The sequence below is a fragment of the Pan troglodytes genome, chromosome 2 (genome assembly GCF_028858775.2).
Source record: "Pan troglodytes isolate AG18354 chromosome 2, NHGRI_mPanTro3-v2.0_pri, whole genome shotgun sequence".
NCBI lineage: Eukaryota > Metazoa > Chordata > Mammalia > Primates > Hominidae > Pan > Pan troglodytes.
The window spans coordinates 181463311-181607489 of NC_086015.1; the positions used below are offsets into that span (position 1 = coordinate 181463311).

General features: G+C 36.5%; 2 long non-coding RNA genes across 2 annotated transcripts; both read right to left on the bottom strand.

The window, feature by feature from the left end:
- Nucleotides 1–59225: 59225 nt before the first annotated feature.
- Nucleotides 59226–116633, bottom strand: LOC107970845 (uncharacterized). The gene is made up of 3 exons (XR_001713804.3): nt 116384–116633; nt 103644–103712; nt 59226–64652 (listed from the first exon to the last, which is right to left on the bottom strand). It is a non-coding gene; the product is annotated as an uncharacterized LOC107970845 (long non-coding RNA).
- A 7625-nt stretch (nt 116634–124258) lies between these two features.
- LOC107970846 (uncharacterized) lies at nt 124259–141081 on the bottom strand. The gene is made up of 4 exons (XR_002943239.2): nt 140959–141081; nt 139913–140000; nt 124654–124783; nt 124259–124423 (listed from the first exon to the last, which is right to left on the bottom strand). It is a non-coding gene; the product is annotated as an uncharacterized LOC107970846 (long non-coding RNA).
- Nucleotides 141082–144179: the final 3098 nt, after the last annotated feature.

Genomic DNA, 144179 nt, shown 5'->3' on the forward strand with positions numbered 1-144179 from the left:
AAGGTGAGGAAAGAAACCGAGACAGTGTCTGGGGTAAGAGGATGCCAAGCAGAAGAAGATCAAAAGCCCTAGGATAGAGACATGCCCAGCATGTTGGAAGATAGCTTGAAGACTAGTCTGGCTAGGGCAAGTAACATATGAACAAGGAGAGTAGTAGGAGAGGAGGGCAAAACTGGCTCAGGGTTGGGAAGGCGGAAGGCAGATAACATAGGTCTGTGCCAATCTTTATAATGGTCTTGCTTTTACTCTAAGAGAAATGAACACTCTTGCAAAATTTTGAGCAGATGTGTAAGATGATCTGACTTAAGTTTTATAAGATGACTAAGAAGGTGAGAGATGATGACTTCGTAGGCCAGGGCGACAACACGATAATGCATGCTTGAATTCTGGGTATATTTAAAGGTAGAGCCAATATGATTTCCTGATGGATCATATGCGGAAGATGAGAATAAAAAAGGATGACTTTAAGGCCTGAGTGACTGGAGGGAGGTGTTGCCATTGGTTGAGATGATGAAGGCTACAAGTTTGGGGTGAAGAGAGTCAGTTTTGGACTTAGGTCTGAGTTGTACATGCTACATCTAAGTGGGGATGTCAAGCAGATGGGTGAATAATCAAGTCTGGAATTCAGGAAACAGGCTTGGGTTGGAAGTATATGTTTGAACCTATTTCACAAATAAATGGTATGTACACACACTTAGGAGTGAGGGCAGATATGGAAGAGAAGAGAGCTGAGTTCTGAGCACTCCAACATGAAATTGTTGGAAGAAAAGGAGTCATCAGTACAGAAGACTGAGGGGTGACCAGTGAGGTAAGAGGAGAAACAGGAGCGTGTGCTGTCCACAAAGCCAAGTGAAGAAAGTATATTAAGGAGAATGGACAAATAAACTATGTTAAATGCTGATTTCAAATTTAAGTAACGTGAGAATTAAGAAATGATCTTGGTCTTTAGCAACATGTAGGTAATCAATGTCATTATTGAGAACACTTTTGATAGGGCAAGAAAGAAAGCCTCATTGGAGGGTTTTAAGAGAAGTCCCTCTACATTTATGTCTGGTGAAGTATGCATTAAATACATGTTACTGAAATTAAAGCAGGAGGAAAATCGACAAGAGTGTTTATCTTGATGTAGAACTCTGATTACATGTTGTATGAGAAATATTGCGTCATAGTGGTTAAAGCCATGAGATCCAGAAAGACCCACTCCCAGGCTCCACCTGGTAAAGGCTCCTCCACTTGCTGACCATGAAATAATAGTCAGATGTCCTTAAACTCTGTCCCCTGCATAGTGATGTTGCTACACTACTCCCACAAACATTAGCTATAAACAGCAATCTATGTACTGTTTAAGTTTTTTCTTTTGTGTGCATTCATTACTATTTAAGTGACAACTATTTGTATACATGATGAAACTAATGCAGTAGTATGTATGCCTGTGTATATATAATATGAAGCCAAAGGTGATCCAGAATGGAACTCTTAAGAAAGCAGAAGTCACGAAAGATTGACAGAAGGAGCTGGTGCCTACAACAGTTCAAGAGTGCATATGCATATTAAATAGTGATTACATTCAGAAACCACCATATGTACATTTTTGCACAATCTTAAAAATCTGTTTCTTAGCAGTCTGCATGTTAGTTATCTGTAAGCTTAGGTTAAGCATTCAAAGGGAAGGGAGTCCTCATATCTATTCCCAACTCTAAGTCCAATATCATGGTGAAAATTGTGCTACTTAGATGTGATATCCTCAAAAGAAGAGAAAAAGTAATTTAGTAGGTTATGTACCCAAACAACGTATTAATATTTATCTCAGTCATTTTAAGTTTCAATCTCAAATATACTTCAAAATGTATTATTACAAATATCTCCTATGCATATGTCTGCAGAAGCCTCTGACTTGATCAACATCAAGATCTCTCTGCATGAAAATGGTCCTTGAAAAGTTGCATTTTTTTGTTAATAAAAATATCTCCTCCTTCCTCTGAGCAAGGCTTTGGAATGAGGGCCAAATGATCAATCCACACCACAAGCAATTTTTATTTATCCTTGCCAGTAACCCTAAGTTCAAGGCTATCCAAAGACTGCCAGACTGAGCTGGTGAATCTCTGTCAAGGGAGAGATTATATGATTTTTACAGTTCAGCTGGAAAAGGAGCAAAGTTTATTATCTATCTATCCTGCTAGGCAGCAACTGTCTATAATATTCTGCTTTCTCTCTTTTTAAATCCCTCTGTGCTGTTTTGAGTGAAACAGGGAACCAGCGTCCACCATCTGACAGTTCCTCCAGGTCTTTCAAGGTAATTAAACCTCTCTTTAAGCAAAATCTCTCATCATATTACAGGGCTGGAAATTTACAGAACTGTGGCATAGACATAGTTTAAAGTCGTGTCTTTTGAACTTCAGCATTGCTTTTGCAGTAATAAGAGGGTGAAATTAACCATAATTACAGTCAAAATTAGTTGCATAATGCTGTGTGCATCTCATCAGTACATTATGTTCTGAGCAGGCAAAGAGAATAGAGTTACCTGGAAATTAGGGTAGTTTTCAAGTAAGGTGTGCTAATCCTGATTCATGTGATTGTTTTGCAATTGGTCTGGTGCTCAACTGCAGGCTCTGTGCACAATTGGAACAGAATGCTGTCTCCAGTAAATTAAGAGAGTATATAAGAGATATCTGAATTGCATATATGTTAAGGCAGGGTGGGGAAAAACATTAGGACCTTTTAAATCAAAACTTCTCATTTTACAGAGTACTGAGGCCCAGATACTGTATTCATTTGTCTATTGATTCCTGGAAAGATTCTATTTTTAGTGTCACTCAAATAATAAGGGTCCTGACAAATCTACTGCTTCTTAGAGAAGGAATCAAGAAAGCTTTCCCCTATTGTTCTAATCCACAAATCTTTGGGATTATTTTGAATCCTTGGACCTCAAGGAAGCTTTTGCATCAATCTCCAGCATAGACACCCACTATTGCAAACATGCACCTGCAAGATCTTAATATTCTCCTCTCAATGCCACATTGCCAGAGAGACAATGTGACACACGGGAGGTGAGGGACCATAGGTGTGAATCTTGCTCACCCAGACCTAGCCAACTCACCTAAAATAAATCACTGGACCTATGTAACAGTGATTTCTTAAGCAGCAAAACTTGGATAATAATACATTCCTATAAAGTTGTTGTAAGGATTAAGCAAGGTTATATAGATGAAAATACCTGGCACATAAAAAGTATTAAATACAAGATTCAGAGACAGAACCTTGTGCACATGGACATATGTGTCTTGGGACTAATGTACTTGTGTTCAATTTCCAGTTCTGGACTTGGATTAGTTACTTTAACATTCTGAGTCCCCAATTTCCAATTTGCAAAATGGTACCGATGAGCTCTCCTTGGTAAAGCTGGATTGAGTACGGATATTTAATGTGTGTTAGTCATCTAGCAGTGTGCAGCACAAAGAAGGCACTCAGCATGTGAGCTTTTATCCACGTCTAAACCGAAGTTTACTTTATAATGATGGCTTAGTCCTGAGCCTTCTATATCCCAATGAATTCAAAATTGCTATATCCAGCCCAGACATTACCTTTGAATTCCCATGCCACCTACTCACTTGGCATTGCTACCAGAACCCCACACTTAACATGTCCCAAACTGAACTCCCTGAACTGAATACCAACTATCATCCATCATCCCCTACATTGTGACTGAAATTCACATCTTGTCACCATTCTTCACCAGCTGCTCATTCTCTGCCCAACATTCCCTACCCCGATTTTATGTACCTACTGCATCTCTTCCTTCAAGTCTGAGCTTAAGTATAGTCACGGAGAGGCTTTCTTTGTTCATGCAATCTAAGTAGATCCACGAAGCTTTTCTACTTCTTAACATCCTACACTTTACCTTTATATATGTATCATTATGTATATAATGCATGTTTATTTATTTATTTACTTGTTTTTTGTCCATCTTTCTCAATACTGGAAACTCTAGTGCTTTTTTTTTTAACAGAGTGAGTGAATAAACAACTATGATTTGTGGCAAGTTGCATTTATTTGTTTATATTCTCCTACGTGCATGTGATGTTATCAAAATGAGTTCAGCATAATATTCATTCATTTGTTCATTCATTCAAGAAATGTTCTGACATGTCCTGGGCCCTGAGGTAGGGCAAAAGATAAACTAAAGTAAATGTGATACATTTCCTACCATTGATGTGCTTCCTTTCTTGATGGAAAGATAGATAAACAAACGAAACCCAACATAGAGTAATTAATGCTTTAATAGTGCTGTAGGAAAAGTCATTGGAGGGACAACATAATTCAGCTGAAGAGTTTCAGAAACAAGGCATCATAACATGGGTGATATATTAGCTGGGACTTGGAGATAGTTGACCTATTGGAGAACAGCCTTCTTCCAGAGGATGAGTCGGCAGAACATGATCATACTTGATTAATGGCTACTAGAAAATAATGAATCACATGTCTAATTTCTACATTAGGAAAATAAATTAATGGCAAGTAGAATTATTTTTATGTAAGGAATATTATACAATAAGAGATAGTCATCATATTTTACATTTTCCTTTTACATATAAACACTTCCCCTTAGACAATCTAAAATCTTCATATCTTCTCTTCCTTTCTTATATATTTATTGTTACCTCTTTTCCAGTGAAGGGCCCTTTGCTTCTGAACATTCTTTCCTTACAGAGCTTATTTACTTGGATGAATGTTGAAAGAATATTTATTACTCTCTCAGGTAACATTCCATGAGTCATTTGCAGTGAATATTCTGTTTGGTTGTTAGGCACTTTGTAGGCCTGAGTGACAATACTTTTATGTAGTATATGGTTGGCATATTGTACATCCCCTAATTCATTTAATGGAAATACCAGTCAAAATATAAGGATAAAATTAAAACCTGATAAAAGGCTTCAAAGCCACAAAAAATTCTTACAGCAACTGGAGGACCCAAAGCATTAAAAACTTTTGGGCAGTAAATCAGAGACTAGATTTTCTTTCTTTTTGTTTTTGCCTTGGCAATTTATTTGGCTCTATGCACCAAAAGACAAGCCTTAAAGATAACAAGGCTTTTATGCACTATCACTGAAAAATTTTGGCTTATCCTTTAAGTGATTTTTCTTTTATGCAACCATACCCATATTTACCCAAGAATTTTAAGAAGCCATTTAACAAGCAGAGATTGAGAAAGTGATTATCAAGTCTGGGCTCAGGAGAAAAAGTACTTCAGCCTGGGTAAACATTTTTGTGGTGGAGAAAAACAAGGCATTAAAGCGTGGAGGCGATTAATGTTTCTGTTTTGAACTTCATGTTGTAAGACTCTCCAAACTCCATGTGGGTGGAAAAAGCTGAGGTTCAGGCTGAAACAAGAACTGCAATTCTCTGAAATTCCGCACAAGAACATTTTGTTTTTCATTTGAGAATTTGGTAAACAAGTTTGCCCCTGCAATAAACAGAGACTGTGACAGTACCCTGCAGGAATCATACTGCAGATGTTTGAAAACACGAACCTTCAAAAGCATATGTAAATTACATTCTCTCAAGAACCAATATTTCTATGCTACTTAGAATCATATCTTGCTTCGTATTTTAATCTTCTACCCTATTGCAAGGGACAGGTGACTTTCTATATTTACCTCAGAAAGAAATAGAAACAGGTAAAGACAGTAAGCTAAGTTTTAGATTTGAAATCGCCACCTAGAAATTGTTCCCTAGAAGCCAACTAAATATCCTAAAGTTGTTTTCCTAGTCAACATATCATTTCTTATGTGTATTTATTCTGCCATATAACATGTTTGCTCAAAAATAAGATGCAAAAAAATAGCTACTGTACACTGAAAGACATAGTTTGCCAAGCAATGTCTTTGGCATCTTGTACACATTAACTGAATCCTCACAATAACTTTATGATATAGATGACAATGAAGGTTCACAAGTTGAAGCAGTAGGAATATAATGCTATTTCATGAAAATTCGCTGAACTTTTATGAAGGCCTTTTAAATTTATACTTGAAATAAATATTATATGAAATACAGAAGCTCCTATGAAACAAAATATAAAAAGAACATTGTGACTAAAAACATCACAACATTTGGGATGTGTAAATTATACTTGAACACCTTGCTTTAATATATAAAATAATACTAATAAATTTAATAATAGATAATTATCAATTATCTATTGGTAATTACCCTCTCAAAATGCCTGAGCTGTGAATTCTTACTTTGGTATGTAAAAATCCCCTGTGATGTTCTTCTTCTTCTTCTTTTTTTTTTTTTGAGATGTAGTCTCGCTCTGTCACCTAGGCTGGAGTGCAGTGGCATCATCTTGGCTCACTGCAACCTCTGCCTCCCAGGTTCAAGCAGTTCTCCCACCTCAGCCTCCCCAGCAGCTGGGATTACAGGCATGTGCCACCACACCCAGCTAATTTTTGTACTTTTAGTAGAGATGGAGTTTCACCACGTTGGCCAGACTGGTCTGAAACTCCTGACCTCAGGTAATCTGCCCGCCTCAGCCTCCCAAAGTGCTGGTATTACAGGTGTGAGCCACAGCACCTGGATGATCTTCATTTTATCTAAACACCTTGTAATGGCAACATGAAATAGCATAGGATGTGTTTTTAGTGGCTGCTTATATGTAATACAGAGTTTTCATGAACTATTTACTATTTGTCAACAATCTGGCAGACAGTAACACATCAGACAGTATATGAACTAGAAATTGAGTATTATTTCATCACTTTTATGGGATTGCAGAATTTTATCTACATTGTTGAAAAAAAGAGAAATATGTAAGACTAGAATAGGGGCCAGCAACCTTTTTCTGTAAAACGCCAGATAGCTATTACAGGCTTCACAGGCCACACAATCTTCCTCACTCCCACTCAACTCCACTGTTGCAGTATTAAAAAAGCAGCAGGGACAAGATGTGAACTAATAAGTGTGACTGTATTTTAACAAAATTTTACTTATGTATTTACTACAGGCAATGTTTGGCAGGTAGGTCATAGTTTGCCAACTTCTGTGATACAATATGACTCCTTATCTCCATACTGTTAAATCTGAGGTTAATGAATGACTCAGTAAAGTAATACTCAGGAGAATTACAAATGATTTATTATTAGACTGTGCTTCTCTGGAGGCCTAGTCTCAACAACCTGGAAGGAAATATAATGTTCCCTTACCTTCTGCTCATTCGTACTTTCCTCTGGATCCCACCTAGACAGCTCCTGTCGCTACCCTCTCCAGAACCATGGCTAAAACAGCATTCAGAGGCACTCCAGCGTGGGAGACAGAGTGAGACTCCATCTAAACAAAATAACAAACAAGCAAGCAAAAAAGGACATTCCTAGCCTATACCCGCAAAAACAGTGATACAACTCTATACTTTACCCACACTTGCTCACATACCCCATTTATAGATCTCTAGTTCTTTTAGTGCATTTAGTTTTAGAATCCTACCAATTTGCTAACTGTTTTACTCTACTTGCCTCCACATGTGTATTTTCCTCTGGTGTATTTTGTTTTATTTTTTAAATGTCAATCTTCTCAAATATTACCATCCCATTTGTCTTGGCTCTCCCTAACATAGTATGTTGCCAACACGAACTTTTGTAGAATTTAACTGAATGTAAAAGAAAAAAAGATTAATAAATTTCAAGTCTTTCCATCTAATATCGTGCATGAGGAGTAAGGTTTTTTATTAGCTCTTTCTACAGACATCACTACAGAAGCACTATATGTGAGATCTATTGCCATTTATATGGGATATAAAAATATAAAACTCAGGGCTATCTACAAAAAGTTTATAGATTAAATAAGTGACATCATAAGATGGAATAATAAGAACTTTCAGTACTTTATCCCTCACAGAAACATCAATTTGAACAACCAGCTATGCTCAAAAGCGTCTTTACAAGAGCTAAGGTACCCAAATGAGAAATTATGACACCTAGGTGGAGCACAGAACTACGAAAAGACACATTGAAGGGGGTAGAAAGAATAGTTTTATATCATCTGTATTATTCCTTCCCCAAGCCCACACACTGCAGTATAATGAGAGACACCCTTGCATGGGGAAAGGAGAAATGAGCACTTAACTTTGCTGCAGACCCCAGCCCGAGAACTGTTCCAGTAAATCCAGCACGAGGCTGAACTCTGGCTCCAGTATCTGTGCGTGCTTCTGTGGACACAGACTTCAAGCCCACTCAGACACCAGGACAGCCCTCACAGCACCTGGTTCCAGATCCAGCCCTGTGGACTCAGGCCCATGGCCCACCTCAATGACATGATATCTTTCATGGACCCTGGTGCTAGGTTAACTCATGTCAATTAGATGCCAGGTCTACCCTAGTGGGCCCAGGCTCCAGACATACCCTCTGGATCCCAGGAATTATGCCAGCCCCTGTGGACACAGGTACCAGGCCCAGTTGTCTGCTGATCCAGGTACCAGGCCAGTCTTCCCAAGGAATGTAGCAAAAAAACAACTCACAGACTCTGCAAGTTAGTCTGCCCAGAATCTCTGAATGAGCTTACTGGAGTGGGGCTTTCCCTGCCCAAGCCAGTCTGTAAAGACTGGAAGAGGTACCTATTTTTTCAAATACATAGTCACCAATGCAAGACCATAAATACTAGGAATAATCAGGGAAACATAATAGCACCAAAGAAACAAAATAAAACACCAGTAATCAACCACAAGAAAGTGGAGTTCTACAAACTTCCTGACAAGGAATTAACAATATTATCTTAAAGAAGCTCAGTGAGCTAAAAATGAACAAAGATACACAACTAAATGAAAACAGGAAAACAATACATGCACAAAATTAGAAGTTCAACAAAGAGATAGAAACCACATGAAAGACCCTAACAAAAATTATGGAGCTGAAGAACACAATGACTGAGCTAAAAAATTATAAACAGAGTTTCAACAGCAGACTTGAGAAAGCAGAAGAAAGAATCAGTGAGCTCTAAGACAGGTCGTTTGGGATTACCCAATCAGAGGAACAAGAAGAAACACAAATGAAAAAAAATGGAGAAAACCTGTAATGGGACACCATCAAGCAAACCAATATTCACATCATGGAAATCTCAGAAGAAGCTGATATTTCAGCCGATATTTCAGATTCTTCTGAGAGGGGGCTAAGGAGGGGGCTAAAAGCTTACTTAAAGAAATAATGACAGAAACCATTACAGATCAGGAGACGAAAATGAACATCTGGAGAGAAACCTGATGAACCCAGGATAGACTAAAAATAAAGAGATTTTAACTGAGACACGTAATCAAATTCTAACAAGACAGAGAGAATATTAGAAGCAGCAAGAAAAGAGTGCCTTATCACTTAAAAGGGAACCTTAACAATACTATCAGTGGATTTCTAAGCAGAAACCTTGCAAGCCAGTAAAAACTAGGATACTACATTTAAAGTACTAAAGAAAACAGTGTCAACCAAGAATACTATACTTAATGAAGCTGTTCTTCAGAAATGAAGGAAAGAGAAAGACCTTCACAGGCAAACAAAGGTTGAGGGAGTTCAACATCACTAGGCCTGACTTACAAGAAATGTTAAAGGAAATTAAAGTTAAAATAAAATGATGCTTACTAACCACAGGAAAACATATGAAAGTAAAAAATTACCTGTAAAAATAAGAATATAGTCAAATTTGAAATATAGTCAAATATTCCAAATTCTAAAATTAGAATATTCCAAATTCTAATATTATAGTGGTGGTATATAAATCAATTTAATATAAAAGTTAAAATATAAAAGTATTAAAAAATCATATCTATGATACTTTTTAACAGATATGCAATATAAAGAGATGTAAATTGTGACGTCAATGACCTGAAATCGAGGAGAGAAGTTAAGATGTAGAGTTCTTGTATTTGGTCGAAGTTAAGTTGTTATTAGCTTAAAATTGACTGCTATAACTGTAAGATATTTCTGTAAGCCTCATAGTAACCACAAAGAAAAAAACCTGTAGTCAATATGTAAAAGATAAAGAATCAAAACATACCACTACAAACAAAATCCTCAAATCACACACACACACACACACACACACACACACACACAGAGCAAAGGAAGACACAAAGTCTTTATAAAACAAAAGCAAAATGATGAAATGGCAATAGTAAATCCTAATCTATTAATAATTACTTTAAACACAAATGGATCAAATTATCCAATCAAAAGGCAGAGTAACTGAATGGATTAAAAAATAGCAACAGCAACTAATGTCCAGCTATATACTCCCTATAGGAGATACACTTTAGTTTTGAGGACACAAGTGAAAAGATGAAAAGACATTCTATATAAATGATAACCAAAAGAGAATAGAAGTGCTTATATTTATAACAGACAAAATAGAAATTAAGTAAAAAACTGTCACAAGAGAAAATAAATCATTATATAATAAAAGAGGTCAACACTTCAAGAGGATATAAATTTATACATATGTATGCATTCATCATCAATGCATCTAAATAAATAAAGCAAACATTAACAGAAATTAAAGGAGAAATAGACAGCAATACCCTGACAGTAGAGGATTTCAATAACCCACTTCAAACAATGAATAGATCATTTAGAAAGAAAATTATTAGAAAACAGAAGACTTGAACAATATGATAGATTAACTGGACCTAACAGATGTGTAAAGAACATTCCATCCAACTGCAGCAGAACACACATTATTTTTACGTGCACGTGGAATATTCTCTGGGATAGATAATATGTTAGGACACAAAATGCATCTTAATAAATGTAAGAAGATTGAAATCATACCAAGTATGTTTTCTGACTACAAAAGTGTAAAAGAAGAAATCAATAATGGACGAAAATTGGAAAACTCATAAATATGTACAAATTAAACAATACATCCCTGCACATATGTGTTGTATTTGCACATATTTATGAGTTTCCCAATTCTAGCAAATATTTAAAGAAGAATTAATATCAATGTTTTTCAAACTGTTCTAAGAAACTGAAGAGGAGAGGGCACTTCTAAACATATGTTGCATTGCCAGCATTATCCTGACACCAAGGCCAGAAGAGGATGCTATAAGAAAAGAAAATTAAAGGCCAGTATTACTGATGTATACATAGGCAAAAATCCTCAACAAAATAGTGGCAAAACAAACTCAACAGCACACCAAAATTCTCTTACATCATGATCCAGTGAGATTTATGCTTGAATTACAAATATGTCTAGACATACACAAATGGATAAATGTGGCATACATTAACAGAATGTTAATTATTTTAATGCATTACATTAACCAAATGTAGCATAAAATTATATGATTATTTCAATAGATGCAGAGAAAGCATTTAACAAAATTTAAAATTCTTTTATAATAAAAAACTATCCATAAGTTAGGTATAGAAGGAAGAACCTCAACATAATAAAAAATTTGACTTTGAGAAAACCTTTAAAATTTTGGGCATGAAAGGGAAGTATCAGAGTAGAAAGGTAAACTAGAAAATGGGGAAAAATTGTAAATCATATATTTAATATGGGATTAATATCCAGAATACCTAAATAACTTTTAAACTCACCACAGAAAAATGAACATCCTGATTAAAAAATGAAGAAAGGACTTGTTCAGATATTTCAGAGCAGACATTTCTCCAAAGAAGATATACAAATGGGCAAGAAGCACGTGAGAAGATGCTCATCATTCCTAATCACTAGGGAAATGGAAATCAAAACTACAATGAGATATCACCCCACAAACCCATTGGAATGACTACTATCAAAAGAGCAGAAAGTAACAAGTGTTGGTGACAGTGCAAATAAATTGAAACTCTTGTGCACTGTTGGTAGAAATACAAAATGGTAACACTGCTGTGGAAAACAATATGGTTATTCCTCAAACAATTAAAAATAGAATTACCATGTGATGCAGCAATTCCACTTCTGGGTATATGCCCAAAATAATTGAATTCAGTCTCCAAGAGATATACGTACATCTATGTTCCTAGCAGCATTATTCACAATAACTAAAATGTGGAAGCAACCCAAGTGTCCATAAACATGTGAATGGATAAACCAAATGTGGTATATACCCACGATGGAATATTACTAAGCTTTAAAAAGGAAGAAAATATTGACACGTTACAACATGGATGAACCTTGACAACAATGTGCTAAGTGAAATAAGTCAGATACAAAGAGGCAAATACTGTATGATTCTACTTATATGAAGTACTTAGAGTAATCAAAATCGTACAGACAGAAGTAGAAGGATTGTTGTCAAGGGCTAGGGAGAGGGAAGAATGGAGAGTTATTGTTTACTGGGTATAGAGTTTCAGTTTTACCAGATGAAAAGTGTTGTGGGCTGGGCGCGGTGGCTCACGCCTATAATCCCAGCACTTTGAGAGGCTGAGGGGGTGGATCACAGGGTCAGGAACTCAAGACCAGCCCGGCCAACATAGTGAAACCCCGTCTCTACTAAAAAATACAAAAAATAAGCCAGGTGTGGTGGCGGGCGCCTGTAATCCCAGCTACTCAGGAGGCTGAGGCAGGAGAATCGCCTGAAACTGGGAGGCGGAGGTTTCAGTGAGCTAAGATTATGCCATTGCACTCTAGCCCAGGCAATAGTGTGAGACTCTGTCTCAAAAAAAAAAAAAAAAAGTGCTGTGGAGATAGATGATGGTGATGGTGATGGCTGCACAACAATATGAGTGTATTTAATGCCACCAAACTGACATTAAAAAATGGTTAAATTGATAAATTTATGTTATGTATTTTGCCACAATAAAAAATTGTGAAAATTGTGTACAACATTCTTAATCAAGGTCATAATATCAGTATAATGATTACAAATTTCAAACAAAAAGTTTTTGGACACTATTGAAATTATACATTAGAAATAAACAACAGAAACCTAGCTCTATATGAATTGGAAGAGCATATGAGAATGGCTCTTTCTTGTTAGTCTGCTGCTTTATATATTAAAAAAGGATGCAGCAGTTGCCATGGCAAACTTCTGGCTCTGCTGAATGCTAGAACCTGGTATATAAGCCTAGGATTTGATGAAGCTATGCAATTTTGAAATGAACAGGCATATTTCAGTCATTCACCTAATGTAGGTTTGAGTTCTCAAAAGAGGATATATTTGAGTTCAAGAAACACTAAATATCCTTGAAATTACAGACAACTTTTAATATCAGGAATCTAGAATTCTAACATTTTTAGGGCATATAAATTATTGAGCAAGAAGTTAAAGAAATTATCTATGTCTTTTTTCCAGAGGCTGATTTTGTAACAAAATCTATCATTCCATTAATAAAAATATAATGTTTTCTCTGCATTTTCATCATAGATTATAAAATGTAGTTTCAAATCTCATTCAGCAACATGAGGTACATTGCACATATCTACAGCTATCCAACCGGGGTAACTTTCTAAGTTTTTTGGTCATTGGAATTCATTTGTATTCATCTCAATATTCTGTAGTATAATAAATGCATGGTATTCATGCTAATGACATATACTCCATGAAAGTTTTAATTGTCATTCTGCATTAATTAAGCCTGAATTAATGAATGCTTTCAAAGTTTTGCAACAGTTGAATCACCAGTTCCCATCAAGCGTGACTGAAGCAGAATTAGCTCATTCTGAATGCTGAAGCCATCTACACATACACACACACACACACACACACAATCAAGAAGAGAGATACACAGAATTTCAGTCAATTATAATATTGAATAAGCAGAGTTTATTGGCAGAAATGCCAAATTCCAGGTGAAATTTAAATCTAAGATCAATTTCTGGATTAATTTTGCTCCAAAATTTGTTTCAAGTAGACTGAATTTTTTCCTTTCATAATTTTTATCATTCTTTTAAAAGTTTTGAACATTGTAATGTGAAACTTACCTATGTTACACCATGTTGGAAGTGGTGTCTGCATTCAGAGCTAAATTTCTGAGTGGTTTAGAGGTGGTGGGTGGATGGGATCTAGGGTGAACCTACAATGTAATGCTAATTCTCTTCCCCCATGTAATTCCAGAGCTAATCCTTAAAGGGGAAACATAATCCATCCCCCAACCTCGTTAGGAAAGTATCAAAATAGAAATTTAAGGAGGTTCAGTGAATCATCCAAGTTGCCAAAGGTAGAAGGAGGAAGCAGATGTAAAATTTCTGATTCTAAGTTTAATCTCTTTCTCCTCACTGGATAACTAATGAGGTCTTTGAATAACATAGAAGAAACAATAGAATTGAAAGCATCTACACATCCTACTATCTATACTGACATGACTTTGGTATTCCACTGTCCTCACCAACAAAACCTTAATATTTCAGGAAGCCCTTTCCAGGAAAATAAATGTTATAAATTACTTTATTGCTTTTTGCAGGAACTTAAAATCTTCAATCGAAAGTATCAAACAACAGTTTACACTCTGAGATTCTGTGAATCCTTATATCAAAATCTTCCTCTTTCTGTGTTTACCAGTTCTACACTACTAATCATGATCTTTATGCAATCATGCCTTCCCCATACCCCAATTCCACATTGAAAGACCAGTCTTGCAGGAAACTTCAAAATCTCAATAAATATCCCAAAGTCATTCTTCCACTTTCTAAGATGTCACTAAGATTGTTGGAGTAATGCTCTCTCTTACCACAGCAAGCAGTTAACAGCTTTGTCTTATTAGAATGGTTCCTTTATTGATACTTTGGGGAGACAGCTTTTGAGAGATAGGAGAAGTTTGATTGGATTGAAGCAGAATGAAATATGAGTTTGAGTTCCAGGTGGATAGAATTGGCTTTTGCCTTTTACTAGTATCTCAGAAATCATCCTCTCTTGGAGCTTCCTCTAATTCTCTGTTAAAAATCTGAATTTAATATCGGTGGGATCAGAGAACCCTGTGAAAACCTCATCATATCACATTGCAAAGAATCTATATACTACATGTAGCATTTATGAAGCATACAAATAAAACGTTATTACTCCTACCCAAGTACTGAACTGGAAGATCACCATTAGCATTGAAGTTAACCTGCAGCCTCCAGCCCCAATTCATCCTACTACCTCTCCCCACCCCTAGAGATGACACTGTCCTGTTTTGCAACTCAAAGGTATTTTTTTCAAAATAAAAATTAAAATAATTTGAGCACATCTGTATGTCTGACTATAAAATATGCTTTTAAATTAATTTTTAGTTTTCAGAAAAAGAAATCATCTTTTTCTCTAACTTTCCTTTAATACTGAATATAATGTTTCTGAGATTTACTTCTGCCATGGGTAGCTATTGAACTTTCATTTTTACTGTTGTTTTCAAAATGTTTTTCACACATTTTGTGGGGTTGGAAAAAAATTATATTAAGTTTGAGGTGATTGCCTTAAAAAGAAATTCTTATTAGGGAAAAATGTCCTCTCTTTTTTTTTTTAATGCAGACACCTTGATAGAACTTTATTGATTGTGAAAGAGATGCCCCTGTGATATTATAATGTAAATATTGGTTTTTGTCCACAATTCCTGGCTCATAACTCCCATGGCCCTTGTCACACTCTTCTGTTATAATATTGGGTCCCTTTAGCCTCAGACGTAGGCCTCAGAAAAGACAATCTCTCTGTCTGACCTTCTTATGCCTTCCTTTCACCTGCTACTTTTCTCCCAAAGGCAGAACATTAATCTTCTCTGCCTTTCCATCTTGGAGCTGGCTGTGACCTACCTTGTCTGACTGTGGCGTCGTAAGAGCCTCATTTGAGGAGGCGTCCCATTCCGTACCCTGAAGGAAGGAATGCTGCATGGAAAGGCCAAGAAGAACCTGAATAGACAGGCCTTGCTTGGTTTCCCCACTCAGACTGTTACGTTAGATCATATGCCCTTTGTCCAATCACAATTCTCAATCATGCCTGTCCAGAGAAATCCCCATAAAAGGCCCAAGAGGACAGAGTTTAGAGAGGTTCCATACAGCTGAACATGTGGAGGTTCCTGGAGGGTGGTGCACCCCTGGAGGGCATTGAACCTCCACGTCCCTTCCCATACCTCACCATATGCATCTCTTTAACTGTATTCTTTGTGACATCTTTTACAACGAACTGGCAAATGTAAGTAAGTGTTTCTTTGAGTTTTGTGAGCTGCTCTGTCAAATTAATGAAACGTATGAAGAGGGTTGTGAGATCCCATATTTATGGCCCATTGGTAAGAAGCACAGGTAAAACAACCTGGAGCTTGTGATGGGCAGTCTGGTGGGACTGAGCCCTCAACCTGCGGGATCCAATGTTGTCTCAAAGTAGATAGTGTCAGAATTGAATTGGAGGACACCCAACTGGTATCTACTGCAGAATTAATTGCTTGCTTGTTAGCGGGGGAAAATCCTCATACATTCAGTCACAGAAGTCTTTTATGTTGATTGTTGATGTGTGATAGCAGAGAAAAAAGTTTGCAGTTTTAGTCATTCAGATCCCTGGTGCAAGGTCAGGAAAGGGAAAACAGGAAAAGGAGCTCCATTTCTCTTCTTGTACTATGATGAGAGAAGTGGTGGTTGTGGGCTGACTGCTAGAGAGGGAAAGAAAGTACCAAGGGCCAGAGGAGGTCCCTGACTGTGGGCTAGCAGACTGTGACCTATGGAGAAAGACACCAATGAGAAATGTCTGCAAAGCACCAGTGTCTCACTGTGTCCACTTCTGGCTCTCTAGTTACCCTCCATTATCCCTAACTCTTGTGTAAAAATGTCTATTACTAGCAAGATCTTGTGTTTGTAGGGCTTCAGGATATGAAATAAAAGGGGCAGTAACCATCCCTAGGACAAAGATGTGTGGAGACAACACAGCAGCTGCAGGAGGGAAGATGATGTTATAGGATAGAGAATTTAACACTAAGAAAGAATTTGGAGTAAGTGCTATTCAGGCATAAGAAACAGCCATGGAATTGCTCAAAAATGGGAGGCAGGAACATCACTGAACATCCTACAGTGTGTGGAATAAGGGACAAAGCCATTTTATCTAGAGACTGAAAGAAAGTGGGAGACTTCAAAAGGCTAGAAAACTAAGGACTGGCAATTATACACTGATTTATAATCACTGGGTTTTCCATTTCCCCAAAGAAACTCTAAGAATTGATTTATATTTTCTCTCTCCTTAAGTCTATGTATTTATATTTCATGAATAAATAAGAGAAATAAATAAATAACTTTTGGAACAGAAACAAAGACTTCAGAAAGACCAAAGTGGAAGATACAGATATGGGAGTCATCTATTATATGTAGAATTTTAAATGGAGATGCAGATAAAAGAGAAAAGTTCATATAAAAAGAAGAGAATGGATGTTTTCAAGTTGGAGAACAATCCTATTAGGATTAGGAAGTGAAAAAGCCCTTGTTCTGTGTATTAGTCCATTTTCACGCTGCTAATAAAGACACACCCAAGACTGGGCAATTTACAAAAGAAAGTTTTCTTGGACTTACAGTTCCACGTGGCTGGGAGGCCTCACAATCACAGTAGAAGGCAAGGAGGAGCCAGTCACATCTTACATGGATGGCAGCAGCCAACGAGAGAGAGAATGACAGCCAAGTGAAATGGGTTTCCCCTTATCAAACCAACAGATCTCGTGAAACTTATTCACTACCATGAAAACAGGATGGCGGAAACCATCCCCATGATTTAATTATCTCCCACTTGGTCCTTCCCACAACACATGGGAATTATAAGAGTACAATTCAAGATGAGATTTGGGTAGGAACACAGAGCCAAACCATATCACTCTGTAACACATATACAAAATCTACCAGCTCTACTGATTTCACTACTCTGGTGACACTTGCCCTACCCCTGGCTTGTGGAGTCTATTTGCAAGAGTTACTCTCTACTAAACAGATTTTCTTGGTTTCTATGGTAACACAGGGAAGAAATATCTGCAACTAGGTGGAGTCACTAACTATCTATTCATGGTGCCTTGATGTGACTGAGACTGTAGGTGACCAGTTCCAAATACAGTTTGAGTTGTCTTGAAGAATTTTGGTTTCATTTTTGTTCTTATGCCTGTCATCTCCAAGTCTACTAACTTTGATTCCTGAAAGAATATTTAAGATCCAATCTCCTTGATCATTCTACCTGGCCAATGTACAATTCCAAGTGGAATATTCAAAATTGAAAACACTGTAGAGGAATAAGTATACATTACGAAGAATAAAATATCTTTCTTAATCTCTGAAGAAACAAATAATGATCTCCTAAAGGATGAAACAATTGCAATGTTCTCTAGAATGTAGTAAGTTTAAAACTTACCTCCAAACTTGGTAAAGAGAAAATCTGGGGCCTTGCTCTTTAGGTGTGGTCTGTGGGCCCACAGCACAGGCATCAGCTGGGAGCTTGCTAGAACCCAGACTTACTGAATCAGAATCTTTATGCAATTCTTGGGTTATTAATATGCACACAAATTTTAAGGAGCATTGTGCCCGAGTGCTGAAGAAAACCCCCAGAGCCTACCTTGCTTGGCAACAGTGAAGATCTATGGAAAGTCAAAGGCAAACGTGGATCCTCTCACCCTCTCCCACCCCTTCACCACCAGAGCAGTTTGGCTTTAGTCTGTATCTTTTATATATTGAGGTCCCATATCAAACTTTAAAAATGTAACCTATTGCTTACAGAATGTTTAAAAATCATCCTTCAATGTAGTGAGCAGAATTATCTTTAGTCCAAAAGTAACCTAAAATATTTCCCAACCTGTAGGCTAGGGCTGCTGGTGGATAGACTCACCCACACCACCCACACCTGCGTTGTCTGGAGCCTCAATTCTTAACATCTTACAGTATTTTAAAAATACTTGTAGATGCCATTAAAATAATGAAACATACTCACTTAAAAGTGGAAATTAAACAAAGAAGGACAGGGCTATCTAATAAAAGCTTGGTAGTGCTCAGCAAATGGAGAAAAAGAGAAGGAAGAATAGCAACTGAAATTTAAATCATAGAAACTGGAAGAAGAGTGGTTTTCAACCAGCAGATGGTCAGCAGTGGCAAATATTCGGAGAAGAGAAGCAGGAAAAAATGTGTTTAGGAGATACTAAAATGTAACTTCCATGCACAGTTTTCAGTTGTCGATTTATTTGTCTGTCACAGGAAGCAGAATACAGTGGGTTATGTCATTTTATAACAATAATAATGTTCTGAGCCAAACCAGCTGCCTCGGCCTGTTGCTGTGACCTCAAACGCAACAGATGAGGACTGAGAAAGGAACATTGGATTTGGCAATTAGGTGGTTATTAGAAACCACAGAGAGAGCAGCTTAAATGAATAATAAAAATGAACTCCAAACTGCCTGGGGGTGAGAAAGGGAAGCTAGCACAAGGGCAAATTTAGATACTTTTTCACTCCAACAAAAATTTTGCTAAGAGGAAACAAAAAGTAGTTTGAATAGATACCAGATTTAGGGATAATTTTTTTTAGATGCTGGAAAGATAAACAAGTTTGTATATTGAGGGAAACAAAAACAATAGAGAAAAGGATTGAAGAGGGAAAAAATAAAAAGGATGGAACTAGTTCTTATGAGAGACTCACTGGCATAGGTGGAAAATGGAATTATTTCTGCTCTACTCTTTTTATGACAACTATTTTATTATGAAAATGCTTAAACATATAGTGAAGTTGAAAAAATGTTTCAGTGAACACCTATATATGCACCACTATATTCTACCATGAAGATTTAACTCTATTTGATCTATCATATGTCTATTTACTACTCAACCCTTCCATTAATCCACTTATTTTTGATGCATTCTGATGTAAATTGCTTTCCACTAAAAACTTTGTTATGAATTTCATTAATAGAAGTTTAATATTTATTTGGCTGTGTAGCAATATCTGTGGGGTGTGTAGTAATATCTCATTGTGCTAATAGTGTTGGGTTTTGTTTTACATTTTAGTATTAGAAGGTAATCTTCCATGTCACCGTATTACAGCCCTTTTGACAGATTACAATTATTAGTTTACATTTGTCACCACACCTAGAATGAACTCCTTACAGACAAGGCCGTGTTGTATCATTCAAAAGAATTTTTTAGGTCAAATTTATATACAATGAAATGCAAATTTCACATGTACATTAACTGAGTTTCAACAAATGTGCATGTTTACATAACCCAAATTCCTATCAAGATTAGAACCTTCCCACCACTCCAGGTAATTTCTTCATGTCTATTCCCAGCCAATCCCACCTCCACACACCCAGAGTCACCCAGCATTCTGATGTTTTTCCATGTAGATTATATTTGCCTGTTCTAGAACTTTATATAAATGGATTAGTGCAGTATGGATTCATTTGTACAAGGCTTTCTTCACTCGTCAAAATGTTTTCAGGGGACATTCATACTGCTGGGTGTAGCAATAGCACATTGCTCTTTTTTGCTGAGTAGTAATTCATTGTTTAGCCATTCTCGAATGAGAGACTTCTAGTGTACCCAAAGCGGCTTTGAACGCTCTTGTACAAGTCTTTTTAGGAATATGTTTTTTCACGTATCTTGAGTAAATACTTTGAAGCAGAATTACCGGGAGTGATAGTAGTTGTATATGAAAAGAAACAGACATACCTTTTTCCAAAATACATGTACCATTTTACCTTTCCATCAATAATGTATGAGAGGTCTTCTCCCTCCAAATCCTTCCGACATGTATTACTTTTGGCCTTGCCATGCTGCTGGGGGTGTAGTAATATTCTCACTGTGCCAATAATGTTGGGGTTTTATTTCACATTTTGGTATTAGATGGTAATCTTCCATAGCACTCATATAATAGCTCTTCTAACAGAAGATTGTGATTGTTCTTGTTTGTCACCTCACCTAGAATGAACTCCTTACAGACAAGGCCGTGTTGTATTATTCTTTATTTTTTTGCTAGTATTTAGCCCGGTGACTGTGTTCAATAAATGCTTAATTTAATTGAATCAAACATGTTCCTGCTGGCAGTTCTAGCAGTGGAGAAGTCAGCATGGAAGCATCTCCCTCCCCCTTCTCGTCTGTTTTTAGAGGATCAGTTTGCCAGTGGCAGTATGAATACAGAAAAGAATGACAGTCCCACAGTAGGAAAAACAGCATGGTATGTTCCAACTGAAAGCAGATATAAGCTGGGAGTTGACTCTTCCTAATATTTAGATACATATTTCAGAGTAAAACTTGACTCAGAGGTAAAAATTTCAGGTGGGTTTTTATCAATTATATTTCAGCCATCTGGATTTTTTGCTAATAGATACCACAGACAACTACAATGTGGATAATAATCAGAAAGCAAAGCACAACTTCCAGGGAATAACAAAGCGTATTTTATTTCCTTGAAAACAGCACAAAGCTGAAGGCTAAAGACTGTTTTATTTGTATGCAGTAATCCACAAGAAATGTGATAAAATCTTTGAAGCGTATTATGTTCTTGTGACATACCAAAAGAAAAAAAAAAAAAGAAAATCAAAGCAGCAACACAGCTTTGGCTTAGAAACATCTGAAAATAGTCATATACAATGCCTCTGAGTTTATTCATTCAAGACTGAAACATTATTTGTCAATTTACTTCCAAGAGCACATGGATGAAAAGCAAACTTTACAAAAAAGTATAAGGATGAGAAATGCAGAATGATTTGTGAAATTATGACAAATCAAGAAATTCTTTTGTTGTAACAAGGAAATAGATGATATGTTAGAAACATTTTCAAAAAGAAAGGTTATGATTTGCATTATCCCTAAGTACTTCTGGTCCACAGTATTTTTCAAACATTTATGAAATACTAATATATAACCAGGTACCAGGTACCAAGATCTGATATATGCCAATCAGAATATGATATCTGAGAATGAAGCGATTCTACCTGTTAGAGTTCTTTTCATGTTTCTTCTCCTTCCTCTGCTAAGATTTGAAAGATAGTACTCTAATCAAGAGAAGGGAAAAGTGGATTATGAAAATACATTGAATGCCTTCTATGGCAGGCTCTACTAGTTGTCCACAAAATGTTTTTCTTTCTGGAATGGCTCTAGGCCATTGGTGAGACACGGGCTATATTTTGTAACCCTCCTTGCATTGAAGAATAACCATATATTGATTCTCGGGAGAAAAATGTGAACAAAAGTGATGCAGACTACCTTCAGGGCAAAACTTTAATGATGAAAACAAGGCTTCTCTGCTGTATGTCTTTCCCTAGGTTTGAGGGGAGAGGATTCCACGGTGCTTGGACAGTAAAGCTACAAGGTAAAAGAAGTAAAGTCCTCTACTCATACACAGACAATATGCAGCCTTCTTACCAGGAATACCTGCACTCGACTGTTGAGTGATGACTTTTATTTTGTTAAACTACTGATGCTTTACTAACTATAAAACAAAGGGCCAATGGTGACCTTTGTTACTTCAATATTCTAACCAAGTTTGCACAGCTTAGAACAACAAAAACAACAACAAAACCAGGATTTTAACCCAGGTCTGCCCGGCTTCAAAATCCAGACTACAAATTTACTCCATTCATCATCGTAAGTCATAATATAAACTTTTCAGAAGTATAGGAAACCTTAGAGATAATTAAGTGCAAAGTTGCTAATTTTATCAAAGAAAACTGTGTTTACGTGATTTAGTGGAGTTCACATAGGTCTCCAAGTGAAAAAAGAAAAGTTCCCTTGTCCACCTCGCAGGGCGTGCAATGGGGGTGTGACTCACTTCTTCAGTGCCCTGCTACTCAAACGTCTAGGGGAGCATACAGACCGGCAGGCTGTAGGGCTCCGACTCCACAGCAGTGTCTAGGGGTGAATGTTTACAGCTCCTGAAGCCCCAGTGGGCATGTGTTACAGGGTGCTCTGTAGTTTTGCTCTTTTAGTTTGCCGTCTATAGGCGGCTTGTATTAACCAGCTCAATTACACCCTCTACCTTGTTGCAAGGACAGAGGGCTTTCTGTATCCCGGGTTCTTGCCTTGGTGTACTGGAAGAGCCGGATCACATCTGGGCTTGAAAAAGGAGTGCAAGGTCTTATTGAGTAGAAGTAGCTCTCAGCAGATGGGGGAGCCAGAAGGGAAGTGGTTTACCCCTGGAGTTGGGTCGATAGGTGGCCCAGGCTGTCCTCCCACTGTCCCAGCCACACTCCAGGTCCTTCTGCTAGTCAATGGCCTGCCGGCGTTCCAGTGCCTGTTAGTGTGCTCTTCTGCCGGCGTGAACCCCTCAACGTCCTCCTGATGTCCAGCCACTTGGTCTTCTTCCGTTGATGTGTTCCTCTGCCATCCAACAGTTTCTGCCTGCCTGCTAGGGTCTCGGGGGTTTTTATAGGCCCAGCATAGGGGCATGGCAGGCCAGGGTGGTCTTGGAAAATGCCCACATTTGGGCGCCATGGCAGAAGTGCTTGTCCTAACCTAGGTCCCTAAGAGTAGAGTCCTAGCCAGGGACCACACCCTCCTCTACCTAGCACTTCCCTTCCCCACTTCCATATCATTTAAAGGGACCACGCTCTTCTCTGCCCAGCACTCCCTATCACAGGCAACAAATTTGGGAAAAGCAGATCCAATATGCTTTTACTATATCATAATATTGAAATGAGAAATATTTATTTAAAAATTAATAAATATAATTTTTTATATTTTTTATAATTTATATGATTATACTATATTTATATTTATATTTATATTTAAAATATATAAATTTTTATAATTTATAGAATTATACTACTTTTTATATAATTGTAAAAATTATAATAATTTTTATAATTATAAAAAGCCTCCATTTATAATATATATTAATTAATGCAAGGAAGTAATTTTCATTATATTTAGAATTTATCCCTGACTTTATTACAAAAATATGTTTACTCAGAAAAGAGAGAAATAGCTTTGCATGTCACTTTCTCTTCTTGTTTATCATGTGTCTTCTGTTTTATGTATTTGTAAGCGTTTTACCCACTGGAAGAAGGCTTATAATTACTTTAAAGCTACTGAGTTTTCATCATGTCATGCATAAAATACTGTAGAGTGAAACAACTATTCTTCAACATAGAATCATGAATTGTAGCCATTCAGAAAACTTTTAGAGCTCTTATGTTATAAACTTCTTATTTTACAGCTAAGGAAACTGAGGCTCAGAGAGTTGAAATAATTTTCCTAAATATACAAAACTAATTATTCATAAAGCTGAAATAGACTGCAGATATCAGCCTTTTTTCCTACCTTACACCCTCAAATATGAAATAAAATACTAATTTTAGAATTTTTTGGTAACAAATATACCCAAATCAAAATCAAAAAATCATAGAAATTAAGAAAAATAATAGGGTAATACATCTCAATTTGGATATTCATCATAGTAAGAAAAAGTCATGGTAATCAAAGAGATTATGAGACAATACTTGTAAAATTGACATTAATGTCTACTAATAAATGTGTAGTGTAACACTGGTTCCATTACTAAGATTCCACATAACAACTATCTTTATTATGTCCATGATTCTAGTGTAGTTATAGTCTTTTCAGGTCTACTAAAAGAAGGCTTTGTTCTAGTTATAAGAAAGTATATATAAACCTTGTTATCTGGTTTTTTTCTAACACAATTCCCATGAAGTATCATCAAAAAAACACTATGTCAGAGAGAACAAAACCTCCCACAAGTCTCTTGCTCATTGTGCAATTATCAAAAACAGTGGTAAAATCTATGCACATTTGTTTCCAATTTCAGTTTAAGGGACCAGGCTATGAAATCATAAATCATGAGTCTCTGTAACCATCTTGCTGGATGAACACCAGCATGACAAACCCTGGAGTGCTCATTAGCCCAAAGTTTTGGCTGCTCAGGACTCACATCAGTTACCCAACGGTGGGCGTTTGATGGGAAAAGTCTTTGCAGGGGTTTCTGAAAACTCCACTACTGAACATTTGCCAACTATAGAATAAAAGCATGTGTTAGTCTTCCAGAAAGAAACTGAGTATTTATTTTCATACTATTATTGAAAGCCTGACAGATGCAATTATGAAAGTTCTCTGAATAGGGATAGGAGACTGCTATAGGACAGAGACTTAAAGGAGAGTGAACTATAAATTATCACAATTTGGCTTATGTTTCCTTTTTTTTTTTTTTTTTTTTTTTTTGAGGAGTCTCTCACTGTCTCCCAGACTGAGTGCAATGGCACCATCTCAGCTCACTGCAACCTCCGCTTCCCAGGTTCAAGTGATTCTCCTGCCTCAGCCTCCGAGTAGCTGGCATTACAGGTCCCTGCCATCACATCCAGCTAATTTTTTGTATTTTTAGTAGAGATGGCATTTCACTATGTTGCCCAGGCTGGTCTCAAACTCCTGACCTCATGATCCACCTGCCTCGGCCTCCCAAAATGCTGGGATTACAAGCGTGACCCACTGCACCCGGCCTGGCTTATCTTTCTTATTAGATCATTGCATTCGGTGGACTTAAGTGCAAATGTTGAAAGGCACTGAAGTTTGGTGTGTTTTGCTTAAGAACATAGAGAAAGTAAATACAAAAATAAATAATAATGAATATAATTAAGACTGTGGAGAATCCAGCTGAAATGGAAAAAAAAGAACCCTTAATTAAACTAAGCTCTAATTTTCCAAGGCCAAAATTTAATAATTTGATGGGGGTCATTTCCAAACTACCAGGATCAAATGGTTACTGGCGATCTAAGCTGCAAGAGGTAAAGGACCATTATCTAACCTTACTTTCCTTTACACTGTATTTATGGAAGCCAGCATTATTTTTTAGTCACAACTGAAACTAGAAACTTTTAACTTGGGCCTCAGAGAGAATCTAACTCCACCACCTTCCCAAAGGAACAAAGATTTTGGATAGAAGTGTTGCACCTGCAAGGCCGGGCACTGTGGCTCATGCCTGTAATCCCCCCCACTTTGGGAGGCCGAGGTGGGCAGATGACCTGAGGTCAGGAGTTCAAGACCAGCCTGGCCAACCTGGTGAAACCCTGTCTCTACTAAAACTACAAAAAAATTAGCCAGGCGTGGTGGCATGTGCCAGTAATCCCAGCTATTCGGGAGGCTGAGGCAGGAGAATTGCTTGAATCTGGGAGGTGGAGGTTTCAGTGAGTCGGGATCATGCCACTTTTGCACTCCAGCTTGGGTGACAAGAGTGAGACTCCAACTAAAAAAAAAAAAAAAAAAAGGAAAGTGTTGCACCTGCTAAATGTTCAACAGTTACTGGTTTTGAGAGACAATTGGGAAAATTTGCCTCATCCTATACTCTCATTTTTCATTGCCCAAATTTAGTTCCTTTCCTAAGTGGGTCCTTCTGCTACACTACTACTAAATTCCTCTGCTATGGAACACCGAATATCTCACTGATACAGCTCTTTATCCTACATAGCTGTAGAGTCTGATGGCCCCAATTTCTCTACATTCAGAGACATCTTTCTAGTATTCAGATTACAGTTGCTTTGCTTTGCCTTACATATGGGAGCTGGTTGTTTGAGACAGAGAGGTATGTTATATGGAGGCTGTACCTGAAGCTTCAAGATCATTTTAGTATTTAGAAACTCGAGTGTACTGCCAGTTACTGTAAAAGGAGCAGATTTGAGAGTTTCCAAAACTTTAGAAACAATGTCTTCTCTATAAAATTAGTGATGAAAAGTAGTCTACCCAGATGTTTGGCTTCCAATGGCCATTTCAACACTTTGGATTAAGTCATTGTTGGCTGCCTACAATAGCCACAGAACAGGCCTGACTAGCAACCTGGATTCTGAAGCTGAGTAGGACTGGCAAAGGGGTAGATCCTGCAAGTTCTCAGTAAGCTTGTTGCCTCCGTTAATTAGACATCTAGTCTCTATAAATCAAGACTTTAAGAATAATCTCTGGTATCCTCAGTTGTGCTACACATAACACCCACTGGAGGAAATAAATGAGCAAAATGATAGAAAATATATTCACTATATCAATGTGATCATGAAATAATGTAATGTGAATTGGGCACTTTACAAGTATGATCGTCCTTATGGGATGTGATTCTGTGGATGAGAGAATAGAAAGTGACTGACATTCACTTGTTAAATGCTTTAGTGAATAGACAGGATGCTTACTTTCACTTGAGCATCACGAATTGTTTTGATGCAACATGATTCTGGAACACAGATGTCAGGCAAATTATGCCTTTTAGGTCTGGCCCCTGGCCTTTCTAAGTTCCACGGAAATGTGGGATGATTTTCTATTCCAAATTAGCTAGGGCAAAGCGGAGAAGATTCTGAAGGAGGCATCTTTGCAAGAAGAGTGTCTTTCACGATTTAATTTCCATAGCAATTTAAGGAAATGGTGTGGGGGCGGGGACAGGCAGCGAGATGGTAGAATAATTGCTCAGATCTGACAGGGTGTGAGAAAGCTGAGCAGTTTCATGTGCATAATATTAACCTCCACACATTTCCAAAATGGCCTCTTTATTCAGCAAGAATATTCTCAACATCTATGAATAGCGATTTTGAAACTGAGTGGCATTATGACAGGTCAGAAAATGCCACAGGGCATAACAATATATATATTTTCAAACTCAATCTGAAGTTTCTTGTAACATCAAGTTAAGTGGTTTTAAAATATATACTGACATCTCTCAAAGATTATAAACTTGTAGTTACTTCTGCCTTCTGTTTTATTAGAAATTCACAGTGACAACAGTCAAAATAAAATCTGACTATGGCTATACACTAAGATGATTCTTTTACATGGAATTTAAACATGTAAAAAGTGGTAAAAATTTGGTTGTTAGACAGAATTCAGTCTTTTATAAAATAGCCTGTGTTTATGAAGATGGCTTTATGTATTACACAGAAGATACAAGGTGATAGTACTTCAAATAATAACTATGAGGTCAGGTGAAGAAGTGACTAGAGCATTACCTTTGAAACCAGATTCATGGGGATGTTAGTCCCAGTTCTGCCACTCGCTGACAATGAGAATTGGGTGAATCAGTTAACCTCCTGGATCTCCATTTCCTTGTTTGCAACAACAACAATAATACCACTTTATAGGATTATCAAGAAAACCAGTTTCAGCATAGGTGAGGTTTATCTCACAAGACCATATTATAGAAGGCACTCAATAAATGCTTCTTCTTATTTATTTTCATCCACAAAGAACCACATACTTTTTCTCATTCTGCCTGCCTCATAAAATTAGATAATAAGATTACAATTTATTAAATGAATAACATGATTCTTATTTTCTTGATCATTAAAAAAATAAGTTAACTTCAGGTGAAATAATGTTGACCAAATTACAATTCTTAGTTCACTTGGTAACATAGTTGCTGACTCACTGACTCCTTCTGTGCTGTAAACACAACCTGAGTCCTTCTGAGAATAATAGCTTGAGACTTAAATTTAAAATTAGACAGGGCAGCCTGGGCAACATAGCAAGATTTCATCTCTACACAAAAATGAAATATTAGCTGGGTGTGGTGACACACATTTGTGGCCCCATTTACTCAGGAGGCTAAGCTGTGAGGATCACTTGAGCCAGGGAGGTCGAGGCCGCAGTTGGTTGTGATTGGGCCACTGCACTCCAGCCTGGGTGACAGAGTGAGACCCTGTCTCAAAAGAAAAGTAAAATTAAACAGGAAAAATGTTTTAAAATGCATATTGATTGGATGAATCAAAATATTAAAAAAGTAGATCCTAGAAAATAGTTTTTGGAATTTCTATCTTTAAAAAAAGGGATTTTAGGTAAAATGACTACTTTTATTTCAGAGACAAAAAAAAAATCAAGCTCAATTTGGATCACTCCACTCCTTAGGCTAAATAGCTATCGGCCTCTCCATAGCATGTGACAAAATGCCCAAATTCTTACCTGCACATTCAATAAATTGTCCCATTGTTTCTACTGTCCATAGCTTTGTTCCATTGTTTCTTCTACTACATTTTCCACACATCATTTGTGTATACAAATGTGTCATTCAAAATGAGCTTCTCATTTCACACATGTCATAATCAAAGACCTCTGTGGATGCAATCACTGTGTTTAGAGTATTTTAGAATCTCCTTTACCATTCTCATGCCATCTACACGTATTAATCACATAAATTCCTAAAATGTCAGTGCAAATAACATGTTCTCCTCAAATCCATTCCAAATTTACATTCCCTCTCTGAAATCTTAGAGAAATTCTTCCTCTCTCTCTCTCAATGGATTATGATGGGAGATTTTATCTCTTTTTGTTGTATTACATTTGCTTATTTGTGTCTTTCTACTACATTATAAAATCTTAATAGCAGAAACCATGTAATTCATCTTGATCTGAATAGGCAGGAGTGTAAAGTTGAAAGGTGCAGATCTTAGAGAAAGACCTTCCCAGCGTGGACACACATTTCGTTGACTACTGTGTGGCATTGAACAAATTACATCTGCTCTCTTAGCCTTACCTTCTTTGCATAAAAATTCATACAGTTAAAAAAAAATGAGTGAATGTACACTTTCCTAATTTAGAAGCAGTGAAGGTAAGGGAAAAAAACCCAATTGTTCTGCAAGATTTGAAATTGTTCAATGGTTAAAAACAAACAAACAAACAAACAAAAAACTGTCAAAGAGCTATTTCTTATTTCCAGATTGTTTACCAAAGCTGTTTTTCAGAAAACCAAAGGGAAAAGTTGAAAATGGCATGGAAAAGGGCAAAGAGCTTTGGAGTGACAGACAAGAAATCTTAGCAAATGTGGCCCTGATTCTACTACTTGACGGCTGTGTAATCTCAGGCAAAACCTTCACCAATCGAAACTTCACCTTCCACCTCCCTAATATGAAGTGAGGGTATGAGACGTATTAAGTTCTTACAGATTTTTCCCCCTGTGGTAGTAACAGTTGTCCAGTTCAAACTAGAGGCAAATAATAAGAACCAAGAAGCAAGCAGAAATGCCCAACTCCCACTTCAAGGTCAGAAGACTGCAGTGTAAGCCATTCCAGAAGCTCAGACGTCATTTCCACAACAAAGCCTTCCTTAAAGTTACTATCTAGCCCAAGGCAGAGTACTCCTTCTGCTATGAACCAACTTTTGTTTGTACTTTTTCGCTATCACTAATCACCTTGTATTTTCTTATCTACCTAATATGTCTGTCTTCTCTCACAGTCTATGGATGTCTTGAGGATATGGATCATATGTTTTATTATGTTCATTACCCCATGCAGCTTGTAGCTCAATGAATGTTTCATTATGAATGAGTGAATGAATGAATGAATGAATAAGTGAATAAATAAAAACTTAGAAGAAACAAAAGTTATTAAAGACCCCCAAAATGGAATTTTATATACATGTCAACTAAGGTATATTAAAAGTAGTTGCAATATGTATATATAATTTCGGCAATTTTTACCTGGTTGCTTCACGCCTCAATATGTATCTTTCTATTCTATTTGAATGGTATAATTTGCTACATTTGAACTACTTTAGTTCTGCGTTTTCTTGTTTTGTTGTTAGGCAGCTGTAAGATAAAGGAAGAAATAGGCACCAGCTTCTGCTGTATCATTGACTTGCTCTTTCCAAGTCATGAATATCAACCATAGGCTAATTTTGCTATCTTGCTTTCTGACAATTTTATTTTTAGGCTTTTATAACAATGAACATTGATCTTTCCGTTTAAGAAAATGTTTTGTACATCACACCATTTAAAAAGCCTAGTTAATGACTTCTCATCAGTATAAATTACAAACTATTTTCCAACAACAACGGGAAGGAACTGTCTCAGTATATTTACATAGGAAGGTGACAGCTGCTTAAGTGTAGGTGACTTACTATCATATACCAAAATAAATTCACTTAAAAAAAAATGTGGGCCATGCGCAGTAGCTCATGCCTGTAATCCCAGCATTTTGGGAGGCCAAGGCAGGCAGATCACCTGAGGTCAGGAGTTCAAGACCGGCCTGGTCAACAAGGTGAAACCGCATCTCTACTAAAAATATAAAAATTAGCTGGGCGTGGTGGCACATGCCTGTAGTTCCAGCTACTCAGGAGGCAGAGGCAGGAGAATCACTTGAAGCTGGGAGGTGGAGGTTGCAGTGAGCCAAGATCACACCACTGCACTCCAGCCTGGGCGACACAGCAATACTCCATCTCAACAACAACAAAAAAGTATGTATGGCTTGCTAAATTCTGGTAACAAGATAATGCCTGACAAAAATCAATACATTAGTAGATGATGTTCATTAAAAGTTTTCTCTCCATGACATCACTCACTTTAATGAACTGATGTCTACTATTATCAGCTAATATTTCTTCAAAGTAGTTACAAAAGAAATTACCCTTGGAAACCAAAGATTAAAGATAAACAGAACTTTATTTACCTAGTAATTTTGATGTGAAAACAGTTCTTACAGAGGGCTTAACAACTGCTGTCAAAAATAAACTTTCCAAAAGAATTCTAATCTTCTTTTTTTTTTTTTTTTTTGAAATGGAGTCTCGCTCTGTCACCCAGGCTGGAGTGTGGTGGCGCAGTTTTGGCTCACTGTAACCTCCACCTCCTGGGTTCAAGCAATTCTCCTCCCTCAGCCTCCCGAGTAGCTGGGACTACAGGTGCGTGCCACCACGCCCGGCTAATTGTTTATTCATGCACTACCATATGGCCATATACCTACAGCACACAGCCCTTCTTCTCACATTCCTATCAAATCCTGCCATAAGGTTTTATTTTATTTTATTTTATTTTATTTTTTTGAAACTAGGTTTCCCTCTATTGGCTAGAGTGCAGTGATGTGAGTAGCTGGGGCTATAGGTATGTGCCATAACACCAGGCTAATTAAAAAAAATATATGTATATACACACATACACACAAACACACACATTCACACAGACACACACACACACACACACACACACACACACACAGTGTAGACATGAGACCCAGGCTGGTCTTAAACTCCTGTACTCAAGCGATCCTCCCACCTTGGTCTCCAAAAGTGTTGGGAGTACAGGTGTAAGCCACCGTGCCCAGCTCTAAGATTCTTGATTTGTACTGAAACCATTCTGTAGGGGGCATCCTCCCAGGGTATTTGCATTCTCAAGAGGAAGAAAAGATACTTGGATATATCAGTTTAGTTTTAAATGCTAACAAAAATGATAAGCAAAAGCATCCAGGATTGTCCATGGATGAGGAACATTTCCAGGGTTCCTGAAGTCATATGCACTACCTGGCCTCTTGTGCCTTGGCATTCAGTTGAATTAGCACCTCAGCCATCACTGTGTCATACTCCCTAGGAACAATATTATAATTAAAGACATAATCTTTTAGTGATAGATTATTATGATAATAATAAGCTACATTGCTCATGTGTTTGGTTTATTGGTAGATGCCTTTGTCTAACCAGCAAGTGGATACATGAGGACAGGACATGTGGTGTATGTAAAGATGATTCCTGACCCAGAGGACACACAATTAACAAGAGCTTCTGCTGTGGGATGAACACAGTGCAGACTCCATACCTGGCATCTTTTTCTCAAAACAACACAGAACCCCAAGGGTTTAATTAGTTTACCTAAGAAACCACAGCTAGTTTTTAAAGGCATTTAAAGAGACCTCTACCTCTAACACCTATGGGAACCAACGCTCCTTGATGTCTTTCTCAAACTAAATCTCCTATGCTTGATACATACTAAGCTATAGTCATCCTGCTGACTTAAAAAGCATGATTAGTATAACCTGGATATATTTAGTAAGTTACATAATATTATGCAACTCTATTTGTGCCTGAAAAAACAATGAAAATGTTTCCTCTGCTGACATCAAATACTTCACTTGTTCCATTTCACTTTGGTAGTGCTTTCAAAGCCTCTTGAAATTTGGGTCACTCGCTTGAAAAATTATTTGATTATGGGATATACAGTTAATTGGTTTTTGCATTTGAATTTATTGCATAAACGTTCAAATATTTTTAAAAAGGATTGTATGTAGTAAAAAACTGTTGCCATGGGAGCTATCTCAATCTTTAATATGAACAATAGTATTGTGTTTCTAAGGAGGTTTTCCTTCCTTCAAAACCTTTGGATCTGCAAGCCTGTGACGAATTCTGCTTCTTAGAATGGCTCTCAGCCAGGTAAACCTGTATCACGTGTTCTGTGGCACAAGTCTCTTTATAGATTCATTGATTGCAATCATTAGTAGTCTGCTGAAAACTGGAATGAAATAGCTATGAAATAACAGATGCTTGTTTATCTTTCCTCAAGCAGACAACATCGCAGCTACAACTCTCTTTGAAATAACTATGGCATCATGCTCTAATCACAGTTTATGCAAACACCATACAGTTGTAGAGTGCTCCTCAAGACATTTTTATACAAATTAATTTATTCAATTTTTGAGAATAACACATGGGTTTTTAAACATAGAAAGAATTATAATATTCATTTTGCAGATGAAGAAACTGTGGTCTCTGGACGCAGAACAACTTGCTTATGACCACAAAACTAGTAAATGGCAAAATTTTGCTTTCGTATAATAGGCTGTGGACATAGGCATAGGACGGTCACAGTTTTAAGTATTCACGGGCCCTCAACAAGGAACATGATTTGTACAAATTTATACAATTTTTGGTCAAAACTATGAAAAATACTGTGTCTACTAAGACTGATGCTTAGATGTAAGTTGGTTACTAGTGAGTGGACCTAGCTACTGCCCAGAAGCTGCATATCAACTTAATTTTATTTTTATTACTTACCACTATTTTCATAAATCACATGCATATTGTGAGTTATTCATTTGTTCGTCCAAAAGAAATACCTACTAATCAACTCTGTGAGGAGTGCTAAAATGGTGCTGACTTGATCCATGAATTCAAGAAGTCTGCAGCTATGGAACAGCTATTAAGCAAGAAATTAGTAACAAGCTATGACGATAATCCTAAGATTAGACGATTTTTATAAAACTTTGAGATCTAAACTAGGCATTGGCCAGAAATTTCTCCATGGAAAAGGTGCGATATATGAAGCATAAATAGGAATTCCACAGTTTAAAGAGAGGAGGACAAAATAAAGAATATTTATTTTATTTTTTATTTTACTTTACTACCTTTTGTGCAAGAAAATATATTTAATAATAATGTTTATAAATTTAGGGATTTGCCACAGTCTCAGGATGTACCATGGTGACTGTCAAGGGTGTATTCTATCCTGAGTTTTCCTTTACCTACTTAACTGGGTTGGTTAGAACATGATGCACTTAGAAAGTCATGAATTTGATTGCATTCCTGAATGATGATGTTTTTCCTTGTCCCAAGCATGCAATCTGTGGTCATAACTCTGTCATAAGAAAGATTGCCTAAGAGAATATGGATGGAGTAGTGAAATTTAATTACTAGTGTTCGAAAAAAAAATTGAAGTACAGATGCTACTGACATCATACACTTTTCTGTTTACCTTAAATTAAAGACATCAGCTTATTATACAGTTTATACACATACTATAAAAACAGTCAGAGTCTTATATTTCTTTCTGTAGTGGTTGGAACAAAGAATTCATGTTAATTTGTATTGCTTCTTATAAACATTCTAATTTTTTTCAAAGTGTCACTAAGAATTTTGCAAGATTTGCACTATATGTGCTTGAATATTCAGTAGTTATAGTACTATATTTTACATAACATCTGTTGGAAATATCATTATGTAGCATTGTGTGGTTCTAATTGATAGCATATTTTAAAAAGTCAAATCTAAATTTAAAATTTCTTTTTTGCATAATGGACAACCCCAGCTCTACACCAAGATTATGTTCAGGGAAAGTAGATTACAATTAACACAAAATACAAATAATGTGTATAAAATGAAATATATTTTAAAATATACCCTGAAAGAGTGATATTATTCAGGTTATTTCATGTATGAGGTCTTATAATGGAACTTTAGAATATTAACCAATTTATAGAAAACACGGAATGTCAAAATTGATGTAACTTTATTTTTTCTTGAGACCAAGTTTTGCTCTCATTGCCCAGGCTGGAGTGCAATGGTGTCATCTTGGCTCACTGCAACCTCTGCCTCACGGCTTCAAGCGATTCACCTGCCTCAGCCTCCCAAGTAGCTGGGATTACAGGCATGCGCCACCAGGCACAGACAATTTGTATTTTTAGTAGAGACGGGCTTTCTCCATGTTGGTCAGGCTGGTCTTGAACTCCCGACCTCAGGTGATCTGCCCGCCTTGGCCTCCCAAAGTGCTGCGATTACAGGCGTGAGCCACCACGCCCGGCCCTGAGGTAACATTTTAAGGACAACTCTTTTATAAATGAGAAAATTCATTTAGTCAAGTGTAGTCATAATGCTAGTTAGTAGTAATGCTGGAAAAACTCAAATATCTTCACTCAAAGTCTAGTTCTCCATGGGCTTCACCATGCTACCAGCTTTCTATTTCATAGAAAGTTCAAAATATTTTCAAACGTTTCACTTTCAAATGATTCTTTAACCATTTCGAATGCATATCTGTGTATAGTACGTACATAAAAACAGAATTGAACCTATAACTCAAGAAAAATCTAATCATGTCGTTCGTTGCTTTTGACCTTTGTGGATACTAGGATGGTTACTAAATAGTTTAAGAATCATTGCAAAGATATCTTCTGACACAACAATGAAGAATAGGAAATTAACAGAACTGATAGGAAGTCAGAGATATCAACATCTTTGATTATACCTTTCTGTATAGCTAGTTATCATCTACATATCATCTATCTAACCATCCATCTATCTAAAAAAACAACCCATTTTTCTATGTATTTATGTAAGACATATGTTTATATGTATGTATGCATCTATCTGTCTACCTATCTGCTGTCTATCTACCTTGCTATCTGCAAAGAAGCTGAAATTACTGTATTGCCATGAATGAAGAGGCAGTCATAATATTCTATACTGAGTAGCTAAGTCATTTCTTTTCATGGTCATAATTAAAACCAGAGGATAAAAACTCTCCTCCTCCCTCTACCCCCTTCTCTCCCCTTCTTCTAGCCATATCACATTTCAATGAGCTATGTAACTTATTCATAACTGCTGGATAGAGGAGGTGGAGGCAACTCCGAATCAAACTAGGAAGAAGACACTGAATCTGTCCTAAGTATTGACCTGTGTCTATATATATATATATATATATAGTCATGTGTCATGTAACAACAAAAGTATGCTTTGAGAAATGTATCATTAGGCAATTTTGTCATTGCACAAATATCACAGTGTATTTACACAAACTCAGATGGTATAGCCTACGACACACCTATGTTATATGATACAAATGCTCCTAGGCTATAAACATGTACAGTATGTTACTATACTGAATACCATAAGTAATTTTAACATGATATTTGTTTTTCTAACCATATTTAAGCACAGAAAAGGTACAGTAAAAGCATGGTATTATGATCTTACAGTATCACTGTTGTACATGTGGTATGTCATTGACCAAAACGTCATTATGTGGCACTTAATTGTAATTGTTTATAATTGTTATTAGACAAAGTTCGGCCCGAAAGTTGACATGCAAAATTAAACAACAAAGAACTCAAGATAAAATTGCAAGATTCCTTATATGTGAAGAATCAATGGACACTAGGCTGGCAACACTGTTCTTAGAAGACTATTTGGGTGGGCGGGCAGAGTGCTTCTATTGTGATAAGCATGCAGCAGAAATTCAGCCATCTGGATGAGGAAGGGCAGTGCTCACATTTGGGACAGAGGCCTTTATGTACATCTAGTAGAATGAACATCTGGAAGGTATAGAACAAGGCCTCAGATAATGAGCTAGGAGACAAAAACTCCAGTTACTAGAACTGCAGGACAAGAATAAGAATGAAAGGGGAGGTGAATTGAGATTTAAACCAACAGGAGTGTTCCTGGCAATAGAACTGCCTAAGCCCCAGGGCCCAAAGCAAAATATAAACTCAGATACAAGGGACTTAACTTGCTGTAGTCTTACAACTTTGAGTCTAAATCATACCACCAAATGATGCTGCCTCATCCTAAATCCATCTCCATTTTCTATGCAAGTAAGTAATGTGGATGCATGTCTGTATGTATATTCTCACTTGGGATTGTCTTTCATTTAATCTCGACTTCTGTAAGTTTTTCTTTAGATTTTTATGGATTCCCTTTCTGTTTCATATCAGATTACAGTCATTATCTAAAAACACCAATGTGAAAATTCATTGAAAATTTATCCTGTAATTTACTTTGTGATTGGGTTTTTTTTTTTTGCATCTACTAGTTATTTGGCAAATTAAATATGGTAACTGTACTGATATATAAAATGGCTGAATTCAAGATGAATGCTGTATAATGTCCACTGACCACAATCTCAACAAATACCTCAATGACATATGCCTTTGAGTAGATACTTAATTGTAGTATTCTTTTCTTAACATTGGAGACAGAAACAAAAACACAGGAAATAGGAAAACAAGTTTCTGAGTCATATCTTAATATGACTACAATATATTTTAAATTTGTATGCTAGGTCAAGAGTACTAAATTGAAGAAGCAATTCCTATAGCAATTGGTCAGATAAAGTCATAATAAGACATTTCTCCAAAGGATTCAAAGCATTTTTTACACTGAATGTAACTAAACCCTTTTGAGGTATGTAGAAAGTGATTATAAACATTTTCATTATGTAAATAAAAAGAAGAAACATACAAAGTGTTCATATAGTAAGAATTCCAAATTTGGATGAATGCATGAGTCTAAATCAACCAAAAATGTAGTATTCATATTACCTTTTTTTTTTTTTTTTTAATAGATGGAATCTCACTCTGTCACCCAGGCTGGAGTGCAGTGGTGCAATCTCGGCTCACTGCAACCTCTGCCTCCTGGGTTCAAGTGATTTTCCTGCCTCAGCCTCCCGAGTAGCTGGGATTACAGGCACCTGCCACCACACTCAGCTCTTTTTTTTTTTTTTTTTGTATTTTTAGTAGAGGTGGGGTTTCACTATGTTGGCCAGGCTAGTTTTGAATTCCTGACCTCAAGTGATCCACCCCCCTTGGTCTCCCAAAGTGCTAGGATTACTGGCGTGAGCCACCATGCCCGGCCTCATATTACATTTTGAATATTTTATATAATCAACAGAAAAAAAATGTTGCCTAGATTAAACCAAAAGATATCATACCTAGGGAGGAGAAGGAGGAAACATAGAAGGGCAGCTGATGAATCAGACTCAAAAGACAGTTTTGAGGATCCAACAAGTAGGAGCTAACTGTCAGCTTCATCTGTTTACCATCACATGACTTGTTCTTTTTTTTTTTCAAAGTGTCAAGAGAAAATTGGATTGCTTTTGATACAGGCAAGTTCTTGACTTCATCCTGGAAGGAATTCAAGAACTGGCTGGTGGTAAAAGAAAACAGCTTTATTGAGGCAGTGGCAGAGTTAGAGCACTGTGACTGCTCCTGCTTAAGGAGCAGGCTTTTCAGGATTAGCTAGAAAATGGCCAGTAACTTTTGGGCATTGCAATGGCAATGGTAAACTATCATGGTGCTGGTAGACATGTCCTATGGAGCCGTGCTTTCAGGGTCTCTTCCCAGTTTTGGGGAGTCTACAGTCTGGTCTGGAGTCTAGTCCCATCTGCTGAGTCTAGACTCACTTTAGTTTGGATCAAGTGTTTGCCATTTGGCTAGAAAAAGTTTATAAGTAGTTCTGTCCATCTAGTATGTATTCTGAGTAAAATATATATAAACATATATATATATATAATTTTTTAACCAAAAGACAAGAAAAAAATAACAAAATATTAAGGTAATTAATATGATAGTAGTTATTTTTTCTTATGTTTTTCTGTTTTCCAAGTTTTATACATTAAGAATTGTTTTGTGTTCAGAAAAGCAACATTTACTTAAAAATAATGGTTCATGAAACACAGCCAAGATAATTTACTTCAAGAAGAATTGAGTTTTTTATCTTATTTTCCTTAAACTCACCTATTGATCATATCCCAAGGATGTGGAGACCAGTGCTATGAATATTCTTCTGTCTAAAAATTGGTACTACATAAAATGCCTCACCTACACGTTTTTCTTTCTTTTCATATGTTCCCACGCTGCTCTTTTTCCTTTCGTTTTTAATGTACAGTTGAAAACGGGATGTTTTATTTTGCAACCAGCATGTTAACCTTTCCTTTAACATTTTCCCTACTAAGTTTAGATACATTAAGGCACAGCTTTTTTTCATCTTTCAAGTGTATATTTTGTTAATATCAATTGATTACTAAAATATTTTGTTGAAAATAATTTTATTTTTAATCAACTGTGGGTAGCCTTTAAAATAGTAACAGAATAATTTCCATTTTAACTTTCAAATTGATAATTTATGCTACATTTGCTTTTTCCATTAAACACAGAACAGAGCAGTCAACTCAAAAACAAATTCCAAAGGAATTTGACAGGATATAAAAACGATTTTTGAAGTTTATTGGAAAGGAATCTCTTAAGCTAGGATCACAGCCTTAGGTGATTGTGAGGAAGATGACTAGCCCAGAAGGAGCCCAGCCAGGGAAGTAATGAAAGGGTTGTTTTTCTATCTTTTGAAAGACTGTAGTGGAAGAATGAAAAATATTTACCAGAGACAAATAATTGGGATAGATCTACCTGGAACATATTTAGAATCTACTTTTAATCTTTCAGGCCTATGGAATTTGCTCAAATTTGTGGAGTAGTAATGGCTATCACTTAAAACATTTTTGAAATTGTATTATAGTTCTTATGCATTCATAATCATAATTATAAATGATAATTTTTAAACATGAAGTTTTTTCATATTAGGCAAGTATTATGTTGGTATGGTAGAAATACCACAGGTCAGAAGTACAAAAATTTTATATTTTCCTTCTGCCATATTCTGGCTTGATGACCTTGGATTTTTTACTTAATGTAAGTACAATTTGCTCTACTGAAGAAAAAGATTTAGGACCAGCTGCTGCCATTCATAGCTGATAGGGTCATTATGTTGATTATCATTATGTGAATTCAATGAAATATATTTTTGAAATGCTTGTAAAAACTATAAATTTTCATAGAAATATAAGGTGGTAATACTGTTGTTATTATTATCATTGTAAGCATAAAATGAGAGACTTGAGTTTCTAAATCACTTTTGATTTCTGAACTATTGATATGTATCATTATTAACTAGCATTTCAAAACAGAAGTAATGTAAGCATCGATAATAGTTTCTTGATCAATGAAAAAGAATATTATGTAAATCCCATGAGTTTTGATGTGTATACATTATTTTGAAAAATTGATTTAAAAGCTTTCTTTGAAAATGGATGACATTTACAGCAGCTTCCTATGAATTCTTCATGATTTTAGTACTCTTGAAAGTGACAGATTGACAGCACCAGTTACTGTTTATCTCTAGGAAAAGGCATCAGCAATTAAAACTTCTAAAGGTCTTGGTGAAGTGCCACCTCACAACACAAAAGGATGGTGGTTTGGTCTCCACAGGCTGTTTAATTCTGCAGGGACTCCCAGAAAGGGCCTCATTTGCACTAGTGGTTTTCATGTCACAATCCATTAAGAGTTGAAATGGAGTCTGCTGATTTGCTTTATGGGCTGTGGAACAATACTGTAGAGCAAGTGAGAGCAGAAAGAAGCCCTGGAATGGGAAGGCTTATATCAAGTCAGGCTGGATGAGTGGGGGTCAGCCATGTGACCTCTACAGGAGACTATTATACAGACCAGGGGGGTGGAACACTTTTTCTATGAAGTGCCAACTCATAGGTATTTTCAGCTTTGTAGGTGACATACAGCCTCTGTCTCATATTATGGGGGGGTTGTGTGTGTGTGTGTGTGTGTGTGTGTTTTACAACCCTTTAAAAATCTAAAAATTATTTTTAATGAGGGGGCCCTAAAAATCATGTCATGGGTTGAATTTGGTCCACTGGCTTAGCTTGTGGACCCCTGTTATATACAAACAAAGACATTTGTCTATGTCGGTCATGTCAGTGACTCTCAGAATATGCTCTACCTTACTTCAGCCTCTTCAAACTTTCGGAAAGTTTTGCTCATAGTTCCATATAATTTAATAATTAGGCCTTTATACCTCTGGCTTAAATTTCCCTTTCTAAAAATGAACATTACATACCAGTGAAAAAATTAAAACCTAATTGTGATGGTTAATATTGAGTATCAACTTGATTGGATTGAAGGATGCAAAGTATTGTTCCTGGGTGGGTCTATGAGGGTGTTGTCAAAGGAGATTAACATTTGAGTCAGTGGACTGGGAGAGGCAGACACCCTCAATCTGGGTGGGTGCCATCTAATCAGCTGCCAGTGAGGCTAGAATAAAGCAGGCAGAAGTAAGTAGAATGGGCAGACTTGCTGAGTCTTCCGGCCTTTGTCTTTCTCCCATGTTGGATGCTTCCTGCCCTTGAACATCAGACTCCAAGTTCTTCAGCTTTTGGACTCTTGGGCTTACACCAGTGGTTTGCCAGGGGCTCTCAGGCCTTTGGCCACAGACTGAAGGCTGCACTGTCAACTTCCCTACTTTTGAGGTTTTGGGACTCAGACTGATCCACCACTGGCTTCCTTGCTCCTCGACTTGTAGATGGCTTACTGTAGGACTTTACCTTGTGATTGTGTGAGTCAATTCTCCCTAATAAACTCCCTTTCATATATACATATATCCTATTATTTCTGTCCTGCTAGAGAACCCTAATACACTAATGTTTGCCGGTTATTTAAATGTATCCATTCTATTCTTTTTATTCCTCATTCTGTCCCTGTCCTGTGCATCAGGTGAGGCATAAAAGCCAAACAAGTCCACGCCTGTAATCCCAGCACTTTGGGAGGCCAAGGCAGATAGACTGCTTGAGTCCAGGAGTTCGAGAACAGCCCGTGCAATGTGATAAAACCCCATCTCTACAAAAACTACCAAAAAATTAGCCAGGTGTGATGGTGCATCCCTGTGGTCCTAGATATTCGGTAGTCTGAGGTGGGAGGATCACCTGGCCCCAAGTAGCAGAGGTTGTAGTGAGCCAGCCGAGATGGCACCACTGGCCTCCAGCCTGGACAACAGAGTGAAACCCTATCTCAAAAAATAAATAAATAAATAAAAGCAAAACAAGTCAGATGCAACTGTGAGTATTCCAGGAACTCCTCCAGAGCCCTTTGCCTTTGCTCTCCACTGGAGCCTGGAGTGTGCTTCCTTTCCACAAGCCCTGAATCCTGAAACATTGCTTTCTATACCTGAAGCTCCTTTGTCTCTCGTGTTTTGGCTTTTGGCCCCTGTGCCTTGGGCTGTCCTCCTGTGACTTATTTGACTTCCCTGGATTTCACATGCCCTAAAGTTTTAAATGAGACCCAAATTATAGAATCCATTTTACTGAGAGATATGAGAATTAAGTGAGATAATCCAAGTAAGGGGTCTAGCATATGAGTATTGAAACTCAGTATTTATCAATAGACAGAACAGTAAAGGGAAAGAACTTCTGGGTTCTAAATGTATGGCAAAAGAGTGGTAGAGAAGTTGGGGGCTTTTCTACATTTGTTCCTCCTTTCTCGGGGTACAAGACCAGAGGAAGACAGAAAAATGATTATTTTCATAATTATTCAGAGAGCGAATCCAACCTCTAGCTCTATTATTCATATTAGCAACAACAGGTTCTAGACAAAGAGTAGAAAAAGCTTTGCTTTGTTATCTAAGGAGTATAAATTCGGACTTTTAAAGCAGTCGGGGAGCAGCAGCTGTACTGTACTTCTGTTTAAAAGGTTTTGTTCTTTCTCAGACTGTCTGTCTTAAAGACTTTTTCTTCTTTACCCAGCCAAAACTCCTTAGAATGGCACAAAACAACCTCACCACCTATTCCTTGCCACTTTCCTGTCCTACCCTTCTTTCCACATGGACCCTCTAGTCTCCTAATGCCCGTTGCCACTCTATAATCCTTTATGCTTCTTGCATGTTCTCATTTTCACATGCATTTTCTCTTGCACATTCTCATTTTCACGTGAAACGCTTTTCTTTGTTAAGTAATGATGTTTATCACCAACGCTGTGAAGCCTTACCTACCACCCCTTCCGACTCCAGACTGAGTTGGTTGTTCTTCCCTCTATGTTCAAAAAAACCTTTTGTGCAAATCTCTATGAACATTTTATTCACTGTTCTGAAATTATCTGTTAAGCATATTTGTCTCTCCTTCTAGATTGACAGCATATCCTGGACAGAAGTCTTGTTTTATGCATCAGAAATCTCTGGCATCCAGTAGGGTGTCTGTTGAACTCAGTAGTCTGTTGAATAGACTAATGAGTTCTCCATGAATTGTTTAGAATTTTCTGGCAATGTTTTTGCAATTTTTGTTAACCTCATGTCTAACTATAGATGCGAATTTATGTGAGTTCTGGGATTCTATGTCTGTAATCATGTTTATGATGCTCTTTCTGGTCAGAGCAGTAGGTTCTTTGTATTGAGTATTCTGATAGAAACAACACAACTTAAAAGATCTGGATTTATAGAATTCTGATGTGCTAACACCATTAAACTATTTAGAAAACATTTGTTGTGAATCAAATATGTGGTAAATGCTAGAGCTAGAGACAAAATAATGTGTTTTTTGCCCCCAGGAAGCTCTCAGGGGAGAGAAAGAGGCAGACAAGGCAAAAATCCAGTGTGATCAAAGCCATCATGCATGCAAGCACAGGTGCTATGGTAACAAACGGAGAGGACACATAAGCCAAACTAAATAAATAAATCATGGGAAGATATTGTCCCTTCTGACATGACACATAAAGTTAGCTGCTTTTCTGTGGTTCTAGAAAGTCATGGGAAAACCTTCCAAGAGAAGTCATCAAATGGGTTCTCTAGCTGTCTTTCTCCCTTTCCCACTAGAAAGGTAACAAGAGACCACCCCTTCAAAAATCTTTGGACAGGATCCTGTTGCTCACTCCTCAGTGGTCCTTCATGAAAAATGTGGCCAATTAGTTCTTTAATGTGTACAGGTCATCTTATAACAATTCAGGAAAACTTGGAAAATAAGCTGTATGCAAATTATCTGTTCTATGTACCCAGAGGTCTAGGTTTTACAATCATGTTAACTTCCCTTTTTATTTTCCACTATTGCTTATTCAAGGGCTATTATTTTCAGCAATTGTAGTCTCTAGCAAAGCAAAATTTATTCTTTATTTGTTGGTTAGAGATGCTTCTCTTAAAGCCAACTGATCCAAATGTCACTGGTAGCATTTTGGGTTCCGCTTGTGAAACCGCCCTCTACTTGGCTTTGCCCTGTCTGGGTAAGTGTCTGCTCTCTGAACAGGTTCCTCCAGATGACTTGACTTCAAAGATTTTCTTCCACTTAATCCATCTTTGTCTGTGACCCAGGACTATATTTTCTCCTAATCTAAAATGTTCTTCTGAATCTCTATTTGTCATTCTCTTTTATTTTTTTTCTAATAGATCCAAGCTCCTTCATTCATAGCTTACCCTTCAGGGCCTTTGATCTTTATGAAAAGCTACAATGCATATTATTTTCAGATTAAAATGATGCTTCTATATCTTTATTAATAAGGAATTTTCCTATCCTCACTTGATGACTCTGAATCTTAGGTCCAGGCCCCACAAACTCCTTTTGAATAATCTACCTAAACATGACTATTCTTCTTATTCTTCTTATCTCTTCTGACACCTATATGTGTATAACCATTAGTGCAACTGTTACTTTGTTTTATTAGGTTATATCAAGCCCAGGTGAATGGGAGTTAGGGGCATTTGCTCATTAGGTGGATATAAGCATTCTTCTAGATCTAACTCTTAAAGTGGCAGACATGGCCGGGTGCAGTGGCTCATGCCTGTAATCCCAGCAATTTGGGAGGCCGAGGCTGGTGGATCACGAGGTCAGGAGATCAAGACCATCCTGGCTAACACGGTGAAACCCCGTCTCTACTAAAAATACAAAAAAAATTAGCCAGGCATGGTGGCGGGTGCCTGAGTCCCAGCTACTCGGGAGGCTGAGGCAGGAGAGTGGCGTGAACCCAGGAGGCAGAGCTTGCAGCGAGCCAAGATCGCACCACTGCCCTCCAGCCTGGGCGACAGAGCGAGACTCCATCTCAAAAAAAAAAAAAAAGTGGCAGATATAACCTAAATAACCCCCAATATGCATGCTGTTATATAATCCCTCCCCTAAGTGCAGGAAAAATTTGTGACTCTCATCTACTTGATGAAATACGACAAAGGTGAAAGGACAGTCACTCCCATAGTTGTGTTACAATATATACAACTCCATCTTAGTAGACTGGAGGGATCCTCTTCCTGGCTTGGAAGAAGTAAGCTGAGGTGTTGTGGAAGAGCCTGTGAGAGGCTCATGTGGTGGGAAACTGTGGGCAGACTTAGAAGTTAAGAGTGGCTTCCAGCTGACCACCAGCTAGGAAAGGCGAACTTCAGTACTACACCCACAAGGAACTGAATCCTGCCAACAACCACATGAGCTAGGAAGAGAACCCCAAACTTCTAAAAGGAGCAAAGCCTGGCTGACACATTGCCTATAGCCTTGTGAGACCCCAAACAGAAGACCCAATTAAGCCATGTGTGATTCCTGGCCCATGGAAACTGAGAGATAATATATCTATGTTGTTTTAAGTCTTTAAGTTGGTGGTAATTTGCTATGCAAGATAGAAACTAGTACATTTAATTGGTTTTACACAACTCAGCCTCACACTCATTTGAGCCTATCTGACAACCTAATACATAATTCCCAAAATGTTCTGTCAAAATCATACTGATAACTTTGAAACAGCATACTTCCTATGTGCCTCATTAGATATTACAGGGAATAGAAGATGAAGTGAATGTACTGATATATATTTAGCTTACAGTCATAAAGTGAAGAAGTATCCAAAAACAGCAACAAAAGAAAATTGATTCTATGGTATATGTTAAAGTCATCTAGAATGCCAGAAAAGGAAAGGATTCGAGGATTTTACAGAGCAGAACACCAACTCCAGTTTCCAAGTAGATGGATAACACCACTTTGAAAAGTCTCCATCCTCAATACCAACAATAAGGAGAAAAAGATATATAATATGTGGTCTTTAAAAATTTATAAGATTATAAGATCAGTATAATACCTAACCATACTGAGCTATTATAAATACACAGAAATGAGATAATATGTGAAAATCCCTAGCATAGTAACTGGCACAGTACGTAGAATCAAAATAAGCTGAATGAAATGAAGCCCTAATTTATATTTATAATGTTACAACCCTCTGCAAGTACCAGAAGGCTGCCCAAACAGCCTCTCCAATATCTAGGCATTGGAGACTAATGAATCCCAAAGAGAATTACATAATGTAATGGTATCTTGATAGCTGTCTCATGTCTTTCATCCCAAAAAGCTGATCATAGATACTCTCCAAGCCCTCTATGGCTCCCTACAACTTGCACTAATACACAAAATTGAATACCCTCATAGTGAATGGCAGCTCCTCAGCAAGCTCACATTTTCTCCTTTCTGTTGAAGGAAATGTGGCCTTGCTGAGGAGCAGCAATTCAACATGAAGAGGTTTCTCACGATTCCAGCCAGCATTTGGAAGTACAGGGGGCAAGCATGATTGATCCAGAGCAATCTAGATTATCAAGGGGAATGGACCCTCAAGAGCCACTATCTTTTTTCTCCACTCATTTGAAAAGCCGAGTAAACTTGTGTTGCAGAGTACTTCCAAAAGAGAAGTCCTTCCTGCAAGAGATATTAATTTGTGATCAATAAAGCTAAAAGGGCCTCTTATAGAATGTCTAAGTGGGTCTCAATAGGTAAATCTATGCGCCACTTTCATTTCCTGTCAGTAAATAGTGTAGTAAAGCCAAAACGTTCAGTACACGTGCTACATGCTATGCAAAGAAAATGTTCCATTTCTCATCCTTGTCTCTTTACTTGGCAAATGGCCTCTTTAAAGTCTCAATTTAAATGCCTCCAATGTCTAAGAAATCTTTTCTGACTCCTCAAGGCAATAATTACCTTATTTACATTCATACAATACCCTGCTTATATCTCATCTTGTATTTCACTTATCACTAAATGTTTATCCTAATATTATAAAGTCCTTTGTGATAGAGACAACATGAGTGATATAGATTTTATATTTATGTCCTAACCTAGGACCTGAATCATTATAGAAATTCAACATCTGTTTGGCCAACAAACAAAATAATCTATACAAAATATATGCAAATAGAGGAAGAATTCCCCAAATGTCAGAGATTCAGTCAGCATCACAGAAGTGGTAAACCTCAAAGATAATTAGTTTGCTTTCAAAACTTAGCATTGAGCAATCCTCTACCCCAACCACCAGGTGTCACAGAAAAAACCTAGCACATTTCATAATAAAATAGTTCTTTTGAGGTATGTTTATTATATAATGGAATCTCTACAAATATGATGGTTTAGAATTGTGTTCTCATAAAATAAAATAGGACAAGAAATAAAGAACTGCAGTATTTCAACAACCCAAGTTAATGGCTCAGACTCCTTTTATTACTACACATACAGAGAATCATCACTCGGTGAGTGCTGTGGAAAGAGAACCTCAGGAGATCTGATGCCAAAACAGGTCAGGTGGCCAATGTTTCAGCTTCAATGCAGAGAGGGTCTAATAATACAAGTTATTTAGCACTCAGTGTGTCCAAAAGCTCTTTACAACATTAAATAATCCATCATCTCCAAACTCCCTGCGAGATCGGTAAGAATTATCATTCAGTCTTTACAGATGGAATATTTGAAATGTAAAATAGCATATACAAGGCCAGACAGGAACTCAGCACCATGATTAAATAAAAACTCTGAGTTCCCAACATCCAAGCCTTGGCAAAGGAATTTGTCACATTGCCTTTTTATATATAGAGCACGGAAACCCAGGGGGGATGCATAAGAAAGAACTCTGAATTTTAAAGCAATATGGAAATATTTAATTCAGGCTGAAGTTAATAGGTAATCAGCTCAATTCCTCCCCCTCTTGCCTGTGAGTAGCTAGCTGTCAGACTGGCAATTTAGGTGACTTGGAAAAACCTACACAGGCTGAATACTGACAGAGGTGGGAACGAGAAAAATTAAGGGACAGCGAAGACTTACACGCTGTCATCTATGCCTTCAGGGAACTTAAAAAAGAAGTATTAGCCCTAGCAAGGCATTCACCTACTTTGGGTTATTCTCTACGCAGAATAGAGTTTCATGACCCATGGCAGAATTTTATAACCGATTTAAGGAAGTTGTTCATCCCAAGAGGTCTTCTTTGCTTTGGGCTCCTTGATTCACATTTCCTGCAGCATGTGCTTACATCATCCTGGCTCGATTTAATGACCAATCAATGAAAAACTAGGCATGTCCCACAAATCAGCACTAGGCAAGGCTTTGCATCTTGCCTGCTTCACAGAAGTCAAAGTTCAGTTTATAAATTCATCATATAGGAATCTGAGTCCTGACAGCCAAGACAGAGTATAACCCCAGGAAGTAATTTATCTCCCCATCCCCACAGAGATGCTGTAGCTTCAATAACTGATAACAGAGCTGTGGGATAAGCAAGGCATTGGTCATAAATGGAATGTTCTAGTCTGGTGTTCCTCATTTAGGTGCTTTTTGACCTTTGGTGGCTTCTGACATCATGAAATGAGATACAGTCGCTACCTGCTAAGGGACAGAGTGAAGAGGGATGAGAGGAAGTCTCAGTGATTCTCTGCTCAGGTGATTTGCAATACCAGAAGCCAGAAACTGAACTTCCCCAGGAATCTCTCTCTCACCTGCCTGTTTGCTTGATACACCATTACAGCTGCTCCATTACAGTTGCTCAAGAAGAAATGGCTGAAATGGAGCTGTTGCCTCTAGCTGACCAGAATTGGAATGCTCATGTGACCATCTGACCTTTTCTGACAGATAAGACATGGTAATAAAAATAAGAATATGCTTCTCATGTCTGAGTGCGATATAATTTGCATAGCATTTTCAGACACATTTCTGAAGGAGATCCTCCCTGTAGCCCTGGGTGGGAATTGGAATTCGGATGAGGTTTTTCTTTTCCATTTATTTATTTTATTTTATTTTTAGATGACAGAACTTAAGCCCATTGTGCTTCTGCGATTTTCCCAGATTAACACAGGTATTAAGTGGTTGAGTCATTTCCAAGCATTTTTGCACAATTAGCTATTTGTCCTGTCCCTGTCTCCCTGTCCCCAAACCAAAGCAACTTATGTTTATTCAAATGAGGTAGAGATCTAGATGACCTTCCAGGACCCTTCCAATGACAGGTATCAGTCACCATATTAATAGCAATATATCTCTCAGAACTAGCCCAAGGATTTAGTAGATTTCCAGATTACTTTGGAAGGAGCAATAATTATAGTCTTTTAGTTGGAACCAGAGAATCACACTCCAAGAAGATTATAAATGGTCATAACTTATATATTTATTTCACTCTGTTGTGCCAAGATCTAGCAGCTTACAATCCAATAGGGAAGATAGATATTAAATGAAGAAGTACACAATGCCTTAATTCCTACAGTGCTATTTAAAGGATGACAATACTCCCCTGGATACCAGCTAATATATGTCAAACTGCTTATCAATAAACAAATCACAGATTATTAAGAGAAAATCATGGCAGAAAATAAAGCCAGTTTTGTAGATCATGATTTTTTCTATTGTGGAGTTGATAGAAAAAAAAAAAAAAAAGGAGAGTCTGTAAACTACAGAAAAAAATATATAGCTGAAAAAGTAACCCTGTGGTCTTCTTGCTAGTCGCCACTTAAGGAAGTAGAGATTTTTCCAGACCCTTCTGTCACTCTGGGCAGGTGACTGACTTATAACTCAGGTGTGCATTTGCCTGCTTAAATCTGCCACAGTTCCAAACAGCTTGCCATGCTCTATATATAGAGATGACTTCACCCTCTGTTGGAATGCAGCAGCTGTTCAGCAGTGCACACTGATATGCTTCAGAGACTTAGGCCATATCTAATTGAACACTTCAATACTGCAGAGATAGGCGCCTTGGAAATATTTAGATAAAATACCTTTGGCCAGATGGAAGCTGGCCAGGATACCAGCATAAAATCTTCATCTCACAGGACTGCTAGTGAGCCTTGGCGGGGGGCTCCATGGAGGGAGGTGGCATCAGGAGAGATGCCAGTCTGTCCTATCCACCCCCTCTGCACTGTAAACATGACACAAAGAATAGTAGGAAATAGGAGAAATCAGAATTTTGCTGCTTCCTCCTCCTCCCCTTGGCAGACCAAACAGAGCCTACCCTCTGTGAAAACAATCTGAATGTTAATGGTGCCTCCATGTCAGGAAGCTTCCCAGCCGTAATATTCCCCCACAAGACTGTCCCTTCCCCTAAAGGCCAGATTGCCAGCCCTGGAAATTGGTTGGCAGGTATAGAATCAATGGTACTTTTTAAACATTTATTTGTCTAGGATTCATTGCTAATCTTGCTAGGAGAAGCAACCAGCTATCATAGTTGGCTGGGAACTGGCCAGAAAGCACTTCTGGCTTTGCTACCCATGGTCCACATGACTCCAGCAAGCCTGTGTTGTGCTGGATCTCGCTTTTCCCATCTGTAAACTTTAGAGATTGGCAGATTTAACTTCAATTTCTCTTCCAGCTCTAAAAGAACCTGTGCGTATCTTTCACGACACAACTCCCTCTCCCATTCTTTTTTCTTAGAAGAAAAAGAAAAAAAAAAAAACATTAGCAGATGATAATGAAAACATCTTGCATTTGCATGTAATCTATTGTTTAGATAAATATATCCACCTTTAAGCCAAAGTAAGTGCTATTATTTTCATTTAGAAGAATCAACAGAAACACAGAGAAAATGAGTGGTTTGCCCAAATCAAGCAATTAGAAAGTACATTTGAACTGGGTCTCTGTCTTATCAATGATGAAGGGATCATTTACACAGTAATGCAATTGCCTCTCTGGATGTGTCATTTATATGGACTCAGGAAAAATATCGAGGTTAGGAATAATAAGTAACTAGCTTTGGGTCTTATCTATGCTTGGATTTAGGGGTTTGGAAATAAAACACACAGTCTGGCCCTCCAGGTTCACAGTGCAGTAGGGGCACTGGCCTAGTTAACCAATGCTTGCCTGCCATACAATGTGGTAAAACACTGAATAGGACATCAAATTTATATTTGGAGCTTTAGAGGGCTGAAGTCAGGGGAGGCTTTGCAGAAATGTGTATGTGATACCCAGGCAGAAAAGGATAGCGGAGCAGGGGGCAGACAGTGAAGAAAGTGCTAGGGAGGTTCTACAAACAAATAGTGTGTGAGTGACTAGAGTTTAGAATGCTTGTCATAAATACTGAGCCTTTCACATAGCAAGATACACAACAATGGAATATTTGAACATCCAGGTGGAAAAGTTTATTGGCAGCTCGATATGAGAGTCTGATGCTCAGGGTTGAGGATGAGGTGTAAATACAAAAGCCATTGAGCCTCAATTTTTTATTGCATTTTTCTCTCTCCATTTTGAATATTTTAGTTTCTCTGAAGTGACTGAAAACACAGCAGTGCAAATGACAACCATTTCTAGACAGAGTCACTAGGGTGTCTGCAGTTTGAAGAAAGAAAGCTTTGTGAAATGTTGTATCTTTGAGCCAGGAGTTTGTCTATCTGCAATTATTGCTTTAAGGACATAAGTATAAGTTAGACAATTATGATCTAGAGGAAGGAGGATAGGGAAGAGAGTAAGAAACAAGGGAAACAAAGTTAAGGTGGAGCAAAGCCCACCTAGTGAGTGCTCAATAAGTTTTACAGAAATGCAGAAGTGAATGTAATCATTTGTTCCTAATAAGTAGTGCCCAACAAGTTTCACAGAAGCTCAGAAGAGACTCAGGGGTCAGGTGTTGCTGTTCCATTGCTTTTAAATGAAGTGTTTGCTCAAGGTACTTCTAGAAATTTATTTTTAAGGCTTAACACTATCAGAAAACATTTCAAAAAGTGGTAAAAATTACAATTACTTTTTTAAATATAAGAAAAAACCTTTCAAAGTAGAGAAAATATTACGGTTGACCATTCCACTGCTCTAAACCAAAAATGAAGTTATAAAGCTTCTCAGTAACCTGTGTTTCACATCCCACACATCACCCAGTAAACTATTTTCTGAAGAAACAGGAGAATATTACAGAATAAAAAACCTTAGAAATGCGAAATAACTATGTGTGAATGTTGAGGGACACTCAGAAGAGCAAAACCCAGTGGATGTTAAAGAAAACATAATGGGTTTAATTATATTTAAAAGGCCTATTCTATTGCTATATACACTAGAGGAGCGTGAATATTTATTCTCTCCACTAGATATTACCATGATTTTAGGTAAGACAAAAATAACTCAGATATGGATTTTTCTATTATTGGAAATATATTGTGTTGGCATATCCTCACGTATTATCTTTAAATCCTCACCAAACACTGTGTAGTGGATATTATCAGTTCCATTTTAAAGTCCAGGAAAAACTCAGAAAGGTGAATTGTTTATCAAAGTCCTAGCATATGTTAGAGTCCAGATTTGATTCCAGGCCACTGACTCAATATCCACCTGTTACTGCCTACTTGTGTACAACCTGCAAGCCTATGAATTATGAATTCTTTTTCTATACAGTTAAAGAATTCAAAAGAGGAATAAATTTTGCAACATATTGAAATTATATAAAATTCAAATTTCAGTGTTCATAAATAAAGTTTTTTAGAACACAGCTACTCTCATTTTTTATATATTGTCAATACCTGCTTTTGCACAAGGGCAGAGTTGAGTAGTTGTGACAGATAACGAACAATACACAAAAGAAACAATGTAAATAACCATTTCAAGGCTCAACCAAATGTAAGGCTCAATAAATGCAACATTGTTAGTCTTTTATTTTTCAAGAAAATATTTGGACTATCATGATAATGACAAAAAAGAGATTCCACACCCAAAACTTAGTCATATGTTGTTATAGGAGGTAAGTACCTCCCAAAAGACCCATAGACAAAAATATAGCTTTTTTTTTTTTTTTTGAGACGGAGTCTCGCTCTGTCACCCAAGCTGGAGTGCAGTGGGTGATCTCTGCTCGCTGCAACCTCTACTCCCAGGTTCAAGCGATTCTCCTGCCTCAGCTTCCTGAGTAGCTGTGATTACAGGCACCCGCCACCACGCCCGGCTAATTTTTGTACTTTTAGTAGAGATGGGGTTTCATTATGTTGGTCAGGCTGGTCTCGAACCCCTGATCTCGTGATCCGCCTGCCTTGGCTTCCCAAAGTGCTGGGATTACAGGTGTGAGCCACCATGCCCTGCCAAAAATACAGCATTTCTTATATTAAGAGAGTAGACTAGACTGATTCACTATAGCTATATTTTATGACATTATACCAATCAAACATTCAGAGTCTTAATTTCTCCAAGAAAAAAACTGTGATGCCTGGTCCAAACTTGAATAAGCACATGGAAACATAAAGACCCAGATTAGTTGCAAACATTAAAATCTTAGAACTCTTTTTATTTACTGCTATATATATATATAATATATTAGTTTTACAAACATTTATAATTTTATGCTCAAGTATTGCTTTAGGCAAGGTGCCAGTTTATGGAATGCCTGCTGTCCCATGCTAAGGAGTTTGGTTTTATCTGATGGTGATGGGGAGCTACTGAAGACTTTCAAATATAGGATCAATATGTGGGTTATCATAAATAAAGTGTCAGCTGATGAACAGTAGTCCAAGAAGACTACCAGTGTATAGACAGAAGGAGAATAAAATGACACCAAAGAAAGGGGATTAGAAAGTTCAAGATAAATGATTTAATTGCCGTGGCAAGTGCAACGAAAAGTCCTATAAATCAAGGATTAAAAAATATCCATGGATTGGTCAATTAGAAGGTTATCGGTGACTCAGCAAGGCAAGGTTCAGAGGAGTGGTAAGGCCAAACATTAGACTGAAATAAACTGAAGAGTGAATTAGAAGAAATTATAGACTGTTCTTGTCAGAGATTTGGAGGAACAGAGCAGAGAGATCGAACAGTTGCTTAATGAAGATGCAAACACAGTATTTGTTTGTTTGTTTGTTTCTTTTCCCTTTTTGGGGTAAGAAATGTTCAAACATGTTTATTGGCTGAGGAGAATGAACGGGTGGGGAGGTGAGAGTGGATTGGCTGAGGAGAATGAACAGGGGTGGGGAGGTGAGAGTGGGGGAAAATGAAAGATATTAGTTGAAGAAGCAGAATATCTAATGGAGCAAATCTTGGCAGGAGTGAGAGGAGATGTGGCCTCAGACATGGTCAGGGTTTGGATTTAAACAAAAAGTGAGGCATCCTTTCTTCTGGTACTGAGAGGAAGGCAATGAATTTGATGGCAGATATAAACTAGCTTGTGGAGTTACATGTAAGAAAGATTTGGAGGATATTATAGCTATGACCTTGGTTTTCTAGATGAAAGGGGCAAGGTAATTAGCTAAGCATGAAAAGGTAGGGGTTGAATAAGGATTTTAATAGACCAGTGATTTTTTATAAAGTGTAGATACCCCAAATGTAGAGACAGGTATTTCCTTTCTTTATTTTCCTATCACTGTCATTTAAGCATGATAGAAGCACTTCTAGAATCTGCATATAAATATTTGTTCCCACTCTATCTGATACTTCATGATGGCTTTCTTTTGTTTTGCATTTTTCTTGTATTATTTCCAACATTCTACTGGTTATATATTGTTGTTCCCCAGATTAGATAACTTTGAAGAAATATTTTGTGCCCCTAATTCATCTACCAACCTCAATCATTGTTTAATTCTCCCTGGACTTTCTGTTTTGGATTATCTTCATTTTACAAGTACTTTTCTGTGGTTAGAGATTTCTTTTTTTCTGTTTTATGTGAGATTTGTTTTAAGGACTTTGTTTTTAAGATCTTATCATGGAAGAAAAAAGATTTTCATTTTTAACGTTATACTGGCCTCTAGAGTAGAAAATGTTGAATATCACCAACAAAGGAAAACAGCATGATAACTGGCATGGAAAAGATTTGTTTTTAAAACTCCATTCATTCTCATTAGGGGAGTACTCATTTAGAGGAGCATTCTTTTACTTGAATACATAATTAAAATAAATAATTGTATTTTCATACACGGCATCACGGGAAAAAATGTGAAGAGACTCTATAGTCTTAGCCACAGTATAATATTTTTGGAACAAGATGGGCTGAGAAGTCATAACATTCTATTTCACATTTATATCATGATCTTTCTCTAAAGGAAGTCAAGGTCTTAACTAAAACACAGAAGAAAAATTGTCCAATTTTTTTTTAGACATATCAAGAAAGGTAGAAAGGTGGGGAGTTATGAAGGTCAAAAGGCATCAAGATTGAATAAGAAAGAGAGTCAGAGAGTGACAAATTAGATAGAAGAACATTTTTTTGCCACCATTCCTCCCTATTCCACAGCTTATTAGTAAACAATTAAAGATCCAGAAGGCTGTCTATAATTTGCAACTTGAATTTCCTGAATTCCAGTTCAGCATCTTCATTGCATAATATAGCTTCTCCTACTAGGAAGATAAGTGATAGAAGAACCACCAAGTTTCTCACTGACCATGAGTGGTGGTCCTAATCACAAGGAAAAGGGACACCAGACATGGAACTTGAGCTTCATGGTGCTCTGTGAAAACATCACTTTAAGGTACTAGCACCAGTCACAAGCTTTCTGAATTCAGCTGCCAGATAAAGACCCCTTTCCTAGAAAGCCACCAGGTCATAAAGAGATTATAGAAGTGTCTGATAGAGTACTTCTATACCAGATGCCTCTGGAATAGAGCAGAAAATTCCAAGTATATTTAGCTGACAGGGTCAGAACGTGTCATCTTAGTATACCAAGCACGTTCACATACTCTTCTAATTTAGGTTTCTCAACCATCCAGGAAAAAAAGCATAGATATCCCTTTTTTTAAACAAATAAATGTTCAGGGGAGTTAAATAATATAGGCTTCACACTGATGTGAAATAGCAAAACTGGCATCTGAACTCATGTTGTCTCATTTTAAGCCCTATTTCCCACCCTTCCTTCAGCACTGAGTATTCCTCATTGACTTCACCTCTTCACTACTTGGGCAAGGCTTATGATTAATGATGGTTTGTATGGTAGGAAGTTTTTCTTTCATAAACAACTTTCATATTTACTGGGTTTGAAACTAGCCTTTAGAAGAACTCCCAAACCACTGTGTTATAAATTGGTCTTGATGAGATAAAGGAATGATTACCAGTATTAAGTCATTTCCCATAGGTATACCCCAAGGCTGTTCCAGAAGCTTGGCAGTAGGCAGCTAACCTTTGAAAATGATGTCAGACTCAAAATGAGGCGTAATTTTGAAGTATATTTCACTTAAATAGAACCCTAGACTGAGCGTCTTCTTTCTGTCTCTCCAACCATAAAATGCCATGCCATTCATATCCATGCACCGAGGTTGTTGTCTATCATACATACATGTATATTTTGGAATCATTTATTTGCATCTTCAGATTAGGCAGCTATGGATGCAGGGCCATATCAGGCATGACCAGAAGTGGGTGATGTGTTTATTTTGACTCTCCATTTGTACTTTCTATCCTTTTCTTTCATATTAATACCACCTAAGTTCTTAATAATAACCAATGCATTCTAATCTTGACCTCCAAAAGATAATCTCACAGAAGTTTCAATTTACAGTAAAATGTAAATGGCAGACAAAAACATCAGCTTCTACTCACTCCAGAAGAATATATATTTTACAAGTATCAAGTCTTTTACACAAAATAGGAAAAAATCCATTGTAGTGATTGTGGATTTTCCTACAAAGATGACAAATCTTATTGCCATCTTCTACAATGTAGCCTCTTTCCCATTATCCCAACAAGGAGCAAAAACTCTATTCCCAAAAAAATGTCCAGAAGGAGAAAAAGTTTGTTTACTAAGCTAAGAGTTAGAAGAAAGAGAAAGATAAGAAACCTCCATTCATCCCCTATGACTTTAGGAAAAAAAGAGAGCAACTTCATGTGTATTGAGTTTCCATTACATATTATTCACTATAATAACTCTCTTTTATGTACTATCTTATTTATTTCATATCACTCAAGAGTTTCTTAAAACTCATGATAGAGGTAATTCGTTACCACTGTAATTTTTAAGAAACACGCAGTTTTGAATGTCAGAGTTGAAAGTGGAACTCAAGATTTTTAAGCCAACTGCATTTTCACCAGCGCCACCTGTATATGAACTAGTAGGTATTTCTGTTGATACTCTTGGATCTAAAAAACTTTCTCAGCACTACCTCCCAGTGTACTGTCTCTAGATTCAAACTGCGTGGGCTCAATCTCAGCTATACCATTAACTAGCAGCGTGACTGTAGTCCAGGTATTTAACTCTGCTGAGCTCAATTTCCTTATTTGCCAGAAAGATATGATAATAGTACCTACATTGTTAGGATTATTGTGAAGATTAATTGAACTAAACTACATGAAATGCCTAGCACAGCGGCTCAATAGCTGTTCAGATATTATTGCCATTACTGACTAGGTCAGAGGTGGTCATTTTTGCTTCTTGCATGTCAGCTCTGATTGAGCATTTCGGGAACATTGTGCTGAGAAGAATTCACAGAAGACCTCTGTAAAGAGAGTACTGTGCCTGATTTGTCCCTAAGAGCAGGATGGGCCTAAGGGAACCAAGTGTGCAGCAAATAGGCTATTCTGGACCTGGGTGAAAGCCAACTCTCCTATGGGTCTTGCACAAAATGGTGCTTTAAAAAATGAATGAATGTTTAATGAAGTAAATAAATATGTGAATTAAGGAATCAACTTAAGGCCTACCCAGTGTGGGTCTATATATTAGCTGAATTTAGTGTCAAATTTTGAGTCCACTTTCTCAGCTTTTTAGTCATCGCTCAAAATAGGTGCTTTCTTTAAAACTTCAGGGGATCTCAGAGGAAAGACATTAAAAGGCATTGAAAATATGCAACATCTTTCTTGGTAGATAATGTAATAAGACAAAAGGACTTCTATCTCTAAGAGCCTATGACTCTAGGATTGGAGTATGTCCCAGTTGGAGTTGTCCAAGTTTGCGGCATGTTGGATATGACATTGTACAAAGAAGCAGAGACATGTAGTTCAAATTTAGAACCAGTAAACATATGGTTGTCCACAGTAAGTTCGGGTTGGAGTATTGAGTTTTCAATATAAAAATGAAAACTATCTTTCCCGGCTTTTGAGCTCTGTCCTTCACCTCTGAAATGTTGCCAGGTTAGTTTCAGAAGCAGGCACACATTTCTAAAAAGAGAAAAAAGATCTTTACCACAAAAATAAATAACTTTCAGACTTATGATGTAAAGACCTTAGATGAAGTGACTTGAGAAAATAAGGGAAGTTAGAAAAGTCTCATGAACAACTTTGGAGAAAAAATAGACTGCAGCTTTAGTTGCTCTTTTTACTTCTTCTTCTGAGACTAGGAAATACCAAATTATTTCATCTTTATTATTATTCCTTGTACTGTATCTATATACCTTGAAAAGAGGTGCCATGGTACAGGCTGAGGCTCAAGAGAAAAATGCAAAAAAAAAAAGGGGGATGGGAATGACCTGTCTTGAAAAAGACTACACTTATACTGTTGAAATTGAACCCGAATACAAAGGATTAAATAATGCCTTTTGTATTATTACGAGCCTCTTAAAACAGAAAATTATGAGCCATATTTTATTATTAATTGAGAAGAGCATCTAGCAGGGCTCAATGACTATCTTCTTTCATTTGTGATGCTATAATAAAGCACCACAGACTGGGTAATTTATAAACAATAGAAATTCTCACAGTTCTGGAGGCTGGGAAGTTCAAGACCACAGAGTCTGTATCTGGTGAGAGCCCTCTTGCTGAGTCCTTGTGTGGCAGGCAGGTGGTGGAAAAGCAAGAGAGGATAAACACTGTGTCCTCACATGGCAGAAGGGCAGAGGAGAGAGATGCCACTCGCACAACCCCTTTTAATAAAGGCATTAATCAGTTCATAAGAGAAGAATCCTCATGACCTAAACACTTTCTGAAGGACCCCACCTTCCAACATTGTTGCTTTGGAAATTAAGTTTCCAACAACACATGAATTTTGGACAACACATTAGGACTGTAGCAAAGAGTACCTTGGAGCCAAAAAGATCCAAAACTCATTTTTCAGAGAATATATATGGCACAAGTTATCTGTAGAGCATACTTTGGGAACTACTGGCATATTGCTGCATGGGTATGATGTTAAATGTTTAATGATATATGAGTATAAGACAACCACTTGTACACATTTTTATGGCTTACAATGCAATATTATGTGTTTTTATGCATTTAACTCTCCAAATTACCCTGTGAGGTCAGTATAACAATATTCACTTCAAAGATGTAGAAAGAAAAACCTACAGAGGTGAAATAACTTTCCCAAAGTCTCATAAGTAATTATAGGCAGAACCAGGACTCAGGGTTAGAGCTTTGGCTTTAAGTCTTATGCTGTTTCCAGTAGTAACAGCAGTAAACTAAACTGGAAAAGGTTTTGGCATATATATCAACTTTTCTTAGGAATATAACTATGTTATGGGCCCAGACTCATTAATCTCTCAATATTTCAGAGAAGTCGATAAGAAATTGTTGTATTCCCATTTTGCAGCAGTTGTTTTTCTGTTTCCCTTCACACAGACTCCAAACAATATTTGCTATTCCTTAAATAATGCAGTCTACAGAACCAATTAAATGGAGCAATCCTTTTGCTCACTGCTGTGGATTAAGCTGAAAGCCTCTGAGTGGCTGAAACAAGCAGTGTCCACATTGCTGCCTTACATTGAAGTTATCAACATTTACCTACTGAAGGGATGCAGCTCTGGCCTGCTTTAATTGCTTTAAGTCAAATCCTGCCTCTGTTGTCATAGTTCTCCGGGAGAATACAGATCCCTAGGCTAAGGTTTAAGTGATTTTAATAAGAACAACAACTGCAAACTTTTAAAGATCAACAACAAGGTGAAGATTTTTAGGAAAGTAAACCCAAACAAAATTGGTCCAAAAATATTTGAGAAGTCTGCAACTGATGACTATGGGTGTAACAAAAACTGGTCAGATTGATTTTTTGTGTATATTTGGGCAAGCTGCTTCACATCTTTGGACCTAGTTTATCCTTTTTAAAAAGAAGGCTATTGAATATATATTTAAAACAAAGTTTCTAATATCATCTTGCCAAACTATAAGTGTAAGGGAAAGCATTTTTTGTGCCTAATAAATGTCAGGGCCTTCTTTTATGCATTTCTTAATACTTGGGCTAATCATTTAAGGCTTTTGACACTGAATTTGAGCCTCTGTTTTAATATGCATATGGGTTTTGTCCCCATGAGAAACTGGATGTACTAAAACACTGCACATTGATTGGGGGGCGGGTACAGTTTTCAGAGGTGGTGATGATACCTTTTTCATTCTTATTTTCAAAATAGAGACTGTAGCCTTCAAAAATATTTTGTAATCCCTCAGTGCTTTCCTTCTAAGATTCTTTGGGTCTCTGAAAGCCATGAGTGTTTGTATCTAAATAAGAATCTGGAGCTAGCCTAGAGATTCTGAAGCTTAAGGAATCAGTTTTCTTCTTTTGGGACTGTAAGGGAACAGGGAGACCAGCAAACCTTTTGCAGAATGTTCTCTTCCCCTGATAGTGGAAAAAAAGAAAAAAAAAGGGCAGAAAAATCAGCAACATGATAATGAAATCTCAACAATGACCTTCAGGAAATGTTAAAGGGATAGTGGCAGTGACTGTGGAAAGGATTAGTTTTGAACAGGGTTAATTTTCCCTCCAAATCATACTTTGAAACATGAAGTTAAAGCAGTAAGTTTTGTGATCACAAAATAAAAATTGCCAAGAGCATATCATTCAAGGCTAAAAGTGCTGAGAACAGGAGAAAGTTTGAAATAGAATTATGTGTTTCTCAGATGTCAAGTACATAAGCTTCCATATGATCACAGACACAGTGCCATTTCAAAATGCTCCTAAAATGGATTCTATATTGTTTTCCAAATTTAGAATTTGATATTTTTGCTAATTAAACAATGAGGTTGTATGTGAAAATTAAAAAAAAAAAGGCAGCTATGATTACAGGTCTTGCTGTGGCACTTTAAGTATATTTAATTCACTTTTCTTACAACAATTTAATAAATTAGGAAATATTTCAAAATGTAAATATAGGTTTTATCAATTTGCAAAGTGATTGCTTTGGTGGTAATAGATTCTTCTTAAACATCAAGTCATGACATCTATCTCATTCCTGACTGAAGTTCCTGGTCTATTTTGGTGAATGTACTATGTGTATTTAGGGTGGAAAAGTATATTCTGGAGTTGTTGGATTCTTGTTCTACAAATGCCAACTAGATCAAGATAGCAAATAGTGTTGTTTAGATCCTATAATGTTTACTAATATATTTTTGTAGTTGTTTGAAAATATTATTTTTATTACTCAAAAAGATCCCGTAAGATGAAAACAAAAATACCATGATATTAAAAGTCTTCACTGAAACCACATTTGGCAAAATGTCTACTTAAATTACATAGATTTACATAATTTTAATAATAATCATCAAAGAGTTTAACACTGAATTCACTTTACTCATTTTTCCTACAAATATATTTTGTATAGTTTCTTTTTTTTTCTTTTTGTAACTTTCATTTTAGGTTCAGAGGTACATGCACAGGCTTATTATAGGTAAATTGCATGTTACAGGGATTTGCTGCACAGATTATTTTTTCACCAAGGTAATAAGCATAGTGCCCAATAGATAGTTTTTCAATCCTCACTCTCCTCCCATTCTCCACCCTCAAGTAGGCCTCAGGGTCTGTTATTTTCTTCTTTGTGTCCATGTGTATTCAATGTTTAGCTTCCACTTATAAGTGACAACATGCAGTATTTGGTTTTCTGTCCTGATTAGTTTGCTCAGGATTATGACCTCCAGCACCAACCATGTCACCACAAAGGACATGAATACATTTTTGTTTATGGTTGTGTGTTTCTCATTTGCTTGGTTGATTTTCTCTATCTCTTTATTTTGAGCCTATCCACGTTGTTTCATGTGAGATGGATCTCTTGAAGACAGCACACCAATGAATTTTGCTCTTTATCCAGCTTGCGATGCTATGCCTTTTAATTGATGCATTTAGCCCATTGCCATTTAAGGTTAATATTGATAGTGCAGATTTAATCCTGTCATCATGTTTTTAGCTGGTATTATACAGACTTGATGTGTAGTTGCTTTATAGTATCAATGGTCTATGTACTTAAGTGTGTTTTTGTGGTTGCTGATAATGATCTTTCCTTTCCATGTTTTGTACTCCCTTCACAACCTCATGTAAGGCATATCTGATGGTAATTCTTTCAGTATTTGCTTATCTGAAAAGGATCTTATTTCTCCTTTGCTTATGAAGCTTAGTTTGGCTGAATATGAAATTCTTATTTGGATTTTATTTTCTTTAAAAATACTGAATCTAAGCCCCCAGTCTTTTCTGGCTTGTAGGATTTCTGCTGAAAGGTCTGCTGTTAGCTTGATGGGGTTGCCTTTGTAAGCAACCTGTCCCTTCTCTTTAGCTGCCTTTAACATTTTTTCTTTCATTTCAACCTCAGAGAATCAGGTGACTCTGTCTTGGGAATGATCATCTTGTATAATATCTTGCAGGCGTTCTCTTCATTTCCTGGATTTGAATATTGGACTCTCTAGCGAGGTTGGGGAATTTTTCATTGACAATATCTTGAAATATGTTTTCCAAGTTGCGTGCTTTCTCTCCCTCATTTTCAAGGATGCCAATGCATCAGAAATTTGATCTCTTTACATAATCTCATGTTTCTTGGAGGTTTTGTTTATTCTTTTTATATCCTTTTTTCTTTATTTTTGTCTGACCAAGTTAACTTTGGAGAACTGGTCTTCAAGATCTGAGAGTCCTTCGTCAGCATGGTCTACTCTGCTGTTAATACTTGCAATTGTATTGTGAAATTCTCAAAGTGAGTTTTTCAGCGCTGTCACTCTATCACATCAGTTTGGTTCTTTCTTAAAATGGCCATTTCATCTTTCAGCTCCTGTATTGCATTATTGTATTCCTTAGTTTCCTAGGATTGGGTTTCAATCTTCTCCCAAATCTTGATCATCTTTCCTATCCATATTCTGAAGTCTATATCTGTCACTTCTGTCTTTTCAGCCTAGTTAAGAACCACCACTGAGGAAATGGAGTGATCGTTTGGAGGTAAAAAGACACTCTGGCTTTTTGAATTGCCAGAGTTTTTTGCACTGGTTCTTTCTCATCTTTGATATTACTGTCCTTTGGATAGGGATTTTGGCTTTTATCTTCTTTGATGCCCTGGGAGTTAGATTGTGGCATATGATGGGTTCAGTCAACTGGCTTCATTTCTGGAAGATTTTAGAAAGCCAAGGCTCAGCTCTACACTGCTGGGCTGCATGTTTTAACTCTGGGAGGCTGGTACTGGGCCCCCAGCCTTGTTCTCTGGCCCCTCAAGGTTAGGAAGCTGCTGCACTGGAGAGACTGAGGTGTTCTTGTCCACTGGCCACCACACTCTGATGGGGAGGGGGGCTGGTCAAAGCATGTCACTGGAGTAGTGGCAGTGGGATCCATGCTGGCTCATGCATACCAGCAGCCACAGCAATGTGGCAAGGTGCACACATGTTGGCTTGCACAGGGCAACTGTGGGAACAGGGAGGTGGTGTTCCTGCACATGTTTATGCCAGTGATGACAGCACAGCAAGGGCAGTACACTAGCAGAGATGGAGTTGCTGGTGTCCATGTATGCATTCACACTGGCAGCATTGGTGGCGGTGGTGGCAGGGGTTGGGGGGAGAACAGTGTTGCCAGCATCTGTGCACACATTAGTGCTGGCACAGGAGTGAACCTGCATGTTAATGGCAGGGGGAAGCAACAAGGTGGACTCATACAAGCACAGCGATGGAGGATGGCCATGAGCAAATGCATGTCAGTAAAGCATTACGGGAGGGCTGTGATGGGGTGAAGCTGTGCGTGGGCTGGTTCATGTAAGTGGGGCCTGGTCTGCTGGAGTTCTCTGATAATCAGGCACAGTCTGCCATTGAAGGAGCTAAGTCTGCCATTGAAGGAGCTATGATGTGGGTTCCTAGAAGCACCCCTGTTGGGTATCCAAGGCTGCACTTCAAGCAAGCACGACCAGACTGGCTCCCCAAGAGAGGCCAGCAGGTAACAGAGCATCAGATCAGGCATCAGGCCGCATCCCACAAGCAGGACTGCCCTGCTTTGTCTAGCTCTAACAGTCATATTGAGGCTAAAGTATCCTGGAGAAGCACAGTGAGCCTTGGAGGATGGATGTCCCTGGATGTGCTTCACTGCAGCTGTTCTCCCACCACTCTGGGCTCTGCATAGGCTGGAGTCCTGCCCATATGACCTCTCTGAGCAGCTTTTCCTACCATCTCAGATGCCCATAGAGGTTGAGGGACCTACCAAAATGGGTCCATGGTGAGAGCGGGCCACTCCTCACCTGTAAACTCACCCTTCCCCCAGGAGTCTCTGAAGGCCAGGTACAAGTCCTGAGGCTCAGCCACACTATGCAGGGTTCCCAGCTTCCTCTCTCTTCAGCCCAGCATCTGCATCCTCTCTGCATCCACTCTTAATGCCTTCCATCAGAAGATCTACTCAGAGGTGTGTTATAGTCTTTCCAATGTCCCAGTCTCTCAGTGGGAGATATTTCTCCTGGCCACATCTAGTCAGCAATCTTGGCAATTCTCCACGGTTCTACTGACAAAACAAACAAACAACAACAACTATATATATATATATATATATATATACACACACATATATATATATATGTATATTAGTTTCTAAGGGAGAGATTTTTAAATGATTGTCCAATTATTTATTTCTTCCTTTAATCCTGTTTTTGCTTTATATGTTTTAAGGTTTGTTATTAGGTGTATACATATTCATGATTATCATATGTTCCAAATCGATTAGCCTATTAACATTATAAAATAATGTTCTTTATATTATTAATGCTTATGTTAATAATACTTTGTCTTCAAGTCTATTTTATCTGATATTAATATAGTTTCACTAGTATTCTTATACTCACATTTTCTTATTGCATGATATATCTTTTTCTATCAATTACTTTTAACTTGTTTCTTTATATTAATGTGCTTCTCTTTGTGATAGAATATAGTTTCATCTTCCTTTATTTCTAATAATCTCTGCCTTTTAATCAGAGTGTTTTTAATCAATATTTAATGGCATTATTGATTAGGTTAAATTTAGGTCTACCATTTTATTATTTGTTCACTGTGTATAACATTTCTCCCTCTTTCCCCATTCTTGTCTTCTTTTATTTGTAGTGTTTTAGAATTTAGCTTTTTAACTATGTCTATTCGCATTTTTTCTTTTTAAGCGGTTGCTCTAGGGATTACTATGTGCACCCTATTTTTCTCAGTCTACTTAGAGTATTAATATTTAGAAACCTTGCAAAATAGTAAGTTCATTTATCCACACACTCTCCACTATGCTTTATGTAATTTTAACATCTGGGTTATCTCTAATTTGTCATCTGTTGTTTGCCTTTTTCTTTGCAATAAAGCCACATTTTTCTCACACACACATATGAGTAATTTTAGATTGTCTCCTGGAAGTTGTGAATGTTATGTTGTATAGACTCTATTGTATTATATTGTTTTAAGGAGTATTGTTTTCTTTCAGCAGGCAATTCACTTAGAATCATATTGTCAATTCTGATGCCTGTGGTAGGTGGTGGCTCAGATATCAGATCAATTCTTAAATTTTTAGATGTACGCAATTTTCAGTTTGTGTCATAAACAACAGATTCAAGAGTCAGCCAGTGACAGGCTGAGTTAAACCAGGAGACTTGGGGTTCACCTTCTCTGTGCCTCAGCTTTCTGAGTACCTTCCTTTATTCTCTGGTAGCCTTGGCTGTTTGATCTCCCTTGATGGCCAGAAGGACTGGGTTCTCTATCACAGATTTGCATTTGTTTTTGCTTTCAAGGCAATGCCTATGGCCACTGTCAGAGAAAAGTCACAAAATCCAGGGAACTCATTTTATGCCAGTCACTTGCTACAAGTTTCTACTCCAATCCCAAATCTACCACCACTGTTCAACCCCTAGAGCCCTCTGTTAGATTCTATTGTTGCAGATTTGTTTTTCAAATTTTATAGCTGTTATTTGTAGAAGAAATTGGCCTTTTAGGCACCCACTCTTCCAAGCCAGAAGGCCAAATTCTCACTAATTTCTTTGTTTCCCTTCCTCTTGAAGGAAGGGCCTGAGAATCATTTAACTCCAGTTATCCACTTCCAAAAGCATATGCTGCTAAGTCGTACATTTTAATTATCTTGATGTTTTAAACTCCACATTACATCATTCTTATTGTGTTATGCTTTCAATATTAATTCAGCTCCACAATACATCTTTCTTATTGTTTTATACTTTCAATATTAGTTCACCTTTACTTTTCTATGTACTTTTCTTGATTCACTACACTTCTTTCTATATCTCTGAGCTCTATCTTAGCTTATTTTCTTCTGCCTGAAAAAAAATTATTAGCATTTTCTTCAGTGATGGTACACTGAAAAATTTTCTCATTTTGTTTGTCAGAAAGTGTCTTTATTTTACTCTCACTCTTCAAGAATATTTTCAATAAATTATAGTTACAGGTTTGCAATTATTTCATTTCCCCATTTTGACAATACCATTTATTTTCCTTCCTGTCTTTATTATTTCTGTTGAAAATTTGGCTTTCATTCTAATTGTTGTTCCCTGAAAATAATTTATTCATATAATCTATATTAATATTTTTTCTTCAAATTTAGCTTCAATACTGCTATGATCATAAGCCTGCATGTGACTTTCTTTTAAATGTTTCTACTTGGGATTTGTAGGATTTGTAGGCTTCTAAGCTTGATGCTTTTCCTCAATTAAAAACAAATTATTTATCATTACGTTCTCTAATATCATTTCTGTCCTATCCTCTCTTCCTTTTTATTTTGGGATTAGATTACATATAAGCAGACCTATATACTGTCTCTCTTTTTTTCTCTTTATATTTTCTAGACTTATATATAATTTGTTTTGGTATTCGAAATTTATTTCTAATCTGTAATCTAGTTCACAAATTCTCTCTTGTCTGCCGTTAATTCCACTATTTGAGTTTTTCACTTTGGTGTTTAGGTTTCTCAATTACAGAATTTCAATGTGGTTCTTCCCAGTTTCAAGCTTAAATTATTTTATTCCTGCCCTTAACTTCTTAATTTAGTGAGCATACTTATTTGAAAACCTGGAATTGACAACTTCCCCCAGTGGGTCTGTTTCTGTTATTATCATTATTGATATTACTTTCCAGTCATGTTATTTTTACCACTTATATAACTAGCATTTTGATTTCATGTTTTAAATATTGTATTTTCATTTTTAAAATGTCAGCCTTAATTTTAGATACAGGGGTACATGTACATATTTGTTACATGGGAATATTGCCTGATGCTGAGATTTGGAGTATGGATCCTGTCATCCTGGTACTAAGTATAGTACTCAATGGGTATTTTTTGTAACCCAGCCCCTCTCCCTCCATCCTCTAGTAGTCTGTAATGTTTATTGTTTCCATACTTATGCCATGTGTGCTAGTATTTTCAAAACTTTGTAGATAGTTTGAGTAATAGAAACATTTTGTTTTTCCCGAAAGTATTTAAATTTTTATATTCAGAGTACCTAGCCATCTGGGATTACTCAAAGCTGAGATGCCCACAAAGCTGAACTGCAGTCCCTGCAGAAGCCATCTTCTTCTGTATCACAGTTACTCTCTAGTGAGGCTTTTTAGAGTTCCATCTCAGTGTAAGGAAGATGCATCAGGACTTTTACTGGTGGGCCTTGTACCTAGAGGTTTTTATTCTAGCCTTGAGGCTATCAAATGAGCCATCCATCCTTTTATTCTTTCAGCTCCCTCATAGATTTTTTTACTTACTCCCAGGTGAAATATAACTCAAATTCCTCTGATTTTCAATCTTTCCACACATCCCAGACTGATAATTCCTCACTATTATGCTATCTCCCTATTACTTTCAAGCAAAATTTTTTATATATCGACAAGATTTTCAATTGACTTCTAGGGGATAGTTGGACCAAGTTACCTAATCTGCCATTATAGGAAGCAGAAATGTAAAGTTAAACATTTTTTTAAAAATTTATACTATAAGAAGACAACTATTATTTAACTATAATAATATTATTTGATGGGGTAATTACAGCAAGTTAGGGAAATAATCAAATGCCACCTGTGATAGTCAAAATAATCAAATCTATGCACTTTATCAAAATTTTTAAATTAGCATATAGTATTTACTGTTTTTATAAGAAAGGATTTTTTTCAAAGCATTATTTATACACACTACAGAGTATTCTTTATTTAGACATATCATGACTTACCCTACTGTATCCCTCTTTCACAATAAATATCATTCTGCATAAATCATTATTATATTTGCTAGCAGTTTGGGTTATTAGTTTTTCCTTTCATTTAGAAAAATGGCTGTTGTATTTATTTAATATAACCAGCAAATATTCATTGCTTAGTTCTATTTTACTAATTTCTTTTATAAATATTATTATTCTGTTTTTCCATAAGTTTGACCTTTTTTTCTGACTTTCTATCTTAAATGCTCAGGTCACATATTTCTACTGGCTTTCATTTTTAAAAAATGTGTTTAAGGCCACAGCTATGTCATGGTTACACTATTATGTTGTTCATTTCTAATGTAATTCATTATGTTATATCCTGTTTATTATGTTTTATTGTTAAATTTCTATGTATTTTACAACTATCATTATTTTACTCTTTTACCTGAGGGTACTTTACAATGACTAATTTTTCACACGACTCAAAAAAGTTTATAATTCTGACACTCCTGACCTATGACCACAGACAATGGGCATGAGATTTACAATTATATTATATAACAAAAATGTGTCATTTTGGTTTGATAGTAAATGTTTAATTTAAACTTTTCACCCTTAAACCCTATTTTATTTTGCTCTATTGTATTGCTCACTCTGAAGAAAGCGGTTGCCATGTTGTGTGGATTTGCAACCTACCAACAGTAAAATGAGAGGGCTTGGAAGCAGATTCCCCTGCAACTGAGCTTGAGATGACTCCAGACCTGGCCAGTACCTTGATTACAACCTTGTCAGTGACCCTGAGACAGAACCATTCAGCTAAACCACCCCAGGTGGTTATAGTCTGTGAGAAAAACAAATGTTTGTTGCTTCAAGCCACTAAGTTTTGGAGTAATGTATTACACAAGAAAGAGATAACTAGTATACATCTCATTTCTTTTCTACCAATATTAAATAATTAATAAAATTTCAAGTGACAAGGTAACATATAGGAAAAAGAGGGTATGGCTAAACCAAGATGTTTAAAACAAAATTACGGTCAAGTCTCAATTGTGTATAAGTAAGGAAATAGAAAGTACTAATCTCTCCAGATATGATGATAAGAAACCTGGATATCTGTCCATGGGGTCAGGAAATAAAAATCCAATGTTGAGAACCAAAGAAGATGAATGGAGTTAAATGAACAGTTTATGACTTCCCAAATGCAGTTCACGTGAACCAAGTTCATGGCCACGGCCCAACCTTCACCACCTTACACCGTATTGAGTTGTATCACAGAAGTGTCGTTGGCTTACTTGCAGACTGCTGATTGAAATCTGCTCTGCCATCAAGCTTCAGGTTCATGGCAGTGCACTGTATTCCAATCTCTTTTGTCCTTACATGTATTTAACACGAGGAATTATGGTTTAAATTGAACCTAAAAGCTAAAATTTCTGTGACAGATATTTATTTAAAGCCAAATAAGAAATGCTATGCTCTGCCAAATCCTTTGGGAAGAATCCTCAAGAGAATTACGTTTCCTGCTGCGTGTTTTATCTCTTTCACAATATAAAAGATGGGACTTTTCCTTTTGGGGTGTTTTAAGATCTCTGACATCTGGTTTAGAAAGTGATGAACGTGCAACTTCAGTAATATCTTGCTTTTGTCACAGGAAACATCAATAGACAGAACTATGCCTGTGACGTTCATACTAGCGCACTCTATCATAACAACATTTTTGTTAAAATTTGGACTTGGTCCTGTCACTTGACTTGTGGAGAATGGGTTATCTTGTTTCAAAAATCTTTGCCAACTATCAGTCATCATTAGTGAAAACATCTTTTTTCTGCCCCATACTAATAATTCAACATACATACTTTCTCAATCACATCTTTGTTGTCTTGTTCCCCCTCATCCTCCTTTGCTCCAATTTTTCATTTTAGTATAGCTGTTCCAATTTCTGGTGCCTTTTGAAAAATTGTCATAAAGCTTCCTGTCTCTCTGTTTTTATTCTCTGACCTTGGCTAACTGGAAGTCCTGAAACCTAAAACAGATATTTTTACTTCTACTTGTAAAAAGACCACCTATGAATAACTATAAATGTATGATTATAAACAAGAGAGGCATTTGGGGAGACATTCCTTAGCAGACTCCTCTTATAAAGCAGTGCAACATATTGCATAAGGGCTCAGGCTTTGGACACAGGTGGATATGGGCTTACGTTCTAGTTTTGCTATTTAACTGTGTGACCATGGGGAGAGTTCTGTATGTTCTCCAGGTATCAGGTTCCTTATATATTAAATGGTATTTGCCTAGAATATTACTTTGGGTTTTAGATATAATGATGTATGTAAAGTGTTTTTTAAAAAGAGCTTGGAATATAATAAATGCTCAGAAATTATCAGCCCTACCTCTCCCAGGAAAGGTTGGTTTTGGTTATGCTATCATATCATAGGTTTTTCTACAATAACGAGATAGATAACTTTTTCTTTTATTGGATATAGAATGAAGAAATTTAGCCCACAAAACAAGCATATTAAGGGAATTATGTGGCCTTTTTAACAGGGTTTACTTCAGGTCCACAGCAGTATATGTGAACACACTGTTGACTGATAAGGGATGTAAAAACTACCTCTTAGGCTTGGTGCGGTTGCTCACACATGTAATCCTAGCCCTTTGGGAGGCCAAGGCAGGTGGGTCACTTGAGGTCAGTAGTTCAAGACCAGCCTGGCCAACAAGGTGAAACGCCATCTCTACTAAAAACACAAAAAATTAGCCAGGCGTGGTGGTTCCTGCCTGTAATCCCAGCTACTCAGAAGGCTGAACCAGGAGAATCACGTGAACCCAGGGGGAGAGGTTGCAGTGAGCTGAGATCACGCCATTGCACTCCAGCCTGGAGGAAAAGAGTGAAACTCCATCCAAAAACAAAAAACAAATAACAACAACAAAAAACACCTCTTATTAAGTTCCTGATCTATGTGAAGAAATGTATGATAGCCATTAGATAGAAAGATAGATGATGATGATGATAGATGATAGATGGATAGAAAGAAATGGAGTCATGAGATCACAGAATTTGAAAAATTAAGAAAGCTTAAATAATTGGTAATGCAACCCCTAATTTTACAGATGAAAGGAAAGATACGATGCTGAATTTGCAAGAAGACAATTGTCTCATATTCCTTTCTCATGTTATTTCCACTACACCAAAATGTTGACTACAGACATTTCCACAGAATCTTGCAAATAGCACCAAAGAATTCATTTGCAACTATTTGTACAATGAAAAAATTTCAAGAATTTGAAATCGAAAGACCTCTTACAGAAGTTTATTGAAGATTGTTACTTTTTGATAAAGCAAAATATTTTGCCTAAACTAGATATACACCTGCATTTGAATCTATTTCATTGTCCTACCAGACAATAAATGGCCTTTGAAGGTAAAAATGGATTTACTACTTAAAATCATTCAAGCATATGCAGTCAGAACTGTGGAAAGCAGTAAGTGCAGTTATCAAGTAAAATTCCCAAAGTGTATAACCTTCTCTCATCCAGCATGTTAAGCCTTTTGGCAAAGTTTATTAGCATTTTAAAAATACTAAAATGAAAAATAAAGTCTCCCTACTTTTAGAATAAACTAAAATATACTGAATACCAATGCTTCAGGGACTTTAAGAAACACTTTCAAAGGGGGAGGACACAGCCACGTGGAACAGCTCCCACACAGGGCCTGAGACAGTTGGCGTGCTTTTAACAGATCTTCAGAGGGACGGTATTGAGAATGGACAGAGGGAAGACCCAGAAGCTAGGCTGAAGGGGGAGAAAGCTGGAAACTCTGCACAAGGCTACTGTGCACCAGAACCCATTTTTGGACCATAACAGCACTAGGGGAATGGGTGAGTTGAATTGGTAAGGAGCAACCCACTCTTGCCACAGGCCTCTGGAACCCCAGCATGAGGAGACCCCTTGACTACCACTGACACATGAGTTGGCAGAGAGACCTGCTTAGAGAATTTGAAAAATTAAGAAAGCTTAGAGAAGTGGTAGGGGCAGAAGCCAGCTGATGTGGAAATCAGAGGGTTTGGTGTGAGAACATCTGCAGCAGAGCATGTCCAGGGACAGCCATCTTCTTAGGCCCAAGTTGCTCCCACTGAGACTTTAGCCCTCGGGGAACTGTTGGACCTGATCTCTGCAGGGTGGTCTTGCCCATCAGATGGGGCTGGTCAAATCTAAACACCCTTTGGTCTGCTGTCCTCTCCTGAGACCCCAGCCTGGCCATGGCTGCTTGCAGGGCAGTCTTGGGTACCCTTGGGGCCTGAACAATAGCTTCTGTGCTGGTTGACCATGACCAGTGGAGAACTCCAGAGAGGCGGCCCCTATGGTGGTACATCAGCCAACCTGCTCCCTCCCCGTACTGCAGTCTCCCCTGTGACCGTGGTAACTCCCTACATTGCTTTGCTGGCACCTGTCTGTATAGGCAGGTTTGCTTTCCTTGCCCCACCCAGGCACAGGAGTTCAGTCTGCCCGCCCTTCCCTTACTGCCCTGCCATTGCAGACAAAGCCTTGGTGGGCACAGAGCCAGCAAGGCTCACCACCTTCCTTGTAATAACATTGCACAGAGAACAGCAGATCCTCCTCCACCCTGAGCAATCACTCCTGCTTGTGGGGTACAGAGAAAGCACCCAGATCTGAACTTGCCAGCACCTCACCCCGAAGCCAACACCACCTACAGCACAACCACATGCAGTCTCCAGCATGGGCCCCTGCCAACCCAGCTGCATTGCCTCCACCACTGTGGTACATGCCTGCAGGGAGGCAGGCACTCTGGCACCCACTAGCACTCTACCATAGCTGCTGCACCTCAGCTCCCTCAGTGCAATGAATTCCAAACCTCAAGGATCCAGATCCAAAGAACAAACTCAAGGCCCAATACAAGTCCCCCAGATTTAGAGCACACAGTCCAGGAGTTGGGAGCTAAGGAATGGCCACCTAAAGTCTCTCAGAAAGAAAGCCAGTTGGCTGAATCCACCTTCTACTACAATCAAACCCTCAAGGTCACCAAACAGGATAAAAGAAATAAAACCCATTTGAAGGTCAACAACCTCCAAGATTGAAGGTATATAAGCTCTCAAAGATGAAAAAGAATCAGCAAGATAACTCTGAAAACTCAAAATGCTGGAGTGCCTTCTTCCCTCCAAATGACTGCATCACCTCTCCAGCAAGGGTTTTGAACTGAGCTGAGATGGCTGAAATGACAGCAATAGAAATCAGAATATGAATAAGAAAAAAGATCATTGAGCTACAGGAGTATGTTGAAACCTAATGCAAGGAAAGTAAAAATTACGATAAAACAATGCAGGAACTGACAGACAAAATAACCAGTATAAAAAAGAATATAACAGACCCAACAGAGCTGAAAAACAGTACAAAAGTTTCGTAATGTAATCACAAGTATTAATAGCAGAATAGAACAAGCAGAGAAAAGAATCCCAGAGCTTGAATACTGGCTTTCTGAAATAAGACAGCCTGACAAAAATAAATAAAAAAGGATGAAAAGGAACCAACAAAACCTCCAAGAAATATGAGATTATGTAAAGAGACCAAATCTTCAACTCATTGGTGTCCCTGAAAGAGATGGGGGAGAATGCCAACTTGGAAAACATATTTCAGGATATCATCCATGAGAACTTCCCCAGCCTAGCTAGAGAGGCCAATATTCAACTTCAGGAAATACAGAGAACTCCAGGAAGTTACTTCACAAAAAGATCATCTCAAGACACATAATTATCAGAGTTAAAATGAAAGAAAAAATGTTAAAGGCAGCTAGAGAGAAAGGTCAGGTCACCTACAAAGAAAGCCCATTAGACTAACAGTCAACCTCTCAACAGAAACCCTATAAGCCAGAAGTGATTGGAAGCCAACATTCAACATTCCTAAAGAGAAGAAGTTTCAACCCAGAATTTCATATCTGGTCAAACTAAGCTTCATACATGAAGGAAAAATAAGATTATTTCAGACATGCAAATGCTGAAGAATTTATTACCACTAGACCTGCCTCACAAGAGTCCCTGAAGGAAGCACTAAATATGGAAAGGAAAGACATTATCAGCCACTACAAAAACACACTTACATACACAGACCAGTGACACTATAAAGCAATCACATAAGTCTACAGAATAACCAGCGAACATCATGATGACATAATCAAATTCACATCTATCAATACTAATCTTAATGGTATACAAACTAAATGCCACAACTAAAAGACACAGAGTGGCAGGCTGGATAAAGAACCAAGACCCATTAGTATGTCAAGAGACCCACCTCACATACAACAACATTCATAGGCACAAAATAAAGGCATACAGAAGAATCTGCAAAGCATATGGAAAACAGAAAAATCAGGGGTTGCAATCCTAGTTTCTGACAAAACAGACATTAAACCAACAAAAAAATTTTTAAAAAGACAAAGAAGGGCATTACATAATAGTAAAGGGTTCAATTCCACAAGAAAATCCAACTACCCTAAATATATATGCACTCAACACAGGAGCACCTAGATTTATAAAGCGAGTTCTTAGAGACATTGAAAGAGACATAGACTCCCACATAATAGTGGGAGACTTTAACATCCCACTGAAAATTTTAGACAGATCATCAAGACAGAAAATTAACTGATATTCAGAACCAAAACTCGGTACTCAAATGAACCTGATAGATATCTGCAGAACTCTCCATCCAAAAACAACAAAATATACATTCTTTTCATCACCACGTGGTACTTACTCTAACGTTGATAACATAATTGGAAGCAAAACACTCCTTATCAAATGCAAAAGAACTGAAATCATAACAATCTCTCAGACAACAGAGCAATCAAATTAGAGATCAAGACTAGGAAGTTCACTCAAAACCATACAATCTCATGAAAACTGAATAACCTGCTCCTGAATGAATTTTGGGCAAATAATGAAATTAAGGCAGAAATCACAAAGTTCTTTGAAACTAATGAGAGCAAAGATATAACATACTAGAATTTCTGGGACACAACTAAGACCCTGTTAAGAGGGAAATTTATGGTACTAAATGCCCACATCCAAAAGTTAGAAAGATCTCAAGTTAGCAACCTTACATAACAACTGAAAGAACTAGAGAACCAAGAGCAAACAAATCCCTAAGCCAGCAGAAGGCAAAAAGTAACCAAAATCATAGCTGAAGTGGAGGAGATTGAGACATGAAAACACTTTCAAAAGATCCAGGAACTAAGGACCTGTTGTTTTTTTGAAGAAAAATAATAAGGTAGATAGACCACTAGCTAGACTAATAACAAAAAGAGAGAAGATTGAAATAAACACAATCAGAAATGACAAGGGGCATATTACCACTGTCCTCACAGATATAAAAACAACCATCAGAGAATATTATGAACATGTATATGCACAGGAACTAAACAATCTAAAAGAAATAGATTAATTCCTGGATACATAGACACTCCCAAGACTGAGTCAGCAAGAAATATAACCCCTGAACAGACCAATAACAAACACTGAAATTGAATTAATAAAAGGCCTACCAACCAAAAAAGGCCTAGGACCAGATGGATTCACAGCTGAATTCTACCAGATGTACAAAGAAGAGCTGGTACCATTAATGCTGAAACTACTCCAAAAAATTGAAAAGGAGGGACTCCTTCCTAACTAATTCCATGAGGCCAGCATCATCCTGATACCAAAACTTGGCAGAGATACAACAAAAGAGAAACTTCAAGCCAATATTCTTGATGAACATTGCAGCAAAAATCCTCAACAAATTACTTGCAAACTGAATCATCCAGAAGCACATCAATAAGCTTATCCACCATGATCAAGTAGGCTTTATCCTTGAGATGCAAAATTGTTTCAACATACGCAGATCAATAAATATGATTCGAACTAAAGACAAAATCCATAAGATCTTCTCAATAGATAACAGAAAAGGCTTTCAATAAAATTCAACACTGCATTATGCTAAAAACTCTCAATAAACTAGTTATTTAAGGAACATATCTCAGAATAAGAGCCATCTATGACAAACCCACAGCAAACATCACATTAAATGGGCAAAAGCTGGAAGCATTCCTTTTGAAAACCTGCACAGGACAAGGATGCCCTCTCTCACCACTCTTATGCAACATAGTATTAGAAGTCCTGGCTAGAGAAATTAGGCAAGAGAAAGAAATAAAGCCCATCAAATAGGAAGAGAGGAAGTCAAACTATCCTTATTTGCAGATGACATAATCCTGTATCTGGAAAACTTCATAGTCTTGGCTCAAAATCTTCTTAAGCTGATAAACAACTTCATCAACATCTCAAGACATAAAATCAATGTAAAAAACATCATTATCTTTCCTATACATCAGCAGCAATCAAGCAAAGAGCCAAATCGGGAATGCAATTCCATTCACAATTGCCACAAAAAGAATAAAATACCTAGGAATACAGCTAACCAGGGATATAAAATATCTCTACAAGGAGAGCTACAAAACATTGCTCAAAAAAATCAGATATGACACAAATAAAAAAAATTTCATGTTCATGGGTAAGAAGAATCAGTATCATTAAAATGGTCCTACTGTCCAAAGCAATTTATAGATTCAATGCTGTTCCTATTAAACTACCATTGAGAGGAGGAAGGAGAGGATCAGAAAAAAATAACTAATGGATACTAGACTTAATACCTGGGTGATGAAATAACCTGTATAACAAACTCCCATGACACAAGTTTACCTGTATAACAAACACACACATACCCCTTAACTTAAAAGTTAAATAAAGAAACACTTTCACATACATCATCTTAATCTCATGACTATAAAAAGCTAGTGGAAATCTTTATTTAACTGATGACGAAATTAAGGTTCACAAAATTAAGTTACTGATCTACAATCACACAAATATAAATGATAAATATAAATATAAATCACATAAAAATAAAAATATAAATATAAATAAGAGAGCCAGGTCTCCAACCTGAGTCTCAATTCCAAATGCCATGCATTTGACTGTAATTATTTCAGAAAGCCTCTTGAATTTTTGGTTTATGTGTTTGTTTTACCACAAAAAGTCAATATTAGGGAATGCTCAGCAAAATGGAAACAAATTTAATGTGATCCTATTACCTGGAATAACTTTTCAATTTTTCATGTGTTCCCCAATGATATTTATCCAAAAGCATTCATAATTTTACGCAGCTCTAATCCCAGTGTTTGTTAATTTTTATTAAGATTCTGACTTACTTAACATGCTACCATGATTTTACGTATGCTTTTTGCTATTTTCATGATTGTATAATATTTAATTACTTCATTGGACAGTGATTCATTCTAGTTTCCACTAATATTGGATAATTAATACAATAAAAAACAATTTTGTACATATAGCTTTCTACTTTTGTTTCAATATTTCTTTATGCTACATTTCCACGAATTTAAGACTCCTGAATTAAGAGCAGATTTTTAAATGTCTTTTTATAGTATCGACAGCTTGCTTTCCAAAAGCATTATATAAATTTACAGTGTATTATTGCATTTGGTGTTCATAACACCCCACAATCACAAAGTTCTAGTGAACCCACGATTTTTGGGAATTTAGTGAGATTCACAGTAAGTACAAGGTAAGTGTATTAGTCTGTTTTGTGTTGCTGTAACAGAACACCACAGACTGGGTAATCAATAAAGAACAGAAATTTATTAGCTTACCAGTCTGTAGGCTGGAAAGTCCAAAGTCAAATGGCCAGTATCTAGTGAAGGCCCTGTTGGTAAGTCCACCCCATGGTGGAAGGCAGAAGAGCAAAAGAGGGCAAGAGAGAGAGCAATAGGGAGTAAATCCACTTTCATGATAAGGAATGCAATCCTGTGATAATGGCATGGTCTATTCATGATCTAATCACCTCTTATAGGTCCTACCTCTTCATATGGTTACAATGACAATTAAATTTCAATGTGGGTTTTGGAGGGGACAAACATTCAAACTATCACAGTTACCTTATTAAGCTTCTAACTAAATGAGGGTACCAACAATCTTCAGAGGCCACACTTTTCAATCAATCCAGAACTTGTTTCCAATATAGAAAGAATGCAGTACATTCTGAGAAAGATGGATCGACAGGTAACTCTGTGGTATTCTTTCTTACTGGTGTTCCTTTCCTATAATAGCCAACAATGATGAGAGTAAGAAAAGGAAAAACAGGGCAACTTATAGTTCCTTTTTTTTTCAGTCCTTCCTTACTCATAAGTAAGCTAAAGACAGTGTTGACAGAATGTGCAAGTGTCAAGAAACGAAATAAAAACAGCTAATTAAGGTTGTGCATGATTTCCACTCTTCGGGTGAGAATAAAAAAAGTGCATGTATGAACTATGAAATACAAATTGTTCAAATTTGTGATTCTGCATATAAATGAAATGTTTTTATATTTGCATATAAAACTGGCATTTTGCAATTTAAACAGTAAAGTTCATGCTAATAATATAAAAATTTAATTTTTTTTTTTTTTTTTTTTTTTTTTTTGCTTAGAGCAACATTAAATAGCAAACATGAAACACCATGGCAAGTCAAGAGACAGACCATGGAATGGAAAAAAAAGCTTTATATTTTAGTACTTTAGTGGCACTTTTTTCCTGCTTTTTGAACAAGGAGCTCCACATTTTCATTTTGCACCGAGCCCTATAAATGATGTAGCTGGCCCTGTCTTTAAGTATTGAGAAGCTGTCAAGTTTATAGTGGTGGATACACATTTTCAAACTTCTGATTTTAACTTAAAAGCTCAAATTTTATCATTGGCCACAAATACTGTCAGTTTTGTTCCTTGAAGTGACAAGCTCACTTCACCCTTTTTTGAGAAAATGTCTGCCAAATTCCCTAGTCTGAATATCCAGTTTCCTTCAAGCAAAAAAATAACATTTCATGAAAAAAGGGGCCAGTTCAGCTCTCAACAATGCCACAGCCATACAACTACCCTTTCAATGTAGCAGAAATGCTTTATGCATACTTCCTACTTACACATAATATTAAAAAGACATGTAACCAAAGATCAAGATTTAATAAAAATTCATAATTTTAATGCTTCTTCCAATACATTTGTAAGTAAAACTTGCTTTTTTTTTCGGTATGTGCTTGGCAACAAAGAATACAATGTCTACCAGTATCGTTTTTTTTTTTCACATTGCCTTGATTCATGCTACATATCTAGCAGTTTTCCCTATGATGGTATATGCATTATCTGTGCAAATGTCAACACAGCAAAAAATATAAATAATTTTTAGTATTATTATGAAAATAATTTTGATTTCATAGACCTCCAAAAAGGTTCTCAGAGGCCTCCAGATGTCCATAGGTCATACTTTGGGAATCACTACATTAGCTAATTCATTGTAACAGGGAAAATAAAATAAACCAAAGAAAAGTAATTTGTATTTAAAACAAAATTTTAAATTATGCTTTACTAATATGTAATATACAAATGGACACTGGCATCTTCATTTTTGCATGTCAAATGCCTATTAATCATATATAATAGATAAAATATCCCAGGGGAAGAATAAGATTTCCTCAACCCCAAAATGTTGACAGATTACTCATTTGTTCTTTCATATTTTGATTTATCATGTCAAGTGGATTGCCAAAATTATGCATTTCTACTAATCCTCACAAAAGTGGTCACATGATTTTCATATATTTAGGCGAGAAAACAAGGGGCTACAAATAATAGAGCACAAGAAAATAAAAATAAAATGTCAAAACCAGCGCTTCTACTCCTGAAGTGGGTTCTTTGTCGGTCACATTCTTAGGTAAGAATCAGTGATGAACTCATCAGCGATAACAAGAAGCCAGTCAAAAGTGTTGAAAATTATCAAAAAGATGGTTTGATAATAAGTGATGAATCTAACCCTAAAAAGTGTAGAGTGTAACTTGTACACACTTAAGACAGTAACACTTATATATACATAAATAATTATTAAAAAATAAAATTATGTAAATAAAATGAAAAGGACTGTCAATGATGACTCCACTAGAAACTAAAGTTATTATTAATCTAGTTCTACACACATGAGATTGATAAAGAAGAAAGATGTGAGGGTGAAATTTATGTGTCAACTTGACAGGGCTGAGGACACCCAGATATGTGGTATAATGTTATTTCTGAGTGTGTCTGTGAGAGTATTTTTGGAAGAGATTTGCATTTGAGTCAGTAAACTGAGTAAAAAAGATGCACCCTCACCACTGTAGGTGGGTATCATCCAATCCATTGAGGGCCCAAGTAGAACAACAATGCAGAGGCAGAGGAAATTCTTTCACTCTCTTTTTGAGCTGGGAGCTCTTCTTAAGCCATCTTCTCTCAGCCTTAGACATCATTGTTCCTGGATCTCCACCCTTCAGACTTTAGAATTTATACCATCAGTTCTACTGCTTCTCTGGCCTTGGTGTGTCCAGAATTGGTTCCTTCCAGTGGGTTCTTGGTCTCGCTGACTTCAAGAATGAAGCCACGGACGCTCGTAGTGAGTGTTACAGTTCTTAAAGATGGTGTGTCTGGAGTCTGTTCCTTCAGATGATCAGAGTTTCTTCCTTCTGGTGGGTTCGTGGTCTTGCTGACTTCAGGAGTGAAGCCACAGGCCTTTACAGTGAGTGTTACAGCTCTTAAAGGTGGCACATCTGGAGTTGTTTGTTCCTCCCAGTGGGTTTGTTGTCTCGCTGACTTCAGGAATGAAGCCGCAGACCCTCGTGGTGAGTGTTACAGCTCGTAAAGGTAGTGGGTACCCAAAGAGTGAGCAGCAGCAAGATTTATTGTGAAGAGTGAAGGAACAAAGCTTCCACAGAGTGGAAGGGGACCCAGCAACCCTGCTGCTACTAGCTTGGGTGGCCAGTTTTTATTCCCTTATTTGGCCCCACCCACATCCTGCCGATTGGTCCATTTTACAGGGTGCTGATTGGTCCATTTTGCAGACTGCTGATTGGTCCTTTTTACAGAGTGTTGATTGATGCATTTACAAACCTTTAGCTAGACACAGAGTGCTGATTGGTGCGTTTTTACCGAGTGCTGATTGGTGCATTTAAAATCCTTTAGCTAGACACAGAGTGCTGATTGGTGCATTTTTACAGAGTGCTGATTGGTGCATTTACAATCCTCTAGCTAGACAGAAAAGTTATCCAAGTCCCCAAGGGACCCAGAAGCCCAGCTGGCTTCACCTCTCATTGGGACTCAGACTGAATTATACCACTGGCCTTTTTTCATCTCCAGCTTGCAGGTGGCATGCTGTGAGATTTCTTGGCCTCAATAATCACATGAGCCAATTATCATAATAAATCTCCTCTTAAATATCTATATACATCCTATTGGTTCTGTCTTTCTGGAGAACACTAGCTAATACAGTAAAGTACTCTAACTGAAAACTAACCAAAGGAAAACAAAAGACTGGTAAAATAATACTAATATTAGACAAAATAGATTTAAGAAAAATTATTAAAAATACAGAATAGCATAAAATTGTAATAAAAAGCCCACAAGGAATATATAGTAATCATAGATGTGTACCATTGAAGATATATTCTTGAAATGTATGAAGCAAAATTAACATTATGGAGAAATGGACAAGTCCACAAGTAAAAAATAAATTAGATTTTCAGATTCTCTTTCTGAAATTTGTAGATAAATCAGCTAAAAATAATTAAGGACATAGAAAAAGTGACCTACACTATTAGTAAGAAAGTGTTTATAAATTTTACAATATCCAATAAAGTTAGATACATTTTTATTTTTCTGCCCCAGAATTACCAATTATGAGCATTCATTTAAATGTTATAATACAGAAAAAATGGAAACAAACTAAAGGTTGGCTAAAAGGGAACATAATAACATGTATGCAATTATTAAAAATAGACATGTCATTACAATATTTTTAAGCAAAGAAAAAAGACAGTACAATGCATATAATTTAATATGTGAATGTAAAAAAATACACAGGTACATATCAACAAAACATGTTTTAAAATAAATTTACAAAACACTCACTATAAACTGTTGAGAGTAGTAGCCCTTGAAAAAGAGTGAAGGAGAAATTTGAATTTTACTAACATACATGTATATTGTTTGAATTTTTTGAAGGCAAGAAAGTATTTAAATATTAACTATATAATAGAGATACAGAGAGACCAAGGGAGAAAACGTGGACAGATCCCTAACTAACTTCAGGCTGCTGCAACAAGAACAGATAAGAAGCTCTGTACTGGCAAGAAAATGGGAAAATAGTTGTTTCTATAAACTGTGAAAGTGTAAATTAATATAATAGAAGGAAATTTGTCATGACTATTGATCTCTGATTTATAATGTAAATGTTTTCTGGTCAGTGGCTGCATGGCAAGCTATGATAAATCAAACTCGATTATTATAGAAACAAAAGTGGAAGTCAATTCATACAATACCAAAATTAATGTAATTTAAAGAAAATGTGTGCAACTATTAGGCATATATAAGTTAAATTATAAATGCATTTTGAGTGGGTAGGCTGGGAAACCGTTATCCCAAGGAATGGAATGCCTCAGACATAAAATATAAATCTGATGAAACTGGACTGATCATGCTTCTTGCCCCAGTAAATCTTCCTTTAGCAACGATTACTCATTGCTGTGAAGAAATCCAAACAAATTCTAAGAAATGGGATTTTATTCTCAGTTGATTAGATGTACATGAATAACTTTGAGTTTAAATAGTGTAGGAAGAGATAATTATTCATGGAAGCATTTTCAACAAATGTTTACTAGGCAAAGGGCAAATGTCTCTAATAAGAGTGGCAAAGAATGGCTGGCACTAAACTTAAAATTTTCTTGTGAAGAAATACATTTTCCCCTGCAAAACACAACATGAAAACATTATCAGGAGTACAGCCACAGTGAGCCAGAGAAGAGAAAATTGTGCTATCACAACAATGTTTACTTGGCCTCAATACAGTATACTCTGGATTTAAAATGTAATAAAATGGCTGTAAAGAGCTAGGGAATGGGTCAGTCATTATTAGACCAAAATAATTGTGTAAGTTTATATTTAAAGACTATCTAGAGAATAATATTTTTAAACAGGAAGAATTTTGCAAAAAGGATTGAAGAGGATGAGAAAATGAAATAATTGTTTGTCTTTACATACAGGTCAGAAAAAAAGATTAATGAAAGCAAGGCCTGAAAAAAAAAGGAAGAAGAAAATGAGATTTTGTACCCTTGCATAAGCAAAAGACAAATAAGCCCAAATTTTAAAACACATTTATACACAAATTATTAGCACCAGTCAGTACAGTAAAACATTATGACAACTAACCTGTAAAAAATAAACACTTTTTTCTAAGTAGAAACAATGTCAATTTAATCCCAATACACAGTTTAGAAAACAAAAATTGTGAGCTCTTAAAATGAAGATATTAAAAATAAAAAGTAATTATTAGAAAATGCATTTTATATTATCAACAAGATATGCTACATAACTCCATTTCAATGAAATAAACAGATTCTGATTTCATACATGAACGCTTCGGAAAAATCAGCCAATCACAAAGCGTAATTTGACTAAATTGGTCCTTTCTTAAAACCAAAGTAAGTGAATCAACTCAATAAAAGTAATCAAACTTTTTTCCTGCCATAAAAGAGGGCTACAATTAATGAATAAATAAGTGGTAAATTGATGAACGAATGGATGAAGGTAAACATATTTCAATTAACATTAAATACAGATGTAGTCACTAAAAATATAATTTTTTAAAGATAAAATGTGAAATAATAATGAATAATAAAAACAAAACTAACGTTCTATAAAAATAACCCTCAAATAACAACCAAAATATAATTTGAAACACATGGAAAGTACAGGACATTGAGAAGGGAAGCAAATAAATAGAGAAAACCAAATAATATTTTTTTCAATACAAGGGGAAAGTATGGGATATCACACACTAAAAAGAGAACCAAGTGTTTAGTTAACCCAGGCCCATTTCTTCTTAAGTTCATTCAAACTGAGAGGTAGAGCTGCTGATGCAGTAATTGATGAACACAGATCAAACAGGATTTTTAAGTCATGGGGCAGATGCTGACAGCCCAGGATGATGGCTGAATATGACAGAAATGTCGAGGGAAAAATATCAGATTTCTTGCATCTCTATACACTGAAATAGTTGGATGTTTCCTTCTCAGCATGAGGATGTTCAAATTGAGAATTTATTTCACAGATTGAAACATTACTCCTGTTTTATTCTGTGTGCATTACATTAGGAAGAATCTCTCATATAAAGCCAATTTTATTTTTTTAAATCTCAAGGCAATGAGCCTTAATTATTCCCTGTAGATTGACAATTTTAGAACAAATGTCATACGATAGTGTGTGACAGTGAGCTAGAAGCTGGTAAGTTAATGGGGCAGCTGGCCTATTATCAAGGCAAGGAAATTCTTTGGCTGTGCGTCATTAGACTTTACCCTGCTCCCTCCTTAGAACCTGTTGTTAAAAAAAAATCACAGAAGCATGGAAGCTATGCAGCATATGCAGGGGAAATAGTTGTGATAAAGTGTTGTCTTTTAAATTCCACAGGAAAAAAGCATAAACACTATGATTACTGGCATGCAAAACACATACACATTTTTAAAAAGATTAAAAGAGAATATTTAAATATTAACAGATGGGTTGTATAAAATTTTTTCAGAATTTGCTAAATTTTTAGTTGGTTATATAGTCATTAAGTTTTAAAAATCGCATGTAAACACATTTAGATCTAAGATCATTTAGACTGAAGACTACTTAGGTTTCATAAAAAAAACTGTATAACTTGAATTCTTGCCAAAGGCTTCAAATTTAAAAGAGAAAAAAACTAAGTACATGTTTCTAATTATCTAATGATGTAGAATACCCTTACCAAATTATCACTTTACTTGCCTTAAATTTCTACCTTCAAATTGCCTATATTAGTCTAAATTTTAATATAAAATTAGTATATAAAATGCCTCTAATAAAATTTAGTCAATAAATTATAGTTGTTTTGTTTTGGTTTTGGCTTTACTCTTTTTTTTTTTTTTTTTTTGGCTTTACTCTTACAGTGAAACTAGATATGCTAGCCAAGATGACAGGCATCATAGCTTCTATTCATATGGAGGCAATTAAAAGAATACAATTTATAAAATACTGGGAAACCACATGAGTGCTAAACCATACAATACCATAAGAGAATAAGACAGTATCAAAGCTTTTTTCACAAACCCTCTCCCCATAAACTTCCATAGAGAGAACAAAGCTAAGTGCCAGGGAGATCGTGTCCATCACCAACAGACATCTATTCAGTTGTATATTAACATTTTCATCTCTCTGTTTACATAATGGCCTGCCTGCTAGCTATGTTTGTGCTTATTTTTATGAGATGTGTAATAAACATTATTAACTTTCTTACATATAGCAAGTTTTAAAAGGCAGTAAAAATACTGTCAGTTGTAGGAGGCAGTAGAGTATGATTACTGATACTGTTATTTTGATTTAGTAAACTGATTTCTGAATAGCCTATTTATAATAGAAGGGCCCAATTGTATAATAGGGTTACTAAATGCAAGCACAATTAGAGAAAGGTAATATTTTTTAAAAAATGAGAGAAAGGTAAGATATAGTTTTGGAAAACTGGAAGATATAAAAGAAAAAATATAGCTAGGAGGCAACTATATTCACACAAGAGTTGTGAAGTCTTCCTGTGGGAAGGAAAATTGAAGAAGGCAATAAAAACAGACAGGGAAACCTATAAGAAAATATACTGGGCTTTGTCATGAATTACAAGCATTTGAACTTTGAGGAGTACTAGTGGCCCAACTTAAAAGGAGGATGAGGACAAAAGGGGCATTTTTAAGGATAAAAATGAGAAGTTTGGCTATAGTCACACTAAATTTTTACTTTTTAGGAAATTTCAAGAAAAGTTTTCTTGTAGGTAGTTTGAACTAAAAGGCTGGAGCCTGATGGAAAGATTTGGCAAAGGATTAGGATTTGGGAACAATTGATTTATAGATGAAGATTTAAGACAGAAATAGAGGATAGCAGCTTCTACAAAATAAAGTTTGAGAATAGAGGGTCAAGAAACAAAGTTTGGATATTTCTCACAGTTGAGAGATGGAAGAAGAAAGGAGACCTGGTGATGGAGGGAAGATAAACCACAAAGAGATGAACCAAAAAGAGAAATTGGAATCATCTATATCAGTGAGAGTAAGAGGAAGGAAAAGTTTGGAAAGCAGTTGAAATTGTCAACAGAATCAGAATAGCACTGAGATGTCAAAAAGTAAGAGGACTAAGGAGAAGCTTTTAAATCTGACTGTAAGAACATCATAACAACATTGTAAATACTGGGCTCAATTCAATGGTAGAGGCAGAAGCAAGAGGAATGGGTGGTCAAAATGGATTTGTGTTGCTAAAAAAGAATGATACAAAGTATATCAATGCTACAAAGTACAATAAAATCTGTGAAAAGTCTGTATTTATTTAGATGAAAAGAATTAGATTTTTAATATATAAACATTGAGAGCAAGAAAAAGCAAAATAAAAATTGATGCTTCTAAACAGAGGAAGATAAGTATGAGCATAATGTCCTTCAGAGGGGAATATGGGATCAGTACGAAGATTATGACAAGAATGGTTAGCTTCAGAGGGAAAGGGTCATTGAGACATAAAAACGAGGACGTATAATGGGGCTTAGAAAAAGACTATGCTTTCAAAAACAAAACAAAACAAAACAAAAAGGCCAGAGAGTTGTCCAATGTCAATAATGACAAAGATAGAATTGAGGGATAAAGAAGTGTACCTACCAAAAAGGAGTGTAAAAAATCTGTCATGTAGCACTAATGAAATGCAAGTGCATTGACTGTTCAAGGACCAAATTCACATCTTGTTTCAGCTAGGAAAACAAGGAAAAGTATGATGGGGGGTGAATATGTGCAAAGACAAAGGGAGAAGTATAACAGGGCCTGAATTCAGAGTATGATAAGAAATTCAGTGTGGTAGGAGCATAAGTGAGTGTCAGAACATGATGTATTCAGGGAAGAAACAAATGATAACTTCATTAAGAATGATTCTAGGATAACAGTGAAAATCACTTTTGTTACTTGCCCTAAAAAAGAACACCTTTGAGAGCTAAGTCACCTTATATGCCTTGAGATATAATTCCCACATTTCTTCACAAGGGAACCCCTTCAACTCCACCTCACACACTTGATGTGTACATTGACAATAATTTAATGAAATTGAATCCTGGCAAAGCTGGTCAGGTGTCAAAGTACTTTCCATTATGCAGACGTTTCCTTGTCAGTGTTTACCATCCAATGTAAATTGAAAACCTGGTTAAGTACTTATATAATAAGTAGAGTCAACCAACATAATTATGAGTCTTTTTCATTTCACAATTAAGAAATGGCCTTATTATAATTATTTGAAGAAGTGGTGTCCTTTACACTTTCTTTTTAAATATATAATGAAGCACCAAAGAGCCATCTTCTGTGAGCAAAATCAATGCTTTTAATTCTAACATACTAAAAGTAAAGTTGTTTTATTTTCTGTGACTATATCTGAAATTACTGACTGAAAATTTTTTGTGTGGAAAGTCTTTTGCCAATTTATTTATACATTCCTTCAACAACATTTTATTATGTACTTAAGTACCAGGAACCATGCTATGTGCCCAAGATTGTGGTGAAGGGAAACAAGCAATTCCTAGTCTCATAGAGCTCAGAGTTAAATAATAACACAAATAGATACAGAGGTAAGAAAAATATAAGTGTTCTACAGAAAAGAAAAATGTGATCCTATAAGAGTGTAACAATAATAACAAAAAACTTAATCTAGTCTGGAGCTTTGTGAAGGATTCCTGAGAAAAAGCAAACACCACCATAGAAGACTCAACTGTATGCTGCCAACAAGAAACTCACATTACCTTAAATGACACTCATAGACTGAAAGTGAATAGATGAAAAAAGATATTTCATGCAAATGCAGACCAAAAGAGAGGAGAGGTAACTATATTTATTTCAGACAAAATAGACTTTAGGCCAAAAACATAAAAATAACACAAAGAATGTCATTATATAGTGATAAATGGATCATTTCATCAAGAGAATATGAGAATTGTAAATATATATGCACCCAACATCAGAGCACCTAAATATACAACGCCAACACTAAAAGATCTGAAGAGAGGCAGGATACGACACAATAATTATATGGAATTTTAATACCCCACATTTAATACCCCACATTCGTCAGAAGAAAATATTGAACTTGAACTACATTTTAGACCAAATGGATCAGAGAGATATATACAAAACATTGCTCTCAACAGCAACAGAATACACATTCTTCTCAAGTGTACTTAGAACCTTTCATAGGATAGATTACATGTTAGGCCATAAATTTAAGAAGGTCAAAATCATATCAACTATCTTTGACAACCATAATAGTATGAAACTAGAAATCAATAACAGAAAGAATCATGGAAGATTATCAAATATTAGAAATTAAATAATATGCTTCTGAACAATTATGGGATAAAAGAATAAATTAAAAGGAAAATTTAAAAACAAGTTGAGACAAACAAATATGAACATACAGCATATTAAAACTTATGGTATATAGCAAAAGCAGACTTAAGGGGAAAGTTTACAGCAATAACACCTACATCCAAAAAAAAATCAAATAAACAACTTAATGTTACACCTTAAGAAACCAGATAAAGAAGAACAAACTAAACCCAAAGATATCAGAAGAAAGGAAATAACGACGTTGGGAGCAGAAAGAACTGAAGTAAGAGACTAGAAAAACAATATATAACATCAATGAAATCAAAAGTTGTTTCTTGAAAAGCTAAACAAACTTGACAAACAGCTAGACAAAAAAAGAAGCAAGACTCAAGTAGATAAAATCATAAATGAAAAAGAAGACATTACAACTGATAAAAAAAATACAAAGCATAATAAGCAACTACTATGAACAACTATATGCCAAAAATCAGACAATCTGTAAGTGGACAAACTCCTAGAAATATATAACCTGTTAAGACTTATTTATGAAGAAATCCAAAATCTGAACAGATCAATAGCAGTAAGAATATTGAATCTGTAATAAAAATTCTTTCATCAAAGAAAAGCCCAAGACCAGATGGCTTCATGACTGAATTGTAACAAATATTTAAAGAACAAGTACTAATCCTTCTTAACCTCTTCCAAAACATTGCAGAAGAGAAAGTACTTCCAAACTTATTTTGCAAATCATTATTACCCTGACACTTAACTCAGAAAAGAATACAAAAAAATAAAAATAAAAACTACAAGCCGATATCCTTGATGAAGATAGATGCACAAAACCACAAGATCATCTCAACAGATGCAGAAAGAATAATTTGACAAAATTCAACATTTTATTATAAAAACTCTCAATAAATTAGGTATAGAAAAATTCCTCTCAACACAATAAAGGCTATATATGACAAATCCACATCTAACATCACACTCAATGTTGAAAAGTTGAAGATTTCTTCTCTGAGATCATGAATAAGAAACAAACACCCACTTCCACCGCTTCTATTCAATATAGTATTAGAAGTCCTAATCAGAGCAATCGGCCAAGAAAATAAATTACGTCTACATAGGAAGAAGTGAAATTGTCTCTGTTTGTTGATGACATGATCTTATATAGAGAAAATTCTAATGATTCTACAAAAAAACTGAGAGAACTGATAAAGGAATTTGGTAAAGTTGCAGGATATGAAATCAACCTATAAAAATAAGTAGCTTTTCTATACAAACAGACTGTCTGAAAAAGAAATTAAGAAAACAATCTCATTTACAATACATTTACAATAGCATCAAGAATAAAATACTTAGGAGTAAGTATTTTAAAGAGGTGGAAAATTCATATACAGAAAACTATAAAACATTGATAAAAGAAATTGAAAAAGATACAAATAAATGGAAAGATATTCTATGTTCATGGATTGAAAGAATTAATATTGTTAAAATAGTCATACTGCCATAAGCAGTGTATACATCCAATGCAATCCCTGTCAAAATTTTAATGTCATTCTTCACAGAAATAGAAAAAACAATCCTAAAACTCATATGGAACCAAAAAATTCCTGAATAGCAAAGCCATCTTAAGCTAAAAGAAGAAAGTTGGAGTCATCAGACTACTGGATTTCAAAATATATTACAAAGCTCTAGTAACCAAAAAGCATGGCACTGGCTTTGCTTTAAAAACAGACACATGGATCAATGGAATGCAACAGAGAGCCCAGAAAAAAAATTCCACTGAATATCCACATAACAGAAGAATAAATACAGACCCTTATCTCACTGCTTAAAAAAAAAATAGACTCAAAATCACTTAAACATAAGCACCGAAATAGTTAAACTACTAGGAGAAAACATAGGGGAAAAGCTCTATGACATTGGTCTGGGCTGCAATTTCTTGGTGATGTTCCCCAAAACACAGGCAACAAAAGCAAAAATAAACTAGTAGGATTGCATCAAATTTAAAAACTTCTGCATACCAAAGCAAACAATTAACAGAGTAAAGGGATAATCCACAGACTGAGAGAAATATTTGTAAGTCATACATTGGATTAAGGGCTGATATCCAAAATGTACAAAGAACTCAGAGTACTCAGCAACAAGAAAATAATAACCATATTAAAAAATGTGCAAAGGACTTGAAAAGACATTTCTCAAAAGAAGACATGAAAATGTCCAACAGATATATAACAAAATGCTCAACAAGTCTAATCAGAGAAATGCAAATTGAAATCACAATAATATATCACCACATAACTGTTTTCATGCTAGGGTCAGGGGAGTGGATGTTGAGTAGGAAAATAGATGTTAATAATCAAAGGGTACAAAGTTTCAGCTAGGCAGGGAGGAATAAATTCTGGTGACCTATTGGACAGCATGGTAAGTGCAGTTAATAGTAATGTATTGTATATTTCAAAATAACTAAAAGAATTTTAAATGTTCTCACCACAAAGCAATGATCAATATTTGTGGTAATGAATATGTTAATTATCCTGATTTGATTATTCCACAATGTATATATACTTGTATTAAAACATCACATTGTATCCCCTAAATATATACAATTATTATATGTCAATAGAAAACAAAATAAAACTTTTTCTTAAAAGAAGTGTTGACCGGGCGCAGTGGCTCACGCCTGTAATCCCAGCATTTTGGGAGGCCAAGGTGGGTGGATCACCTGAGGTCAGGAGTTAGAGACCAGCCTCAACATGGAGAAACCCTGTCTCTACTAAAAATACAAAATTAGCCGGGCGTGGTGGTGCATGCCTGTAAACCCAGCTACTCAGGAGGCTGAGGCAGGAGAATTGCTTGAACCTGGGAGGCGGAGGTTGCAGCAAGCCGAGATCGCGCCATTGCACTCCAGCCTGGGCAACAAGAGCGAAACTCCATCTCAAAAAAAAAAAAAAAAAGAAGTGTTATGAAAACAAGAGATAAAATGATGAACAGGCTTAACCTCAAAGAAGGAGTCAGATTACTTCCTGCCAGCAGACTCAGGGAAAGTTATCTTTATTTAAAAGATACTGTAGCCACACTTTATTGACTTTGTTCCCTCCAGGTTTTCATTCTTAATCAAGGAATGAATCTGTCCTCAAAATAAGCCCAGAAAATATCTCCCACCAGGACATAAAAAGCAGGAAGAGGTTTTTTTGGAGGATGTTATAGTGTTAGTAAGGGGTCATATCAAATCATTGGTTTTAAACATTTTCTAAAAGCATCTTGGCCTAGAGTAAATAAGAATGAGGCAGTGTAAGGCAGAAAAACACATAACTTTCTCAGGCTTATAAATAAGGGCTCAGAGCAAGAGAAGTTATTAAGAACTGAAAGAAGCTGTCTAGGCTTTTCTTTAAAAAAAAACAAACGGCAATTCTGGCACAAGGAAACATATTATCCTTTCATTCAGAGAATGACATAGAATGATATTTCCTGTCTATGTATTGAATTTATTTTGCTTTCTTAATGTAGGGTCTCTCAGTATGTGGTTTCACATTTGTTTATGCTCATGTAGCCAACTGTGCATTGCTACAAAAAGGAATCCTAGGTCTTAGAAAAAAAAGAAACAATTTTGTTCCTCCAAAATGTAAATTCCTAAACAATTTACTATTCCCTAAAATATAAAATTTGAATGAAAATATTTCTTTTAAGATTTTGTAAAAGACTTGTAATAGTTATCACACAAGCAGCTAAACAAAATGGAGCTCTGTTTACAGAGCACAATCACTGTAACAAGCTGAGCAGCAGAAATGTCAGAAATCGCTATCCTTTCATCTCCAGTCCTGTTTTGATGAGTTTAAAAAAAAAATAGCAAATCAAACTAGTATCCAAAGTCTCATTAAAAAAATCAAATGTGGTAGCCAAAATGATATTATAGAATCCATTTTTGGATTCCTGGGCAAGATGGCCGAATAGGAACAGCTGCAGTCTGCAGCTCTCAGCAAGATCAATGCAGAAGGTGGGTGATTTCTGCATTTCCAGCTAAAGTACCTGGTTCATCTCACTGGGACTGGTTAGACAGTGGGTTCAGCCCATGGAGGGCAAGCAGAAGCACGGTGGGGCATTGCCTCACCTGGGAAGCACAAGGGATCAGGGAACTCCCTCCCCTAGTCAAGGGAAGCCTTGAGGGACCCTGCCATAAGGGACATGGCTATCTGGCCCAGATACTATGCTTTTCCCATGGTCTTTGCAACCCACAGACCAGACGATTCCGTTGGGTGCCTACACCACATGGGCCCTGGGTTTCAAGCACAAAACTGGGTGGGCATTTGGGCAGACACTAAGCTAGTGCAGGAGTTTTTTTGGACCCCAGTGGCACCTGGAATGCCAGCAAGACAGAACCCTTCACTCCCTGGAAAGGGGACTGAAGTCAGGGAGCCAAGAGGTCTTGCTCAGTGGATCCCACCCCCATGGAGCCCAGCAAGCTAAGATCCACTGGCTTGAAATTCTCGCTGCCAGCACAGCAGTCTGAAGTCGATGTGGGACGCTCGACCTTGGTGGGGGGATGGGTGTCTGCCATTACTGAGGCTTCCGTAGGCTGTTTTCCCCTCAGGGTGCAAACAAAGCTGCCAGGAAGTTTGGATTGGGCAGAGCCCACTGCAGCACCACAAAGCCTCTGTAGCTAGACTGCCTCTCTAGAGTCCTCCTCTCTGGGAAGGCCATCTCTGAAAGAAAGGCAGCAGCCGCAGCCAGGGGATTTATAGATAAAACTCCCATCTCCCTCAGACAGAGCACGTGAGGGAAGGGGCAGCTGTGGGTGCAGCTTCAGCAGACTTAAATGTTCCTGCCTGCTGGCTCTGAACAGAGCAGCAGATCTCCCAGCATAGTGTTCGAGCTCTGCTAAGGGACAGACTGCCTCCTCAAGTGGGTCTCTGACCCCCGTGCCTACTGACTGGGAGACACCTCCCAGCAGGGATCAACAGACACCTCATACAGCAGAGCTCCAGCTGGCATCTGGTGGGTGCCCCTCTGGGACAAAGCTTCCAGAGGAAGAAACAGGCAGCAATCTTTGCTGTTCAGCAGCCTCTGCTGGTGATACTCAGGCAAACAGGGTCTGGAGTGTACCTCCAGCAAATTTCAGCAGACCTGCAGAAGAGGGGCCTGACTGTTAAAAGGAAAACTAAAAAGGAGAAAGCATTAGCATCAACATCAACAAAAAGGACGACCATGCAAAAACTCCATCCAAAGGTCACCAATAGCAAAGACAAAAGGTAGATAAATCCATGAAGATGAGGAAAAACCAGCTCAAAAAGGGTGAAAATTCCAAAAACCAGAATGACTCTTCTCCTCCAAAGGATCGCAACTTCTCACCAGCAAGGAAACAAAAGTGGACAGAGAATGAGTTTGATGAATTGACAGAAGTAGGCTTCAGAAGGTGGGTAATAAGAAACTTCTCTGAGCTAAAGGAGCATGTTGTAACCCAATGCAAGGAAGCTAAGAACATTGAAAAAAGGTTAGAGAAATTGCTAACTAGAATAACCAGTTTAGAAAAGAACATAAATAACACGATGGAGCTGAAAAACACAACATGAGAATTTTATGAAACACACACAAGTATCAGTAGCTGAACTGATCAAGCAGAAGAAAGGATATCAGAGGTTGAAGATCAACTTAATGAAATAAAGCATGAAGACAAGATTAGAGAAAAAAAGAATGAAAAGGAATGAACAAAGCCCCCAAGAAATATAGGACTATGTGAAAAGACCAAACCTACATTTGATTGGTGTACCTGAAAGTAACAGAGAGAATGGAATCAAGTTGGAAAACACTATTCAGGATATTATCCAGGAGAACTTCCCCAACCTAGCAAGACAGGCCAACATTCAAATTCAGGAAATACAGAGAACATCACAAAGATACTCCACGAGAAGAGCAACCCCAAGGCAAACAATGGTCAGATTCACCAAGATTGAAATGAGGGAAAAAATATTAAGGGAAGCCAGAGAGAAAGGTTGTGTTACTGACAAAGGGAAGCCCATCAGACTAACAGCAGATCTCTCTGCAGAAACCCTACAAGCCAGAAGAGAGTGGGGGCCAATATTCAACATTCTTAAGAAAAGAATCTTCAACCCAGAATTTCATATGCAGCCAAACTAAGCTTCATAAGTGAAGGAGAAATAAAATCCTTTACAGACAAGCAAATGTTGAGGGATTTTGTCACCACCAGGCCTGCCTTACAAGAGCTCCTGAAGGAAGCACTAAATATGGAAAGGAAAAACCGGTACCAGCCACTGCAAAAACAAATCAAAATGTAAAGGCCATCAACACTATGAAGAAACTGCATCACCTAATGGACAAAGTAACTAGCTAGAATCATAATGAAAGGATCAAATTCACACATAACAATATTAACCTTAAGTGTAAATGGACTAAATTCCCCAATTAAAAGGCACAGACTGGCAAATTGGATAAAGAGTCAAGACCCATCAGTGTGCTATATTCAGGAGACCCATCTCACGTGCAAAGACACATATAGGCTCCAAACAAAGGGGTGGAGGAAGATTTACCAAGCAAATCAAAAGCAAAAAAAAAAAAAAAAAAAAAAAAAAGAGCAAGGGTTACAATCTTAGTCTCTGATAAAACAGACTTTAAACCAACAAAGATAAAAAAAGACAAAGAAGGACATTACATAATGGTAAAGGGATCAATGCAACAAGAAGAGCTAACTATCCTAAATATATACACACTCAATACAGGAGCAACCAGATTCATAAAGCAGGTTTTTAGAGACCTATTAAGAGACTTAAACTCCCACATATTAATACTGGGAGACTTTAACACCCCACAGTCAATATTAGTCAGATCAATGAGACAGAAAATTAACAAGGATATTCAGGACTTGAACTCAGCTCTGGACCATGCCGACCTCATAGACATCTACAGACCTCTCCACACCAAATCAACATAATATACATTCTTCTCAGAACCACATAGCATTTATTCTAAAATCAACATCATTATTGGATGTAAAACAATCCTCAGCAAATGCAGAAGAATGGAAGTCATAACAAAGAGTCTATCAGACCACAGTGCAATCAAATTAGAACTCAGGATTGACAAACTCACTCAAAACTGCACAACTATGTGGAAACTGAACAACCTGCTCCTGAATGACTACTGGGTAAATAACAAAATTAAGGCAGAAATAAATAAGTTTTTTGAAACCAATGAGAACAAAGACTCAACATACCAGAATCTATGGGGCACAGCTAAAGCAGAGTTTAGTGGAAAATTTATAGCACTAAATGCCCACATCAGAAAGCAGGAAAGATCTAAAATCAACACCATAACATCACAATAGAAAGAGATAGAGAAGCCAAGAGCAAATAAATTCAAAAGCTAGCAGAAGGCCAGAAATAACTAAGATCAGAGCAGAACTGAAGGAGATAGAGACATGAAAAACACTTCAAAGAATCAATGCGTTCAGGAGCTGGTTTTTTGAAAAGATTAACCAAACAGATAGACCACTAGCCAGACTAATAAAGAAGAAAAGGGAGAAGATTCTAATAGACACAATAAAAAATGATAAAGGGGATATAAACACTGATCCCAGAGAAATACAGACTACCATTAGAGAATGCTGTAAACACCTCTAAGCCAAAAAACTAGAAAATCTAGAAGAAATGGGTAAATTCCTGGACACATACACCCTCATAAGACTAAACCAGGAAGAGGTCAAATCCCCAAATAGACCAATAGCCAGTTCTGAAATTGTGGCAGAAATTAATAGCTTACCAACTGAAAAAAGCCCAGGACCAGGCAGATTCACAGCTGAATTCTACCAGAGTTACAAAGAGGAGTTTGTTCCATTCCTTCTGAAATTATTCCAAACAATAGAAAAAAGGGACTCCTCCCTAATTCATTTTAAGAGGCTAGTATCATCCTGATACCAAAACCTGGCAAAGACACAACAAAAAAAGAAAATTTCAGGCCAATATCCCTGATGCACATCGATGAGAAAATCCTCCATAAAATACTGGCAACCCAAATCCAGCAGCACATCAAAAAGCTTATCCACCATGATTAAGTTGACTTCATCTCTGGGATGCAAGGCTGGTTCAACATACACAAATTAACAAATGTAATCCACCACATAAACAGAACCAAAGACAAAAAACACATGATTACCTCAATAGATGCAGAAAAGGCCTTCCATAGAATTCAACATTCCTTCATGCTAAAAACACTCAATAAAGTAGGTATTGATGGTATTATCTCAAAATAATAAGAGCTATTTATGACAAACCTACAGCCAATATCATACTGAATGGACAAAAGCTGGAAGCATTCCCTTTGAAAACTGGCACAAGACAGGGATGCCCTCTTTCACCACTCCTATTTAACATAGTATTGGAAGTTCTGGCCAGGGCAATCAGGCAAGAGAAAGAAATAAAGGGTATTCAGATAGGAAGAGAGGAAGTTGAATTATCTCTGTTTGCAGATGACATGATTGTATATTTAGAGAACCCCATCGTCTCAGCTCAAAAACTCCTTAAACTGATAAGCAACTTCAGCAACATCTCAGGATACAAAATCAATGTGAAAAATTCACAAGCTTTCCTATACACCAATAATAGACAAACAGAAAACCAAATCATGAGCAAACTCCAATTCACAATTGCTACAAAGAAAATAAAATACCTAGGAACACAACTTCCAAGGGGTGTGAAGGACCTCTTCAGGGAGAACTACAAAACACTGCTCAAGGAAATAAGAGAGGACACAAGCAAATGGAAAACTCATTTCTTCCTGTCCATGCTTATGGATAGGAAGAATCAATATTGTGAAAATGGCCATACTACCCAAAGTAATTTATAGATTCAATGCTATTCCCATCAAGCTACCATTGACTTTCTTTACAGAAATAGAAAAAAATACTTTAAACTTCATATGGAACCAAAAAAGACAATCCTACGCAAAAAGAACAAAGCTGGAGGCATCACGCTACCTGACTTCAAACTATGCTACAAGGCTACAGTAATCAAAACAGCACGATACTGGTACTAAAACAGACACATAGACCAATGGAACAAAACAGAGTTCTCAGAAATAACACCACACGTCTACAACCATCTGATCTTTGAAAAACCTGACAAAACAAGAAATGGGGAAAGGATTCCCAATTTAATAAATGGTGTTGGGAAAACTGGCTAGCCATATGCAGAAAACTGAAACTAGACTCCTTACTTACACCTTATACAAAAATCGACTCATTATCAAGTAAAGATTTAAACATAAGATCTAAAACCATAAAAGCCCTAGAAGGAAACCTAGGCAATACCATTCAGGACATAGTTATGGGCAAAGACTTCATGACTAAAATGCCAAAAGCAATTACAACAAAAGCCAAAATTGACAAATGGGATCTAATTAATCTAAAGAGCTTCTGCACAGCAAAAGAAACCGTCATCAGAGTGAACAGGCAACTTACAGAATGGGAGAAAATTTTTGCAATCTATCCATCTGACAAAGGGCTAATATCCAGAATCTACAAGGATCTTAAACGAATTTACAAGAAAAAAAAAACTCCATCCAAAACTAGGCAAAGGATATGAACAGACACTTTTTAAAGGAAGAGATTTATGCAGCCAAGAAACATGAAAAAAAAAAAGCTCATCATCACTAGTCATTAGAGAAATGCAAATCAAAACCACAATGAGATACCATCTTACCCCGGTTAGAATGGTGATCATTAAAAAGTCAGGAAACAACAGATGCTGGAGAGGATGTGGAGAAATAGTAACACTTTTACACTGTTGGTCAGAGTATAAATTAGTTCAACCATTGTGGAAGACAGTGTGGCAATTCCTCAAGGATCTAGAACTAGAAATACCATTTGACCCAGCAATCCTATTATTGGGTATATACCCAAAGGATTATAAATCATTCTACTGTAAAGACACATGCACACATATGTTTATTGCAGCACCATTCATAATAACAAAGACTTGGAACCAACCCAAATGCCCATTAACGTTAGACCGGATAAAGCAAATGTGGCACATACAAACCACGGAATACTACACAGCCATAAAAAAGAATGAGTCCGTGTCGTTTGCAGGGACATGGATGAACCTGGAAACCCTCATTCTCAGCAAAATAACACAGGATCAGAAAACCAAACATCACATGTTCTCATTCATAAGTGGGAGTTGAACAATGACAACCTATGGGTACAGGGAGGGAAACATCACAAACCCAGGTCGGTCGGGGGCTGGGGACTAGTGGAGGGATAGCGTTAGAAGAAATACCTAATGTAGATGTCGGGTTGATGAGTGCAGCAAACCACCATGGCACATGTATGCCTATATAACAAACCTGCACATTCTGCACATGCATCCTAGAACTTAAAGTATAATAAAAAAGAATCCTTTCTTGCATTTTTATTAAAGTTTACATAAAACTATTCAGAATCCAGACTTACTGCTATCTAAATTTTAAATCATACAAATGCTATTGTGTGTGAGAGTGTGCTTGCACACAGATGGGCAGCCTAAAAAAGCCATATTCCTCATAACAAATGGTGCTATGAATTCTTAAATGAATGTAAATAAGGATTTATATTGATGTATCTGTGGTCCAAAAACCCTACTGCGTTGTTACCCCATAGATTTAAATGCTGTAGCGATCAATTCATCCAGTACAAAGAATAAAGCATTATACTATTTCTCAGAGTTTCCTTCTGCTCTCTCACATTTTTAAAAGGCTATTAATTGATAGTGTAAGATTTTTCTTCATTAATAGAATATGGTTTATTCTAATGGTCATTATAGTAAAGATACTCTGCAATGAGGCTGTTAAAAGAGGGTATGGCACACATCTGGCAATGCTTGCTTCATTCCCTGTGAGCATCAAGCAACTGTCATTCTGCTAAATGAGTTGTCATTAGCAGTCAGATCTTTATTCCAGCATTTTGGAGAAACACAGAAAGAAATCTAACTTTGAAGTAATGTCTATTGGAAGAGCTTTAATAGAGATGGAGTCTTAGTAAATCCCTTCTCTGATGTTCCCCATCCTAATATATTAGTAGTCTTTCTAAAATGGGAAGGTATTTGGCATGGGACTGGTGACCTAAAATTACCTCTGAAATCTGGCAAGGTATTTCAACACTGGCATGAATATTGTTTCCTCTCAGCCAGCATTTTTGGCAGGCATCTTATGTGTTGCAAGTACCTACCAAAAATGGGAATTAGATAAGGTGACATACAAATATGAATTAGCAATGGTTTCCTTTATTCAGGTTGGAATTTTCATAAGAAATTATGGTCTTAGCTTTCTTAGTCTTCCTTTGTAGTTACACTATGGCAATTTCAAAATTTTCCCTGAAGACAGACCTTATTGTACTAACAGATTTTCAACCTCCAGATAACTCCCTTCCTCCCTTCCTCCCTTCCTTCCTTTTTCCTTCCTTCCTCCCTTTCCTTCTTTCTTTCTTTCTCTTTCTTTCTCTTTCCTTCCTTCTTTCTTTCTTTCTTTTTTCTTTCTTCATTTCTCTCATATAAATAGTACATCTTCATGTGCCCATATTTCATTTTATCATGCCAAAATTTATATTTTTCTCATTTACTGTGTTTCTACTGAACTCTCAAATTTGTACTAAATGAGGAAGTGGTTGAACTTTTCAGAGACAAAATGTTATCATTTCATTAACTCAAAAAACATTAATTAGATCCCTATGAGGGCAGTTGTTTCCAACCTGAAATTCTTTGCTACCTAAGAGTTCCCAAAGATATTAATAGAAATCTGAAGTTACTTTAAATATTTCAGAAATTTAATTAGCTATAATTTGTATTTGCACATAATGAGACTGTATAGGCTAACTAAAATGGCAACTTTCTTTGCTTTGGCTAAAGTTATATCACACCTTTGATAATCCCAAGGTGATCCCAGAAACTTCACTTCATGGATACATCGTAGTATATAATATCTCCTGAAGTGATGTATATTATATCTAAAAATGAACGGTACCCCTACATATCCTTATTTTTTTAGCTCCAGACTATAGCTATTAACATAAGTTCTCATACATACACACACACCCAAAAACCTGTAAATCATATTGCCACAGCATACTCAGGATAATAATGCTAACCTCAAATACAATGAATGTGTGAAAAAATAAAGTTTTTAATCCCTTTATAAGAGTCATCAAATGGTTAGTGAAGAGTATAGGTCAACATTGCTGCCTGGAGATGAGAACTGGGCAGACACCCAGGCTCCCTACCAGCTCATTCATCAACTCCATTACATTCAAAGCAAATACAAATCTGGGTGAAATGACTGTCACTGTGTCATGTACCTCCATGAGTGTTTAAACCTTCAGAAACCAATGCTCTGCTGTAGTTCAAGTCACACATACCACTGTTTATCTCAGACTGAGGATGGGCTCTTATTGGCATGTACACACACTTTTTTTTAAAAAGTGAGGAAATTATACTAAGTAAATGCAACTTGAACGAAATCTTTCAAAATATAAAATCCATTGATGAGGGGTTGGGAATAACAAAAGGAGGCTTGGAAGGTGGAAAGTGTAACATTTAGCATTTTTGTGTTTTGTCTTGCTACAGTGGAATACCACATAGTGAGTAATTTATAATAAACAGAAATTTATTAGCTCACATTTCTGGAAGTTGGGAACTCCAAGATCAAGGCACTGGTGTCTGGAGAGGGCTTTTTTTCTCTTTTATCCCACGGTAGAAGGGCAAACAGAAGGGGTGTGCATGTGAGAGAGAGAGAAAGAGGGAGAGAGAGCACACAAACAAAAAGAGGGCCAAACTCATCCTTTTATAGATAAGCCCTCTCCCATGATAACAAACCCACTCCTGCAATAGAAGCACTAATCCTTTTATGAGGGCAGAGCCCTTATGAACTAATCATTTCTTATTCGGGTCCATCTTCCAACACTGTTGCATTGAGGATTAAGTTCCAACATATACTTTTTATGTTTTTGTTCATTTTGTCAAAGATTAGTTGGCTGTAAGTATTTAAGTTTACCTCTGGGTTCTTTATTCTGTTCCCTTGTCTATGTAGCTATTTTTATACCCATACCATGCTGCTTAGGTGACTATGGCTTTATAGTGCATTTTGAAATCAGGTAATGTGATGCCTCCAGATTTGTTCTTTTTGCTTAGTCTTGCTTTGGCTATGTGGGCTCTTTTTTGGTCCCATGTGAATTTTAGAATGTTTTTCTCTAATTCTGTGAAGAATGACATTGGTATTTTAATGGGAATTGTGTTGAATTTGTAGATTGCTTTTGGCAGTATGGTCATTTTCACAATATTGATTCTACTCATCCATGAACATAGGATGTGTTTCCATTTGTTTGTGTCGTCTATGATTTCTTTCAGCAGTGTTTTGTAGTTTTCCTTGTAGATGTCTTTCACCTTCTTGGTTAGGTATATTCCTAAGTATTTTATTTTATTTTATTTTTTTGCAGCTGTTGTAAAAGAGGTTGAGTTCTTGATTTGATTCTCAGCTGGTCACTGTTGGTGTATAAAAGAGCTACTAATTTGTGTACCTTAATTTTGTATCCAGAAACTTCGCTGAATCCTTTTATCAGTTCTAGGAGCTTTCTGGAGGAGTTTAGGGTTTTCTAAGTAAACAGTCGTATCATCAGCAAACAGCAACAGTTTGACTTCCTCTTTACGGATCTGGACCCCCTTTATTTCTTTCTCTTGTCCAATTGCTCTGGCTAGGACTCCCAGTACTATGTTGAAGAGGAGTGGTGAGAGTGGGCATCCTTGTCTTGCTCCAGTTGTCTGAGGGAATGCTTTCAACTTTTCCCCCTTCAGTATTACGTTGGCTATGGGTTTTTCATAGATGGCCTTTATTACATTGAGGTATGTCCCTTTTATGCCAATTTTGCTATGAGTTTTAATCATAAAGCAATGCTGGATTTTGTCAAATGCTTTTTCTGCATCAATTGAGATGCTCATGTAAGTTTTTGTTTTTAATTCTTTTTATGTGGTGTATCACATTTATTGACTTGCGTATGTTAAACCATACCTGCATCTGTGGTATGAAACCCACTTCATCATGGTGGATTATCTTTTTGAAGTGTTATTGGATTCAGTTAGCTAGTATTTTGTTAAGGATTTTAGCATCTATGTTCATCAGGGATATTGGTCTGTAGTTTTCTTTTCTGGTTATGTCCTTTCCTGGTTTTGGTATTAGGGCGATACTGGTTTCATAGAATGATTTAGGGAGGGTTCCCCCTTTCTCTATCTGGTGAAATAGTGTCAATATGATTGGTACCAATTCTTCTTTGAATGTCTCTTAGAATTCTGCTGTGAATCTGTCTAGTCCTGGACTTTTTTTTTGTTGATAATTTTTAAATTACTATTTCAGTCTTGCTGCTTGTTATTGGTCTGTTTAGGATATCTAATTCTTCCTGATTTAAGCTAGGGGGGTTGTATCTTTTGTCTGTAGGAAGCTAATAAAAACTACCCTGTCCATGGGAAAAGGGAAAGGAAAGGCAATGTGGAGGAGTGTAAAGTGTATGGAATCTGAACCTACTTCAATTTGAGCTCAAATCCCACCATCATTATTCATTATTTACTGGCAGTTTGACAAGCTATTAATTGATCACAAGTCTAGTTTCTCTGAGATAGAATGTCCCCTGGTATACTTCTCTGTTGATACATAAATGACACTTAGTCTCTGTACTTTTTCTTACTCTGTGTTGTCGTAGAGTTTGGTGCTTTCCTCTGTTTCTGCAGCTACATCATATTATGCTTTTATGCGTTTATTCATAATATTCATTTATCAAGCACTTACTTGGTGTGCTAGGCCAGTTCCAGATGCAGGAGAAATTCACACAATGCCTGCTTTCATGGAACTTAGAATCTAACAGAAAAAGAGAGATGATAAAAATAAATACATAATAAATATTTAAATAAAAATCATAAGATTGTATCCGTTTATCTAAAGAATTAAAGCGTGTAGTAGAGAGCAACTTGCGAGCTACTTTAGACTCAAGGTTAGGAAAGGCTTTTCTGAGGGAGTGAAGTTTAACCTGAAATAAATTACAAAAAGGATCTAGCCTTACAAATATTGAGGGAAAGGGGGACCCAGGCTGAGGAAAGAGCTATGACAAAGGTGCCGGGTTTTCCCTGCTAAACCATGAGTTCCACCTCAGTCCATTTTTATGTTTCTGATTGCTCCCATGTTGCATTTTAACATATTACTTTATTTCTATTAGCACTAGCTATTACTGCAGTAATGCTGTATAACAACCATACGATTTCCCTGCTTAAAACTCTTCATTAAACTCTTCTCATTGGACTTAGAATAAAATCCAGAGTATAAAGTAGAAGCTCCATGACAATAAGAGTAGCATATGTCTGGTTTGCCACAATGTCTCCAGCACAGGTTTTGGTGTCTGATAAGAAGTAAATTCTTGGGCTTGTAGAATAACAAGAAACAAGTATGTGAATGAAACTGAGCTCTGTATCCCAGCCCATCAATCTCCTCAAGGGCTTGCAACCCACTTTCTCCTTTAAACCAGTCTCTTACTAGTACTGGCCCTTTGCCATTCAGCACATGCATTTTTCCCATCTGAAAAACAAAACTAACAGTAACAACAACAACAATAACAAAACCTTTCCTTTGGCCCCTTTAGCTGCCAACCCTCCTCCTTCTCAAGTGTCATAACTTCACTTGTCATCCACACTCAGAATATCATTTCTACCCACAGTTTTCAAGTTATCATAACATACATAACTGCCAAAAATCAATGGACTATTTTTTTTTTCTCATCTTACTAGACTGCTGGACTTCCTTTGGTGCTGTTAATCTCCTTTTTCTGTAAAGTCTCTCTTTCCTAAGCTTCTAGTTTTCCTTTCTCCAGTCACCTCTTATCTTCCTCATGGGCTGTTCACTTCTCATCTTCCCACCCCAACTGGTTTACCCTTACCACTCTGTTTCTTTTACTATATGATAAGCCCTAAAGAAATAACCCAAACTCATGGCTATAATTAATACTTATATAATTATGACCCTATGATTTATCATTACCCCAAATATCTTAAAGTTCCATATAATAATGGCCATTATTTATTGATTGTTCATTATTACATGGGAACTCTGCTACGAACTTTAAACATGTGGTTTAATTCCTCAATGCCTTTTGAAGAAGAAATATGATGATTTTCATTTTATACAGGAGGAAACAAGGTCTTATACAGTTTAATTGAATTGCTCAAGGCCACACAAATAGTGGCATATCTGGGATTTGAATTCGGGCTGCTAGACTGCATGATTTTGATCGCTGTATTATATTGCTTCATATACAAGAGTTATTTAAGTTGATTATTTTCAAGTATCTTAATTGCAAATTATGTTGAGTATAATTCATCAAGATCCAAACTGACTTTCATATATCAAACTGAGAAGCCTTTCCTAAAAATATGCTCTCTTCCTAGAAAACTGTATGTTTTACTCTTCTTTCTAAATTGCATATCTGTACATCTCTTCAGGAAGCTTCTCCTGGAAGAAGAAACTTCAGGATAAAAGAAAATATACGAAAGCACAAAATGTGTCTTCTTTGCTCAATGGTTCAAGGATAAGATTTCAGTCTGATATTTTTGTTCTGTTTAGCTTTGTTTTACCTGGCTTTTGATTAATGCTTGAGTAGACTCTTTGCACCAGGAAATCGTGGATGACCAGTTTACTAATAGCTAGGTTTCCTTTCTCTAAGAGTCTAGATGAGACAGACAGAGGTGTAGCCAGATTATTAGACAAACAGATCAAACAATGAAATGTCTAAAGGCTGGAGGCAAAAAACAAAAACAAAAGCTAAAACAAACAAACAAAAAAACAACTGAAAAACAGATGATGGCCAAGGACATGGGTATACAATCAGATTATTTGTGCTCTCTATCCATCTTGCAACTTGTCCTTGGGAAAATTATTTAAACAAACTGGCCTCATAGTTCTCATATATAAAATAAAAATAACTGAACTACCTGCCTCTTGGAGTTGTTGTGAATGGTACTAAGATATGCTATGGCTAGGACAGTGCCTTACACACAGTGAATATTCAACCAAAGATGGTGAGGCTGTTATGGTCCATGCTTTCTTCATATCCTTCTGATTCACATGCTCTGCTAGATGATCACGTGCCAAACAATTATGGCTACAGTCCATGGAACTAGAGTTCACACTAACAAGCATGTGGGTTGGGTGAAACACTTACTTCAGGATCTAGTTTAAAGACATCAGTATGTGTTTCTAACCCCACTGATATGGTTTGGATATTTGTCCCCCCAAACTTCATGTTGAAATGTGGTACCCAGTGTTGGAGGTGGGGCCCGTGGGAGGTGTTTTGGGGTCATGGAGGCAGATCTCTCATGGCTTGATGCTGTCCTCACAATAATGAGTGAGTTCTTGCAGGATCTGGTTGTTTAAACGAGTGTAATACTTTCCTGTGTTCTCTCTCTTGCTCCTGCTCTCACCATGTGACATGCCTGTTCCTACTTGCCTTCCACAGTGAGTAAAAGCTCTCTGAGGCCCGCCTCAGAAGCCAAGCTGATGCTGGCTCCATGCTTTCACAGCCTGCAGAGGCTTGAGCCAATTAAACTGCTTTTCTTTATAATTTACCCAGTCTCAGGTAACCCTTTATTTCTTTATAGCAATGCAAGAATAGCCTAATACATACACCTTAAAAGACAAGACATGCTAGCGAGCCATAACTGCTTAATGAAAAGAATATCACCTAGAATTCCTATCCACTTAGCTGGGTGCTGCCATATCTACCAGTTTGTGTGGAATAGAGAGAAATTGGATTTAACTCTGTCTTGTGTCACTCTTATACCTGACTTCATCAAACTTTCTGAATACATAAATAGTAGGAAAATTGAAAGGTAAGCCCAGGGAAACCGATAAGTATTTCATATTTTTACATAGAATGTTTAAAACCTCAAGGAAATTGGATGAGACAGATTATACCTGGCTGTTTAGAATGTGTTATGAGTAAACTACATTATGGAAATTAATTAGAAGCTTAAGGGAGATGCATTACCAATTTCAGATTCTAATTTAGATGGATTGGGTGGTATGGTAATTTAAATTCACCTCATTTTGTATATTCAAAAGATTGCCACTTTGGGGCAGTTAAGGTAACTTTTCTGATTCCATAGACGGTGTGACACGAGCAGCACTCACCCCAAGCCTTCCACGAGGCTATGATTTCCTCCCAGGGCATATTTATACTCCAATAAAATCCTAATTTGAGGATTTATCCGTTTACTGTACAATAGTGATGACAATGTGAGGTTGTGCAAATCCTGGTGCTGCATATTACAGAGAGCCAGCACCTATCTTCCCACAGTGCTTACACTGTATAGCCCCAGAACATCTTTCATCATGAGATTCATTGTTACAGTGTGGACTCTCAGAAACTGCATACAAAATGAAAAAGAATGACATGAAAGGAGGAACAAATCCTCCTTTTGTGCCATTCTTTCCCATTTGGTACATATATTCTCCACAGGGGCCCTAATGCTGGCGACATTATAGCCCCTCTTCTAGCTCTGACCATCATATAGCTGAACTATATGATGCTCCTGAGTACACATCACCAATACACAGACAGTTCTGTAAAAACAACAGACTAGGGGCCCTTGGCAGGACTGGCAAAAATGCTCTCAGCAACAAGGTTGGTATCTTGTCCCTGGAGCGCTTGGTGTATGACTTCTCCTTTCCCAATAGAACTATGACTTTGTCCATCTCCTCATGTAAGAAGACTCCTCACAACCATCTGTTGCCCTCATCACATCTTTGACCTGGACCTGGATCTTACAGATCAATGAGCCAAACTGGCATCCCTGATTGTGTGCAAGTGCCATGGTTTCCCATACATAGTCATAATGAGAACTCAGTGTTCTTTCATATATTTGAGCAAAAATAACATACCCAGATTCATACACATAAAAATAATGCAAATCCTCCTCAAATCTCATAAATGCATATCTTTCTCAATCAAATAAAACTATACTTGAGAAGAAAGTAAATTCATCCAAAGGCATGTTCATTTTGAAGTCACTGAATGCGTGTGTAAAATTACTCTGTCCCCCACACATACTCTAGTAAATACCATCTATGGTTAAGATTATCCTCATCATTTTGAGTTCAAGCTTACTTTTACTCTTGCACAAAAATTAGCAAAGTCTCATCTGACAAGGTTGGAGGTGGTTCTTCCATTGAATGGAGTAATCAGGTTCACGTAAAGAGAAATAACACGACATTAGAACGATGTTTTTCCACATTTACCTGATGACTCACTTTTCATATACTTGTATGTGACTATCTCTTTTCTAGGGGGCAGTGCAATCCTAAAAGATTTCAGCTACAAGTTGGAAATTTTAAGAATTAAAATCTCTTATTTTACAGCTGAGAAAGCAAACTCAGGGTGGTGATTTATCAGGGCATACAGCACATTAATAGTGGAGCTAGGTCTCAAAATTAGATATTCAGATGTAAGGAAAGGTCATGTTGCTAATGTTCTGCACCTTTTTTTAGAGTATTTGCATGCCTAAACACAGCCTTTTGCACCACTGTGTGTACTCATGTATCATTACGTGCCTGCATGCCTGTGAAGTAGTCGGTCAGAAGTCTTTCACATAGAGAAGAACAAGGAAACACACACCCTATTTTGGTAAAAAGGAAGAGATGATTGCTGCTTGAATGGGTACATGTGCTTACATACAGACACATCACACAAAACTCTATCATATCACAGATTTACTTTCTAAAAACAGTTTTCTTACAAACTGATATTTGTATTGTTATGAAATATTTGTATTAAATTATGACCACAGTACAAGTACAGTCCTATGTACCTGTACACCAAGTTAATGCAAAAGAACTACCATCAATAATCCTAGATTTCCCTCTCCATTCACCAGGTTTCCATTAGCTATGGCAACCCAATTAAAGAACATATTGAATGGAAATGAATTAAATTCAACTAGAAAGAAGATAACGCTCTTTATATTTCTTATATTGTTACATCATTTTCATTGTTTCCTTAGGGATGGAGGATGAATAGCATTTGTTCAACATTTTCTAATACAAACATAACTTCAACATACAGTATCTGTTTCAACCCTCCCATTAACCAATTAAATTAAAAGGTAATTTTATTATTCCTGTTTCCCAGATAAAAATATCTGAGTCTGAAAGATGTTCAATTACTTGTCTCAGACCTCATACTCCTAGGTGCCATACCCAGAATCCCAACATAAGTGTCAATTCGTTTTTTTTCTTTTTATTTTTTTTCTAATTTTTGCAGAAACATAGTAGTTGTATATATTTATGGGATACAAGAGATATTTTGATACAAGCATGCAGTGTGTAATAATCACATCAGGGTAAATAGGGTATTCATCACCTCAAGCATTTATCCCACTCCCACTGTTGAGCTACCTGTGTCATCCCAATCTTGTCATAAAACAAGGGAGTTTCTGCAAAACAAATCGAAATGGAAAGGAGATGCCAAGCACTCAGGAGGGATCTCTGTCAGGTCACTTAATATCCGGAACGAAAGCACAGGAGTGCCGGATCGAAGAGTTAATGAAGGTGGCTTTCATTGCCACAATAATCTTTATCACCTCCTCCCTTCAATAAAGATATATGCTAAGTAGAAAGTTTGCTTTATATACGAACAGCTTCAACACAACCCCTCATACCCACACTCTTCCTTCCATTCTTTCAACCAGATAATCACACCTACATTTTTTCGTATGGAAATTTTGAGGACCCTCACTTGTTTCTGAGATGTTCCTATGTATTGAGGATAATTCTTTTTCACTTCCTAGAAAGGGCTTCCATCCCACTCAGAATAGCTCACAATATACTACTATGGTAGTGATGAGAGAGCGTAAGGTAGAGATCCAAATCTCAGAGACAGGCAAAGGAAAGTTCATATTCAACTTAGACCAAGAAGTTGAAGTGGGAGGATGGGAAGAGAGCAGAAGACAATTGGAAAAGTTATGGGGTATTAATAGAAAGTGTCCCGAGTAAAACTCACGCACACATGCCCAAGGTCAAATTCCAAGAGAAAAAAAAAAAATACACTAGGAAAAATAAATCATTGGGAAAAAAATAGTTAAAAACGACCTCAATACGATGGCAATTTAGGGATGAAATAAAATCAAAAGTGGAAAGAGCTAGAAGGGCTTCATATACCACAAAACCTAAATTAGCTTTGTTTTGGAGAAAGTTTACTAACAGATGCCAGTTTCAACAGAAATGCCTCTGGCAATGGCAGAAACACTAACAAAAGAAATCTGCAGCTGAGAAACAAGCTGCCAGGTCATTAAACGAAGAGGCACGCGGCCGGGCGCGGTGGCTCACGCCTGTAATCCCAGCACTTTGGGAGGCCGAGACGGGCGGATCACCTGAGGTCAAGAGTTCGAGACCATCCTGGCTAACACGGTGAAACCCCGTCTCTACTAAAAATACAAAAACAAAATTAGCCGGGCGTGGTGGCGGGCACCTGTAGTCCCAGCTACTCGGGAGGCTGAGGCAGGAGAATGGTGTGAACCCGGGAGGCGGAGCTTGCAGTGAGCCGAGATCGCGCCACTGCACTCCAGCCTGGGCAACAGAGGGAGACTGTTTCAAACAAAAAAAAAAAAAAAAAAAGGGCACGCTACTTTTGCACCAGCACATTAGAAAAGACCGGTGTCTGTGCACTGGGACATTGCAGGAACTTTCCACATGAAATCTTCCTTTGTGAGATACGTAGAGCTGCCACACACCAAATTTCTGCTTTGGATCCTAGAACTGCAACAAAATAACAATAAAATACAACTGGTATAACTCTTGAAGTTCCTTAAGCAAATTGTAAGCCAAAATTTATTTAACCTGCCCACGTATGATTTTTTTTCTCACATACTTCAAGGAATGCAGCTATATGTGTGGAAGAATTTCGTTCTGGTCAGAACACAGATCCGAGTTTGTATAATTGTTAAAATCGTCATGAAAGCGATCAAAAGTATCTCATTAATTCGTTTATGTTCTCAAATATTTAATAAGAACCTACTATGTACATGTTGAACTGTATTTGACACTGGGAATGCAAAGAGAAATACAGCAGATTTTAAAAAATGATTCATTGGGTTTGGAGCTCCAGATTCTGATAAACCCAGAAACCAAAGGAACCAAAAAAATCCAGAGAATAGCATCATTTGAGGGGCAGCAAGCTCCCAGAGATCAATGAGAATGGTCAGCTTGGAGATCTTTGTAGATCTTTGGAAGCTTGCTCTCTTTAAATGTTTAAAGTGCTGACTTAACAAAGACTGGGTAGATGTGTTCCGTGGGGCACCAAGGGACAAAACCATAGGAGTTACAGGGAGAGATATTTTGACCTAATAAAATTAAGGAGCAAAATGGGCCAGCTTACAACGGCTTTCAGACCGTGAATATATCCAAGTAGAGGTTGAATAATCAACTCGTTAGAATATCCTAATGGGGCTTTTGGCTCTTGAATGAAGTTAAATTTAAATCTATTAATCTGAGATAGTAAGACCAGTGGTGTTGGAAGACTCCATCTCACTGGTTCCCTTTATATGAAAAAGTAATAAGATTAGCATTTTATAACTTTAAAATTATGCTATGTTATTTGCCTTGAAAATAATTTTAATAATAAGATTATTAAAAAGTAGACCTATAACAAGCAACAAATACTTCCACCCTTGGGGATTAGGGTGGGGTAATACATTTCTTCAGTTCCTTATGCTGCTGTATCTCTGACTTCTTTTTTTAAGTCCGTTTGTAATAGTTGTGCCAGAAAGTTTTACTCTGAGAAAAGAAGAAGAATAGTGCATCCCCAAGGGCAGGCCTGAGCCTACTTACATATTGGGTACAGTGTGGTCACTAGAAGTACATTGCTGTTTTAGACAGGAATATCTCATTACCACCGGTTGGTCATGAAAGTCATGGTTTGACTACTTTCTGCCCAAGTATGAATTACTTGTATGAATGTTACCTGTTTTAATGGAATGTCTGGTCAGTCAGTAGTTATTTTAGTTCTGGGTACTATACGGCAGCTATCTGTAGGCTATTAAATTGCTTTCCAAATCTGTTGAAGTAGCAGTTGTTACAGGATTAACTGGGTCAACAGAGTCTAGAGACTAATAAAGTTGAATCAGAATTGGATGCCTCTGTTAGATAACCTTCATCCTCTTTGAAACCATCCAACAAAGTCTTTCATACTCTTGCTTCTCTTTCTTACAAGAGATGCTCTGGTTCTTTATCACTAAAGCCTTTTTATTGCCTTTTTTTTGACATTTTATTTTCTTCCTGGTATTGGATAAATAAAAAGTACAGCAGGAATACATAAAAGTGGGTAATGAGGAGGGGATAATATCTATCAGAATTAATGTAGTACAGAACTAGATTTAAATATTGTTGGACTAGTGCAAAACCAGACATGTCTAAAACAGAAGCTTGTCATAAAAGAGATACTTCCAACAAGTGGCAAAGGGAAAATTGCCTAACTACTTGGGGAGGGTAGAATGTTAAATTATTACCTTTTATCATTATAAGTTTTATCAAGATTAAATAATTACATATAAAGAAATTAAACCATACTGACAGTAGGAGAAAATAAACACTTTATATGGCATCGTGGTGGAGAAAGTCTTTCTAAGCATGATACCAAAAGCAGAAACCAAAAGTACGAGACTCATAAGTACAACTAATTAAAAATTAGGATATCACATATAACAGCAAAGGAAATAATTAAATGCAAACATAAACTCTGAAACTATTTACAACATATATGATGTATTAATACAAAAAATAGCTCTTAAAAATGAATAGAAGCTGAGAAAAAAGTATCCCCCCCAAAATAGCCCTAAGAAATGAAGAAATGATAAGATATTTCTGTGGTTTCTAATATATTTGATACTTATGTGGTTTTCAATATTTTCCTCTTTTAAATGATACTATAATGTGTGTGTTTCTACATATATTAGTGTATTTATTCACAAAGAGAGATTCCTATCTGGTGACATTAGTCATCCCATGTCTTGACTTTCTCTATATGTATGTGTCTCATTTGCTTCACACAAATTCCAAGTCATCTTCTTCCCTTTGATTTATTTCTATCTATCTAAAATAGACTAATATGGAACTAATGATGTAATTTGTGTGCTAACCAGAGCCCACTCTGAATCACAACCACCAGATGTATCAAAACATTATGCTGTACATTACAAATATATACAATGTTTGCAAATTACAAAAGAAATTAATTAATAAAAAAATAAAAGACAGCCAGGATAGAAAAAATAAATGAGGCACAAATACATATTAATCTTAAAGCCCAGCAGCTGGGGTGTCCCTTCCCATGACTTTATTCAGCTGGATTTCTCCTTCTCTGAGCTTCTCTTTCTCTGAAATCCTTATTCTTATTGAACTGTTCCTCTAAGACAGAATTCTTGTCACATTTATTTGGTCATCCCAGTTGCTAACACAGAACCTGGCATGCAATATGCACTCAATAGTGTTTGATGCACGAATCCATGTGAAGGAATAAGCTAAGTTTCTTTTCTTCTTTGGGGTCATCATGAGAAGATAAGGAGCAAATTTTGTAAAGATAATTGTAAAATGTGTACATCTAGTGAGGAGGTTAGTCCTATCTACAACCCAAACTCCTTTTCCTGCAACCAAAAGGATCCATGTTAGAGGAAGACCTGTGTGCCTAAACTTATATTAGATCCTACCAGTAGTCTTCAAGATAAGACAAGACACAGACTATGCCTGGGAGGAGATGGCGATCTAGTGAGATAAGTAAGTTATAAATGCACACATGACACAGACACAAAAATTGAAAAAAAAAGAGAAGAGTATGCAGACAAATATTTGTTCAGATTTAAAAGAGGTTTCTGGAATGATTAGGAATGCAGATAGCTAATAGGCTGGAGAAACAGTCCACATTGTGCACCACTTTGGCCCTGCTCCTTGGCTGTTTTCCACCACAATTAGTTGTCTGGCAACCTTGCAAGATCTTAATAAAAATAACTCATAAGATTTAGTCACATCAGAAAAATCATCAAAATGAGTGATTGCAAATGTTTTGAAAGGGTCATGAGCTAAATAAGGCATCTAGGATATACATTTTAAAAATTGCCTTATCTCTTTCATCTCCAAAGAAAACACCAGAAGGATACTGTCATATCTTCGGCACTCTCACCCCATCCTTCAAAATCTATTAATATCACATTGTGAAGTTGGTGCCATTGTCAGGAGTCCAATACAATCCCACAGCATTTCTTTCTTTTGTTTTTTCCTTTCTTGGAGAAGTAACCTTTTTCTAATCTTGTTACACACATTTTCATGCTTTCTAACCTAGTAAATACCAGATGTATTTTTTGCTTGTAATTACATCAGATTTCATGACCTAAAAGAGCATGAAATAATATAATTACACTATTTATATAAATAATATACTCAGGAGATTGTGCAAAGCCCCTCACAGTTCACAAAGCCCATTTGCACATAGTTGTTGTCAACTTAAAACCACTCTATGATTTGTTTGGACAGATTATAGTGGGTTTTTTTTTCCATTTTAAAAAGAAGAAAATTGAAGTTTAGAAATGCTAAGGAAAATTCTCAAGGTTAACAGAGCATGAAAATGGTAAAATGATTCTTGAAAACCATTCATCTGCCTCTAAAATTACGATACCCTGTTCCTATGCGTGGGATGCACAATTGAGAGAAAGAGGGAGAGAGGCAGCTGATCTTCCCTAGTGCCCCTAGCATGGTAGTCGGGAGGTCAGGCAATTTCCTAAACTCAATGTACTATCATAGCAATAACTCAATCCATAACTCCTTCCTTATTATTCTATATTTCCCACTAGAAAAAAAATGGCACTTCTCTGGACTGGCTATATTGTTTACAGGAACTAATACCCTGTTCTTAGGGTCTTCCCAATGCAAAATTGGAAAAAGTATAGAAAAACATTCTCCTGGTATTTTATTACTAAATCTTTAGATATACATCTTAATTTTTGGATGCTTCTATTTCTCTCACAGCCCCAGAAATCCAGCGTTTCTTAGGACTTTCGCTATCCTGAGCAATCTACCAAAACCACCTTCTCTAAGAAGAACCCTATGTACTTCCCTGTTTTGGTCATCTTTTCCATAGAAAGAGGAAAATAAATGAGTTCATACTAAGACATTAATGATAGTAATTTGATAGATGGACTTCTCTGTTAATGGCAAAGCTATTTCTTTTATGAATCTCTTATTGGTTCATTTCAGATATCAGTGACAGGCTGCAAGGGAAAATATTTGGAAATGGTTAGTCTTACTAGCAACTGCTACCCCTAAACCTCACCATAACATTAATTAGATGGATGTTTTTAAGTCTAGCATCCTAGATTTAGATTAATAATTTGTCTATATTGCTTTTAAAATGAAGAATTACATTTTAAATGCTTAGACTATTATACTGAAATATTGTCTGAATAAAAATAATAAACTGTCATTGACAAATAACCACTTCTACTTTCAACATGTCAGAGAAAACTGTAAAAGACAGAGAAAAGAGACTGGATACTGTGAAAGTTTCCCAGTGGGTCCAAAGGAAATAAAATGTCCCCTTTTCCTGAGCCCATTTAAGCCTTGCTTACATTAACTTTTAGAAAATGCACGGAGAAAATATTTCAGAGAAGGGTCTTACTGGGATAAATTCGTATATTTCTTGGAACTCTGGTAGCCCACGAACGACAGCATATGTTAGTGTCAACCTTGTGTTACATTTCTGAACCAGTGTCCAGCTCAGCCTCTGAGGCCATCTGCTTTCAGCGCTGAAAATAACCAGAGATGACTGAATTCTTGGAACACATTTTTCCTACTGTTTTATTAGAAAAACATTTCCACCCTAATCAATCTCTGTGTTTTACCTCAAGCATATATTTGATGAACACCCTAGGTTTGTTTCTTTACTACACACAGTAGACTTTATATCCCCAGGAAAGCAATATTTGACGTTGGAGAAGTTTCAGTGCACATGCAATGGAATCCTATAAAGTCTCATTTGCTTTGCTCTCTGCTCTCAGGAGGAAAAGGGACATGTACTAAATGAAACCACAAGAGCAGGGAGATAAAGGAGCCCGTGTGCTGGTATTTTCCCTGCGTTAATGCTTTCAGCATCCTCCTCACTCATTTAGATGTTCTAGTTATATATTTTTTCCCATATCCCATCTATTGTGTTTTCTTCCCTCTTTAGATGGCTCTTTGTGGCTCTCCTGATTGTCTGTATCTGACGGCTGAGGCACATAATCTAAAATGTGTGCTCAGATAAATGGTGAAAACAGAACATCTGAAAACACGAAAGTATTCCTGGCTGACTTATGATTCAAATAGGATCTTCTTTGTCCCAATTAAGCAAGCCTACTTGAACAAAGATAGCTAAAACATTGTTTTCACACAGACATTTTTAAAAATGTATCAAATAAAGCGGAAAAAGAGGACATAGAGGATGATATGGGAAGAACATTACTTACTAAGTCATTGCCTTTAGAAATCTTGAAGACATGTATTGAATTGCTTTGTTTCTGAACTGGATGGAAGCTCTGCAAAAATCCTCCTGTGACTTCTTTCATTGGCTTCATTCAGTTTTATATTGTTTTGAAGGTCCAGGCAGGGAGGATATGTAATTGGACATTTGGTGAATGCAGAGGAGTGAAATTGTGTCCAAAGTTATTAGCTTATCTTAGTTTGAAGAGCAAGGAGAACATTTCATTTCATCTAACTTTTTATAGCAATCAATTAATCCTGTTTCAAGGATAACAACAGAATGTCTTTATTCATTCTCATGGAAACATTGACATCTAGTGGGTCACTGCATTAATGCAGGCCAGCTCAAAAGCTGGGGGAAATTCTCAAATCTTTGTGATGCTCAGTGTGGTACGCTCTCTTTGATTAATTTGGCCCATTGATCTCACTAGATAGCTGCTGTTGATAATTGTGTATTTTTAAAAAATGATTCAAAGAAAGCTGTAGAAAACAAAATGAACATATCTCACCAATAGCTTTCATGTATGTTGTAAATAAATTCTTAAGGACTATTTTACTTGAAGATCTAATTCGTGTTTGTAGGAATCAAAACTCATAATGGTTCACTGAGTTTTACTAATGATAGAAGCTATCTATTCGTGTTAGGAGACCTGCAGAGCCTGGCACAGTAGTTCCCAAACTTTTAAAATTCATAGATGACTTCGATAAACAGTATGAATACTCGGCCAGGAAATTTTATATTTGAGCAGCCACACTAAATTTTGCACACAACCCCAAGGAGTGCATAAAACATTTGAAGGTCAGGCTGTAAAAAACAAACAAAACCTGATCTCGTAATAGTGATAGGAAACTCTTTTATTTATTTATTTATTTATTTATTTTTGAGATGGAGTCTCGCTCTGCTGCCCAGGCTGGAGTGCAGTGGCGCGATCTTGGCTCACTGCAAGCTCCGCCTCCCTTGTTCAAGTGATTCTCCTGCCTCAGCCTCCGGAGTAGCTGAGACTACAGGCGCCCCCACCATGCCCGTTTAATTTTTGTATTTTTAGTAGAGACGGGGTTTCCCCATGTTTGCCAGGATGGTCTCCATCTCTTGACCTTGTGATCCCCGCCTGCCTCGGTCCCCCAAAATGCTGAGATTACAGGCGTGAGCCACTGTGCCCGGCCGATAGCAAACTCTGTCATACCACTTACTACGTGTCAGGTACTGTTTTAAGTGCTGTTCATGTATGAGCTCATTTAACCCTCCCAACTCTTCTAAGAAGTAGCTATTATTCTTCACCGTTTCCACAGAAAAAGAAACAGAAACACAGAGACATAAAAATATTGGCTTAAAGCCACACAGTCCCTAGCAGGTAGAGTTAAGACTCAAACCTAGGTAGGCTGGCCCCAAATTCTATGTTCTGTCACACTGCCCAAAGCCTTCAGAGATGGCTAGACAGGCAGATGGAAACCTTAGACACTGGTTTCACTATGGCCAGTCTCTTTAAGCAATCTCTTCAGACTACTGTAATTACTTTCTATCCACCATTGCCTAGAATTGTATTGCAACAAATAGACATGCATTATCTAATGAGAGGATAAGAAAACAGGCAGAGAAATACGGCAATGTGTTTTGGGCCCCTTAAAATGGAGATACAATGCAAATTTGCATTACTAGGACTGGCAAGTCCTGTAGTCTTAGGCTGACAGCCACTGGAAATAAAAATGACCCACACATCGATCACGAAAACACTGAACTTGAGCAAATATTGTCAGTTCTGGGGTGGCAGGAGATGTGATAGATCTTCTTTGTGTTATAAGACCTTTAATCTTTCACCTTCATACTTTGTACTTCCAAAAGTCCCTTCAAAGCAAACTTTCCTGTGGTCACATTAGAAGAGAAGAGTTACAGCATCTGCTCCCTGGTATGCAATCCTCCTGGAGTGCAATGGTAATGAGGTTAGGGAGAAGTGTTCAAGTACATACTAGGTTACTGCCACCCAAGATGTCCCAGCTGGATCATCCTACTCACATCCTCCCCCAGAGTCTGCTGGGAGACTAAAGAAAAGGGCTGTTGGACAGCCAGAAACCTTTCTGAGTAGTGTCTCTCCCTTAAACCCCTAAACACTTGGCTGCGATAAAGAATCTCCTTTTGAATCCATTTCTAGATGGCAAGAGAGGGAGTGGAAGGCCATTTCCGCCTCTTTGAAAAGACCTGTTTATTTCCAAGGAACCATTTATAAATATGAGAGTCTCTCAATTACCTTTTTCATACAATTTTCCTTTGAAATGGATATGGTGAAAACTTTAAAAGCATTCTTTTTGAATTCTAGGAAGTTTTCCCTTTCTCACCTTTGGCACAAATATTTAACCAAGCTAGGAATCATAATTGCTCTTTCACAAATGAAACTGGGTTTGTTAACACAGAATTTCTGATGCAGATGAAGAGAAAGAGAAGTGAACGTCCACGGATGGTAAAACATTTTCTCCAGAGTATCCTGACGAATCCGAAAGAAAGGCACACGTGTTTTCCAATTAAGAAAATGCCTGCCGAGCAATGGGTAATGCCATATGTTTGAGTCTCTTAAATGGAAATGAATGGTCAAAAGGTTTTTGCTAAAAAAGAAAAGAAAGGGGGTTGCTATTGCTTTTGTGGCCTGGTAATCCAAACTTCTGAAATCTCGTCACTTCATTTCTGTGGACGCCACTATTATCTTAAGTGCACTTGGACTATTTAATATTGATGTCCTAATTCTATAATTAATACAAGCAAATTTACCCTTCTCTACTTTGCCTTTAAAAATACCATTTTTCTCATTCAAAAAGAGAACTCAGTAGATTCCCAGCATAGTTTTCAGTGATTTAATCTTCTGTGATAAAGTCCTGTGCTTTGTACTTCACCGCTGGACTATCAATGTCTCCTCACAAACCCTTGAGGGATGAAATCAAAAGGCTTTTGAGATTCAGAATAGACTCCATCTACTGCCTCACCATTTCCTTATTCTTTTCTGAGCGATATGAAAGACTTGCTCAATAAATGTTAAATGAATAATAAAGGTCAGAGGAAGGTCATAATTTCTTTTGAAAGAGGCACATTTTCTTAAGCCCATCAAATTGAAAAGTTCTAACTACAGGGGAAATATGTACCCTCATTAACAAAGAATGGTCCTTTCATTTTCCACTCAGGACACAGACTTGTGTTCTCCTGATCTAGGTATCCATACAGAACCGTATTAAAAGGGACTGGGACTCAATATTTTGTAAAAATGGTAGAAGGTTTTACTGTAAAGAACTGAAACCTGTACTATAATGAGAACCAGATGTGGCTTACAACATATAGGACACAACTAAGAAAGACTGTTAGGTTGCTTCTGAGACTGAATACCTCTTTGCTAAGGACTGAGGGAACTCCTTTGCCAATGGAGTTAAAGGACTGAGTTCCGCTTTTGTCTGGTTCCCCTTTGGTGGGTGCTATGTTGCTATTGCTCCGTTAGAGTTTGTGCCAAGACCTTTAAAACTCAGACTAGAACTTTGTTTAGCTACTCACTGAAATAATGAAAATAATAAATAATGTTAGCATATATATATATATATAATATATACTCTTATGACTATAATATAAGTAATATCATTCATTCAGGGTTTACCGTGCTAAGTGTTCTAGTAAACACAGCATTGTGTTTATTTCACTTAGTTATCCCCTAGTAAAAGATAAGTTTCATGAATGCAGAGACATTTTTTTCTTATACACTATGGAACCACCCATGCCTGGAACACTGTCTACTGTGTAGCTCGTTGAATTAATAAATGAATGTTCATGGTATTACAATATATATTTGACAGATGAAAAAAAATAAGGCTAATCAATGTTGCTTTGCCTCTACATTATCAAAGAACAAGTCCCTTTGCACACAGCTAGTAAGTTTTGGGCTGAGGTATAACTCGGTTCTATCTAACTTCAAAAGCCAACAAATATATTTCAAAGTAATGAAGTCTATTGCCATGAAAAGCATTGCTTTCCTTCCAGATGTTATTGGTAAATTATTAGCCCTATGTCTCTACTCTGAGTGAGACACTTGGCTTCTCAGTGTTCTGCACAGTGGACTCCATTCTCTCCTCTGCAATTAATACAGAAAACGTTTTAAAGTCCTTTGTTGTCACTCTACCTACATGGTGCCCAGCTGGAATGTGGTCACCTGTTTGTGCAGGAATGTGACATTCTTATGTGTCAGCATTAACTAGTACATAAACATTATCTCATAACAATAGCTCTGGTCATTACATATATACTTTTTTATTTTTATTTTTATTTTATAGGTTTTATTGAGTCTCTCTAGTTTCTCAGCTATTTACCTTCTTTACACTGGACTTTTCACAACTTATCTCCCCAAACTAGTTTCCTATCCTCAACTATTTTTGAAAGTTACAAGCTACATTCAGAAACTGAATGATATTCAGACTAAAAATCTTATGCTCAAGATGACTTAAGCCAAACACTAACAAGCAGTAAAGAATGTGCTTCCTGGGCTAAATTTGCTTGTGAATCCTTTGTTTTCTTCCCTCCTTCAATGAAGCCTGGAAGAAGAAATCCTGGGTAGTTGAGGGGGTCCTGGCTGACCATTTACTAGCCGTGTATGATTTGGAGCAAGTGCTTTATCCTCACGACTTTCAATCTGTAAACATCGAGGTAATTTTATATCTGCATTCAGGGTTTTTATTTTATCTTTGAAAATGTTTAATTTGTCATATTTAACATGAACATTACAAAATTCAAAAATGCCAAAGAATATTTGGTTACATGTAAATCTTCCACCACTGCTATCCTCTAACTCAAAACCACTGTTTCTTATGTATCCTTCCAATGAAATCCTTTGCATAGTCAAGCAATTTTATTCATTTTTAACACCAAAGGTAGTTTACTATACATAGTTTTCACATTTGTTATTTACTTATCAATATTTCTCAAAGTCCGTTAAATATGTAAGAGTGCACCAAAAGCTTACTCATCCTTTTGACAAGCTATATAACTTCTGTACCTTATAAAATTATTTTTAGATTTAACATGGAAGAACAAACAGGTGAAAATATTCAAGACATTTTTAAAAAGAGAATAATCATAAAGGGAAAGTTTGTCTATCCCACTGTCTAAATGTCCAAGTATACTCTAAAATAGTAAAAGACTTCAATATTTCTACATGACAGACCACAAACAGAACGCACAGCAAAAGGACCTAACACATATAACTATCTGGTATATAATAAAATCTATATAGTAAATGAGATATTTGGAAAAGGTTAAATTAGATTAGTATCACATTCCAAATATATTCTAAATGAATTGAAGGGTTAAGTGTAAGAAAATGAAACCATAAAAGAAGCAAAAGTAAATACCCCATGTTTATTGCAGTCTTATTCACAATAGCCAAGATATGGAATCAATGTGTCTATCAATGGACGAGTGGATGAAGAAAATATGGTACATATGCACAATGGAATATCAGCTATTGAAAAAAGCCTGAAATCCCGTCATTTGCAGCAACATGCATGAAACTGGAGGACAGTATGTTAAGTGAAATAAGCCAGGCACAGTAAGACAAGTATCACTTGTTCTTACTCATATGCGGGAGCTAAAAAGAGCTGATCTCATGGAGGTAGAAAGTAGAATGGTGGTTACCAGAGGCTTGAAAGTATGTATGTGTGGGGGGTAGGGAGTGAAGACAGGTTAGTTAATGGGTATAAAAATACAGTTAGATAGAAGAAATAAGTTCTGGTGTTCATTAGCACAGTAGGATGACTATACTTAACAACAATTTATTATACATTTCAAAATAGCTAGAAGATTTGGAATGTTCCCAACACAAATAAATGATAAATGTTTAAGGTGATGGATATCTCAATTACCCTGATTTGATCATTATATGTTGTATTCTTGTATCAAAATATCACATGTACTCCATCAGTCTGTACAGTGTATGAATAAAAATGCTAATTTAAGACATAGATGTATAGATAGATATAGGTAAACATCTAACTGAACTTGAAGCTGTAAGACCTTTTTAGGCATAAAATCAAAATTAAAAACCAGGGAGAAAAAGTATGATGGATTTGACTATGTACATAGTAAAATTTTTGTTGTGTCAGAAAATTAATAGACAAATTATAAATAGAAAATTTTTGAAACACGTATGGCAGACAAAGGGCTAACAACCTTTGTGTTGAAAGAGGTCTCACTAATAGTTAGAAAAACATAAACCACCCAATATAACGGAAATAAAGTACATGAGGTGGCAATAAATATACTAAAGAAAAACATATATGAATGACCAATAAACATTTTTTAATGTCCAACTTGCCAGTAATGCAAAATGGTAAGTAATACTAAAAAGAACATAAAATAGCATTTCTTTCACCTATAAAGTTGGGAAAGATAATTAAATGCACAATTCTCAGTACTGGCAAATATTCGGTGAAATGGATGCTCTCATACCTTTACCATCATTCTGAAGGGTAATTTGATATTATGATACAAGGGCTTTAAAGTTGTAAAATATTTGCCCATATTTTCATTTTAAACAGTTATTCTAATAAAATAATCAGATGTGTATTAAAATTTTATATACAACGATGTCCACATAACACAGTGAAAAGTTCCAAAGAACTTACATGTCTATTAATATGTCAGTGTATACATATTTTGCTACATTATGCACCTGTTAAAATAACATTTTACAGAAAATATGATGACAAGATAAGTTTGTCATACAGTTAAATTTAACAATCAGATTATAAAATTGTATATCACATAAGTCTAAGCATATATAATTTAAACATATATAAACAAATATATGATCATATGTTATATGAATCCAACTTAAACATATATATTTTCTATAAAAAATAAAGTTTTACACAAACTGTTAACTCTTTTTAGGATGAAATGATAAGAATTTTCTTTTAAGTTATGTACAGAAAAGTGTTATCTTTATAACTAGAAAAAGTCAATAAATGTTATCTTTAAAATTAGAATTATAGCAAACATCTTTGACTTAGATATTTAACTGCTGTTATTCAAGTGTCACATTATTTGTGCCAACCCTTACTGAATGTTGCTTGGATATGGAATTTTTTTTAAAAGGAAACAAACATATTTTGAATCATTCTCAGGAACTCTCTAAGCTCTAAATTTAAAGTCCAGAAGCATCCCCTGGAGGGGTCCAAGAATTATTAATGCTTCTGCTTCACTTTGAAACAGCTATTTAGATTTTTAAAAAGTAATTGCTGTGTATACAAACACTGCTAAGGCTCAATTAAGTGGCCTCAGTTAAAATACCAGTAAGAGAGACAATGTACATGAAAGAACTCAGATTGTTCATGTTGTTACTGTAAGCAACAGCCATGGGATTTGCCAACCTAAGTCAGTGTTTTTGCCTTAGCCAGCCATACATAGCTAAGATGTCACATGCTCAAGTTCCACCCTTGGCACAAAAACAGGAATTAGGCTGGTAATCTAGGTTAGGAATTCATTTCAAAACAAATCACGTTGTGTGTGTGTGTGTGATTTGCCAACTAATTTTTCAGTTTCTTTTCATGGTTTTCTGAGAAAGATCAAACCAATGATTCAGTTAACATTACTCAAATTGGCAAAAAAAACTAGTCATGCACAAGACAATTATTACTAATGTGTTTAAACATCCTTAAATACGTTCTGTTTCACTTCTTTCACTTTATTTGGATAATCAACTCCACTTTAATTTTCCAATACTGCTAATCAGGGTTCAATCCCCCAAAGCAAGTAAAACTGAGATGTCCCTTAATTATCAAGAGATCCTACTCTTCAGATCTGCTGATGCCCAGGGTTAGTAAAAAATGTGTCAGTACTCAGATTAGCAATACTTGTGGTTTATTTTACATAAAATACTTCTCCACTGGTATTTCTTCATTGATTGATATATGATAGCTGATATCAGTGTACATCAATCCAAAATATGCTGTGGTAGATTTTTGCTTAAAAATGGGAAGAAGTAGATTTCGGCAGGCCAATGCTGCCCCTGAGAATAAAAAGAAAAAAAGCCACATAACATATGGTAATCATCTGTTTGAAGTCTTCACACTGCTACAACAGAAAAGAGAAATGGAAAAACCGTAATTCCAGAGAGGGAAGAGCATAGCAGAAATACACAGAATTCTGTAGTTATATTTACCCTTGTGGCATTTGGCAATTTTGTGCATGGGCCAAAGGATGAATGTTATATGTGTAGATTAAATGATGTCCAGATACCTGGTAAAACATTATTTCTTGGTGTGTCTGTGAGGGTGTTTCTGGAAGAGATTCACATTTGAATCAGTAGACTGAGCAAAGAATATCCATCCTCACCAATGTGGGCAGCATCATTCAATCCATTGATGGCCTGAATAGAAGAAAAACATGAAAGAAGGGTAAATTATTTCTCTCTCTTCTTGAGCTGGTACATCCATCTTCTGCTCCACAACACTGAAGCTTTTGGTTCACGGGTTTTCAAACTCCAGGACTTATACCAGAGGCTTTCCTAGCCCTCTTCTCCAGCCTTTGGAATCAGCTTCATTGGTTCTCAAATCTTCAGACTCAGACTAAATTGCAACACTGAAATATACATATTTAACTGAATTATCTATATATGTAATACATATATATTGCATATATACATATAACTTGTTTATTTATACCATGAATACTGTTTCTCTGGAGAGCCCTGACTAATACAATGAGAATCTGAATTATGTACTCAGACAAGAATGCTACAAAAGGACAGAGAAAACAGAACTAAGCTTTTGGCAGAGACATGGGGAGTCTAAATCATATTGCTAGCTTTCCTCTCATGACAGTTACCAAATTCTGGAACAGTAGCAGGCAGGAAATTAAAATCTAAACAGAAAGCTTCTAAAAGACTAAATAAAGCTTATACAGTCTCATATGGAGATAGCATTAAACAAGTAAAAAGGCAACCCACAAAGCTGGAGAAATGATTTGCAACACATATATCCGACAAAGATTTATAGCTATAATATGCAAAGAACTTCTACAAATAAATAACACATGATATATTTAATTGAAAGAAAACCAATGGGCAAAAGATATTACCAAGTGTTTCACAAAAGCACATATCAATTTGCATTTGCCAATAGTCATAAGGAAAGGAGCTCAGTTTCATTAAGAATCAGAAATATGAGAATTTAAATCACAAAGCAGTACTACTACACACCAAAAAAAGCTTAAATTAAAAAAATTAACAATTCCAAATGTTGGTAACAATGTAGAGCAGCTGGAACTCTTATATATTGCTGGTGGGAGTATAAATTGAAGAAATGCTTGGCAGTATCTACTAAAGCTAAGCTGTGCATATCTTTGACCCAGCTATTCTACTTTTAGATACAAACTTAACAAAATGCATAAGCATATTCCCCAAAAGACATGTCCAAGAATTTTCATAGCAGCACTATTTATAATATCCCCATATAGGAAGCTACTCAAATATCTAACAACAGTAGACTGAATAAATAAATAGTGGCATATTTAGACAATAAGTACTATTTAGCAGTGAGAATGAACTGTAACTATACACAAAAATACAGATATAAGTCACAAATATACAGCAAAAGAAGCCAGGCTCAAAAGATTGCAAAATTAATCTATGGTGTCACAATTCAAGATAGTGGTTACTCTTAGAAAGTTACCAAATGTAAGGAGACAGAAGAGACCTTCTGGGATCCAGGTGATGTTCTGTTTTTAATCCTGGTGCTGATCACATAAGTTTGTTCACTTTGTAAAAGTTTATTCTGCCATACACTATTGATCTCTGTGCTTTTTGTAGATATATTTCAATTAAAAGTTTACATCAAAACGTGTATGTGTTTATAAAGCAGAGTTGCCATTAGCTAGCCCAAGATAACAACTCCCATAGATTAAGAGCTGTAACAAAATCTCAGGGAGCATTCAATTCATCGGTTTGACATACACAACGAATACATTTTTGCCTATCAAATTACTAAACAAATATTAATTAAACACCTAATGCTATGCTAGTGGTAAAAACTTAAGGATAAGATATATTCCTAATTTCATGGTATTTACAAAATATTTACAATCCATTTTTGGGAGACAAGATTAGAGATAAAATAATAGCAGAGTCTGAAACTAAAAGCTAATCTGTATATGTCTTTTCTCCCTCACTGTGTGTGTCTTTTCTCCCTCACTTCCCCTCTTGAAATACACATTCTTTTAAGAGTGGGTTAATATTAATTTTGTGCAATCTTGAATCTTGGAAATTTTCAGCTGATTCCATTTGGGATGTTGCTCCAGCCACCAAGATATCTTTTGAGGATCATATCTCTTGCTCACAAAATATAATTACATTACTTGGAAATGGCAAGACTGGGTCCTGAAAATCTATCAACTCAGAGCAGTGAGGAGCAGAAATTATCTTATAATAGGATCCTATGATCTTATTACAGGTTCTCTGAAATAATCACCTTCTTAACCACCAATCAGATCAATGTTTTGCTGTCTCCTTGCCAAGTCTCACAAAAGACCGCCCTTATGTAAATTCCCGTAGCTTTGGCTTTCTCCTTCATGTCACAGGTTCTGCTCCTTCCAAAAACCCACTAATGTCAGATTCCACTTCCATTTTGGTCAATAACATATATCCTGGTTTGCAAAGCCACTTTCACCAGGCTAGGCCATTGATTTATCCTGTTCTCAGCACGCATATACCATTCCTGTCCAACTCTTGATCTCCAGATGCCACCCACAGGTATTCTGATTCAATTATTCTAGAGCATGGACTGGGCTATCAGTATTTTTACACTATTTTTTCTCTCTTCTCTTTTGGGAACTCCAGTTAGATGGATATTTGGCCAATTAAAGTTGTCCCCTATCTCACTAATGTAATACTCATATTTTTTCAATCTTTTAATACTGTTTATTATAGTTTCTATTTACACACGAATCATTAATCTTTCTTCTGCATTGTCTAATATGCTATTAATCTCATCCAATGTATTTTTTATATTAAACATTGTAATTTTTATCTTTGGACATTTATTTTGGATATTCTTTATATACTTTATATCGTGGTTTCTGAGGACACCCAACTCTGTCTCCTCAACTCAGGGACTGCCAGGCTTTGCCTGGTATCTTCTCTTCATGCTGCAGCGTGGAAACTCTCTAGACAGTTACCTGGTGCAATCATAATGGTCACTTTGTTTGCTTTTCCTCTCCCAGGTATAACTGTCCCATGCGGCCTAAGGTCCAATGTCTAAAAAATTTCTGTTTCAGAGATTTTTTCTGGGATTTTAGCTGTTTTAGGCAGAAGGGTAAATCCAGTCACAGTTTCCTCATCTTGGCTGATGGCAGAATACTTTTTTCACCTTGTTTGAGAAGTTTTACTATTATCTGCCCACATAGAGATGTGTTTCTTTTTAATCTCATTTGTCATGAATATTGTCTGTGGTCTCCAAATTTAATAGCGCATATTGTATGTAAATTTTTAAAATATTGGAATAAAACATAAATATAGTAAGTACAAAAATTCCAAGTATACAGCTTAATGTGTTGTCATGAAGTAAACATACGCATTTGACCAGCATCCAGATCAAGAAATTTAAAAATCACCAACACTCCAGAAGCTCATCTGTGACCACCTCCTACCATCTGCCCTCAAAAGCAGTGACCATCTAGAATCTTAGTGTTGCAAAACATATTTTATCCCATTTTAAAATTTATATAAATGGAATCATAAACTATGTATTCTTCTATCTCTGCTTTTTTGGTTCAGCATTATATTTTAAGAACCATCGATGTAATTGCATATAGTTAGAGTTTTTAAAATTCTCACTGCTCTATTGTATTGCTACATACCAATATTTAATTATCCTTCTATTATGGTTGGATATTTGGGTACTTTTCACTATTATGAATAAGACTTCTACAAAGCTTATTTTGTATATGTCTTTTGATGAGCAAATGTATGCACTTCTGTTAGGAATATGGCAGGAGTCCAATTGCTGGGTCATATAATGTATAAATATATATTCACGTTTGTTAGATACTGCCAACTATTTTTTCAAAGTGGTTATACCAATTTACATTTTCAGTTGCTTCACATTCTCACTAACAGTTGGTATTTTCTGTCTTTTACATTTTCCCCAGAGGGTAGTGAGATCATATTGCAGTTTTGAATTTGAATTTTGCTGATTCTTAATGAAGTTGAGGATCTCTTCATATGTTTATAGGCCGATTGGTATCCTATGTTATAAAGTGCCCATTTAAATCATTTCCCTATTGTGTTGCTGACCTCCCGCCCATGACCTCTTTTATTAATTGGAAGATGTTCTTAATATATTCTTGGTAAAAATCCTTTGTTAGACATCTGTGTTACAAAAAATCTTCTCCCACTCTGTAACATATATTTTTATTCTCTTAATGAAGTATTCTCACGAACAGGAGTTCTTAATCTACTAGCTCAATTTGGTTTTTCTTCTTTAAAGTCAGTAAGTTTTGTATATTTTAAAGTAAATGCCCATTTTAAGCACATGTAATTTTCAGTTTTTTTAAAAAAACTTACTATTTTAACTTTCAAATTTCAGACTACTAACTGAATTTATTTTTGTTTATATTTTATGGTAGAGATCAAGACTTATTTTTCTCATCTGTATATTCAGTTAACCAAGTACTTGTTGAAAAGACCAACCTTCCTCCCACAGTGCTACATTGCAAAATGTGTAATAAATTAAGTGACTACATGTGTCTTGGCCTGTTCCTGGAACTGCACTTCAGTTCTATTGGTTTGTCCTGGTGCCAATATTACATTGTCTTATTTACTGTAATTTTGCCATCTGGCATTGTTAGTCTTTGGTTTTCTTTTTCTTCGAGAATTGGGTTCACGATTGGACTATTCTTGACATTTCCAATTTCAAAATAAATTTTAGAATCAGTTTATCAATTTCTAAAGACTAACCTGGTAGATTTTATGTCTGTTTGAATGAATTTATATATTGATTTTTCAATGTTGAACCAACCTTGCATTTCTCAGATAAATCCTACTTGGTTATGATGCATTATCATTATTTATTCCTGGATTCCATTTTGTCATGTTATTTTTAAGGATTTTTGCATCTATGTTTGTAACAAATCTTGACCTATAGTTTTCTTTTCTTGTAATGTCTTTGTCTATATTTTGGTATTTGGATAATATTTGCCTCCTAAATTGAATTGGAAGTATTCTATTCCTCCTTCTTATATTATCTGGAAGAATTGTTGTAGCATGTAAATTTCTAGTAAAATTAATCAGAGAAGCCATCTTTCTTTGGAGTGCTCTTGTGCAAAGATTATCTTTGCCAGATAGAAGGCTATTTAAGTTTTCTGCCTTCTCTTTAATTAGCTTTGGTAGATTGTGTCTTTCTATAAATTGATCCATTTAATCCATGCCATCAAATTTATTACAATAAAGATACTCATAATATTTCCTTATTAATATCTTCAAGGTCTGTATGATCTAGTCATAACATTTCTTTGCTATTTATCATCTGTGTCTAGAAGTCTATCAATTTGATCTTTCCCAAGAAAGAGCATTTGACTTTATTGATTTTCCCTATTTTTAAAATTACTTTTAGTTTAACTCCTAACTTCATTATATCCTCTTTTCTTGCTTGCTTTGGATTTAGTTTGCCTTTATTTTGCTATTGTCTTAAAGTGGAACCTTAGCACACTAAGATAAATCACATTAAATCTTTCTTCTTTTCAAGTGTAAGCATTTTATGCTATAAATTTTCCTTCAAGCACTGCTTTAGCTGCATAACATAAAGTATAATATATTCTGATTTTCATTAAATTAAAATTGTTTTCTAATGACCCTTTTAAATTCCTTTTTGATACAATAGTTGTTTAGAAATATGTGGTTTAATTTCCAAATATATGAAGATTCACCGTATATTTTTCTAGCATAAGTCCATTCAAGAAATTTGGTGTGCTTTATCTGACAGCCAAGAATATAAAATATCTCAGTAGATATTTTATGTGTACTTTCAAGATGTGTATTTTGCTGTTATTAAAATAATTGTTCTCTGAATGTCATTTTAGTCAAGTGGTTAATCGTGTCGTTCAGGTATTATACAGCCTTACTGATTTTTGTCTACTTTTTCTATTAATTAGACAGAGCAATGTTGATCTTTAACTATCTTTGTAGATTTACCAATTTTTCTTTTGAGCATTTCATTGGGATACATATATATTTATATATATATATACTCACACATATATGCGTATTGTACATTGGAATAGATATATACATACATATATGAAGATTTATAATTGGGTACATAAACATTTAAGATTGTTATGTCTTCTTGATGAATTAATTTACTTATTATGTAATATCCCTTTTCATCCGTGGTAATATCCTTAATTTTGAAGTCTATTATGTCTTCCATTAATACAGCCACTCCAGTATTCTTGTAATTAGTGATTAAAATATAATCTATATTCTAATCTATAAAGATAAGAAGAGATTTAGTAAAAACAAAAACAAAACTGTAAGTTAACTGAAGAATTTTAGTAACGTTAACTAAGTCACTCTGTTGATCTGTTGAACACTTTATAATCTATAAAGATAGAATATAATCTATCTTTTTACTTCTTACTCACCTATGCTCCAATAGACTTAATACTTTTCCCTCCCAAATTCATACATTGAAATCCTAATCTCCAAGTTGATGGAATTAGTAGAAGGGCCTTTGGGAGGTGATCAAGTCATAAGGGTAGAACCCACATAATTAGAATTAGTGCCTGATATCATTTGGATGTTTGTCCTCTCCAAATCTCATGCTGAAACATGATCCCCAATGTAAGAGGTGGGGCTAGTGGGAAGTGTTTGGGTCATGGGGGTAGATCTCTCATGAATGGCTTGGTGCCCTTCCCTTGGTAAAGAGTGAGTTTTTGCTCTATTAATTCACACACAAGAGATGGTTGTTCAAAGGAGCTGGCACCTCCGCCCCTCTCTCTTCTTCTCTCTCTCTTTCACCATGTGACACACCTGCTCCGCTTCACCTTCCTCCATGAGTAAAAACTTGCTGAGGCCTTACCAGAAGCCAAGCAGATGCGAGTACCATGCTTGTACCATCTGCAGAATCGTGAGCCAAATAAACCTCTTTTCTTTACAAATTAGCAAGTCTCAGGTATTCCTTTATAACAGTGAAAAACAGACTAACACTGTGGGTCTTATAACAGAGACCCCAGAGAGCTAGCTAGCACCTTCTGCCATGTGAGAACACACCTAGAGTGTGCTATCTATAAACCAGAGAGTGGGCCTTCACCAGATGCTGAATCTGCTGATGGCTTGATCTTGAATGTCCCAATCTCCACTACTCCACTACCCACTACTGTGAGATATAAATTTATTATGATTGTAAACTACCTAGGTTCTAATATTTTATTATAGGAGCCTGAATGGACTGAGACACTGCGTGTTCATATGTAGAGACAGCATGTTTAAAATGTTCACGTTTCTTCAGCTGCCTACACTGATCTCTTCTTATCTTTGATTTTCAGCAGTTTGTCTATGACATATACAGATATGTTTACACCGTAAACATTCTTTGTGGGGTACTCTGAACTTCATGGATCTGTTATTTGTTGAATGATCTGTTTTGAACAACATAGATCTGTTTTTCATTAATTTTGAAAAATCCTCAGCCATTATTTATACAAATATTTATTCTGCTTATTTCTATATCTTTTCTCCTTCTGAGATTCCAATTAGTTAATATTTTAGACCAATTGATATTGACCCACATCCCTGGGGTGTTATGTTGGCTTCTTTGTTTGTTTGTTTTGTTTTGTTTTAGCATTGTTTTTCTCTTTGTGTTTTATTTTGGGTAATTTCTATTAGCCTACTTCCAAGTTCACTCTTTCCTCAAATGTGTCTAGTCTTCTGATCAACCTGTTAAAGGAAATCTTCACCTCTGATAGCCCATTTTTCTTAACTTCTAATATTTTGCCATTTAAACTAATTTTTATCTCTCTGTTGAAAGTCTCCATTCACTCATATATATTGTCCACCCTTTTTATTAGATATTTTAACCTGTTAATTATGGTAATCTTAAACTCCTATCTAATTGTTCTAATAGCTAGATTCTCTCTGTGTCTAGTTCTGCAAATTACTTTATCTTTTTTACAAAGGGTCTTTTCGTTTTCTTTTTGTGAGTCACATAACTTTTGATCAGATGCTAAACATAACATATCAAATAGCGGTAGAGTCTGAGGCAAATAGTATTTATTCCTAGAAATGAGTTCCCTCAGGTTGTTAGTACAGGGAGAGTTTGACTCAATCTAGTCAATAATTGAGTTGGGTTTGGCTTTTTTTGTTGCTGTCATTATCCTCAGTGACCCAGTCGTCAAACACCTTCAGCATTGGGCTGCCATCTTCTGTACAGAGGATGGGGCTGCTGGAGGGGCTCTATTATTCTTTTTCTATCCCTCCATTTCAGCAGTTCCTGAATGTCTGAATCACAGAAGGAGTCTCTTTAAACCCTTTTCCATCAGCGGTTTGCTTCTGCTGGTTACTTAGTGTTAGCTGCATGGTGGGGGTGAGGAGGACTCTTGTTCCCCTGGTTCAACCTCAGGCTAAGTAAGGCAAGACTTCTTCATATGGGTCTTGTGAATGAGGTATTTTTAGCATTCCTTCCCCTTCTCCTTCTCCTTCCCATAGCACCCAAACTCTTTTTAAAATCTGTGTCAATTGTCAGGCAAGAGATGGTTTTCTGGTCCTCCACAAGTGATAACATATCTCTGCTTTGTACTGGTGCATGATTCTTGACCCAAGAGGTTTTTCTGCTCTTTCTTCAGCATTCCTTATGGTAAGAGTGTTTTCTGTCCTCTCCCAGTCTCTGAAGCCTTTTGTTCCCTATGGAAGAAGGATCTGCAGAAGTGGACAGTGTTTTTGCCTGTCACTCAGTGGCATTTAGTTAGCTCCTGCACATCTACCCCACTATAGGCCAAGGGTCGGGGCTTTCCAGCCTCTTGCCTTGCACCCAGTCTCTCTGTGAGCACCTAGTAGAGGCCCATGGAGAACAATTTGTGAGTTAGGGCAAATGCTCCTTGTGTATGGGGCTCTCCGTTTATCTAAACTGAAATCTTAACCCACTCTTGGCCTTTAAAAAGCATTTACATTCTTAGCTAACTTTTATTCTGACATGCTTCTAGGAAAGCTGTTTATTCTTCCCATCCTCTGTAAAAGTTGAAAAGGTTTGTGTCAGCCCTCCCTATATCAAGGGATCTGTTACTACTCAGAATTCAGTTTCTTTCATTGTCTTGTGACCTCAGGACTCTCTGATGGCTATAATAAAAGCTGTGATTTTGTAGATTATCTGGCTTTTTCTCATTGTTAGGCTAGGGGTAACAGTCTTTTGAGTTCTTGGTATCCCAAGTGGAAAAATAATTTACTTGCTAGGACCTTGATTGAGATTAAAATCTACAGATACATTTTGGAAGAATTTCATCTATACAATATAAGCCTTTCAATCAATGTATGATTTACTTTAAAAATTTTTTGAGTGGTTAACTTATGAATAATTGTTGTTAGCATAATTGTACTAATATAATATTGTATTAATTGTTATATTAGTATTATAAATAGTACTAATGTTTTAAGCATGCACATTGACTCATGTTTGGGAAAATTACCCTTACTGACATTCTACATCTGCTCTGGAATGATGAGGTGGCAGAGGTAGGGAGCAAATTTGAAGGCAAGACAGTAATACAGTAATACCCCCTTCCTTCTCATTTCATAGGGCATCCTATCACCTCTCAAAGATAAACAGCAACTAGTGAGTAACAGACTGTAACCCTGGTCTTATCAGCCCTCCAGTTCAGGAATCTTTCTTCTATACATTACATATGCTAATGTACTTTGTAAAGATCTCTTGGTTTTTTCTTTTTTTAAAATAAAAAATAATAATTACACAAATTTTTCAGAACATCAATAAGTTCATGACTTTTCAAACTTCTAATATCTATTCTTATAGCCAAAACTTTCAACCTTGGATTTTTGTGCTAAATCCTCTGATAAAAAAGAAGCCTTTACTTCTCTAGAGTCTTCTCATGTTCATCTTTATTAGTGCTTTCATGTGAGTCTGTCATTTTATGTCACTTTGCTTCTCATATACCTTTGAATTCTAGGTAATCTTTGGGATCTCACCACTTGAAAAATTGTTATTTTTTGTATCAAAATTGGCAAAATGTCTTTAAAATTAAATAATCTGGCAAATAGTCCTTGCCATTCTCTACTTGAATTTTTTTCACTGATACATATCAGATGTGCATTTTTGGGGATACATGTGCTAATTGGATACATTCATATAATCAAGTTAGGGTAACTGGGATGTTCACCACCTTATTTATCTTTTCTTTACACCAGGAACATTCAAATTATTCTCATCTAGCTATTTTCAAATGTACAATTGATTAACATTAATTAAGTCACTCTGTTCATCTATTGAACACCAGGTCTTATTTCTTCTATTTAAGTGTATAGTTGTATCCATTAACCAGCCTCTCTTCATCCCTCCCTCCCCTCTACTTGATTTGAAGTTACTGAAATTCGAAAACTAAGCCTAGATTTCAAGTTAACTAGCTGATCATCTTACAACTCAAGTCAGTGTGGCCAATGTCATGCAGGAACCTCAATAGCATGAGCTGGGAAACAGGACCCAGACATGAGGAAAAGGAAATATCAAAACTAGTAATGGGGCAAATTACCCTATACAAGGACAGATTCCCTGGGGAAAGGTGGTAATAGCATTGAATGAAATGAAATAAAGTAGCTTTAGTCTGACATTTACCCAGAGTTACTGCTTTCTTTAAAAATAGTAAATGAAAGTTTTAAGTTTTCCCAATCTTCCTTTAGATTTATGGACTTCTGATGGACCTTTCCTTGAAAAGAAGAGTTCACAAGAACAGGATCCTAAAGAATTTTAGTAATTTTCCAAAATAAACAAACAGAAAAAACAAAAACAAAACAAAACAAACAAACAACAGTCAGTTAGGAAATCAGACTGTAATCAGGCTGTCAGACTCTTGAGTAGGGTTTAGCAAAATATAAACCACAGGCCAAATCTGACCTGCCACTTGTTTTTGTAAGTAAAATTATACTGGACACAGCTATGTCTATTCCACTTTCCATGTGCATCCATAGGGATATTTTAAACTGCAAATTTAATCTTATACTTAAAACCTTCCAAAGGCTTCCTACGGCTCCAAAATCCTTTATACGACATACAACGCTATTCATAATATGGCCCCTGCTTACCTCTATAGACTGCAAGTTTCTCACTATTTCCCATCTTACACTGTGGTCATACTTTATTCTCCTGCCTCTGGGCTCTTGTACATACTCTTCTCTTTGGCTTTAACAGGATTATCCTTTCTCTTTTTGTGGTTCCAGCATAGAAGCTATCATTTCCTTAAGCAATACCCGGACACTCAAGAGTTCCATATGCTCCCATAAAACCCAGAAGATCTATTACTAGCAGTGATCATGCTAATGTTTTATTTTGTTTGTGGTATACATCAGGGGTTGCTAAACTACAGCCCATAGGCCATGTACACATGCTATCTGTGTACAGTCCACAAGCTAAGAATAGTTTTCACATTTTTATATAGTTGGAAAAACTCAAAATAAAAATTTCATGACATACAAAAAATTATATGATATTCAAATTCCATTGTCCACAAATACAATTTTACTGGAGCCCAGCCATACTCATTTGTTTATGTATTGTCACACACTGTGAAGGTATCATAGATACAATCACGAAAGAGAAAGCACTATCCCAGTTTTCCCAGAGTTTGGTATCCACAATATCTTCCCCAGTGTGTAACTCAAAGGATGCACTCAATAAGTATCTGTGGCATGAATAACGTGTGAATAAGGAAGTAAAACTATTTTGCCCAGTAATCAGCTGCAATTCAGCATAAAATCCAGCCAGATTTACCATTTCCTAGCCAAGTTATCTTTGCTACTACATCAGCTCTCCTTTTCTATGACTGTAGAACAATATTATTCTTAGATTCTTCATAAAATTTAAATTTCCTCCAATTTTTTCATAGTCTTGGATGTCACTTAGATTACAGGTTTGAAGATGCTGAAGTGTTCATGAGAAAACCTCCCGTTATGCCCACAAAGAGTAAATAATGATAGAGGAGCACTTCTGCTCGAAGCTCTGCTTTAAAACATCATTTCGATAAGTTCAAGCACACCTCAAAAGCCAAGCTTATTAAAAAAAAGTATATAAAAGCAAGCACTGTGATTAACTATATCCAGATGGGAGAAAAATGTGTTGACATTTCAGCAAGAACAGCCTTCAATTCAAGCCAAAAAAAATCCTCATTTAAACTTTCTAGTCAGCCAAAATTTCCAGCTGCATGGATTCTCTTGTGAACAAACAGGCCAACACACAGAATAAGGTCACTGAAGAATGTGCCAGTAATCACAAACTGTAATTAAGCAGTAATGACCCCAACCTGAAGCTTTCTTCAGGATTAATGAATACCTGAAAAGCCAGTGGCCCGAGGCAGCCCTCATTCTATCTAGAATGCCCTGGGATAAAGTGAGTGCTATAAACAAAATGTGTTTCCAGCTTATATCATCCCCTAAAGTTATCTTTTCCACTACTGTCTCAGAGTTGGATTTTTATAGCACTCATTGTGAAAAAGGCCAAGTTTAATCAAAAAAAGATAACGGAAAAAGTGAAATTCTAAAACAGCATAGAGGATTTCTTTTGGATAAGGCAGTGGGGGTTAGTATACATTTTACTTAGAATATTTAGCTTTAATTTCCAGTTTTGCTCTCCTCCTCAGAAACATGAGGATAAGAATATTTATTATATGCCAGATGATACCCATAAATTTACCACTATAGTAAAAGTAAAATTAAATTACAATTATTATTGTGAAATGTGATATACAAAATGTCATCACTCAAGTTCAGAGCTTTAAAACAGTCAAGAAGCCATTCTAACGACTGCCTGCAAGACCTGCAACCATGCAAAAAAAATCAAAAAAACAAAAATCAAAACCCAGAAACTTACTATAGAAACTTGCCTGGAATTTTTAAACTGGGCCAAACCACCAGACCATAACATCCTGGAAACAGCTGAATTTCTCTAGCACCGCAGCTCCTCAATGGCAACAACCAATGAATTATGGACCCATGTGCTATGACAGCTACCTCCACGAATGATAATTCTTTCAAAACAACTTGTGTAATTTCCCTGAGCTTTCTAAAAAAAAACAACAACAACAAAACACACACACACACACAAAAAAACCCCTACACTCCTCCCTCTCTTCAGAACACAATTTGGCTTCTAGCTAAATCTGTGTCTCCCAAATTGCAATTCCTAAGACCCCAATAAACACCTTGTCTTACTGCTTTGCAGTCTGACTTTTCACCTCTTCTTAGTTGACGTTATCAATAACTTTTAAAATCATCATTGCTATGACTTTTAATGCCTCAGCTTAACTGATGAAAAAAAGAAAACAAGAAGATTGTTCTGTAAGTTAAGTGACCATCAAAATATGAGCCAATATTTATTTGCTGCTTACTCTACGGCAAGCACTTAATAGATACTCTGTCTTTTCCCTTTGAGGTTGAACATCATTTCCTTTCTACAATGAGGAACCTGAGAATCAGGATGGTTAAGTAGCTTGCTCTAGGTCATCCTAATTAATGTAGGGGTTGGAATTCAAGCCTAGGTTCCGATCACTCCAAGGCCCGAACATAAAATAACCATGCATTATGACCTTACTGATAGGAACGTTCTCTGTCAATCATTTAGAAGTGATGAAATTGATTTTTATTTATTTTTTTTTTTTGAGATGGAGTCTGGCTCTGTCGCCCAGGCTGGAGTGCAGTGGCGGGATCTCTGCTCACTGCAAGCTCTGCCTCCCGGGTTCACACCATTCTCCTGCCTCAGTCTCCCGAGTAGCTGGGACTTCAGGCACCCGCCACCACGCCCGGCTAATTTTTTGTGTTTTTAGTAGAGACGGGGTTTCACTGTGATAGCCAGGATTGTCTCGATCTGCTGACCTTGTGATCCGCCCGCCTTGGCCTCCCAAAATTTTGGGATTACAGGCGTCAGCCACAGCACCCGGCCTGAAATAGATTTTTGAGGGTAAGAATATCGATAAATAAATGGAGCTGGTGATACAAAATCAAAGTCATTAACTCATTTTAAAGGGCCCTTTGTGCATATAGGAGTTATAGCTGGGAAAACCTCAGGAGTGATGGAGATTTTAATACAGGAGTCTGCTCTTAGTGCCATCATCAGGACTTGGTAGTGTTTTCATCTCTTGGTATAAAATGTAGGAGCCCTGAGACCGCTGTATGTTCCAAAATATACTCCACACTCACACTAACTTCATCGACATCCACCATGTCTGAAATTTCTTTAATAAAGCCTAAGAGGTTTATTTTTTAAATGAGAGGCTTAAAATATGAACATGGCTTCAAGAGTCCCATTAAATTCATCCTGAGCTGAGGGAAAAACTTCTATTGGTACTTTTCTTAAAAGTAATAGTAGGAGGTTCGTTTTACAGACTGAGGAATTAAGTAACGCATTATAAAAATATTTTATACCAATACCAAGATAAATGAGGGGAGCAGTGGAGAAGAGCCTATTTGTTTGTCTGCTGCAGACAAAAATGGAAAAGATAAAAGTAACCAGATACTTAATTCTCTGTTCTCATCTTCTTGGTCCTAAAGAATACCTAAGAAAGTATTCTTTCTTCTTTAGGATAGATAGGACTGTTGACAGAGGGAACATAAAAGATGCTTTGGCTAACTAGTTGTCTGCACTGAGCCTTTATTTTTAACTATGTGGTTTTCTTCTAGGCAGGGTATATTTGGGTCCCAGATTCCCTTCTGAAGACACAAATGTGAGGTGTCCATTCCACCTCCTCATCACAGTTCCATTCTCTCCCAACATTGCCCCCACTCTACCTATGAGAAGCAGACCTGTCTGATCTTACTGGTTCTTTTCTTTCAGGGCTGTGAGACCACTATGAGCCTGACTGCTTTAGCTTATTTAGGAAGACAATCTGTGGTAACATTCAAGCAAGTGAAACAACCTTCTAGGCAAGTCTCAGATACTAGAGTAAAATTATGTTTGAACCACTGTAAGTTTAAAGCCAAAGTATGCTCACGTTCTAAGCTAGACATCATATGATCTCTGCCGCCCTTTTCCTAGGTGAGAAAATCATAAGAATATTTGAGAGGAAAATTCCTAAACTCCCTACCTTACCTTTCCTCATCTTCAAGGTCAGATCATTACAAACACAACCAGAAAAATCCCCCATTTGTCCATGTCTCTCTAAATGTGGAGAGTAAAGTATAGTGGACAGAGATGGAAGAGTGAAGGAACTGTGGGCATGCATGACTGCCTTTAACTACTTTGTAATAAAAAGGAAATATTGCAGACCTTTTCAAAGCAGAAAATTATCTCACCTTTCAAACACCAAGTTGGCCGAGATTGCAGGACAGATGAGTGACTTAACTTCTCAATGAGTTAAGTCTGTTTACAAATCTGATATTGCTGTGGCAATAATGAGAGAAAGGTTCTAAATAAAGAGCTAATGAATTTGATATCTTTGCTAAATTGTAAACCATGCATAATCATCTAAGGTCTAGACCCATCCTAGTCCTAGTCCTAGTTCAGACCCATATCACCCCCAAGGGCCTGGGCTACCCTGGCACAGAAGAGTGTTGAAGTGGGGATTGAAAAGAGAATATAGAATATAGAGAAAAGGAAGCACAATGCTTCTATGCCAGCAATATTTACCCCAGCCCACTAGTTACCCAAAAGCCATTTCCCTTGGCCCACATCTAGTTAGCTATTAATTTTAGAATTTGTAAAAGATCCCAGGTGGAAATCGAGCAACAGGCTTTCCCAGGGGATTCGGTGAGTAGTAACTTTGTCATTTTTGTGTTTGTAGACAATCATTATATCCTACTTCATGTTCTTTTCTAAGCTACTTCTAGTTTGATGATTCTCAACCAGAGGTATAAATGTGAACCATCTGTAAAAATGTTTTTAAAATGCATATACTCTGCTCATTCCAGATCTAAGAAGTAAGAATCCTTCAGAGGAGGAGTATCCATATGTGTATTAAAAATAAACACAAATCTCCAATGATTCCAAAGTATACACCAAGTTCAGAACAATTATTTCAATCTCCTTAGTTCTTTCTCAAATGAGAAAATCTAAAATTTCTCTCCATCTCAGCTGCTTGAGAAGTATTAGTTTTAATCATGTTTTATTAATAATTACCCTGATAAAGAATATAAAACTCCATACATCCATAGGAAACAGGGCTACCACCTCCCTTCTTCAATTAATGCAGCCTAAGATAGTATTTGGTTCCCTTTTCAGCATTAGCAAAACCTTTCTAGGCCCCGAATCTCTTTCACTTGTTTCATTATGTGCCATTTTATGGGACAAGGTTCTCCCACAGGTGCCCTGCATGATTTCTAAAATGGTCTTCAAAGCTTACTGTGAAAACTCAGCTGATTGATGCCACTTCCTATCTGCTTCCCATCTCTTCGATGTCTTCGTAGCTTCTGGCCCGCCATGAGTTTTCAAGTCTGGCTACATAATTATGACTTATTCTTGTATCTTTTCTAGGCATTAGATTAAAAAGGAGGAAATTACAGCATTATTCCAACCTGCTGAGATCAATTGTGATTAAGATTCCAGCGTATTTGCAGCATATTCCATATCTATGCTATTTGTACATTGATCAGCCTCTCATAATTCTACTCATCCATAATATTGATTAAAATATTGAGACCATGACATCAAGGCTATTTCAAATCAGCTAAATAATCACCTAATACTTATGTCAGTCCAAAGTGACAGACCAGTAAAAAAAAAAAATTGCAAAGGAAAAAAGACATCAATAACTTGGTTACTACACAAGTCAAAACTCACCTCATCCTCCAAGATATATCCTCTTGATATGTGATGTTTTCTTCTTTGTAAAAAAAGTCATACTAGAAAGATTTTATAGCTCTTGGAAAAAATAGATTATGAGATTGACTATCACGAACCAGTTTGTATCAGAGCCCAACTGAAAGTAAAAGTAATTTATTATTGAGTTAAAATCATAATTATGCCACAGACCTTAACATCCATCCGTTCATCTGTTCAACTAGTGGATATAAATATAATGCTAACTGTGCACAGCACAGGCACTATGGTAGGCATGGGGAATACTAGAGTAATGACCAAAAAATAAATTCTGTTCCCTTCAGAGAGCTAATCGTCCAATGGAGAAAGACAAACATGAAAGGAGAAATAACCAAAAAAATCCTAACCTAGACAGAGGAGATGTCCTTCTACTACATCATATTCCATTATTATGCAATCATAAATACAAAGTATCTAGTGAACATTTTTTTTTATTTCAAAATGCTTGTGGATACACACATTTGAGAGGGATACAGAGAAACTAAGATTGTTTTAAGGGAGCACATCCTGAATGAAGTGGCTTGAAACCATGCTGTATAAAGACATTAAAGGAATGGAAATGACTGGTTTAAAGAAGAAGGATAGCCATTTTAGCAATCACCAGAACCCTTAAGGTTAGAGTGTGGCAAAGGAAGGTAATCTAGTTGGTAGGGTGTTAGGGAGTTGAGCAGAAAACAATAGGTAGATGCAAGAAGAAAGCAGATTTCATCTCAAAAGAAGAAATTTCTTTATATCAAGAGTGTATTAAGATTAAAAGGGATACTCAAGAAATTAAATTTTTATCACTAGATGTGTCTGATCACATATTATCTCATCTCTGCAACAATATTGAAAAAGGGTTTCAACTAAAGAATGGGAAGTGGGGCTAGAGGGTAAAGATCCTCCCAGACCTGGGATTCTACAAATTGTTCCCTATATATTAAACTATATGATATATATATCAATAAAATACAAAAACCCAAACTCTCATTTTTAAACATGTTTATTATCCCTTAATTATAATGCCAAATTTCTTTTATTTTCTTTCAATTGACTGTCCAATCTTATATTGTTATTTTACACTATAGGGGCACATTTTAAACTGTGAATTGAGCAATATGGAAACTCACTTTTTAACACAAAATTATGTGATTATTTTAAATATGTTGTTTGAAGAATAGAAAAAGCTCTTGAAACTTGTGTCAGACCTATACAAGTAAGCCCTGGCCTCTTCCTTTGAGAAACTACACAAAACTTCCATTACTCATATAATTTCTGAAACTCCTATTTTGGAATTGCCTTTGAGAGCCTGTAACAAATTCTTTTGAATAACTTCAGAGGTAGTAAATTACAATCTTCTGAGGTGCACATTTTGAAATAGTCAAAAGTCATTCAAAGCAACTTCTGAAAAGTAAGATTAGGAGATCAGGTTAATAAATCATAACCTAGTTTCTTAGCCATAAATTTTTCCTTCTTTCTATAAAGATTCCCAAGTAATTCTCCCACTAAGCTGTGTTTTTTCTCTCTGCAAGGACAAATGTCCTTGTCTTTTTATACAATATAACTCAGATGTTTTGTTAATATGCAATTTCAGTGGTTGCTCAACCCTTTTCTATGAACAGGATGTATCTAAATTACCCAATGCCTTTAAAAATCATTGAGGATTCACTATATCTCAATGGATCCTGGAGTTCTATACTCTGAAAAAGCTACTTGTAATTATCATGATGCTTGGCCAAGTGAGGGTGTCTCTCTGCTATCATCTTATTCCATACTTTTGCCCTCATCCCAGCATCTGCATGACAACAAATAAATATAGGGAAAAAGCACAGAATTTCAAATCCTGCATATACAGATTTAAATCCCAGACCCCCTGTTAACTAACTGACCCTAGGCAAGTGAAAATCTCTTTGAGATGCTGCTCAACAGGGATATATTAATAGTTCATCTAAAGGACTATTGTAAAAGTTAAATTAGATCATGTATGTAAAGCACCTAGCATAGCCATTGGCACATAGGAGTTTAATTTTTAAAAAGCAATTATTGTCAATTTATCATTGCTACTCGACTCTACACATATTGACCACATTTCTTTAATAATTGATTAAATTATAGCTGAATTTAAGGGCACTATAGGTATCCATAGAGAGTTTCAAGCTCTTCTCATTTTTCTCAAAAACAGTGGCTAACATCTAAGTGAACTGGTCCATTAAAATGTTCAGATATTGTCAAGAAAAATTAGAATAGGTTTGCTTAGACAGGACAAAAACAGAATCATTGAACAATAATTTACTGTACTTTATAAAAAAGAAAGGAAATTGAATGACTGAAAGAATCTATTAAAACTTCACCATCTAGTTTTAATCTTTTTTTTTTTTTTATTATACTTTAAGTTTTAGGGTACATGTGTACATTGTGCAGGTTAGTTACATATGTATACATGTGCCATGCTGGTGCGCTGCACCCACTAACTCGTCATCTAGCATTAGGTATATCTTATTCTTTCCAAATATGATCTTTTGAGGTGCATATTTTGAAATAGCCAAAAGTCACTCTGAGCAACTTCTGAAAAGCAAGAATACGTGGTCAGGTTAATAAATCATAACCTATTTTCTTAGCCTTAAATTTTATTTCTCCTTTCTATAACGTGTTCCAAGTAATTTTACTCCTGAAGTTGTATTTTTGCCCTTGTTCTCAAGTATCCATCTTTGTAGGGAAGAGCCTGGTTAATGCTGAGACATAAATTTAAGACTTCCCCTTTTTTAA